General features: G+C 43.6%; 1 long non-coding RNA gene across 1 annotated transcript; it reads right to left on the reverse strand.

The window, feature by feature from the left end:
- Positions 1-28,793: 28,793 nt before the first annotated feature.
- On the reverse strand, positions 28,794-120,208 carry LOC127528931 (uncharacterized). Its single transcript, XR_007935554.1, has 3 exons — positions 119,739-120,208; positions 40,058-40,236; positions 28,794-29,170 (listed from the first exon to the last, which is right to left on the reverse strand). It is a non-coding gene; the product is annotated as an uncharacterized LOC127528931 (long non-coding RNA).
- Positions 120,209-144,179: the final 23,971 nt, after the last annotated feature.

Raw genomic sequence — 144,179 nt, forward strand, 5'->3', positions numbered from 1 at the left:
GCTTGTGAGGATCTGCCCGAGAAAAATGGCATACATTCCTCAAATCCTGGTGTGTGTGAAGCTTGTCATCTCAAGACCAAGAAGACTCCAGGCTGGAATCGACTAAGTACTGAGTAAAGGGTCCGAGTGCTTGTGTCAATTTGGTATTTCAGTCTTTTATTTCATTTTTACAATACTATAAGGATAAATGTGTGTCTCTGTATCTTTATGTCTGTCCAGTTGCTATGCCTCTGTCGTTGTAACAGATGGTGCATCACAAACATTTTGAGTAATAAAGTACATTGCATTTGTCATTCCAATAGATGGTGCATCACAAACTTTAACATTGCTTTTACAAATCCCATACCAATGCCATATAACAGAGACATGTGCATTGCATGATGCGCTATAAGCGACAACTCTGAGCTCTATATTGATTACTTAGGTTTCAACCGATCTTATACAGGTAGCACAGCTAGTGAAAGGATAAGCATCTGTATGTCTGCATACTTGTGCTTACATCCAGTTGCAATATCTCTGTCATTTCAACAGGTGGAGCATCACAAACATTAAGATTGCTTTTATGAATAACATATCAAATGGCATATAACAGAGGCATATGCATTGCATTCATCATACCAACAGATGGTGCATCACAGATATTTCTGGTAATGAAATACATTTCATTTGTCATTCCAACAGATGGCACATCACAAACATTAACTCTGCATTTATGAATCCCATACCAAATGGCATATAACAGACACCTGTGCATTGCAATTGTCATTCCAAAAGATAGCACATGATAGACAATTGTAGCAATAAAATGCATTGCATTTGTCATTCCAGCAGATGACACATCACAGACAATTGTAGTGATAAAATGCATTGCATTTGTCATTCCAAATGATGGCACATCACAAACATTAACTCTGCTTTTATGAATCCCATACCAAATGGTATATAACAGAGACCTGTGCATTGCAATTGTCATTCCAAAAGATAGCACATGATAGACACCTTAAGTGCGATATGTTGCTTTACCTATAAAATTTAATTTCCAACCCACTATATCCTAACACAGGGTCACGGGGGTCTACTGGAGCTAATCCCAGCCAACACAGGGCAGGAACAAACCCCAGGCAGGGTACCAGCCCACTGCAGGGCACACACACAGCCACACACACTCTCGGGACAATTTTAAGATCGCCAGTGCACCTAACCTGCATGTCTTTGGACTGTGGAAGGAAACCCATACAGACCCGGGGAGAACATGCAAACTCCAAGCAGGGAGGACCCAGGAAGTGAACCTAGGTCTCCTTACTGCAAGGCAGCAGCGCTACCCACTGCGCCACCATGCGGCCCACCTATAAAATTGATTCTAATAAACATCCATCCATCCATCCATTATCCAACCCGCTATATCCTAACTACAGGGTCACGGGGGTCTGCTGGAGCCAATCCCAGCCAGCACAGGGCGCAAGGCAGGAAACAAACCCCGGGCAGGGCACCAGTCCACCGCAGGGCACACCCACACACACCAAGCACTCACTAGGGACAATTTAGGATCGCCAATGCATCTAACCTGCATGTCTTTGGACTGTGGGAAGAAACCGATGCAGACCCGGGGAGAATATGCAAACTCCATGCAGGGAGGACCCATGAAGTGAACCCAGGTCTTCTCACTGCAAGGCAGCAGCGCTACCCACTGCGTCACTGTGCTGCCCACCTATAAAATTGATTCTAATAAACATCCATCCATTCATTATCCAACCCGCTATATCCAAACTACAGGGTCACGGACGTCTGCTGGAGCCAATCCCATCGAGCACATGGCGCAAGGCAGGAAACAAACCCTGGGCAGGGCACCAGCCCACCGCAGGGCACACCCACACACCAAGCACACACTCATGACAATTTAGGATTGCCAATGCACCTAACCTGCATGTCTTTGGACTGTGGGAGGAAACCCATGCAAACTCCACGCAGGGAAGACCCAGGAAGTGAACCTAGGTCTCCTTACTGCAAGGCAGCAGCGCTACCCACTGCGCCACCGTGCTGCCCACCTATAAAACTGATTCTAATAAACATCCATCCATCTATTATCCAACCCGCTATATCCAAACTACAGGGTCACGGATGTGTGCTGGAGCCAATCCCAGCCAGCACAGGGCGCAAGGCAGGAAACAAACCCCGGGCACGGCACCAGCCCACCGCAGGGCACACCCACACACACCTACACACCAGGGACAATTTAGGATCGCCAAAGCACCTAACCTGCATGTCTTTGGACTGTGCGAGAAAACCCACGCAGACACGGGGAGAACATGCAAAGGGGGGACCCAGGAAGCGAACCCAGGTCTCCTAACTGCGAGGTAGCAACGCTACCCACTGCGCCACCTTACCGCCCTCTAATAAACGCATATCCCTCTATATATAAAATCCAGCGTCTGTCTCTCTGTTCACTTAACGAGAGAACTACTTAACAGATTAAGATCAGGTTTTATAATTTGCTTTAAACATTCCTGTTGATTTTGCGACTTCTCTCATCGTGCCCCCCTGTGTTTATGGATTGATTGATGGGTGTCCCAGATGTCCACACGACCATCATCATCATCATCAAATTCTTCCGTGTGAAGCCTGAAAATCATAAGGACTGATTTAGGCTATCTATGTTAAGTAGAATGCCCTGGGGTGCTGGGTGGTCTTTTGGCCTTGGGACCCCTGCAGATTTTTTTGTTTTCTGCAGCCTAACTGGAGTTTTTGGGTTTTTTTTCTGTCCTCCCACCCATCTGACCTTACCTTTCTCTTTTTGTTACATCTCTCTCTATATATATATATAAAATCCAAAACGTCTGTCTGTCTGTCTGTCCGCTTTTCACAAGAGAACTACTTAATGGATTTAGATCGGGTTTTTTTCTAGAATTGGCTTGAACATTCTGGTTGACTTCTCACATCACGCGAAGAATCACAGTTCACTTGCAGGAGCGATTAATTTGTCAAGAGAGCGTCTGCGGCCCGAGGGGATTGGGGACGGGGCCCTCCTCACTCAGGCACCAGCCTCCGTTCAAGTCGCTCTACCAGTGTAATGATTCTCATTTATTTGATTCGCAAATGAATCACAACCCAACAGTCAGTCTAACGATTCTCTTTCATTTGACTGGTGAACGAGTAACTAACTGCACGTCAGTCTGATGGTTCTCGTTCATTTCATTTGTGAACGAGTCAATATCTGAACATTATTCTAACGATTCTCTTTCATTTGATTGACGAACGACTCGGTACGATTCCGCCAGTTCTCATTTATGTGATTCGTCACTCCATAAGAATCAGCCCAATGACTTTCAACCCGAGTTCAACCCGACCCGAGTCACTAACCCGAGAACCAATCAATTCTCGTTCATTTGATTCGTGAACGAGTCACTAACCGAAAATTTTTGTAATGCTTCTCTTTCATTTGATTAACAAAGGAAACATTACCCGAGAACCAGTGTAGTGATTCTCCTTCATTTGATTCGCAAACAAATCACTTGCCGACAATCAGTCTAACGGTTCATTTTGTGAATGAGTCACTAACCATTCTAATTATTTTCTTTCGTTTGGTTCACGAACGAAACATTACCCGAGAACCAGTCTAACAACTCTCGCTTATTTGATTCACAAACGAATCACAGCCTAACAATCAGTCTTAACGATTCTCTTTCATTTGACTGGTGAACGAGTAACTAACTGCACGTCAGTCTAAGGGTTTTCGTTCATTTCATTTGTGAACGAGTCAATATCTGAACATTATTCTAACGATTCTCTTTCATTTGATTGACGAACGACTCAGTACGAGTCCGCCAGTTCTCATTTATGTGATTCGTCACTCCATAAGAATCAGCCCAATGACTTTCAACCCGAGTTCAACCCGACCTGAGTCACTAACCCGAAAACCAATCAATTCTCGTTCATTTGATTCGTGAACGAGTCACTAACCGAAAATTTTTCTAATCCTTCTCTTTCATTTGATTCACGAAGGAAACATTACCCGAGAACCAGTGTAGTGATTCTCGTTCATTTGATTCGCAAACAAATCACTTGCCGACAATCAGTCTAACAGTTCTCTTTCATTTTGTGAATGAGTCACTAACCGAAAACTGTTCTAATTATTTTCTTTCGTTTGGTTCACGAACGAAACATTACCTGAGAACCAGTCTAACAACTCTCGCTTATTTGATTCACAAACGAATCACAGCCTAACAATCAGTCTAACGATTCTCTTTCATTTGACTGGTGAACAAGTAACTAACTGCTATTCAGTCTGATGGTTCTCGTTCATTTCATTTGTGAACGAGTCAATATCTGAACATTATTCTAACGATTCTCTTTCATTTGATTGACGAACAACTCAGTACGAGTTCGCCAGTTCTCATTTATGTGATTCATAAAGCAGACACTCCATAAGAATCAGCCCAATGACTTTTGTTCATTTGATTTGCAAAATGCACAATTCTCATTCACTTGAGATTCTGTAAAGAAAGGTCTCATTTAAATTATGCATCTTAAACGTGTTCTGCGGTGGGCTGGAGCCCTGCTCATGATTTGTTCCTGCCTTGCGCCCTGTGCCGGCTGGGATTGGCTCCAGCAGACCCCCGTGACCCTGTGTTAGGATATAGCGGTTTGGATAATGGATGGATGGATCTTAAAGGTGTTATAATGCTTTGTGAATGGAATAAGGGTAAAGGCATATAAATTATCAAGTTAAATATCCATCCATCCATTTTCCAACCCGCTGAACCTGAACACATGGTCACGGGGGTCTTCTGGAGCTAATCCCAGCCAACACAGGGCACAAGGCAGGAACCAATCCCGGGCAGGGTGCCAACCCACCGCAGGACACACACAAACACACCCACACACCAAGCACACACTAGGGCCAATTTAGAATCGCCAATCCACCTAACGTGCATGTCTTTGGACTGTGGGAAGAAACCAGAGCGCCCGGAGGAAACTCCATGCAGACACGGGGAGAACATGCAAACTCCACGCAGGGAGGACTTGGGAAGTGAACCCAGATCTCCTTACTGCGAGGCAGCAGCACTACCACTGTGCCACCGTGCAGCCCAAGTTAAATATATACAATACAATACAATTTATTTTTGTATAGCCCAAAATCACACACAAAGTAGCGCAATGGGCTTTAACAGGCCCTGCCTCTTGACAGCCCCCCAGCCTCGACTCTCTAAGAAGGCAAGAAAAAACTTCCAAAAAATCCCTTGTACGGAAAAAATAAAGAAACCTCGGAAAAGGGAGTTCAAAAAGAGACCCCTATCCAGATAGATTGGGTGTGCAGTGGGTGTCAAAGAGGTGGGGGTCAATACAATACAATACACAGAGCAGAACAAATCTTTAATACAGTGTAACAATACAAATTTTACAAGTATGGAGCAGAATTTAACAGCAGATGATATCCCATAATATGATTTGGATTTGTTTAGAGTCCTGGAGACCTCGGCCATCAAGCTGCCTCCCCCTACTGGCCATTCCACAGCTGACACATTGCTTGGCCAGCCAATCCGATGAAAGGACCCCTCTACCTGATGATTCCTGCAATCCTCCATCAGTGATGACTTTACCTTTGGCATGCAAAACACCTTGGCAGGTGGGCCGTGGCACCAAGTGCCACATTTGAGTACCGAGAAGAGAAACAGAATAGGTGAGGGTTAGTAACAAATTCTAACTATCATATGACTTATGTTTTAGTGCTAATGACTAACAACAGAGATGCGGTCTGTACAGTTAATCAGCAGCTCTAGTCAGGGTGTGCTAAACTGAAGTTGTGAGTCTTCAGCCGGGATTTAAAAGCTGAGACCAAAGGGGCATCTCTTATAGTAGCAGGCAGACCACTCCACAGTTTAGGGGCCCCGTAACTAAAAGCTCGACCCCCCACTGTTATTTTATTAATCCTTGGAATCATAAGCAGACCGGCATCTTGAGATCTTAATGTGCACTCAGGTTTGTAAGTCATGATAAGTTCAGACAAGTAAGCTGGACCTTGGCCATTTAATGCTTTATATGTTAAAAGGAGGATTTTGAAATCTGACCTAAACTTAACCGGGAGCCAGTGTAAGGGTTTAAGAACTGGAGTTATGTGTTCGTATTTTCTTGCTCTTGTAATAATTCTTGCAGCATATACAGTATATATAATATTATATTAAATATAATGTAATATTTATAAATAATTATATACATATACATATATATATGATTATAATTATAAATAATTAATTATGTAGACATTAAAAACAAAAATGTTATTTGATATACATACAAACCTACACTATATATCAAAATAATGAACAGAATATGAAATTCCTTCTGATGTAATCAGAGGGAACCCCCCCCCCCCCAAATTTTCCCATTTACAACAGACTGGAAATGAATCAATTGAATCAAATAATTCACAATAATTGATTTGCTTAAATGGGTAGTTTAAAAGAATCATATCTATAAAGTGAATCAAAATGCCCATCACTAAATCTAAATTTTCATCATGGACTTCAGTGTTAATGATTGCAGTTCACCATCTATTGCAATTTACTTAGTAATGCATGTAGTAATAAAATGCATTGTATTTTTCATTCCAACTGATGGAGCATCACAAACATATGTAGTTAAAAATGCATTACCATAGTTATTTATGATGCACCATCTATTGGAATGACTAATGCATATGCATATTTCTTTTTGTGTTTTATGTCATTTGGTACAGGATTCGTAAAAGCAGTATTAATGTTTGTGATGCACCATTTGGAATGACAAGTGAAATGCGTTTTATTACTACAAATGTCTGTGATGCGCCATCTGTTGGAATGACAAATACAATGCATATGTCTCTTTTATATGGCATTTGGTATGGAAATTGCAAAAGCAGAAGTAATGTTTATGATGTGCCATCTATTGGAATGATGAATGCAATGTATTTTATTACTATAATTGTCTATCATGTACTATCTGTTGGAATGACAATTGCAATGCACCAAGGAGCTGGTGGTGGATTTTAGGAGGCCCAGACCCCTCATGGACCCCGTGATCATCAGAGGTGACTGTGTGCAGAAAGTGCAGACCTAAAAATACCTGGGAGTGCAGCTGGATGATAAATTAGACTGGATTGCCAATACTGATGCTCTGTACAAGAGACGACAGAGCCGACTATACTTCCTTAGAAGGCTGGTGTCCTTCAACATCTGCAATAAGATGCTGCAGATGTTCTATCAGACGGTTGTGGCGAGCGCCCTCTTCTACGCAGTGGTGTGCTGGGGAAGCAGCATTAAGAAAAAAGACGCCGCACGCCTGGACAAACTGGTGAGGAAGGCAGGCTCTATTGTAGGCATGGAGCTGGACAGTTTAACATCTGTGGCAGAGCGACGGGCGCTCAGCAGGCTCCTATCAATTATGGAAAATCCACTGCATCCACTAAACAGTGTCATCTCCAAACAGAAGAGCAGCTTCAGCGACAGACTGCTGTCACCGTCCTGCTCCACTGACAGACTGAAAAAATCGTTCCTCCCCCAAACTATACGATTCTTCAATTCCACCCGGGAGGTAAACGTTAACATTATATAAAGTTATTGTCTGTTTTTTTTTGTTTTTTTTTACCTGCATTATTATCAATCTTTAATTTAATATTATTTTTTTGTATCAGTAAGGTGCTGCTGGAGTATGTGAATTTCCCCTTGGGATTAATAAAGTATCTGTCTATCTATCTATCTATCTATCTATCTATCTATCTATCTATCTATCTATCTATCTATCTATCTATCTATCTATCTATCTATCTGTTGTATGCCATTTGGTATAGGGATTCATAAATGCAGAGTTAATGTTTGTGATGTGCCACCTGTTGGAATGACAAATTAAATGTATTTTATTAGTGAAAATATCTGTGATGCACCATCTGTTGGAATGATGAATGCAATGCATATGCCTCTGTTATATGCCATTTGGTATGGGTTTTGTAAAAGCAGAGTTAATGTTTTTGCAGTGCCATCTGTTGGAATACCAAATGCAATGCATTCTATTACTACAAATGTCTGTGGTGCACCATCTGTTGAAATGACAATTGCAATGTAATTATCTCTGTTATAAGTTGTTTGGTATGGGATTTGTAAAAGCAGAGTTAATGTTTATGATGCACCATCTGTTTGAATGACAAAGATATAACAACTGGTCAGTCAGTCAGTCATTGTCCAACCCACTATATCCTAACACAGGGTCACTGGGGTCTGCTGGAGCCAATCCCAGCCAACACAGGGCGGAAGGCAGGAACAAACTCCGGGCAGGGCGACAGCCCACCGCAGTATAGCAACTGGTTGGATACACAGATACACAAACACAGACATTTGTTTTTTTTTTGCTCAGTGGATAATTTAGCGGGCAGGGCTATGCACGCCACCTTAGTGCACTTTGTGAAAAGAAGGCAAACAAGTGAATCTGGCACACTGTCCGTCATTTCTGACACACTGCTTGGCATGCTGTCATGTTTTGGGTCTGGGAGTGAAACCACAGTGATTATCAGTCAGTGGGTTCAGAATTTCAGGCAGAGCACATCCACCATCACCATCTGACCTGTGATAGCAAATGGATAATTAGCACAGATTTAGTGGCGTTAAAGTAGGATTCAGGCTGCATAAATTAACTGGCTCATTTGCATACATTATCCCTTTCCTTCGCATATGGTAGCTCTTTCCTGCCTGTTCTCTATACATGTTTGATTATTTTCACTGAGGTGTGTTTAAGTGACAGCTGTTAAAGCGGAATACAATTAACAGCAAACAATTAAGGAAGGAAAGGGAAGCCATTAGCTTGGGTGTTCTTCACTAAACAATGCTGATGGAACATAAAGGCTGGTATAGAGGCAAAAATACATCTGGCCAGATATTAGAAGTTACAAGATGCTAGAAGGGAATCAAGACAAGGCTAACACCTTAAACCAGTTCACCTTCTTCCAATGGCCAGTCTCCCCACACCATTTCTATATCATACCACTAGTATGGCCAGTAATGAGTCCAAACCTGACCATCAGTATAGGCTGTCTATAACCGATGACCAAGTGAGGACACAACTAGGCAGAATACAATCAGGAAAAGCCGTAGGACCAGATGGATTCATTCCTCGAGTATTTGAGGCCTGTGCTGACCACCTTTAGGGTGTCCTCTGTCACATAATCAGTCTGTCACTATGGCTGCAGAAAGTGCTACTACTGTGGAAATCATCCTCCATTGTAAGGGGGACACCTCTCCGCCTCATGATTACAGACCAGACATCTTGAAGACCCTTGAGAGACTGGTCCCAAACTACATGAGTCCTCTTAGGGTAGATGACCAGGACCCACTGCTCTTCGCTTATTGGAGTAAAGACTGGAGTGGAAGATGAAATTATCTACCTGCTCCACAAGGCTGGGCAAAGCTGGTAGCCCCGTGAGGATTAACTGTTTTGAATTCTCCAGTGTCTTCAATACCATCCAGCCATCTCTATTACGGGATAAGCCCAGAGATATGTGGTGTGCTGCTTAATGGACCCTCTGTCAGGCACATCGCAGTTTGTGACACTCAAGGACTGTGTGAGCAACACTGCAACACCACAAGGAACAGGACTGTCACCAGGTCTCATCATTCTGTGCACCTCTGACTAGAAACAGAGCAGCAGGTCAGGTCACTTGCAGTAAATTCTCAGGTGATTTTGCACTTATGGGGTCAACCGATAAGGGGGATGAGCCAAAGGAGAGGAATCAGGAGGGGGGACTTTGAGAACCGTCTGAATCTCAACATCCGCAAAAACCAAAGAACGGCTTATTGACTTTCACAGCACCAAAGAGTGTCTGTGTCTGGTCACCATTTGTGACGAAGAGGTGGTGCACTTGGGGGTCCACATCAGTGACAGTCTGGACTCATCTAGAAATACAGAGGAGCTAGAGAGGGAAAGGCACAGCAGACTCTTTTGCACATTTAACGTCCTCTCCATGTTCTGTAACTTTGTGAGAGCCAGTGGTGTGCTGGGCTAGTAACATCACGTCAAGAGAGGAGCATCGAATCAGCAAACTAATTGAAACGACGGGTTCAGCTATGTGACACACTCTGGATCTGCTGTAGATAGTAGTGGTGAAGGAGAGGATGAAAATGAAGACCAAACTGAGTGCCACTATGAACAACACTGCACATCCTCTCTGTGACACACCAGCACTGAGGACTTCTAGCCAACAAATCAGTCAGCAGAAAGGTGTGAAGAAACACAATGGGGGTTCCTTCATACCAACAGCAATATGCCTGTATAGCGCCTCACTGGGACTGGGAATGCAAGGTCAAAAACTTTCATTCTTTCTTGTTAGTGATTCTGGTCTGTATTTGAGAAAGGGTTTGATGCTTGTCATAATAATATTTATTTATTGAGCTTCAGTGAAAAGCAAAACTTCCCCCTGAGAAAAAAGGAGTGCTATCTATCTATCTATCTATCTATCTATCTATCTATCTATCTATCTATCTATCTATCTATCTATCTATCTATCTATCTATCTATTATATAGTGCCTTTCACATCTATCTATCTATCTATCTATCTATCTATCTATCTATCTATCTATCTATCTATCTATCTATCTATCTATCTATCTATCTATCTATCTATCTATCAATATATCTATATATCTGTGATGGTATCCAGAAGGTTGCCAGTTCAAATCCCCATCACTGCCAAAAGAGATCCTACTCTATGGACCCTTGAGCATGACCCTTAACCTGTAATTGCTCCAGGGGTGCTGTACAATGGCTGACCCTGTGCTCTGACTCCCAATGGGTATATGAAAACTAACAAATTCCTAATACAAGAAATTGTATCCTCATAGCAGTGGTAGTGCTGCTGCTTTGAAGTAAGGAGATTGTGGGTTCACTTCCCGGGTCCAACTTGTGTGGAGAATGCTTTGAGTTGTGAGAAAAGCGCTATATAAATGTAAAGAATTATTTATTGTTATTATTATTATCTAGTGCCTTTCATATATATCTATCTATCTATTATATAGTGCCTTTCGTATCTATCTATCTATCTATTGTGGGACATGGCCAGCCTTTAATCCCGGCCAAAACCCCAAGGCCGCCAGGTGGAGCCCTGCCTGCAACATAGAGGTGCCCCGAGTTCCAGCAGGGCATCATGGACAGTGGAGTTTTTCATCACAGCCCTGCTGGATACCATGGGGACCTCCAGAGGATGCTGCAGGAAGGCCCAGAGACTTTGGTTTCACCTATAACCCGGAAGTACAGTGCATCCAGAAAGTATTCACAGCGCATCACTTTTTCCACATTTTGTGATGTTACAGCCTTATTCCAAAATTGATTAAATTCATTTTTTTCCTCAGAATTCTACACACAACACCCCATAATGACAACGTGAAAAAAGTTTACTTGAGGTTTTTGCAAATTTATTAAAAATAAAAAAACTGCCCATGTACATAAGTATTCACAGCCTTTGCTCAATACTTTGTCGATGCACCTTTAGCAGCAATTCCAGCCTCAAGTCTTGTTGAATATGATGCCACAAGCTTGGCACACCTATCCTTGGCCAGTTTTGCCCATTCCTCTTTGCAGCACCTCTCAAGCTCCATCAGGTTGGATGGGAAGTGTCGGTGCACAGCCATTTTAAGATCTCTCCAGAGATGTTCAATCGGATTCAAGTCTGGGCTCTGGCTGGGCCACTCAAGGACATTCACAGAGTTGTCCTGAAGCCACTCCTCTGATATCTTGGCTGTGTGCTTAGGGTTGTTGTCCTGCTGAAAGATGAAGCGTCGCCCCAGTCTGAGGTCAAGAGCGCTCTGGAGCAGGTTTTCATCCAGGATGTCTCTGTACATTGCTGCAGTCATCTTTCCCTTTACCCTGACTAGTCTCCCAGTTCCTGCCGCTGAGAAACATCCCCACAGCATGATGCTGTCACCACCATGCTTCACTGTAGGGATGGTGCCAGGTTTCCTCCAAACGTGATGCCTGGCATTCACACCAAAGAGTTCAATCTTTGTCTCAGCAGACCAGAGAATTTTCTTTCTCATGGTCTGAGAGTCCTTCAGGTGCCTTTTGGCAAACTCCAGGTGGGCTGCCATGTGCCTTTTACTAAGGAGTGGCTTCCGTCTGGCCACTCTACCATACAGGCCTGATTGGTGGATTGCTGTAGAGATGGTTGTCCTTCTGGAAGGTTCTCCTCTCTCCACAGAGGACCTCTGGAGCTCTGACAGAGTTACCATCGGGTTCTTTGTCACCTCCCTGACTAAGGCCCTTCTCCCTCGATTGCTCAGTTTAGATGGCCGGCCAGCTCTAGGAAGAGTCCTGGTGGTTTCGAACTTCTTTCACTTACGGATGATGGAGGCCACTGTGCTCATTGGGACCTTCAAAGCAGCAGAACTTTTTCTGTAACCTTCCCCAGATTTGTGCCTCGAGACAATCCTGTCTCAGAGGTCTACAGACAATTCCTTTGACTTCATGCTTGGTTTGTGCTCTGACATGAACTGTCAACTGTGGGACCTTATATAGACAGGTGTGTGCCTTTCCAAATCATGTCCAGTCAACTGAATTTACCACAGGTGGACTCCAATGAAGCTGCAGAAACATCTCAAGGATGATCAGGGGAAACAGGATGCACCTGAGCTCAATTTCGAGCTTCACGGCAAAGGCTGTGAATACTTATGTACATGTGCTTTCTCAGTTTTTTTATTTTTAATAAATTTACAAAAATCTCTTTTTTCACGTTGTCATTATGGGGTGTTGTGTGTAGAATTCTGAGGAAAAAAATGAATTTAATCCATTTTATAATAAGGCTGTAACATAACAAAATGTGGAAAAAGTGATGCGTTGTGAATACTTTCCGGATATACTGTACGTCTTAGTCACGGCGATAGAGGGAATGACATACTTCCGGGATGAAGAAGAGGACTTTTGATCTGACCCGGAAGTGATAGGAAGTCACGTGGACTGAGGGATTGGAAACACTTCTGGGTCAAGGACTATAAGAGGACTGTGTGAGATCCCAGACATTGAGCTGAGCTGGGTGGAAGGGTGGCAACGCGTCTGGGAGTGAGGAGGATTGATTATTGATTGTGTTATTGTTTATATGAGTATTTTGGAGATTATCTATCTTTTATATAGTGCCTCTGAAATCTATCTATCTATCTATCTATCTATCTATCTATCTATCTATCTATCTATCTATCTATCTATCTATCTATCTATTACAACAACCAGACATGGTCAAATGTGTTGGTCCCCTTCCAGCTGACTGAAGAAGTGCTGTCTGCCTCCTGAAAAGTGATGGAATGAGAAGCCCTTGTCCCCTGTGTACCTGCATGCTTTGAAAATGTCATCAAGTAAAGCAAAGCAAGTGTGACAAGAGATCAAGTGTTGCTTTCTTTGACAAAGATCTTTTAAAATGGCCTGGACACATTTGTTGGGACCTCTAGAAAAGATTCCACATTATTGGATTCGAGTGATTTTTCAAACTCTCTGTTTTCTTGAATTTGCATCACACACGTCTCCAATTATTTTAACGGCCATTCAGCTGTTCCAAATGGAGAAAGGTTGTCACTTTGCTCTTTGGTGTCCGTTGCGTGTCCTTTGCTGAACATGGACAAGAGAAAGCAAAGCAGAGAGTTGTCTGAGGAGATCAGAAAGAAAATGATAGACAAGGAAAAATTGAAACGGAAAATGACAAATATTACCCCATTCTATAAAAAGGGCAACCTTAAGTGTGATGTCCAGCAGGGGTTAATGCTAGGGCCACTACTATTGTTAATATCTATAAATGATAAGTAACAAGCTGGTTAAGTTTTCAGATGATACCAAAATAGGTTGCTTAGCAGATAATCTCAAATCCTTTGACTCATCACAGAAGGACTTGGACAGCAGACAGGCTTGGGCAGATTTATGGACAAAAAAATTTAATGTCAGTAAATGTGAAGAATTACAAATAGGAAGTGAATATGTGAAGTTTGATTACACAATGGGAGGTCGGAAAATCGAGAGTCCACCTCATGAGGAGGATTTAGGAGTCGTAGTGGACTCTAAGCTATCAGCTGCCAGACAGTGTTCAGAAGCCATTAAGATGGCTAACAGAATGTTAGGTTATATAGCGCCTTGACGTGTGGAGTACAAGTCACAGGAGGTTCTGCTCAAGCTTTATAAAACACTGGTGAGGCCTCATCTGGAGTACTGGGTGTAGTTTTGGTTTCCAGGCTTCATAAAGGACATAGCAGCACAAGAAAAGGTCCAGAGAAGAGCAACTCGGCTGATTCAGGGCTACAGGGGATGAGTTATGAGGAAAGATTAAAAGAGCTGAGCCTTTAGAGAGATGAAGAGGAGACCTGACTGAAGTGTTTAAAATGGTGAAGGGAATTAGTCCAGTGGATCGAGACGGTGACTTTAAAACGAGTTCATCAAGAACACGGGGACACAGTGGAAACTTGTTAAGGGGAAATTTCACACAAACATTAAAACGTTTCTCTGTTTCTGTTTACTTTCCCTCACTCAGCAGTCGCCTTTTCTCTCCATTTTGTTCTTTCCTTTCTTTGTTGCTGTTTTCTACTTTTGTTGCACTGCTCCCTTTCTGGTGGAGGAGGCCTGGAAGGAAACATCATTAACAACTTAAAGAGAGGGCATTAAAAATCTGAGGGCCCTTTGGCAGAGCGGAAATGATTTGAGGCCACTTGGCTAGGTGCCACTTACCTTTGGTTTATCTTTTTTCATGCCGCTGTTGCTGTTTATTGCTTTTGACTTTATTAATAAACAGGGAGGGCCATGTTGACATCTGTCACACACGTGCAATAGGCAGGCAGCTAAAGGGCCTGAATAACAGTAGTACCACACCAGACCAGAGGGTGGCGAGCTGCACTGACTTTCTCTCTCAATCCTCTGCAGACCATCCACGGGAAATCCTGCACGTTTCCGGCTCCCACTGATGACGACACTTCCAGTTCCGACCTCATCGATGATGGCACTTCCGGTTACAGTCCCACCAATGATGTTACTTCCATTTCTGGGCCTACTGATGATGTCACTTCCAGTTCTCGGCTCACTGATGATGTCACTTCCTGTCGTCATCTTTGCAACCTTAAGATCAGTTCTGCTTTGGACTCACAAGCCCATTTACCCATTTGCAGCCAGGGCACAGTATATGGGTGGCTGCCGCAAACCTTTTTTTTGATGTCTTTCGAGTCTTATTGTGACACACCCTAAAATATCCCAGTCCAGTTCCAAGGCACTTGATAGGCAGACATCAGTTATTTCCATTTTCCTTCAGCTGGACGGTGGGCTTGCTAGACAATACCCTCACAGTCACAGATGAGTAAGGGTGTGGATTAAACCTACTGTCTTCTGGTCTTATCGGGTGGAGTGGTGGCTCTGAAGTTAGGGGTCTGCGCCTACAATTCGGAAGGTTGCCGGGTTCAAATTCCGTAAACGCCAGAAGTAACTCTACTCTGTTGGGACCTTGGCTCACACCACCGGTTCCCACCCAAGCTGGTTCCACTGCAGAACGTAATCCCATTTTTTTTCCTACAGGATTGATGCTTCAGTATTCATGTTTTCTGTATCTGAAGGATTTCTCAGGAATGTAACCCCCCTTGTGGATAATGAGATTCGAGTGTATAATTACACTGGTCTACAAAAAATATTTTTTATTTGATTCTGGGAACGTCAGAGCAGCTCCTTATTAAGTTTTTTACACTGATTTCATATATGAAATCGGAATTAAGCTAGCACATCAAGTTCTTGAAATACATCTCATTGACATCCATCCATCCATCCATTTTCCAACCCGCTGAATCCGAACACAGGGTCACGGGGGTCTGCTGGAGCCAATCCCAGCCAACACAGGGCACAAGGCAGGAACCAATCCCGGGCAGGGTGCCAACCCACCGCAGGACACACACAAACACATCCACACACCAAGCACACACTAGGGCCAATTTAGAAGCGCCAATCCACCTAACCTGCATGTCTTTGGACTGTGGGAGGAAACCGGAGCGCCCGGAGGAAACCCACACAGACACGGGGAGAACATGCAAACTCCACGCAGGGATGACCCAGTAAGCAAACCCAGGTCCCCAGGTCTCCCAACTGCGAGGCAGCAGCGCTACCCACTGCGCCACCGTGCCGCCTCATTGACATTTTGACACTTTTGAATATTGATAGATAGATAGATAGATAGATACTTTATTAATCCCAAGGAGAAATTCCCATACTCCAGCAGCAGCATATTGAAAAAAAAACAATATTAAATTAAAGAGTGATAACAATGCAGATATAACAGACAATAACTTTGTATAATGTTAATGTTTACACCCCGGGTGGAATTGAAGAGTCACATAGTGTGGCGGAGGAACGATCTCCTCAGTCTGTCAGTGGAGCAGGACGGTGACAGCAGTCTGTCGCTGAAGCTGCTCCTCTGTCTGGAGATGATCCTGTTCAGTGGATTCTCCAGGATTGACAGGAGTCTGCTCAGCGCCCATCGCTCTGCCACAGATGTCAAACTGTCCAACTCCGTGCCTACAATAGAGCCTGCCTTCCTCACCAGTTTGTCCAGGCGTGAGGCGTCCCTCTTCTTTATGCTGCCTCCCCAGCACACCACCGCGTAGAAGTGGGCGCTCACCACAACCGTCTGATAGAATATCTGCAGCATCTTATTGCAGATGTTGAAGGAGGCCAGCCTTCTAAGAAAGTATAGTCGGCTCTGTCCTCTCTTATACAAAGCATCAGTATTGGCAGTCTAAATATATATAACATATTTAGTATAATATACAGTATCAACACAATATCTGGAGTTTGGACTCTGTCCCACCAAAATTGTTTTGATGTGTTTATTCTAAAAACAAACCAGAAGACGATACCAGAGACACGTTAAAGTATATTTATGTCAATTTACCTCAATATAAAAGTGAGGTCAGCATGCCCAAAAATGTTGGAGGCCCTCGCTTTTGTGCTTGTACTGCACATCCGGCTCTCTTTGCAAGAACCAACAGTAGTCACCCATCATGCTCAGAGTGAATTTTTCCCCGATATCGTTTTTCCATCACCTTTATATCTTGATGAAATCCTTCCCCATGCTCATCGCTGACATCATTTAGATTTGGTGGAAAAATTTTGAGATGAAAATGTAAAAAATGATATCTTCAGTGACACTCTGGCTCCCGTAAGCTGATATACTTTCAGCATATTCTCCACAAGCTCTGCTCTGTGACTGTCAAGAAAATTCTGGACAACCCACACGAATAAGGGTGCAGATTCAGTGGGCTTCAGTTTCCCTTTGAACTCGTCGTCAAGCATCAGTTCACGGATTTCATGGCCAACAAAAACCCCTTCCTTCATTTTGGCTTCACTTTTCTCGAGACCAAACTTATTTCTTAAATGCTGAAACGCATCGCCTTTACTGTCCAGTCACCCTAGTTGTCCAAGACCTGGACCATCATAACTAAAAAATGGGACGTGCTGCTGGACGAAAACGGTTTTCAGATTTGGAGTCAGCAAGTGAAATTTGTTAAAGTAAAGATGAAAGAATCCCAGTAGCAAAATGCTTGTTGACCAGTGGAATTTAATACAGTGGAACCTTGGATTGCGAGTAACTTGGTCTGCAAGTGTTTTGTAAGATGAGCAAGAAATTTTAATAAACTTTGACTTAATGAACGAGCGAGTTCTTGCAATATGAATAGTATGTATATGCTTCGTCTACCGAGCGTCACGTGATCACAACTTCTCTCTCTCACTCACTTGTATAGTCATCATCCATGCTAGCATACGCTGTTAGTGTAACATGTCATTGTTATTATTGTATACATCCCTCCTCAGGGGGACGAGGAGTCAGCGAGTGACATCATCCATTCTGCTGTTGCTAAGTTACAAACGCAGCACCCTGAGGCGCTTGTGCTAATCTCTGGAGACTTCAACCATGTGACGCTGGACAAAACATTACCTGCCTTCTCCCAGTATGTGGATTGTAACACCCGGGGAAATAAGACTATTGATTTACTGTATGCAAACATTAAAGACGCATACACCGCCACCTCGCTGCATGCGCTTGGGAAAGCAGATCATAACCTGGTTCTGCTTCAGCCTCACTGCAAACCAAGAGTGAGGGTCCTACCTACAACCACACGCTCATTCAGGAAGTGGTCCCCTGAGGCAGAGCAGGCTCTGAGAGACTGGAACTACAGACTGGGATATCCTGCAGGGATCACATAATGAGAACATTGATGAGGTTGTTGACTGTACTACTGACTACATCAACTTCTCTATAGACATTGTAGTTCCAGTAAGAACAGTACGCTGCTATGCTAACAACAAGTCATGGATTACAAGTGACATCAAGGGCCTTTTGAACCAGAAGAAAAGGGCTTTTAAAGGCGGTGACCAGCATGAGCTCAAGCGCGTGCAGAAGGAACTCCGAGTCCAGCTCAGGGCGGCGAAGGAGCAGTACAGGAGAAAGCTGGAGCAGAAGTTGTAGAATAACAGCATGAAGGAAGTGTGGAATGGGATGAAGATCATCACTGGCTGCAGCTCGAAATGGGGTACCAGCATCGAGAGAGACGTGAAGAGAGCAAACCAGATGAACAACTTCTTTAACAGGTTTGACCACCCTAACCCACTCTCACCTCAGAGTACTGCACCCTCCACCCATCCTTCTGCTGACACCAGCATAGGAGAGAGTTTCCCTCCACCCATAATTACAGCAGCGCAGGTGAGCAGAGAGCTGGGGAAACTTTGTGCCAGCAAAGCAGCCGGTCCAGATGGAGTATCGCCACGACTGCTGAAGGTCTGTGCGCTGGAGCTGGGGAGTCCTCTACAGCGCATCTTCAACCTGAGCCTGGAACAGGGGAGAGTCTCCGAGGCTTTGGAAAACATCTTGTATCACCCCCGTCCCAAAGATATCACATCCTGGTGAGCTGAATGACTTCAGGCCTGTTGCTCTGATGTCACATGTGATGAAGACCATGGAGCGGCTGCTGCTTCACCACCTGAGGCCACAGGTCTGCCATGCTCTCGACCCTCTGCAGTTCGCATACCAGGAGAAGGTGGGAGCGGAGGATGCCATCATCTACATACTACACCGATCCCTCTCCCACTTGGACAGAGGCAGTGGTGCTATAAGAATTATGTTTCTAGACTTCTCTAGTACCTTCAACACCATCCAACCTCTGCTCCTTAGGGACAAGCTGACAGAGATGGGAGTAGATTCATACCTGGTGGCATGGATCGTGGACTATCTTACAGACAGACCTCAGTATGTGCGTCTCGGGAACTGTAGGTCTGACATTGTGGTCAGCAGCACAGGAGCACCGCAAGGGACTGTACTTTCTCCGGTCCTGTTCAGCCGATATACATCAGACTTCCAATACAAGTCATGTCACGTGCAAAAGTTCGCTGACGACACTGCTATCGTGGGCTGCATTAGGAGTGAGCAGGAGGAGGATTATAGGAATTTAATCAAGGACTTTGTTAAATGATGCGACTCAAACCACCTACAACTGAACACCAGCAAAACCAAGGACCTGGTGGTGGATTTTAGGAGGACCAGGCCCCTCATGCACCCCGTGATCATCAGAGGTGACTGTGTGCAGAGGGTTCAGACCTATAATTACCTGGGAGTGCAGCTGGATGATAAATTGGACTGGACTGCCAATACTGATGCTCTATGCAAGAGAGGACAGAGCCGACTATACTTCCTTAGAACGCTGGCATCCTTCAACATCGGCAATAAAATGCTGCAGATGTTCTATCAGACAGTTGTGGCGAGCGCCCTCTTCTACACAGTGGTGTGTTGGGGAGGCAGCATAAAGAAGAAGGACGCCTCATGCCTGGACAAACTGGTGAGGAAGGCAGGCTCTATTGTAGGCACAGAGCTGGACAGTTTGACATCTGTGGCAGAGCGACGGGCGCTGAGCAGACTCCTGTCAATCATGGAGAGTCCACTGCATCCACTGAACAGGATCATCTCCAGACAGAGGAGCAGCTTCAGCGACAGACTGCTGTCACCGTCCTACTCCACTGACAGACTGAGGAGATCGTTCCTCCCCCAAACTATGCGACTCTTCAATTCCACCCGGGGGGTAAACGTTAACATTATACAAAGATATTGTCTGTTTTTACCTGCATTTTTATTACTCTTTAATTTAATATAATGTGAATTTCCCATTGGGATTAATAAAGTATCTATCTATCTATCTATCTATCTATCTATCTATCTATCTATCTATCTATCTATCTATCTATCTAGTGTGTGAGTGAAAATGGCCCCCAAGAAGAAAAAGGTTGAAGAGGAAGGTGGTAAGAAGAAGGAAGAAGTTAAGAAGAAAGTCATTGAGAAGCACGAACATTGCAAGTGGCCAACATTGCAGGATTTTATAAGTCTACATCGATGATTTGCACAATATTAAAGAAGACAGAAGAAATAAGGGGAAATAATAATAAGAAATGGAAAAGTTACTTCTCGTGTGATTACATGAGTTGTAGTCCTACACAATAACCTTCCTCCTCCTCCTCCTCTCTCTTGTCTTCCTCACACTAGCCACGATTCATTTCAAAAGTAAAGTGCAGGTTAATTTGTTTTATGTATTTTTACTTTGTAGCGGTCCGGTGCCGCTAAGATTCACACCATCAAGATGACGGTGATTTATTTATTTTTATAGAGGATCCCAGGGATGCTCTTAGCCTTGGCCCGACCCGCACACACTCACAAACAGAAACAAAATAAAGCACACTGGGAACTAACAACAATTATAGAATATAATGAAATTAAATAATATAAATGAAAACAATAATACCACCCTAGTACCCCTACGGTGATATTACATTAAACACAAAAACACAATTCCACACAGCAAAGTCCAAGGAATACCACACCGGATGTAATGAGAGATGACGAGAGTAAGTCCAGAGATCTGTATGTTGAAAGGGAATGAAAATACAGTCCCACCGGTAGACACTGTAAGGGTGAAGACGGGTGGACGGTTCAGGAGCGCTCCTATATTTGCAGGTAAGCCATGAATCCAGAATCAGACGATCCAGACCCCAACAACGAATACAATCCAGGACACAGCGACTAAATATGGCTTAATTAACAGAAGGAAGTCCGACAGGTAAACGAAACACAAAATACAACAACAAAAAAACACTCTCCCCTTTCGGACACCTGCCCTCCTTTTAAACCCTTCTGACCACCTTTGACCCCAACAGCCCCTGCAGGGACTGCTGGGAGATGCAGTTTTAACTAATCATAGCACTGCTACAACTTTATATTTTGTATTAATCATCTTTATATTAATATTTGTGAGTTGTGAAATGAATGATCTGAGTTTCCATTACTTCGTATGGGGAAATTCGCTTTGATATCCAAGTGCTTTGGATTACAAGTATGTTTTCCGGTGTTCTAACGATTTGTCCTACTTTGTCGAAGTATCCTACCGTAGTTTATTTCGACACATATATCTATCGATCGTTATAATAAATAACACTAACTAAACATCCTACCGAAAGAGACACAGCCTGATGCAAAGATTTCACAAGACGGTCATTACTTGTGCATTGATACAATGGCCTGTACAAGATTAAAAGTCACACATGCAAAATATACAACTTATAAAATGTTGACAGTAAATACCTATGCAGTAAACTGTAATAAATGCATTAATGTAGTAAGGCTAAGAAAAGCATACATATTACTGAAATACAGTTGGTAAGCTTCGAGAAAAGTTGTGTAATTTTGGTCTGTGCATGCGTAGTATCAGTGAGTTGATCATTTCGATGGGTAGGGTGTTTCGTTAGAACACCGGAACAAATTATGCTCGCAATCCAAGGTTCCGCTGTATTTCAGTAAGGTCAGAGAACTGAGTCCCTGAATGCACTTGAGTGTTCTAGAATGCGTAAATTTTCTAACCTTTTTTTAAAATGGGATAACCTACTCCGGGCGGCACGGTGGCGCAGTGGGTAGCGCTGCTGCCTTGCAGTTGGGACACCTGGGGACCTGGGTTCGATTCCCGGGTCCTCCCTGCATGGAGTTTGCATGTTCTCCCCGTGTCTGCGTGGGTTTCCTCCGGGCGCTCCGGTTTCCTCCCACAGTCCAAAGACATGCAGGTTAGGTGGATTGGCGATTCTAAATTGGCCCTAGTGTGTGCTTGGTGTGTGGGTGTGTTTGTGTGTGACCTGCGGTGGGTTGGCACCCTGCCCGGGATTGGTTCCCTGCCTTGTGCCCTGTGTTGGCTGGGATTGGCTCCAGCAGACCCCCGTGACCCTGTGTTCGGATTCAGCGGGTTGGAAAATGGATGGATGGATGGATGGATAACCTACTCCTCTCTGCTTGTCTTAATATCGAACAGGATTGTTAACAAAAACAATCCCAGAATTTTCAGCACTTTTTGAAAGTGATCTGTTACACCCTCACATTTTCTCCACAATGGAGGTTTTTTGTCACAACGGTCCCCTTAACCACAGAAATGAATCTAATATCAGTTGGTGCTTTTAGAAATGGCTCCACTGGGTTTAGGAACTCCTCAATGTGCTCCCTGTATTTTTGACAGTATCCCAAGTTTTGAAGTCAACAGCTCCTTGTACTTACTGGAAAAAAATTTGGCAAACTTCTCACCTCTGCATCCTGAATCGTTGAATGTTTGGCCAGAAATTTGTTTGTTGGGATCGCCTGATTTTCAGTCTCCTGGGTATGACGTTCATCTGCAACAGGGGGTGGCTGGCAGGATTGGCACTCCAGCCACTGTAAAAAAACCCTCACAGATGCCTGTTTAATGTGATAAATTCACCCACAAAGTCTACCACCCCGGAGATATTACTAAGTTCAAGTTCAAAGTTTATTGTCATAAAGTAAGGAAACACGTTTCCCTGTACAATGAAATTATTTCTTTGCTGTCCACACCAAATGACAAAACCAATGTATAAAGATAAACATAAATAATAAGTAGCAAATAGGTAATAAGTAACAGAGGCAACATAAAGTATAAAAACAGAATAGAAATATAAAGTGTAACGTGCAGGTTGGTGTGTGATGGACAAGTCAAAAACAGTTGTGTGAGGTCGATAGAGTGAGGTGGCCCATGGTTATAAACTCCAGTCAGTTATTTAGGAGTCTAATGGCCTTGGGAAAGAAAGAGTTTTTTAGCTTGGAAGTCCTGCATTTCATACGTCTGTACCTCCTGCCTGAGGATAGAAGAGTGAACAGTTCGTGTTGGGGGGGTCCCTGAGGATCGAGGCAGTTCTCCCACGTACTCTGCAGTTGTAGATGCTCTCCAGACAGGGCAGTGAGTTTCCTGGTGATCTTCTCAGCAGTCTTTCCCACTCTCTGCAGGTGTTTGTGGTCCATAGCAGTAGTGTTGCTGTACCACACGGTGATGCAGCTGGTCAGGATGCTCTCAACAATGCAGCTGTAAAAGTTGCCAAGGATCTCAGTCGACATACCAAACTTCCTCAGCCTCCTCAGAAAGTGCAGCCATTGTTGAGCCCTCTTGACCAGCTGTGTGGTGTTAAGTGTCCAAGTGAGGTCCTCACTGATGTAGACGCCCAGGTATTTAATGCTGCTCACCCTTTCCACTTCAAGCCCTCGGATGAGGTTTCCTCTCCTTCCTCATATCCACTACCATCTCCTTCGTCTTGTCTGTGTTGAGGGTGAGGTTGTTGTCCTCACACCATAACGCCAGACTGTCCACCTCCCTCCTGTAGGCCTCCTCATCCCCGCCAGTGATGCGTCCAATCACTGCGGTGTTATCTTCAAACTTTAGGATGATTTTATCTTTGTGGGAGGTGACACAGTCGTGGGTAAACAGGGTGTAGAGGATGGGGCTGAGGATGCATCCCTGTGGGGTGCCTGTGTTTGTGATAATGGTGGCTGAAATCCTATTACCAATCCTGACAGACTGGGGCCTGCCAGTCAGAAAGTCTAGGAGCCAGTCACAGAGGGTGGGGTGCAGGCCAAGTGCAGATGCAGAAAAAGCATCTGATGCAGTTGAATGGAACTACCTTTTCACTACATTGGAGAAATTTGGGTTGGGCCTGAACATTTGTGCATGGATTAAACTATTGTATACCAGTCCAGAAGCTTCACTTTGTATTAACAACATTAATTTCAGACTACGGGCGGCACGGTGGCGCAGTGGGTAGCGCTGCTGCCTCGCAGTTGGGAGACCTGGGGACCTGGGTTCACTTCTCGGGTCCTCCCTGCATGTTCTCCCCGTGTCTGCGTGGGTTTCCTCCAGGCGCTCCGGTTTCCTCCCACAGTCCAAAGACATGCTGGTTAGGTGTATTGGCGATTCTAAATTGGCCCTAGTGTGTGCTTGGTGTTTGCGTGTGTCCTGCGGTGGGTTGGCACCCTGCCCGGGATTGGTTCCTGTGTTGGCTGGGATTGGCTCCGGCAGACCCCCGTGACCCTGTGTTCGGGTTCAGCGGGTTGGAAAATGGATGGATGGATGGATTTCAGACTACTTCAAACTGGAACGTGGTATTAGACGAGGATGCCCCCTGTCACCACTGCTGTTTGCAATTGCCATAGAGCCACTGGCAGTTCACTGTCGAAATGCTTATGAGATAAAGGGGATTATCAGAGAAGGACTACACTACATGCAGATAATATGGTACTGTATATATCAGACCCACAAAACACTGTGCCTGCCGTCCTAACAGCACTAACAAAATTTCAAAAGATTTTTACATGCATACAAAACTTAGACCCTCCATTCTCCCTACCTTCATATCCATGAGCAAGCCACTTAACCTGTACAGTACTTGAAAAGCACAATATAAAAGTAACAAGCTTATGGTTAGCAATTCCAAAATGGCCACCTTCTGAGTGGTTTCTGCTGCCTTGTACCCAGTGCTGCCAGGACAGGCTCCGGCCTTCTGCGGCCCTTAACTGGATTAAAGAGGCTTGCAAATGTGATGTAACTAAGACTGAAGTCTTTCTTCACAAAAAGATCAAACAACAGAGTTGTGGAGTTAAAATGGAACAACTTTTGTCAACTTTTAGAAATTATTTAGATGCCGCTCAGCTTTTAGCCAACCAAATGGGCTGCAAACAAACTGAATGACTTCCTCTCATTTGTGAGACGTCTTATGTGTAATTCCTCTAGCACAATCTGTGGTCTAGTGACCCACGTCCTGCTTACAGAGGAATTGAAGCATTACACTCATCCAAATCTATTCCTCAGAGAGTCGCAGTCAGTGGGGGCTGAAGGAACTCTCCTTACGGATGACACTGCAGTTGTGACCTGCTGGGATGGCTACTTTGAGCAGTTGTTCAAAGCTGATCATCTGGCTAGGACGTTGGATATCTCTGGGTTCACGGTTCTTGAGGCTGATCCTCCAGTTAGCTGTGAACCACCCAATCTCACTGAGATCGCACAGGTGGTGAACCAGCTGAGGGGAGGCTGACGGTGCTGTGATCTTCGTGGAGTCAATGGAGGCTCTGATAGGAGCGCTTGAGAGACTGAGTGAGGAGTCTGAGTGTCTGGGCTTGTGAGGGTCCTGATAAAAACCAACATCCAGGCCTTCATACTACCTTAGAAGGTTGGCGTCCTTCAACATCTGCAATAAGATGCTGCAGATGTTCTATCAGACAGTTGTGGCGAGCGCCCTCTTCTACGCAGTGGTGTGCTGGGGAGGCAGCATTAAGAGGAAAGACGCCTCACGTCTGGACAAACTGGAGAGGAAGGCAAGCTCTATTGTTGGCATGGAGCTGGACAGTTTAACATCTGTGGCGGAGCGAAGGGCGCTCAGCAGGCTCCTATCAATTATGGAGAATCCACTGCATCCACTGAACAGGATCATCTCCAGACAGAAGAGCAGCTTCAGCGACAGACTGCTGTCACTGTCCTGCTCCACTGACAGATTGAGGAGATCGTTCCTCCCCCAAACTATGCGACTCTTTAATTCCATCCGGGGGGTAAACGTTAACATTTAACATTATACAAAGTTATTGTCTGTTTTTCACCAGTATTATTATCATTCTTTAATTTAATATTATTTATTGTATCAGTATGCTGCTGCTGAAGAATGTGAATTTCCCATTGGGATTAATAAAGTATCTATCTATCTATCTATCTATCTATCTATCTATCTATCTATCTATCTATCTATCTATCTATCTATCTATCTATCTTTAATGACCTCTTGGGCAAAGCCATCAGCAGTGTGTCTGTCTGTGGAGAGAGTGTCGACCTCATCGAGAGCTTTACTTAACTCAGCAGTGATATTCATGTGACTCTGGTGACTCTTCCTATGAAGTCAGTAGATGGATTGGGAGAGCATGGGGGGTCATGAGGTCGCTGGAAAGAGGTGTGTGGTGCTCCCGATATCTCTGCAAAAGAACGAAGGTCCAAGTCTTTAGAGTCCTGGTGCTTCATGTCTTGCTATATGATTGTGAGACATGGACGCTATCCAGTAACCTGAGATGAAGACTGCACTCCTTCAGTACTGTGTCACTCCGGAAAATCTTTGGGTATTGTTGGTTTGACTTTGTGTTGCTCATGGAGTCCCGAATAAAGCACATTACCAGCATTGTGAGGGAGCGTCAGTTTCGGCACTACGGTCATGTGGCGCATTTCCCCGAGGGAGATCCAGCTCGTAAGATCCGAGTAACTGGACCAGGTCAAGGGGTCACCCATGTAACACCTGGCTGTGGCAGACAGAGGGTCATTTCCGAAAGATGGGACTGGACCATGCATGCTCCCCAACTTGACTTGACTTGACTTATGTGTAACACCGATATGACCCTCGAGTGAGTCACTTCACCCACCTCGGCGCACAACAGAAATATGGAAACTGTTACACTGAACCTTTCAAGTACATTTTGGCATTTCTAGTCTCAGAATCAATTTGACTAAAAGTCCGCACTTTCCAGTGGATTCTCAAGCACACAATATTAGATTGGACACCTTTCCTTTTATCATTGCAGATCAGCTTAAGTACCTGGGGGTAAACATCACAAGTAAACATAAAGCTTTTTATCAACAAAATTTTGCCGTCTATATGGAAAAAATTAAGCAAGATTTGAATAGATGGTTGACCCTTCATCACACTTTAGCAGGAAGAATTAACATTGTTAAGATGAATATCCTTCCTAAGCTTCTCTATCTATTTCAAAACATTCCAATATACATCAGTAAATCATTTTTTAAGACGTTAGATTCAACCATAACCTCATTTATTTGGAATTCGAAACATCCACCTATTCAAAGAGCGACCCTACAAAGACTTAAGGCAGAAGGTGGCATGGCACTACCTAACGTTCAGTTTTATTACTGGGCAGCAAATATACAAGCGATAAAAACCTGGACATGGACACAAATAGATGAGGCCTGGTCTGCAATAGAAATAAAATCCTGCAATACTTCTTTATATTGTTTGCTTTGTACCCCAATAAGTACAAGTCATCGCCAATATACTAACAACCCAATTGTGCTCCACTCACTCAGAATATGGAACCAATGCAGGAAGCATTTTAAGATAGAGTAGCTTTTATCTGTGCCACCTCTGCATGATAACCACCCTTTACCACCATATCAAACGTATGCAGTTTTTAATGTCTGGAAAAAAATTGGGATTAAATCACTTAGAGATCTGTACACAGACGACATCTTCACATCATATAAACAATTACACTCCAAATTTAACTTTCCAGCTACACATTTCTTTCACTACCTTCAAATTTGAAACTTTGTTAAACAGAACCTGCCCAATTTCCCTCACCTCCCACCTACTTCTATACCGGAAAAAATATTTACAGCATTTTTGTAATATAGAAAAATATTTTAAAGTCCCTCCTTTTCAAAAATTCCAGAGTACAGCGGGAAAAGGATCTTTCAGTCAACATCTCAGAAAAGGAGTGAAAGGTAGTCATACACAGAATTCAGTCGAGCTTTATATGCGCAAAGTATACAATCATTCAACTCAAAATTATCTATTGAGCACATCTGTCTCGTTTAAAATTGTCCGAAATGTTTCCAGGGCGAGATCCAACCTGAAATCATTGCAATCGAGCTCCAGCCTCACTGGGCCTCGTGCACCAAATTAACATTATTCTGGACCAAAATCTTTAAATACCTTTCAGACAGCCTTGGGGTCACAATCCCTCCTAATTCACTAACAGCTGTGTTTGGTGGGCTCACAGAGGGTCTTAAAGTGGAGAAGGACTGTGATCGCCTTTACTTCACTATTGGCACATACACTTGTCTCACTCAACTGGAAGAATCCTACTCACCTCAGTTAAGTCAGCAACTCTAAAAGCTCACATCTCTTTTCCCCAGTCAGTCTATTAAGGGACTCAGTCTTTTGTGATTACTCGCTCATTATTTGAGTATTTGCCTGACAATATACGAGGTGGATCCCCAAACCTTTCTCTTTCTCTTGTCCTTGTGTTACAACATGAAATGTCCAGTACTTTCCCCGCATGTCTTGGCTCAATCAGGGAAATTCAGTACAACTTCTTCTTTTTCTTTCGGCTGCTCCCGTTAGGGGTTGCCACAGCGGATTGTCTTCTTCCATATCTTCCTGTCCTCTGCCTCTTGTTCTGTTACAATCATCACCTGCATGTCCTCTCTCACCACATCCATAAACCTTCTCTTAGGTCTTCCTCTTTTCCTTTTCCCTGGCAGCTCCATCTTTAACACCCTTCTCCCAATATACCCAGCATCTCTCCTCTGCACATGTCCAAACCAACACAATCTCACCTCTCTGACTTTGTCATCAAACCGTCCAACTTGAGCCGACCCTATAATGTCCTTATTTCTAATCCTGTCCATCCTCGTCACACTCAATGCAAATCATAACATCATTAACCCTGCCACCTCCAGCTTTGTCTCCCATACCACCGTCTCCAACCCATATAACATAGCTGGTCTCAATACCATCCTGCAGACCTTCCCTTTCACTCTTGCTAATACCCATCTGTCACAAATCACTCCTGACATTCTTCTCCACCCATTCCACCCTGCTTGCACTCTCTTCTTCACTTCTCTTCCACAATCCCCATTACTCTGTACTGTTGATCCCAAGTATTTAAACTTCTCCACCTTCACCAACTCTACTCCCTGCATCCTCACCATTCCACTGACCTCCCTCTCATTCACACACATGTATTCTGTCTTGGTGGTCCTACTGACCTTCATTCCTCTCCTCTCTAGAGCAGATCTCCACCTCCCCAGGGTCTCCTCAACCTGCTCCCTACTCTTGCTACACATCACAATGTCATCAGCAAACATCTTAGTCCATGGGGACTCCTGTCTAATCGCGTCTGTCAGCCTGTCCATCACCATTGCAAATAAGAAAGGGCTCAGAGCTGATCCCTGATGTAATCCCACCTCCGACACTCCTGCCGCAGACCTCACCACTGTCACACTTCCCTCGTACATATCCTGTACAACTCTTACGTACTTCTCTGCCACTCCAGAGGGTAACTGATGTTATATATTATCTAAAATTGGAGGATCTGTACAAAACTTTCTAATCAATAACATTTTAGAATAAGCATTTAAATTGAAGAAGCAGATTCTCTTCCCTTTTTTTATTCTATCTATTTATTTATTTTTCCTACTACAACAACATTATTTCGCCTTATACAATTTCTTGTATTAGGAATTTGGTAGTTTTCGCATAACCCTTGGGGTCAGAGCGCAGGGTCAGCCATTGTACAGCACCACTGGAGCAATTACAGGTTAAGGGCCTTGCTCAAGGGCCCAGCAGAGCAGTGGCCTTTTTGGCAGTGACGGGGATTCGAACCAGCAACCTTCGGGATACCAGCGCAGATCCTTAGCCTCAGAGCCACCACTCCATATTTATTTCTAGATCACATTTTCATGCAAATGATGTCGCTCAAAGTGTTTTACATGATGAAGAAAGAGAAAAAAGACCAAATAAAAAATAAAATTAGGCAATACTGATTAAGATAGAAATAAAAAGTAAGGTTCAATGGCCAGGGAGGACAGAAAAACCAAAAAAAAAAAAACTCCAGACAGCTAGAGGAAAAAAAAATAAAAATCTGTAGGGGTTCTGAGGCCACGAGACCACCAAACTACCTCTAGGCATTCTACCTAACATCAATGACCTCGATCAGTCCTCATGGTTTACAGGCTTCATGTGGAAGAAGTTGATGATGATGACGGTCATGCGGACCTCTGGCCTTCCATCCATCAATGTCGTGACATCACGGTCCCCTGATCAGGTGGTGGGGGTGCAGATCAGCACCACAGAAAACCGGAAAGAGAACAGAAGAGAAAGTAGGGGTTAGTACAGATTGTGGCACCTCCATGAATGATAATAATAATTCAATGCATTTACAGAATATCAGGGTTACACTAGATAGATAGATAGATAGATAGATAGATAGATAGATAGATAGATAGATAGATAGATAGATAGATAGATAGATAGATAGATAGATAGATAGATAGATAGATAGATAGATAGATAGATAGATAGATATTCATTTTAGTATAGTAGGCAGGATAACAGATAGATAGATAGATAGATAGATAGATAGATAGATAGATAGATAGATAGATAGATAGATAGATAGATAGATAGATAGATAGATAGATAGATAGATAGATAGATAGATAGATAGATAGATAGATAGATAGATAGATAGATAGATACTTTATTAATCCCAGGGGGAAATTCACACTAAAATGAAGCTCTGAGAAAGCCATGTTAACATAATGAGTTTTTGTCAGTTTTTTACAGTGCTCCACCGTATCAGCCTGGAGAATTTCTATTGGTCAGCTATTCCAGATTTTAGGTGCATAACAGCAGAAGGCCGCCCGCCTCAGCACTTCTTTTAAGTTTAGCTCTTGGAAGTCAAAGCAGACCCTCATTTGAAGATCTAAGGTTACGATTTGGAGTGTAAGGTGAGAGGCATTCTGAGATATGGGACGGAGCAGATTATTTCATTATTTTAATTACTATTAAAGTTTTACTCTGTTGGTCTATCTCTTTTTCTCATGCGTTTGGGTTGATTTGTTTCAAAGCTACTTTTGCAAAACGTAATTTACTTGTATGGAATGCTATTTGATGTTAATAAATTCAATAACCCTGACAGTGTTCATTGTGGTGCTGAGGCTGCATGGAGGGTCATGCACTCGGATCTCAGTCAGCGCATGTTCCCAACCTCTCCCCCCAATCCCCCTCTCACTCTCTTCTGATTTGTAGTTCACACCTGTATCCAGCAGGGGGCCCCCAATTCCTTTTTTCTATTACTCCACCTGGATGGGATATCCCACCCACCCCTACCTTCTCTTGTGACATTTTCTCTAATAACATCACAATCCATTGAATGGGGTGAGGTGGAGGGTCGCAGTCAAATTACCACCCCCCGAGGACAATAAACAAATGGAATCAGTGGGATTTCAGTAGACAAGTCCCCCACAAGTGACAGAAGCGGAGATCCAGCACGGATAGACTCAGCGTGCCACTCTGCTTAATGAAGATGAGTCTGTGTTACCATCGAGTGGCGGCGGCGTGAGACATCTGTGCTCCTGCAGGAGCCGATCTTTATAAATGTGCCATTCAGATAACGCCCGTCAATTTCATTAAGCAGCAGCTTTTGTGTGATAAAGGAGTGCATCCTGCTAGGCGGGGAATAGGAGACTTGTTGCCAGCTGTCTCTATGTATTTATTTATGTATGTATGTATGTATGTATGTATGTATGTATGTATGTATGTATGTATGTATGTATGTATGTATGTATGTATGTATGTTATTTTCATTTTTCTCTCTAATGCCATTCACTCTCGTTGGCCTCATGATGGCTAACCAGTTATAGCATAACAGCTAACAATTACTGTGGCTTCATTTCAGCAGTCGACTTCTATTAAAATTGCAAATGTCAAATGGATTCCTGACCACCACTAGCCCACCAACACCCCCACTGCCAGCCTTGGCCTGCTTTTAGAACTGCAATCCCAAACATAAATAAACTAGAAATTAAAAGCAACATCCTGAAGAGCAACGGCGGCTTTCCTTATTATCAGAACGGCCGCGGGAACAAAATAACTCAGTGGAGGCCATTTGCCCCATCGGTGGAGTCTGGCGCCTTTCAACCAAAATTGAAAAATCTCATTCTCTCTGTTCTCCGATGGTGCAGCCAGACTCCAGTGTGTCACACTGGGCAGATAAATTCAAACAATTTCAGAGGAACGCAGTAAAATCCATTCGCCCAGCCTAATGGTGGACGTCATGTCGGCCATTCTTTTTGAGAGTAAATCAAGTTTGTACTATAAAAAGATATGAAAAAAAAAGCATCCTGCTATTACAAAAAAATAATTCCAGGGAGCCTCTCTGCTATGGACTCTCATGATGATGATGATGATGATGACGGCAAACTGAAATGCTTCCTCGGGCTGTTTCTATTTCTGACTAATTTGTAAGGCCTGTTGGAACTGAAATAGGAATCAGTAAGTTATAACATTTCGGCACATCATATCAGTCAGCCATTACTTCCGTGATGCAAAAAAGGGGAAATGTAGGAGTGGGAAACAAAAATGCAAACGTGTAAACTTTAAAGAAATCAAAAGCAGGAGAACACAAAAATAACAACACGCCAAAGCCTAAAATGTTTAACCCAAATGCGAAACAACACACAAAGTTCTGTCTATCATGTCAGGTCAGGTTGGGGAGCAGGCACTGGTACAGCGTGTTGCCACACCCACCACACGATGAGGCACCTTCGGATTCCAGTTGGCAACCACCCCAGGCAGACACGTCATCCAATCCCACCCTCCAGAAATGACCAGAGGTCCTCATGTATAAACGGTGCGTATGCACAAAAATGTTGTGTATTCCCATTTACACGCTCAAATCACGATGTATGAAACCTAAAGTTGGTGTAAAGCCACGCACATTTTCACGCCAGCTCAAACGGTTTTACAAACTGGCGGCTTTTGTTCCTGTGTGGTTTCCCTTTCTTTTTAGATCCACGTCCCTGACGCGGCTTTATCAAATACACTGAGATTAACCGCATATTGTTTATTAGTTTAAGGCATCTGATTGTAATTAACCTGTAACAATATAATGGTCCGCGGAATGGACAAACTATTCCAAATACCATAGTAAACGAGTACTAATTCAACGGAAACAACACGGCTTTGGGAATCAGGTGAATGAGAATTGTGCAACTCGTTATTAAGTAATGATTAAGTTCAAGAATCAGGTGAATAGAAATCGTGAGACTCATTCATGGGTAATGATTCGGTTTGAGTATTAGGTGCACAGCAATTGTGTGAATCGTAAGTTGGTAATAACTCCATTTTTAGAATCCAGTGAATGAAAACTGTGTGAGTTGTTCAGAGATGCGACTCATTAGCATATAAGGATCGAGTTGAAGAATCAGGAGAACAGGAATCATGTGACTCGTTCGTTTGGCAGTGATTCAGCTTTGAGAATCAGGTGAATGAAAATCATGTGACTTGTTAGTAAGTAATGATTAAGTTCCGCAATCAAATGAAAAGAAATCATGAGACTCGTTCCTGGCTAATGATTCAGTTTGAGAATAAGGTGCACAAGGATTGTATGACTCATAAGATGGCAATAATTACGTTTTAAGAATCAGTTGAAGAAGAATTTTGTGACTTGGAGGTGCGACTCATTAGCATATATCGATCATGTTTGAGAATCAGGAGAACAAGAATCATGTGACTCGTTCGTGGGTAATGATTCATAAAACTCATTAATGGGTAAAGGGTTACGTTAAAGAATCAAGTGAACAAGAACCATGCCACTCATAATGAGTCAGTCCGTCAACCAGGTGACTGAGTATCATGCGACTAATTCACTGGTAATAACCAGGTTTTGGGAATCAGGTAAATGGGACTTGTGCGACTTGTTATTAAGTAATGTTTAAGTGAATAGAAATCGTGAGACTCATTCATGGATAATGATCCAGTTTGAGAATAAGGTGCACAAGACACGTAAGTTGGTAATAACTCAGTTCTTAGAATCGGGCAACCAAGAATCACGCAACTCATTCACGGGTAATGATACAATTTTGAGAATTAAAGTAGACCCAAATTTTAAAGCATATTAGTGGTTAATGATTCAATTTGAGAATCAGGTAAATGAGACTCCGCAACTGGGGATTCATTAAATTGGGGAATCAAGTGAACGCTCACATCTCATCTAACACTGTTCAGTTACGGAAGCTTTGGGCTCAGCTCACACCGAAGAGAATCGCCCGTCAGACTTCCGCTTTGAAAGACTGCTAATCACGAGATACTCAATATTAAAGACCTGACGTGTTTCAAAGAATAAATACGAACGCATAGGTCCTTGAAATTCTGGGAAACATAGGCAAGCATTTTTGCTTCATTTTTTTTCTTTTGTTGACGAGATAAAACTAAACTTGATTGCAAAAAGCAGGAAACCTGCCACATCACCTTGACCAGTTCACAATTGCATTAAACATTTTGTCCATTTTAAATTAGTTGCATTTAACATACAAAAAATGAGGAGACCTTTGGAGTGCAGCGTGCCCATTTAATTTAAGATCAGTACCTAAATATAAATATATGAAAAAAAATATGCATTTTATTTATATCCTTTTATTGTAAATAAGTATAACTGGTGGGGCAGCATGGTGGTGCAGTGGGTAGCGCTGCTGCCTCGCAGTTGGGAGACCTGGAGACCTGGGTTCGCTTCCTGGGTCCTCCATGCATGGAGTTTGCATGTTCTCCCCTTGTCTGCATGGGTTTCCTCCCACAGTCCAAAGACATGCAGGTTAGGTGCATTGGCGATTCTAAATTGGCCCTAGTGTGTGCTTGGTGTGTGGGTGTGTTTGTGTGTGTCCTGCAATGGGCTGGCGTCCTGCCCGGGGTTTGTTTCCTGCCTTGTGCCCTGTGTTGGCTGGGATTGGCTCCAGCAGACCCCCGTGACCCTGTGTTCGGATTCAGCGGGTTGGAAAATGGATGGATGGAAATATAACTGGTATTGTGTGCTCATCTGTGAGTGCACATTCAATTCCAGATATGTCCACAAACGTATTGTATTATTTTAAAGAATTTGCTTGCAGAAGTTTCATAACTCATTTGTGAAATATTAAAAGTAATATAATATATAATATAATAAAAAGCAATATTTGTGAATACTTTTTAAATAAATAATAGTTTTAATAAATAGTCAATCAGTCAGTCATTGTCCAATCCGCTATATCCTAACTACAGGGTTATGGGGGTCTGCTGGAGCCAATCCCAGCCAACACAGGGTGCAAGGCAGGAAACAAACCCCGGGCAGGACGCCAGCCCATCGCAGGGCACACACACACACCCACACCAAGCACACACTGAGGACAATTTAGGATCGCCAATGCACCTAACCTTCATGTCTTTGGACTGTGGGAGGAAACCCACGCAGACACGGGGAGAACATGCAAACTCCACGCAGGGAGGACCCAGGAAGTGAACCTCAGGTCTCCTTACTGTGAGGCAGCAGTGGTACCACTGCGCCACCATTTTAATAAACATTTTAATATTAATAATAAATAATTTTAATTATTAAAAGTACTTATTAGAATATTATTAAATAATAAAATGATTTATTATTAAAAAATAATAAATATTAATAAATTAATACTAAATATTTATAAGAAATATTTTTTAATAAAAAGCAGGATTTGTGAATACTTTTTATTAGCATTTACATTACCATTTTTGTATTACTATATAAATAATAATAATAATATAGATTTTCTTTAACTCAGTCCCCACCGTGCTGTTCTGTTCTTTAAATAATGTTAATGCAGTAGAGTCATGTGGCCATCAGGGGAGGTTCTAATAAGATTTGATACAGACCATCAAATGAATAGATTGGCTGGAGTCCTTATTATTATAAGAAGAAGAAGAAGAAGAAGAGTGAGAGGTTATATCTAACAATAGAGAAAAGTGGGAGAGGACTCATAAACATCGAGTCGCTTTTTAGATTGTTCTTTTAACAATATTTATGCAGTAGACTGCCTGAGGTAGGGGGATTCTAATAATAATAAATATTCATAATAATGTATATACAGTATACAGTCTGAGGTGGGCTGGAGCCCTGCCCGGGGATTTGTTCCTGCCTTGTGCCCTGTGTTGGCTGGGATTGGCTCCAGCAGACCCCCGTGACCCTGTGTTCAGGTTGGATGATGACTGACTGACAGTATACAGTTACAGTATTCTTATTTTAAATCTGTGCCTGCCCGGCTACTCTGCTCTTTCAATAATGTTAATGCAGTGGACTTCGTGTAGCAGACAGGGGACTCTAATAAGATATGATAGAAAGCTTTAAATGGATAGGTAGATGGAGACCTGATGATAATGGTGATGATGATGATGATAATATATATATATATTGTGAGGGATTACCGGCCGTATATCCTGGCTAACACCCCCAAGCCGCCAGGTAGAGACATCCCTGCAATATGGAAGGGCCCTGAATTCCAGCAGGGCATCATGGAACTTGGAGTCTTTCATCACAGCCGTGCTGGATACCATGGGGGCCACCGGAGGACGTTGCAGGGAGGCCCAGGGATTTATACTTTCCATATAGCCCGGCTGAAGACAAGATGAGTTTTGATCTGACCCGGAAGTGCTAGGAATCACATGAACTGGGGGGATCAGAAGCATTTCCGGGTCAAAGACTTTAAAAGGACTCTAGGAAATCCCAGCAAGGAGCTAAGTTGGGAGGAAGGGTGACTGAGCTGCTGGGAGTGGAGGATTATTGTATTTGTAATTATTATTGATTGGTTATTGAGTATTGTGGAGTGGAGGGTGCTTTGTGCACTTAGTTATAATAATAAATTCAATATTTGGATTTTATCTGGTGTCTGACGAGTGGTCTGAGGGTTCAAGGGGTCACAGCGCCCTCTATCTGTCACAATATATATATGAGTATATATATATATATATATATATATTTTTTTTTTTTAAGCAATACCTACCCTTCTAGATTGATCTTTCAATAATATTAAAATATGAGGTTGGGACATCTAATAAGATATGTAACAAAACTTTAAATTGATAACAATAATAATAATGTATATACAATATACAGTTACAGTATTTTTATTTTAAACCCGTACCCACCCGGCTAGTCTGCTCTTTTAATAATGTTAATGCAGTAGAGTGCATGTAGCAGGCAGGGGGCTCTAATAAGATATGATTCACAGCTTTAAATGGATAGGCAGATAGAAACCTGATAATAATAATAATAATAATGATAATAAAAATAATAATAAAGTGTTGTTATCACTACCCACCCTTCTAGATTATTCTTTTAATAATATTACTTATTATTATTGTATTAATATTAATTAATTATTCTTTTAATAATATTAATGCAGTCGATTGCCTGAGGTAGGGGAGTCTAATAAGATATTATACAAATCTTTAAATTGATAACAATAATAAAAATGTACATACAGTATATGTATTACAGGATACAGTATTTTGATTTTAATCTGTGCCCGCCCGGCTAGTCTGCTCTTTTAATAATGTTAATGCAGTAGACTGCGTGTAGCAGGCAGGGGGCTCTAATAAGATATGATACAAAGCTTTAAATGTTAAAAAAAGGTTTATGAGACATTTAGCGAGACCCTGAGGCATTTACAGCGGGCTACTCCAAACTTGCCAATGTGTGATTTTTTCGAGCGCGTGGCCATCTGTTTAATTAAATGAAAGAGGTTAAATCATAAGAGCAGCTCAAATGCCACGTCCGCCTTGAAGCAGGCGTCTCGGAGGGAATTTGAATGAGTTTTTTAGGTGTGCCCCCAAGCCGCTCCTTCTCGAGCCGTGTGAGATGTGCAGAGGTGGACACTTTGGACACTGACGCCCCTCGTCAGTCCTGGTACCCCATTTTGGCTCCAGGTAGTGCCGTGCCACCTTCTGCCTTCGGTCTTTCTAGGGTCGTCCTTTACATACAGTACGTGGATGTTTTGATTCCAAATAAATGAGGTTATGGTTGAGTCTAATTTCTTAAAAAATTATTTATTGATTTATATTGGAATGTTTTGAAATAGAAGGAGAAGCTTAGGAAGGATATTCATCTTAACAATGTTAATTCTTCCAGCTAAAGTGAGATGAAGGGTTGACCATCTATGCAAGTCTTGCTTAATTTTTTCCATATAGACGGCAAACTTTTGTTGATTAAGAGCTTTATGTTTACTTGTGATGTTTACCCTTCGGTATTTAAACTGATCTGCAATGATAAAAGGGAAGATGTCCAATCTAATATTGTGTGCTTGAGAATTCACTAGAAAGAGCGGACTTTTAGTCAAATTAATTTTGAGACCAGAAATCTTTTGAAATTCTGCTAGTGCTGTTAAGACTGCAGGCACAGTGTTTTGTGGGTCTGATATATACAGTACCATATCATCTGCATAAAGAGAAATTTTCTGTTCAAGTCCTTCTCCGATAATCCCCTTCATCTCATAAGCATTTCCACAGGTCTATTTTTTCATTAGGACTTTATATCCAGTGTGATAATGATGAGGCACAGCCATCATAAAGATTTGGGACAGCCACCCCTCTATTATTCCACAGCTGCAAAAATGGACTGTGTATTGAACAGAGATGTTCACTGGTTTGAGTCTAAGACAGAACTGACTATGAGGAGGTAAGATGGCGGCTTTAAAGGCCGGTAAAGGAAGTGATGTCATTAATGCTGGAAACGGAAGTGACGTCAAAGGGGACCGGAAGTGACTTCATCGCAAGCACCAGGACCGGAAGAGACGTCTTCAGAGGCGCTGGCCGGGATTTGGTGGGATTTCCTGAGAATGGTCTTAAGGGAACTGAGAGAGACAGTCAGTGCATCTCGCCACCTCCTGGTCTGGTCTGGAATTGCAATTACTCAAGCCCTATAGCTGCCTCCTACTCGCACGTGTGTGACACCAGAATGTTTCCTGCTATTACTGATTTTATCTTTTAAAATGTACTGATTTACGTTGCCACACACGTCCTCATTTGAGGCAGTCAAAGGGCTTACCTGAGGGTAAGATGTCAGGTCGAGGGTTGATAAGATGCACTAACCTCTCTTCTTCCTCTTCTACAGATCCACTTAAACCGCCAACTAACTTCCACCTTCCTGTCCAGACCACGCCCTCCTTGTGACCTCACTTCCACCCTTCCCCACACAGACCCGCCCTCAGCAGCTCTAAAAGCTCACATCTCTTTTCCCCAGTCAGTCTATTAAGGGACTCAGTCTTTTGTGATTACTCGCTCATTATTTGAGTATTTGCCTGACAATATACGGGGTGGATCCCCAAACCTTTCGATTTCTCTTGTCCTTCTGTTACAACATGAAATGTCAGTACTTTCTCCGCATGTCTTGTCTGAATCAGGGAACTTAAGTACAACTTCTTCTTCTTTTGGCTGCTCCTGTTAGGGGTCGCCACAGTGGATCATCTTCTTCCATATCTTCCGTCCTCATCACCTTGCTCTGTTACACCCATCACCTGCATGTCCTCTCTCACCACATCCATAAACCTCCACTTAGGTCTTCCTCTTCTCCTCTTGTCTGGCAGCTCTATCCTTAGCACCCTTCTCCAAATATACCCAGCATCTCTCCTCTGCACATGTCCAAACCAACGCAATCTCGCCTCTCTGACTTTGTCTCCAAACCGTCCAACCTGAGCTGACCCTCTAATGTCCTCATTTCTAATCCTGTCCATCTTCGTCACACCCAATGCAAATCTTAACATCTTTAACTCTGCCACCTCCAGCTCTGTCTCCTGTGCCACCGTCTCCAGCTCATATAACACAGCTTGTCTCACTACCGTCCTGTTGACCTTCCCTGTCACTCTTGCTGATACCCGTCTGTCACAAATCACTCCTGTCACTCTTCTCCACCCACTCCACCCTGCCTGCACTCTCTTCTTCACTTCTCTTCCACAATCCCTGTTACTCTGTACTGTTGATCCCAAGTATTTAAATTCATCCACCTTCACCAACTCCACTCCCTTCATCCTCACCATTCCACTGACCTCCCTCTCATTCACACACATGTATTCTGTCTTGGTGGTCCTACTGGCCTTCATTCCTCACCTCTCTAGTGCAGATCTCCACCTCTCCAGGGTCTCCTCAACCTGCTCCCTACTCTCACTACAGATCACAATGTCATCAGCAAACATCACAGTCCACGGGGACTCCTGTCTAATATCATCTGTCAACCTGTCCATCACCATTGCAAATAAGAAAGGGCTCAGAGCCGATCCCTGATGTAATCCCACCTCCGTCACTCCTACCTCAGACCCCACCATGGTCACAGATCCCTTGTACATATCCTGTACAACTCTTACGTACTTCTCTGCTACTCCCGACTTCCTCATACAATACCACAGCTCCTCTCTCCTCACCCTGTCATATGCTTTCTCCAGGTCCACAAAGACGCAATGCAACTTCTTCTGGACGTCTCTCTACTTCTCCATCAGCATCCTCAGAGCAAACATTGGAAATTAAGTACAACCCTGTCTCCAAAATAGTTGGGATACTGTGTGAAATGTAAATAAGAACGGACGTCGATGACTTGCAAAGCATGTAAACCTCATACATCCTCGAGTATCGAAGAAAGGCAACATATCGAATAATGAAACTGAGAAATCGGATTGTTTTTTGATATCTGCTGTGAAAGAATAAATAGGGAGATGAGAAAGGTTTGGGGGTACTGAAGTGATCTCCATATATTATGATGGAAAAATAAATTGAAGAACAAAATGAGCCTTCTTCAGATGGTTTGTCCTCGTACTGTCAAAAGCTGGCTCCTTAAGTAGGACACTCTTAGGAAGAGGCGGGATGAGGATACCAGGCTACCGGAAGTGACATCACTAGAGGCCAGTCCATCAATCATCCTTTCTTCAATGAGAGATGAATACATCTCCATCCCCTGGTTCAGAAGGTATTTGCATCAAATGAGCCCTGAGGTCATCTCCTAATCGCACGCAACGTGACACAAAGCTCAATTTGAATTGGTCGTTTCCAAAAGAGTTGTCATTGGGTCCTGTCTACCGCCGCTGTGCCGCATCACCTCATCTTTTCTCAACACTCTGTAAGTGTTTGGGAACTGAGGAGACCAACAGCTGAAGTTCTGAAAGTGTAATGTCGACTCGTTCCTGCCTGATTTCAGCTGCTCCTCTGTTCGGGGTCTCCTTTGTCGTAGGTTTTGTTTTATAAGACGCCAATTGTTTTCAAGGGGTGGACAGCAGGTGGGCCAGTTCTGTACCCAGAGTCTTTGACTAAGGAGCCATGCTTGTTGGAGAACATGGAGAATGTGGTTTGTCGTTGTCTGACTGAAATAAGCAAGGCCTCCATTGGAGAAGACGTCATCTGGATGGCAGCACGTGTTCCACCAAAACCTGTAACATAATCTCACTGCTCCAAGGCTGATCTTTGATAGCTCATGAGCCTTAAGAGAGATTCTCGTTTATGTTTCATTTAGGAATCAACTTTGTCACAGATGTTTCCCCTAAAATTCTTTAGGAGACAAAGCTTTAGACAAAAAGAAGACATGAGATGTGACTGAAGCAAAAGGAGCGAAAACAGAGAATTTGGTTTGAAAAATGTGGTGCATTTTGGGAGATCTCTTTCCAGTCTTGCTTGAATCTCTTCCAAGACTTCATATTTTTTACTTATGCCTAAGGACTGATGCCTTTATCCAAAGTGTTTACAACATCTAGACGTGATCAGTGACATTTCTTCCAGTTTTCTAAATGGAGCAAAGGCAGGTGAAATGACTTTCTCATGGACAAATGGTGTCAGCAGTGAGATTTAAATGCACAACCACAGAATTTAAAGTCCATAGTCCTTATCACTGTGCCACACTACCTACAATGACCACGACCTGACTAGAACACAGCAACATTAAAATATTAGAACAATCTGGACAAGAGCAGGCCATTCGGCCCAACAAAGCTCGCCAGTCCTATCCACTTCATTCATCTAAAATAACATCAGGTCGAGTTTTGAAAGTCCATAAAGTCTTCTTACTGTCCACCACGCTACTCTTGGTCACTTATTCCAAGTGTCTGTGGCTCTCTGCGTAAAGAAGAACTTCCTAATGTTTTTGTGAAACAGAGATGTGAAAGGCACTATATAATAGATAGATAGATAGATAGATAGATAGATAGATAGATAGATAGATAGATAGATAGATAGATAGATAGATAGATAGATAGATAGATAGATAGATAGATAGATAGATAGATAGATAGATAGATAGATAGATAGATAGATAGATAGATAGATAGATAGATAGATAGATAGATAGATAGATAGATAGATGTACTATATAACAGATACAGGCATTATAAGATTAATTGATAGCCAGGAAAAAAGCACTATATGATAATTAAAGGTACTATTATTATTATTTTTATTACTACCTTTATTGAAGGGGATTTACAGCATTTGAGAGATTCGATTGGCGGGTGACGTGTCCTATTCAGGGTCACACAGTATCAGTAGTGGGATTTGAACCCCCAGGCTCGGGATTTGAAGTCCAAAGCCTCAGCCACAACACCACACTATAAAACATGTCATCTTATTGCTCAATGACTGTCTACGTGGAGTTTGCGTGTTCTCCCCTGCTCAGTTTGGTGTCCTTATGATGTTGCATACAGGTTTACTGTTTTTTAAAGGTGTACACATGACTGGATTGGCGCCCTGTCCAGGGATTGTTCCTGCTTTGTGCATATTGCTTGCTGGGACAGGCTTCCAGCCTCCGAACATCCTTGCCTATTTGTAGCCTGATGATTGTCTGTATGGAGGTATGAATATTTGTGGGATAATGCATGGAGGTGAATTATTTTGTAATGGTGTGCATATGACCCCGAGGTAAACTGCTGTCCTGTCCAGGGGGTAGTCCATGCCTTACATTTGGCAATTCTTGTGGCCCTGTATAGGTCTAAGTAGGATACGAAAATGGACAGTGGGATGAGTAACTCATAGAACCTGAGCTGAAGCAAAATGCATCGTTGCCATCTAGTGGAAGAGCCTAGAATTGCAGAGGTATTATTTAGAGACAGCTGAGAGAAATAATAAATACAGACTGTCCTGAAGATCTGCACAGTCTGCAGACAGAACATAGGACAGCTGAAAGGAAATGGCAGACGTCAAGAGCCCAGACTGACCTGGATAAGTTTTGTTCTCCTCTGCCCTTCCTCTCTTCTGCTACCACCAACACTAAGTGAGGATGTCCTTCAAAGCGGGATGAGCACTTCTGACACTCCACCACACTATCCACCATCTCCACCCTCAAACTTCCTGATTGTTGATGGCTTTTTTCCAAGAAAAGATGGCTGTCATTAGCAGTCAATTCTCATCAACCCTACCAGCAGTCAGCTCCCTCCTGAACACATCATAACCTACTCCTCCATCTCTCCTATCTCCACCACTGATGTCTCCAACCTCATATCTAGCCGGCCCACTAGCTGCTCACTTGACCCCTGTCCCCTCACACTGTATCCCCCTCACTTGTTTCGAGGGATAGACACGTTGACCAGTCTGTTGTTTACACAGGCCCTTGTAACTCCTCTACTCAAGGAGAGGCCCATTCTCAAGTAGATCATTACAGCCCATGTCTCTCCTCTCCTTGACCGCGCTGTCTCTAACTGAGTCTCTTCCTTCCTCTTACAGAACTGACTGACCGATCTGAACCAGCCAGGCTTCCACCAAGATGGCTCTACTCATTGGTGCAGAACTGCTACAGCTGGCTAGAACTACCAACATGGCATCTGTCCTCATCCTGCTAGGTGTCCTCTGTCTTTGACATGGTCAACCACCAGATCCTTCTTACCACCACTTCTGACAATGGTGTCACTTGTATTGTCCTCAGATGGTTTGAGTCCTACTTCTCAGGCAGATCCTGCTGTGTGCCCTGGCATGGAGAGATGTCAAGGGTGCACCAGGCAGGCACGGGGTTACCCTAAGGATTGCTGCTGGTCCACTCCTCCTCTTCTTTCTCTACATCTCCTCTCTGGACCCCACCATTCCATCCCATGGTTTTGTCCTACCAGTTCAATGCTAATGATACGTAGCTGGACTGGTGCTCACCATGAAAGGGCACTATATACATATAAAGAGACTGTCTGTCTGGTCCTCATGATTGATTCACAGAGTGATCCTGCACATGTCATTGGGTACATCACAGAAAGGCGCTACATAGAGAGACAAATAGGCTGTCCGTTCCATCCCTAGCCCAGTCACTGCATCATTCTGACCTTGTCATGTGTTACAAATAAAAGAAATATATGGTGCAGTAAGGACAGGAAAAGTTTTGGGCTGCTAACTGGGTGGTCCCTTTTATTGCCCAAGGACAAAGCAAAAACAAGAAGAAAACCAACAGAGTGGGGAAAACAAGGGGAATTTGTTAGCAAGGTGGGCCAGTCCACTGCTCTTCTTTCTCTACATCCCCTCTCTGGACCCCACCATTCCATCCCATGGTTTTGTCCTACCAGTTCTATGTTAATGATACGTAGCTGGACCAGTCATTTTCCCCCCAAGAGGAGCACACGGTGTCAGTTAGAATCCCTGCACGTCTCACTGATATGGAGGACCTTCACCAGCTGAACCTGCCATCTTGTTGTCCCAGATCTGTTCAGCACCCCATCTGTGCAGTACACACGCTGTGACTTTTGTGTGAGATACTTAAGTTGAGCCTTATCCAAACGTTCACAATATTTGTTGCTAAAACACTCTTCTTGTAAAGAGCCTTGGGATTGTCAAAGAAAGGCACTTGTCACAAAAGGAGACCACAGACATCAAAAGGTTTGGTGCAGCAACCCATATATTGTGCCTTGGCTGCAAAAAGGGTTGAAATTGATTGTGATGTTCACAGGTTTGAGTCCACAACAGAACTGAATGTAATAAGAAAAATGGCAGCTTTAAAGCCCGAGATCGGAAGTGACGTCATCGGGGACCGGAACCCAAAGTGACATCATCATTGGCGACAGAACCGGAAGTGATGCCTTCTAGACCAGAAGTGACATCATCCATGATGCCGGAAAACGGAAGTGACATCATCCATGGTGTCGGGACCAGGAAGTGACGTCTTCTGGACCAGAAGTGACGTCACCCATAGCAGCGGAAATGGAAGTGATGTTATCACTACCATCGGAACCAGAAGTAACATCTTCTGGAACAGAAGTGACATCATCCATGGCGACGAGAACCAGAAGTGACATCATCACTGGAGTCGTAACCAGAAAGTGACGTCTTCTGGACCGGTAGTGGCGTCACCCATAGCACCAGAAACGGAAGTGTGGCCATCCATGGCACCGGGAAATGGAAGTGTCATCATCACTGGCATTGGAACCAGAAGTAACATCTTCTGGAACAGAAGTGACATCATCCATGGCGACGGGAACCGGAAGTGACGTCATCACTGGAGTCGTAACCAGAAAGTGATATCTTCTGGACCGGTAGTGACGTCACCCATAGCACCAGAAACGGAAGTGTGGCCATCCATGGCACCAGGAAATGGAAGTGTCGTCATCACTGGCATCGGAACCAGAAGTAACATCTTCTGGACCAGAAGTGACATCATCCATGGCAATGGGAACTGGAAGTGACATCATCACTGGAGTCGTAACCAGAAAGTGACATCTTCTGTACCGGTAGTGACGTCACCCATAGCACCAGAAACAGAAGTGTGGCCATCCATGGCATCGGGAAATGGAAGGGTCGTCATCACTGGCATCGGAACCAGAAGTAATATCTTCTGGACCAGCAGTGACATCATCCGTGGCGACGGGAACTGGAAGTGACGTCATCACTGGATTTGGAACCAGAAAGTGACATCTTCTGGACCGGTAGTGACGTCATCCATAGCACCAGAACCGGAAGTGTGGCCATCCATGGCACTGGTAACCAGAAGTGACGTCATCACTGGTGTCGGGACCTAGCGAGATTTTCCATGGATGGTCTTCTAAATTGGCCCTAGTGTATGCTTGGTGTGTGGGTGTGTTTGTGTGTGTCCTGCGGTGGGTTGGCACCCTGCCCAGGATTGGTTCCTGCCTTGTGCCCAGTGTTGGCTGGGATTGGCTCCAGCAGACCCCCGTGACCCTGTGTTCGGATTCAGCGGGTTGGAAAATGGATGGATGGATGGATGGTCTGCAGAACATTGAGAAAGAGAGTTAGTGCAGCTCACCTCCCCCTGGTCTGGAATGGTAGTACTATTCTTTAGGCCTTTCAGTTGTCTCCAAATCGCATGTGTGTGACACGCTATAGAAAGACAAAGAGGTTGTCTGCTCAATCCCCTCCACTGACTCGCTGTGTGAACCTGAGCACATCCTGCAAGGCCTACAAAGAAGCAATCGCTCTGTAGCTCTTCATTTATAATGGTGTTGACGACAGAAAGGCGCTATATATGTTAAGAATCTGTTAGTTCAATCCCCAGATTTGACACACTCTGTGACTTTGGGGTGAGCCATTTCATGTGACTCTTATCTCGATGTTCACAAAATGTGATTGAGAACTCTCTCCATTTAAATTGGTGGTAACTGCAGAAAGGCGCTATATGTAACTAAAGAGACCACTAGTTCAGTCCCCTCCTTGGACACCCTGTGTGACTCCGAGTGAATGATGTAGCGTCGCTCTGCTCCGGTCATTCACCATTCATGCAGGTGACCGTTCTTCAAGTGTGTACTCATATAGCGCCTTGCACTGACGTTCACTGTGCTTCCTTCACTGATATGCCACTGTGACCTGCAATCATAATTTTTTTTATTTATTTCATTTTCCCACACAGTAAAAAGTGATTGCCTTGTGAACACAATAAACAGCAGATTTATACAAATGTTATAGTAAAGCACAGCAGGAAGCAGCGTGAGCGTTTGAGTAGGGTGACATGATGAGGCTGACGGTGGGTGGAAGTTTCCAGAAAACAGCCTGAGGTTGTGAAAAAAGTGAGCCTGGAGGTGGGAGGACTTGAAGGTCAGATGGAGAGAAGGAGAAAGCAAACACTTTTAGTAAACAGCCAAGATGTCTGCTCAGCAGACCACGTTCATATTAAGGAGCCGACGATTGGTTTCATTCTGGGTACTGGAGTGCACTGTGGAAAGGCGCTATATAGAGACAAAGACGCCACCACTGAGTCACTAGGTCAACCTAAGCATGTCCTTTATTCCAAGTTTAAGACATATATAGAAATTCTGAGCCCAGCTAGTACAGCTCTGTTTAAATTATTCAAATTAAATGCAAATCAATTTTTGATGATGTCACTCCCTCCGCTCCCCCCCCAGATGACATCACTTCCCGCTCCAAATGATGACGTCACTCACGGTTCCATCCCGATGACATCATAATGACATCATTTCCGGCCCCCCCGATGACATCACTTCCGACTGCTAATGATGACGTCGCCTCTGTTTCCTCTGCCTTGTGACATCATTTCCACTTCCTCCACGGGCCTTTTTCATTTCTGTACAAAATGTTCCATAATCCTTCTGTCAGTTGTCGATTGTATTCTTCTTTCAACTCAGTTCTTCAAGCGATCGCTCCAGACATCATACACAGTGGCTTCCCCAAACCTTTATCTTTGCTTTGTCTGTGCTTGTACTGGGTGCTGGGGTGCACTGTGGAAAGGCGCTATATAGAGACAAAGACGCTGTTCGTTCAGTCGCCACCATTGGGTCACTAGGTCAACCTAAGCATGTCCTTTATTCCAAATTTAAGACATGTATGGAAATTCTGAGCCCAGCTATGTGCTTGACCCACCTTGGAAAGGCGCTATACACATAGCCAAAGACACTGGACATTCAGTGTCCCCCACTGACACACTGTGTGACCTTAAACGAGTCCCTTAGTACAGCTCTGTTTAAATTATTCACATTAAATGCAAATCACCTGGTGTGCACTATGGAAAGGCGCTATATAGAGAGAATAAAGCTCTCCGTCTAATCCTTACCATTGGCTCATTGTGTGATTCTGATTATGTCTCATATTCCAAATGTAAGGAAAGTCTGGAAAGAATTGTCTGGCACCTCAGAATGGTCTGAACTACACAAAGGCACTATATATTGTATATATAATAAGAAGGTGGAGATCCCTTACCCACCATTGACCCACCATGAGACTCTGAATCAGTTCTTAAACAGAGCCCTGGAATGGTGCTCGCTGTGAAAAGGCACTATATATATATAAAGAGACCGTGTGTCCGGTAGCTCATGATTCGATCACAGGGTGAGACCATGTTATATGTTTTAAAGGCGCTATATAGAGAGACAAATAGGCTGTCCGTTCAATCCCCAGCCCAGTCACTGCATCATCATGGGTACCACTGCTCCATCCATCCATCCATCCATTTTCGAACCCGCTGAATCTGAACACAGGGTCAAGGGGGTCTGCTGGAGCCAATCCCAGCCAACACAGGGCACAAGGCAGGAACCAATCCCGGGCAGAGTGCCAACCCACCGCAGGACACACACAAACACACCCACACACCAAGCACACATTAGGGCCAATTTAGAATCACCAATCCACCTAATCTGCATGTCTTTGGACTGTGGGAGGAAACCGGAGCGCCCGGAGGAAACCCACGCAGACACGGGGAGAACATGCACACTCCACACAGGGAGGACCCGGGAAGCGAACCCAGGTCCACAGATCTCCCAACTGCGAGGCAGCAGCGCTACCTACTGCACCACCGTGCCGCCCACCACTGCTCCAGCTGTTTACAATACATGGAGGTGACTGCTCTAAAACACTGTGGTACTCTGTGGAGAGGCGCTATATAATGACAAAGAACCTCTTCATTTTGACCCACCGGAAGTAAGAAAGTAAAATGTAAGAAGTGGAATGAATTGTTCCTGGTGGAGCTATTTAGCTGTAAAGCCCTTTGAAATGGCGCTAGCTACATAAAGGCGCTATATAGAGCCAAAAAGGCTGGCGGTGGAGTACCCAGCACTGTGTGACCCTGAAGAAGTCAGTTCACCTGCTTGTACTGTAAATGTGTAAAATAAACCGTTATCTGTACTTATAAAGTGTGTTTGCTACTTAAAGGCGCTATATATTTTTTTTGTTGTGCCCATCTTGAAAGTGATAAAGTGTTTAGCTCTTCTGCCTCACAGTGTTCAGTGTCCCTACGCCCATCCATGGCCTATGAGACATCTACAAGTCCCCACCTGTGCCCCTGTGGGCTTTCCTCCAGGTCCCACAGAAATTTGTGGTAGGTGGACTCTAAGTTGACCCCCAGTGTTAATGTGCTTCCATCCAAAGTTGGTTCCTGCTCTGTGCCTGATGCTGCTGAGATAGGCTCCAGTGTCTGTGGGCCTGAAATGAATCAAGTGGGCATGGCAGTGACAAGGTTTGCACCTCCCACTAATATCTGGATATTGTCCACTCCATGGCCACACTTTGCCCACAGGGTCCTTCTTCCAGAGTTCCATGTGGAGTGGAATTTTTTTTGTTCCTCCTACCAAATCAGCCCAAACACTGAGCCACCTTTCACATCTCCCCGTATATCCTTGTTAAGCTTAATTTTACCTGACAAGGCGCTATATACACCCACCGCAAAATGCCAGCAGGTTATCCCTACAATAGACTCCTCCGGTCCCTCTTCTTGTTTGGTCACCTTTGTTTAAGTAAGCCTGGCAATAAATGCAAAGTGGCAAAGCAGAAAAGAGAATTGGGGGGGATTACAGAATGGCACGGTGGCACAATGGGTAGAGTTGCAACCTCACTGGTTGCCGAAGCCCAGGTTTGTTTCCCGGCTGGCAAAGCTCCTATGTGGAGTTTGCCTGTTCTTCTCTTACTTGTGTAGGAAGGTTTACTGGTGTGAGTGGGCATGGGTGTGCCCTATAATGGGCTGGCATTCCTTCTATAATGAGCTCCTGACTTTTGCCAAGTGTGGACTGAAAAGAAAACTATAAATCCAATCTAGTAAAATCTGGGCACGCATCCCATTGTAATTTCTATTGCTCATGGTAGGTTGGCATATGTGCCATACTTGCCAGCCTCTAGACAGCCAGGCTGATTTTCCAAGGATGTTGCCTTATGGGTGCCCTGCTTTTAATTTCAAATAGTAAATGTAATCCAGTTTAACCCTCAGATGCCCTTTTTCTAGCCCTTACTAGTGGCATTTGATTTTTTTATTCCCACAGTGGATTAGGCCCAGTTCATTCAAAGGAGTTCAACATCATTGAGGGACAGCTGGCATCTCCTTGGCAGCTAATTGAAGACTAATAATTCATGGCATATTCCTACCATAATACAGAGCTAGAAATAAAGAAATTCTCTACATGTGAACCATGCAAAGGTGTGTGCCAGGGGAAAGCGTACCAGCAAATCACATACTAACATGCCTGAGTGTCCATAGAGGGCAAAGAGCACTCAGAAGATGATCCTCAGAATGGGACTGGCACTTGTAACTTCTGTTTGTTCAATCTGACATTCAGTGAGCATGGCATTGTTCACAGTTACAGCGTCTGAGGCTGTGCAGTGCCAGTCAGTTAATCACAGACTTTTATGACGGTGTGTGCCAACATGCATTTATGGAGAATCTCAACACAAAGGAGATGCAAAGATGGCACTCAGCTAAGAACTGGCACTTCACTCTCACTTCTCTGTTTTTAAATTTCAGCTAGGCTGGCATCACGCGCAGGTGGCATTCACACTGTGGAGAGCTGCTCAGCTGGAGGGCTTGTGTGCAGACACATTCAGGTAGGAGTGCGATGGAAGAGAAAAGTGGCACAAGGATGAAGAACAAGCAGGTGCCATATGGTGCCAGTCAACTAATTGCAATTGTGATTCTGCTTGTGTGTGTCTGTGTATGTGTGTTCATGTGCGTATGTTTGTGCATGTTTGTTTTACACGTGTGTGTGTGCGTGTGTGTGTAAGTGTGTGTGTGTGTGTGTGTGCTCATATTTGTGTGTTGTGCATGTGTGTTTTTTTTGTGCAGATGTGCCTCAAAGATTTTAAAAATGGAAAACATAAAAAACGGCATGCCATTCGACCATGGCACTTTAATCATTCTATTTCTTTTTTTGAGTTTCAAAAAGCTGGCACCACTTGAAGCTGGCATTCGTGAAGCACCACACAAGTCAATCAATCACAAGTGGGTATGTGCTTGTTTGTGTGTTGACAAAGGGGACCCAGAGGTGGCACTGAAATTGGCCATGGCACTCCACTGCTTATATTATTGTTGTTGTACAGCAAAGCTGGCATCGATTACTGCACCAGTCTTTCATACTAAGCTGTGCCAAACAGTCACTTCCATGCTCTTTTTCTATTTGTGTACACAGAGGATTTAAAACGGAAGATGCAGAAGATGGTACTCAGCTTGGCACTGGTATTTTTTTGTTTTTGGCAGTGCCAATCAATTGCAGGCATTTCTGTGTGTGTGTGTGTGTGTGTGTGCATGCGTGTGGATGTGTGTGTGTGTGTGTGTGTGTACATGTTTACGGAAGTGCTTAACAAAGAAGACTTCCAAGGTGGCACTGGGCATATCCCTGGCAATCCACTTCTCTTATTATTGTTATTGTTCAGAAAGGCTGGCATCACTTACAAATCCCGTCCTACATAGACTGCTGTGCCAAGTCAACATGCTTTTATGTGTATGTGTGTGCACAGTTCAAAAGAAAGATGCGAGGAAGGCACTCAGTTTGGCACAGGTATATTAATTGTTCTTTTCTGTATTTTGAATTTCAATAAGACAGGCATCACTTGAAGATGGCACTTGTGGAGTGCGGCAGCGATCAATCAGTCACAAGTGTGCCCGAGTGTGTCTGTGCATGCGTGTTCTAATCGTGTGTGTGTTCTCATGACTTTAGAGGGAAACTTGACGAAAAGGACCTAAGACTGAAATTCAGCTTGGCCCTGGCGCCCCATTACTCTTCCCATGTGTGCTGTTCAGAAAGGCTGGCAACAATTGCAGTTGTTAATCATGCAATACTCTGCCAGTCAATCCCTGACCCACATATATGAACACATATCTATACTTGTGTTTCCAAAGAAGCTCAGTGAAGGATACCCACAACTGGCACTTGGCATTAGATTCTCCTTTTATTTTGGCATCCCCTTTAGCTGCTTTTTAGACAATGCTTTGCCAGTCATTCGGTCATACCCATTTTAGAGCATGTTTGGGCACATACACAAGCATACATGGGGAAACACGGATGGCACTCAGTTTGTGCCTGGCACTTCTATGATCTAATTGTTCCTCTCGCTCAACGATGTTGACGGCACTTTCAGTTACCTTTCATGCTGTGGTGTGCCATTTGGACCATTACATGAATTTATTTATGAAAGAGTGTGTTTTCAAATGAGAGGTTTGTCCACAGAGACCCAAAGCTGGCACTCACCATCGGTGCTCTTATGCTTTTCTTATTTAGTGATGTTGGCATTTATGATTGTGTGTGTGTGTGTTCACAAGTGATAACAAAGGAGATACAAAGCTGGCATTTGGCTTGGCCCTGGCATGCCAATATTCTTAGCAATTCGGTCAGTCAGGAAGATTGCCATCACTTGCAGTTGTTATTCATTCTGTGCATTGCCAGTCAATGATCCACACTCATGTAATATAGCATGTGTGCCCATATTCCAAAAAGGGCTCCGTAAAGAAGACATGAAATTGGCACTTGGCTTTCCCCAACAGCTTCTGCCCACGGTATAGTTACTACCAGTCCTATTAGTGGCATTGTCAGATGAGATCACAGACAATCGGTGATGAAGAGGGGCACAGAGATAACTCAATGAAGCACTTTGCTCAGATGTCCGCTAATGTGATGCAGTCTTAGCTGTGGGGTGTAAGCACAGCAATTGCACAGCTGGCAAGTCGTTTAAAGAAAGAAAGAAAGAAAGAAAGAAAGAAAGAAAGAAAGAAAGAAAGAAAGAAAGAAAGAAAGAAAGAAAGAAAGAAAGAAAGAAAGAAAGAAAGAAAGAAAGAAAGAAAGAAAGAAAGAAAGAAGGGTTCAGCGCCCCTGGTGTCTTGTTTTGCTGTTCCATTCATAATTAATGATTATGGACAGGGCTGACAGAGGAGAGTAGGATGGCTTTTACCTGAGGTCCAATCAAAACACAGGACTTGTAAGAGCCCGCCCCTCAACTTTGAGGGATAAAAATGAGAGTTTTATTTGGGGCTGTATTTCAAGTTGCATGAGGTGTCACTTAAAACAATAAATGAAGAAACAAATAAAGACATAAGCAGCAAAAATATATTTTGTGACACATTTAATCTCCATATATATCAAATCCAATGTCTATCTGTCTGTCTGTCTGTGTGTCTGTCCGCTTTACATGAGAGAACTACTTAACGGATTTACATCTGATTTTTGTCTAGAATTTGCTTGAACATTCCGGTTGATTTTGCAACTTCTCTCATTGCACTAACTATCATAGTTCACTTGAGGTACAGATTTATTTACGCGAATCTGAAAGAGACGCAACGGAATGATGGGAGGTGTTCAGGTCCCACCTCATTCATGCGTCAGCCTCAGGGCAAGTACCTTACCTCTGCTTTGTTAGCGAATGAGAGAACTAGTTAGCAGATTTAGATTAGGTTTTTTTTTCTATGATTTGCTTGAACATTCCAGTTGATTTTGTGACTTCTCTCTTGTAAAAGCAGCTGTTAATGTTTGTGATGTGCCATCTGTTGGAATGACAAATGCAACATGTATGTCTATTTTTTTTTCCATTTTGTATGGGATTTGTAATAGCAGTGTTAATGTCTGTGATGCACCATCTGTTGGAATGACAAATGCAATACATATTTCTCTGTTATGTGTCATTTGTTAAGCAGTCTTAATGTTTGTAATGTGCCATCTGTTGGAATGACAAATGTAATGTGTATGTTTCTTGCCATTTGGTATGGTATTCATAATAGCACTGTTAATGTTTGTGATGTGACATCTGTTGGAATGAGAAATGCAATGTGTATATCTCTGTTTTTTGCCATTTGGTATGGGATTCACAGTAGCATTGTTAATGTCTGTGATGCACCATCTGTTGGAATGATAAATGCAATGCAAATGTCTCTGTTATGTGTCATTTGGTAATCAGTCTTAATGTTTGTTATGTGCCATCTGTTGGAATGACAAATGCAATGTGTATGTTTCTGTTTTTTGCCATTTGGTATGGGATTCATAATAGCACTGTTAATGTATGTGATGTGACATCTGTTGGAATAACAAATGCAATGCTTATATCTCTTTTTTTGCCATTTTGTAAGGGATTTGTAATAGCAGTGTTAATATCTGTGATGCACCATCTGTTGGAATGACAAATGCAATACATATTTCTCTGTTATGTGTCATTTGGTAATCAGTCTTAATGTGTGTTATGTGCCATCTGTTGGAATGACAAATGCAATCTGTATGTTTCTGTTTTTTGCCATTTGGTATGGGATTCATAATAGCACTGTTAATGTGTGTGATGTGACACCTGTTGGAATGACAAATGCAACATGTATTTCTATTTTTTTGCCATTTTGTATGGGATTTGTAATAGCAGTGTTAATGTATGTGATGCACCATCTGTTAGAATGACAAATGCAATACAAATTTCTCTGTTATGTGTCATTTAGTAAGCAGTCTTAATGTTTGTAATGTGCCATCTGTTGGAATGACTAATGCAATGTGTATGTTTCTGTTTTTTGCCATTTGGTATGGGATTCATAATAGCACTGTTAATGTCTGTGATGTGCCATCTTTTGGAATGATAAATGAAATGCATATGTCTCTGATTTATTCCACTTTGCAAGGGATTCATAATAACAGTGTTAATGTTTGTGATGCACCATCTGTTGGAATGACAGATGCAATGCATATTTCTCTGTTATTTGTTATTTGCTATGGGATTCATTTAAGCAGGGTTAATGATAGTGATGTGCCATCTGTTGGAATGATAAATGCAATTTATACGTCTCTGTTTAATGCCATATGGGATTCATTTAAGCAGTGTTAATGTTTGTGATGTTCCGTGGAATGACAGAGACATAGGAAACAAAGATACACATGACACTTATCCTTTAACTAAGGTGGATTTCATTTTGTTATTCTTTATTTATTGTAACATTTTACTCTATTTTTAATTTCCGCATTTGCTTATTTATTTCATTTTGTCATAGGATATAATGCAGCCAGTGATGATGGACTCCATATAACAACCAATGCGAGATTTAATCAGACGTCCCTGGATTGGGGTGCTGGTGAGCCTTGTTGACAGAGAGATCCCAAATATGTTGTACCCACTGTCATACGTTAGCAACGTGTCATCTGATTCACTTTTTGTGTTTAAATCCTAAAGTGCTTCATGGCGATTCTCAAAAAGAAAGGCATACAAGCAGACATCGGATCACTTCATCTTTTTGCTTTAACCGCGGCATAACGCTTACTGACGTGCGCCGTGCGGTGGCGGAGGGGTTAGCGCTGGTGCTTCACGGATCCAGCAGCCTGATCCCGTTGTCTGTATGCAGTGTGAATGTTAATTCTGTGCTGTCGGGACTTTTAATTCTAAAATGTACTCCGGTTTTCCTTTCAAGATCTCAAAGGCTTGTAGGGTTAGGCTAACTGAGGACTCCAAACTGACACAACGTGCGTGCCTAGTAATGGATCGGCGCCCCGTCCTGGACTAGTTCCCATTTATCAATTGGCTTAAGCAGGGATCAGAATAAATGAATGAATATTCGAGAATTTCTCCGATCCTGTAAGTGTTTTCCGCTTATCGGCTTTGAGACTCGTTACGAGCGAACAAGCAATGAGTATCCAAAGTAGTGCTCAGCATGGATCTTAGGCATCGCTGGCCACAGCATGGAGGATATGCAAGAACGCAAAAGTCTTCCGATTAAATTATGCGTGTGATATCATTTGACACGCCGCCTCGCTTCGCTGAAATCTCCGCGCCGCTGAGAAGTTTGCGCATCTTAATGTGCCGCGCGAATCCAATAAAGCGAGCAGCAGCTCATCGGATTCAAGGGCTGCTTAAACGGCCGGTACAAGGAGAAAAAGCTGGGCAGTGGAGTCCGTTAGAGGGATGGAGAAACGAGACAATGACGGACGAGTCTTAAGAAGCAACCGCAGTGCATAGCGTAACAATCGGAACACCAGTTCATCTTCACTACGCATGCGTGCGTGCGATGCTCTCTGTCTGTGAGTCCCGTTAACTTCAAATTAAATTTCTAGTACTCATCAAAAAAAAAGAGTTATGTCGATTGGTGATTTTAAATCTCTGGCTGCTGTGTGCTCATGATGGTGGTCCCTGATAGACTGGTACTCGGTGCTAAAACAGTGGCTTCAGACCTCTTCTGCACTCTTTACTGTATTTAGATTTAACACTAAATTGACACATTTGCTATTTTTCCCATCAATATCCCATAATGATAAAGAAAAACATGTTTTCAGAAATACTTGTTTATTTTAAAAAAAATCACAAAAATGTCTCATTCCTAAGAGTATTTGGATTGTGGAAGGTAGGCCGGGCACAGACAGGCAGACGCCGATGGTTCAGTCACCAACACACGTTTATTCATAATTACTATATTACAAGTGCCACGTACAACCCAGTGCCCCTGCACCAATCACCCTTAGACCAGGCCTCTTTCCTCTGTGCCTCTCTTTCTCTTCTGACCGCCTCCACTCCTCTCCACCGAGCTCTGTCCTCTTCCACCCGACTCCAGCCATCAAATGGATGTAGGCGGCCCCTTTCATGTTCACCCGGACCTGCTCCAGGTGTCTCCCGATGAACTTCTGCCAGCACTTCCTGGTGTGGCAGAAATGCCGGCTGAGCACCTGGAAGCACTCCGGGTGTCCCTGGTATTCCCTGGAAGTGCTGATGTCCAGGGCTCCTCAGGCATTCGGGCACCTATAGGGTTGAGCTTCCAGGCTCTGTTCCCATGGTCCCCATACCAACCAGGGCAGCTGCCCCCTCGTAGTCTGGAGAAGGCATAATCCCTTTTCCGGTCCTTCCAGGCATCCCGGCTGGGTACTGCCCCCAGCCGCTCGCCACAGGATCTTAAATTCAGTCATGGTGAGCCCCTTTGGCAGCAATTCGATTCTTCTTGGTAAATCTCTACAAGCTTTGCACACCTGGACTTGGACATTCTTCTTGGCAGATCCTCCCAAGCTCCTTTAGATGAGATGGGAAGCATCTGTGAGCTGCCATCTTCAGGTCTTTCCACATACGTTCTATGGCTTTGGCTGGGCCACTCAGGGCCACTCAGGCTCTTGTCTCGAAGCCACTCCAACGTTGTCTTGGTTGTATGTGTCGGGTCGTTGTCAATACTGTAAGATGGACTGCCGCCCCAGTCTGAGGCGGTGTGCACTCTGGAGGAGGTTTTTATCGAGGACCTCTCTGGATTTGTCTGCATTCATCTTTCACTCCATTCTGACTAGTCTCCCTGTCCCTGCCACTGACACTTACCACCACAGCGTGATGTTGCATCCACCACACTTCACTGTAAGGATGGCATTATGAAGGTGATGAGCAGTACCTGGACATCATCAGACATAGTTCTTGGAATTCTGCCCAAAGAGTTCAGCTTTTTTCTCATCAGACCATTTTCCTTATGTTCTCAGAGTCCTTTCAATGCTGTCTCTATGTCAAGTGGGCTATCAGATGCACTTTTTTTTCAAGAGTGTCTTCCATTTAGCCCCCTCTACCATAAATGCCTGCTTGATGGAGTGCTGCTGAGATGGTCATCCTTCCAATATGTTCAAATAACTCAGCAGAGGCCTTCTGAATCTCCAATTGGGATCTTGATCACCTCCCTGACTAAGGCCTTTCTTGCCTGGCTATTCAGTTTGGCCTGCAGGAAGAGTCTTGGTGGTTCCAAACTTCTCCCATTTCACAATTCTTGTGCCCACGATGCTCCTGGGAACACTCAGTGATTAACAAATGGTTTGATCCTCTTGCCCAGATCTGTGTGTCACCACAATTTGATCTCTAGGGCAGTGGTTCTCAAACTGTGGGGCACAAAGTAACAAAAAAGGGGGCGCGAATGTTGCCATATGTGGTGTAATTTCGCTGTTTGAAGGAAAATTTTTAACTTGTATCGGTGTATCGGCAGCAAAAAATATAGGAATACATTTTATTAGGGTTTCAAAAAAACGTTAGGGGGGGCGTGATTAAAACTGTTATGAAAACTCGGGTCGCAAATACTTAAAGGTTGAGAAACGCTGCTGTAGGGAGAGTTCTTTGGACTTCAGGTCAGGTTAGGTTGGGGAGCATGCACTGGTACAGCACGTTGTTGCACCCACCACACAATGAAACAGCTCTGAATCCCCATTGGCAACCCCCAGGCAGACACGCAGTCCAGTCCCACCCTCTGGAAATGACCCTCTATCTGCCGTAGCCAGGTGTTACGTGGGCATCCCCTTGGCCTGGTCCAGCCACTTGAGTCCCCAACAATGAAGAGTCTATGAGCCGGATCACCCTCAGGGAACTTTGCCACATGACTGTAGTGCCGTAACTGACGCTGTGTCACAATGCAGGTCATGTGCCTCATTCGGGACTCCGTGAGCAACACAAAGTCAAACCAGTGGATTCTTTGAAGAGACACATCACTGAAGGAGTCCAGTCTTCATCTCAGGTCACTGGATCGCATCCATGTCTCACAAACAGGAAGCACCAGGACTCTAAAGACTCAGACCTTCATCCTTTTGCAGATATCAGGAGCGCCACAAACCCCTTTCCAGCGACCTCATGACCCCCCATGCCCTCCCACTCCATCTACTGACTTCATTGGAAGAGTCACCAGAGGCACAAAGGTGAGTAAACCTCTTAATGATGAGGTCGACACTCTCTCCGCAAACAGACACACTGCTGATGGCCATACCCAAGAGGTCATTAAAGGCCTAGATGTTGGTTTTTATCAGGACCCTCACAAACTCAGACACTCAGACCCCTCACTCAGTCTCTCGAGCGCCCCGATCAGAGCCTCCATTGACTCCATGAAGATCATAGCATTGTCAGCAAAGTCAAGATCAGGGAATCTCTCTTCACCAACAGATGCCCCACAGCGGCTTGACCCCACAACCCTGCGCAACACCCAGTCCATACAAACATTGAACAGAGTAGGAGCAGAACACACTGCTGATGAACCCCAGAATCAACTGGGAAATACACAGAGGTCCTGCCTCCATTCTGCACAGCGCTCACAGTACAAGTCTACTGGCCAGCCATGATATCCAGCAACCTTGAGGGGATCTCACAAAGTCTCAGGATGTCCCACGGGGCAACACCATCCAAAAAAAAACATCTTTTGAAGCAAATTATCTAAGAGAATTGCGGGCTGGCAGTCGCCTTCCTCAATAGTCGGTCTAAGGGAATCGAGGACTCCGTGGAGAATACTCCGCATCAAATGGGGATAACGACAGCCATTTAAAGGTATTGCTTCTCCAGGACACATCTCAACGGCTTTGCCACACATGCGGGGATAGAAACTTTGAGAAAAGTCCAAGCAGAAAGATACAGTTAGGTCCATAAATATTTGGACAGAGACAACTTTTTTCTAATTTCGGTTCTGTGCATTACCACAATGAATTTGAAATGAAACAACTCCGATGCAGTTGAAGTTCAGACTTTCAGCTTTAATTCAGTGGGGTGAACAAAACGATTGCATAAAAATGTGAGGCAACTAAAGCATTTTTTGAACACAATCCCTTCATTTCAGGGGCTCAAAAGTAATTGGACAAATTAAATAACTGGAAATCAAATGTTCATTTCTAATACTTGGTTGAAAACCCTTTGCTGACAATGACAGCCTGAAGACTTGAACTCCTGGACATCACCAGATGTTGGGTTTCCTCCTTTTTTATGCTCTGCCAGGCCTTTACTGCAGCGGCTTTCAGTTGCTGTTTGTTTGTGGGCCTTTCTGTCTGAAGTTTAGTCTTCAACAAGTGAAATGCCTGCTCAGTTGGGTTAAGATCAGGTGACTGACTTGGCCATTCAAGAATTTTCCACTTCTTTGCTTTAATAAACTACTGGGTTGCTTTGGCTGTATGTTTTGGGTCATTGTCCATCTGTATCATGAATCAATTTGACTGCTGTATTTAGCTGGATTTGAGCAGACAGTATGTCTCTGAACACCTCAGAATTCATTTGGCTGCTTCTGTCCTGTGTCACATCATCAATAAACACTAGTGTCCCAGTGCCACTGGCAGCCATGCATGCCCAAGCCATCACACTGCCTCCCTCCACCGTGTTTTACAGATGATGTGCTATGCTTTGGATAATGAGCTGTTCCACGCCTTCTCCATACTTTTTTCTTGCCATCATTCTGGTAGAGGTTGATCTTGGTTTCATCTGTGCAAAGAATGTTTTTCCAGAACTGTGCTGGCTTTTTTAGATGTTCTTTAGCAAAGTCCAATCTCGCCTTTCTATTCTTGAGGCTTATGAGTGACTTGCACCTTGTAGTGCACCCTCTGTATTTACTTTCATGCAGTCTTCTCTTTATGGTAGACTTGGATATCGATACGCCGACCCCCTGGAGAGTGTTGTTCACTTGGTTTGCTGTTGTGAAGGGGTTTCTCTTCACCATGGAAATGATTCTGCGATCATCCACCACTGTTGTCTTCCGTGGACGTCCAGGTCTTTTTGTGTTGCTGAGTTCACCAGTGCTTGCTTTCTTTCTCAGGATGGACCAAACTGTAGATTTTGCCACTCGTAATATTGTAGCAATTTCTCGGATGGGTTTTTTCTGTTTTCACAGCTTAAGGATGGCTTCTTTCACCTGCATGGAGAGCTCCTTTGACCGCATGTTGTCTGTTCACAGCCAAATCTTCCACATGCAAGCACCATACCTCAAATCAACTCCAGGCCTTTTATCTGCTTAATTGATAATGACATAACGATGGACTTGCCCACACCTGCCCATGAAATAGCCTTTAGTCAGTTGTCTAATTACTTTTGAGCCCCTGAAATGAAGGGAATGTGTTCAAAAAATGCTTTAGTTGCCTCCCATTTTTATTTAATCGTTTTGTTCACCCCACTGAATTAAAGCTGAAAGTCTGCACTTCAACTGCATCGGAGTTGTTTCATTTAAAATTCATTGTGGTAATGTCCAAAACCAAAATTAGAAAAAAGATGTCTCTGTCCAAATATTTATGGACCTAACTGTATTCTGCGAATTTATTGATTTTCTCTAACACTTTGTGTCTGATCTTTATTTACCACCTCTATGCCCCCCCTGTAGAGGTCGACACTCTCTCTGCAGACAGACACACTGCTGATGGCCGTGCCTAAGAGGTCATTTAAGGCCTGATCTTTGGTTTTTATCAGGACCCTCGCAAGTCCAGACACACTTTTGAGCCTTTTAGCTGCCTCCCATGCGCACATGTGTGACAATATGTATAGTAGATTTATTATAACAAAAGGGATAAGCTATGAAGCACTATTAAAACTGAAGGTACGTACCTCACACTGTCATTTTAAAATGCGGCCTGACGCGTCATGCTGGGAATGAACACTACGCACTGGCACAAGGGTGAGAGGTGTTCCAATGTGCTGAGCTTGCAGTGTACCGCACACCAGTCATAGTACAGTAATGGGTCGATGCTGGCATGTGCAATTTTTTGTTTTGGCTCTGACGGTTAACAGAGATTGACAGTGAATCGAGTGATGGATAATTGAGGTGTTACAGCATTATAGATTACATGACCAAAATAAGAAAGAGCAATGAGTGGGACAAAATGCCATTACAACCTGAATCATGTTAAGCTTCCACATTTGATTGGCTAGCTTGTCCTTGCGATAAATTACTCTGCACAATGTCTCTGGTGCTTTACGCACCTCCGTACTCTTTTCTGTTCCCAAGTTATAAACAGCTGTTCATCCTGAGTCATTTGCATTGTTTTTCATTCCCTCTTCCATCTTATATATAATTCGCCAGTCTACTTACTCACTCACTCACATCTGTCCGAAGCCGAATGCACAGTCGACCTTCTGCGCAGCTGCCTGAAAAACCTTACGAGACCGACATCATGGCAGGCTGCGGATTTACGGCCGCAAAAATTCAAAGAGAAAGGCGACTTCGATTAAAGCTCTAAAGGCCTGAAAGGCGATTTCGACTACAGCTCCAAGCCTAATTACGCATTCATTCAATACACCTATATCAGGTTTGTGGTGCGTATACTTATTACTATTCCACTTGTGCCCGTTTCATCTTACGTTGTCGAAACAGGCTCTTTGTCTAGTTAAGTTATGAACTGACTGAAATAGATGCCCTAAAGTTATACATTTCTAGTACACTACAGAAAGATTGTTTAAGAGAGGATGTTTTCAATGTAAATTGCTCTTGCAATTAAATTGCCTTAAGAGTCCCGTCAATTATGTTTAATCGGGTTATCCATCCATCCATTATCCAATCCGCTATATCCTAACTACAGGGTCATGGGGGTCTGCTGGAGCCAATCCCAGCCAACACAGGGCACAAGGCAGGAAACAAACCCCGGGCAGGGCGCCAGCCTACTGCAGGGCACGCACACCCACACACCAAGCACACACTAGGGACAAGTTAGGAACGCCAATGCACCTAACCTGCATGTCTTTGGACTGTGGGAGGAAACCCATGCAGACACGGGGAGAACATACACGTCCAGATGAGCTGAATGACTTCCGGCCTGTCGCTCTGATGTCACATGTGATGAAGACCATGTAGCGGCTGCTGCTTCACCACCTGAGGCCACAGGTCCGCCACGCCCTCGACCATCTGCAGTTCACATACCAGGAGAAGGTGGGAGCGGAGGATGCCATCATCTACATGCCACACCGATCCCTCTACCACTTGGACAGAGGCAGTGGTGCTGTAAGAATGATGTTTCTGGACTTCTCTAGCGCCTTCAACGCCATCCAACCTCTGCTCCTTGGGGACAAGCTGACAGAGATGGGAGTAATTCATACCTGGTGGCATGGATCGTGGACTGTCTTACAGACAGACCTCAGTATGTGCATCTCGGGAACTGCAGGTCTGACATTGTGGTCAGCAACACAGGAGTGCTGGCTGACTGTACTTTCTCCGGTCCTGTTCAGCCTATATACATCAGACTTCCAACCACGTGCAAAAGACTTCCTGCCACGTGCAAAAGTTCACTGACGACACTGCTATCGTGGGCTGCATCAGGAGTGGGCAGGAGGAGGAGTATAGGAACCTAATCAAGGACTTTGTTAAATGGTGCGACTCAAACCACCTACACTTGAACACCAGCAAAACCAAGCAGCTGGTGGTGGATTTTAGGAGGACCAGACCTCTCATGGACCCCATGATCATCAGAGGTGACTGTGTGCAGAGGGTGCAGACCTATAAATACCTGGGAGTGCAGCTGGATGATAAATTGGACTGGACTGCCAATACTGATGCTCTGTGCAAAAGAGGACAGAGCCGACTATACTTCCTTAGAAGGCTGGCGTCCTTCAACATCTGCAATAAGATGCTGCAGATGTTCTATCAGACGGTTGTGGCAAGCGCCCTCTTCAACACGGTGGTGTGCTGGGGAGGCAGCATAAAGAAGAGGGACGCCTAATGCCTGGAAAAACTGGTGAGGAAGGCAGGCTCTATTGTAGGCACAGAGCTGGACAGTCTCAGAGCGACGGGCGCTGAGCAGACTCCTGTCAATCATGGAGAATCCACTGCATCCACTGAACAGGATCATCTCCAGACAGAGGAGCAGCTTCAGCGACAGACTGCTGTCACCGTCCTGCTCCACTGACAGACTGAGGAGATCGTTCCTCCACCACACTATGCGACTCTTCAGTTCCACCCAGGGGGGTAAACGTTAACATTGTACAAAGTTATTGTTGTTTTCACCTGCATTGTTATCACTCTTTAATTTAATATTGTTTTTATCAGTATTCTGCTGCTGGAGTATGTGAATTTCCCCTTCGGATTAATAAAGTATCTATCTATCTATCTATCTATCTATCTATCTATCTATCTATCTATCTATCTATCTATCTATCTATCTATCTATCTATCTATCTATCTATCTATCTATCTATCTATCTATCTATCTATCTATCTATCTATCTACCACTGCGCCACCGTGCCGCCTTCAATCGGGTTAATTTGAGCAAAATTAAAACTTAATATAGGCATTCTGTAGTTTTAAAAATTGAAGATTTTACATTCCAGCACAGTCAAAACCCCCGGGAGAACTTATCCATGGGTATATACGGTATAATGAAGTTTATTGTCATCTCAACCATATACAAGTAAACAGAAAATTAAAAGTAGAATTAAAATTTAAATTTAAAATTAAAACACAAACAAGACAAGACAAAGAAATAGCAGCAATATTGACATGTAGTTAGCAATATGAACATTGATGCAATGTATTTGCAATCTAGATACATAAATATAGTCAATAGATATGTAATATAATAAATAAATAATAGATAATACAGAAAGTGTATGATAATAGTTGTTTAAGACATGGCAGGTCAGAATGTTTCACAGCAGAAGGATATCAAGAATTTCCAAATCCTTGAAGGTCAGTATGAGATCTTCAGTTCTTTTCTATCTGCACACTCGTCTTCACAGGACAGTGGCTCACATGTATAAAAGTTCTGTTTTTAGCGGTGGTTGAGGCCGTGTGGAAGGTCCCAGGGGGCAGCCTGGTGTTAAGTAGTCTAACAGCTTTGGGGTAAAAACTCTCCTGCAGCCTGGCAGATCTGGCTCTGATGCTGCAGTATCTTCTCTTGGATGGCAGAAGTGTGAAAAGTGAGGGGTGTAAGGGGTCCTGCACAATGCTACAGGCCTTGCGGACACTGCGTTTGTAAATTATTTCCTGTAGTGAAGGAAGAGGCACCCCAATAATGTTCTCTGCTGTCTTCACTGTCCTTTGCAGGCGCTTGCAGTCGGATATGTTGCAGTTGCCATACCAGACCGTGATGCGGCTGGTCAGAATACTCTCAATGGTGCCTCTGTAGAACATGGTGAGGATGGAATGGGGAGGACTTGCTCGATTCAGCCGCCTCAGGAAGTGTAGTCTCTGCTGGGCTTTCTTGATTAGTGATGAGGTGTTATGCGTCCACGTAAGTTCCTTAGTTATGTGCACACCAAGGAACTTGGTACTCCTAACAGTCTCCACATCTAAACCGTTGATGCTGAGTGAGATGTGATTTTCTGTAGTCCACGATTATCTCTTTTGTCTTGTTGACATTGAGAGATAGATTTTTGTCTTCACACCATGCGGACAGTCGTTCCACCTCGTCTCTGTATGCTGTTTCATCATCCCTGCTTATCAGTCCCAGCACCGTCGTATCATCCGCAAACGTGATGATGTGGTTGGTGTTGTGTGTGGCTGTGCAGTCGTGAGTCAGCAGGGTGAAGAGCAGTGGACTAAGTACTCAGCCCTGTGGTGCTTCAGTGCTCAGTGTGATGATGCTGGAAGTATTGTAGCCCATCCAAACTGACTGGGGCCTCTCTGTCAAGAAGTCCAGGATCCAATTGCAGAGGGTGGTGTTCAGGCCCAACCTGCTCAGTTTTACAACCAGCTTTTGAGGGGTGATTGTGTTGAAGGCGGAGCTAAAGTCTATGAATAACATCCTGACAGATGTGTCTTTTTTATCCAGATGTGTCAGGGAGAGGTGAAGGGCAGAGCATATGGCATCCTCAGTTGACCTGTTTGAGCGGAATGCAAACTGAAGAGGTTCAAGGGAGTCTTTATATGTGACATGAATAACCTTTTGAAGCACTTCATGATGATTGGCGTGAGTGCACCTGGTCGGTAGTCATTCAGGCATGTCACTGATGACTTCTTCGGCACTGGTATGACGGTGGTCCACTTGAAGCATGCTGGGACTGACGACTGGCTCAGAGATGTGTTTGAGATGTCCGTGAAGACACCAGCCAGTTGACTGGCACATTCTTTGAGCACACGACCAGGTACGTTGTCAGGTCCTGCAGCCTTGCTTGGATTGACTCTGGATAGAGTCCTCTTCACGTCAGTTATGGAGAGACAGAGTACCTGGTCAGTGGAGGGAGGTGTTGCTTTTCTTGTAGGCTCTTGTTCTGCGCCTCAAACCGTGCAAAGAAATTGTTCAGCTCATCCGGAAGGGAGGCATCACCATCACTGCTGTGTGGGTTGGGCTTATAGTTTGTAATTGTCTGAACACCCTGCCACATACGACGTGTGTCTCTGGTGCTGCTGAAGTGTTTGTTAATCCTCTGTGTGTATGCCCGCTTAGCTCTCCTTATAGCACGAGACAGGTTGGCTCTGGTCACCCTGAGGGTGGCCTTGTCTCTAGACCTGAAGGCTGCATTTCTGATCTTGAGCAGCTTGTGCACTTCTCTCGTCATCCAGGGCTTTCGGTTGGCTCTTGAGGTAACATCCTTGGTGACAGTGACATCTATCTATGCATTTGGAGATGTAGCCAGTCACAGAGTCTGTGTACTCCTCCAGACTGATGGAGTCACCATCCATAGCAGCCTCCCGGAAAATGTCTCAGTCTGTCAATTCGAAGCAGTCTTGGAGAACTGAAACAGAGGTCAAAGTGTTACACTACCCCCTGGTGCACCAGTGTTTTTAAGTGTGGAGCCATGATGAACTTCCTTAGAAACGTCTGCCTTCCTTACCTCAAAAATCTCCATCAGCGCAGGCTTCTGGCTAATGACATTCACAACTTTCTCACAACAAGCAGTGAGAAAACCCCGCCACAGCAAAATGTTAATTATAATTAAGGAAATGTATTCAAACAATCTCTTTGGGATGGCAACTGCAAATAAAATTTAAAACACGACTGGCAGCGTTCAATGAGCAATCATTCCGATTCCAAGTTTTTCAAAGCTTTCCGGAACACCAAACAAAACGTAAATGAGCTGCCGGGAAGTCAGTGTCTGATTGGCACCCACGTACTCGGCACCACCTGGCTTTGAGATTTCCACTGGGATTCCTGAATCAATAACTGCGACAAGAAAGTAAACAGTGGAGACAGCGCCTGAGCCCACCTAATCCTGACTTAATTAGGCAACGAGTCCGAAAATTGAAGGAAATCCTCCAAAAATAAATAAAAAATTAACGCGTTATCGGCCACGAGTACTGTAAGTGGCCTGCTTCATTTAAACCCCCTCGGGGGCCACAACTCGAGTGCGATGTGAAGGCCGTGACCAACCCGGCCTGTTGTTTCTGGTCAGAGGCTACAAGAAAGATTTATTCAGATGGGAAATCCCCGGGCCTGAGAAGAGGACCCCCCGATCCCCCACCCTCAAGATGGTCACGTCTTCAGTTACTCCTTAATTCAGGTGATGCACTTCAGCAAGCTGGGAACTCCTGAAGTGTTGTAATGCGACCAGACTGATAAGTGATTGTTTTTTTATTTTATTTTTCTCTTTAAGTATTTCAGCTTTCTTCCTGTAATGGCTTAACCGAGGCTCCGTCGTTGGCTTTGGTTTTCTTTTCTTAAGTTGGTTTATTTTGGTGGGTTTTCCACGTCAATTCCTTTGCTCATTTCTGTCATTAGCTCTTCTCATGTGTGCGAATATGTGAATTTCCCATTGGGATTAATAAAGTATCTATCTATCTATCTATCTATCTATCTATCTATCTATCTATCTATCTATCTATCTATCTATCTATCTATCTATCTATCTATCTATCTATCTATCTATCTATCATATTATGTGTTATTTTTTTTGTTCCTTCTTTTAGTTGTCCTCCTTATTCTCTTTATGTTGATCCTAAGGGGGCAGGGCCACCAACAGACCAGGCGTTCTCCTTAACGTGGAGGAGCTTGTTAAGGTTGATAATTAATAATAATATTACATTTTATTTATATAGCACCTTTCCCATGCTCAAGGCACTTACAGAATATAATAAAGAACGACAGTGTATACAGTATATAGCATTGTACAAACCAGATAAATAAATAAAGAAGATTAAGACAGTGAATTCTGAAAAAAAGGAAACAGACAACATAATTGATGGTCTCACACACACACACACACACAGGTTACATTAGCATCTTGACAGAGAAGTAAACTGAGAGAAGGGTAATAAAGTCAAGTAGAGCTAAAAGCCGTCCTGAACAGATGAGTTTTGAGTTGTTTTTTAAAAGAATTCACGGAGTCAGCTGACCTGATTAATTTCAGTAGGTCATTCCAGAGTCTGGGCGCTATACAGCTGAAGGCCCTGTCACCCATGGAGTGTAGGTTAGTGTGGGGCACAACAAGATTACCAGAATCAGAGGACCTTAGTGGGCGGGCAGGCACATAGTGATGGAGAAGGTCACTGATGTAGTTTGGTGCGAGGTTATTTAAGGCTTTGTAGGTTATTAGTAGGATTTTATATTCGATTCTGTAAGACACAGGGAGCCAGTGAAGACGGAGCAGGATGGGTGTGATGTGCTCGCTGCTGCTGGTTCGAGTAAGGACTCTTGCAGCTGAGTTTTGAATAAGCTGGAGCTGTGATATAAGATTAGAAGGGGCACCTGCCAGTAGGGAATTACAATAATCGATGCGGGATGTGATAAAAGCATGGACAAGTTTCTCAGCATTAGAGAAGGAGAGGAAGGAGCGAACACGGGATATGTTACGGAGGTGAAAGTAAGAAAGTTTCTTAATGTGATTTATGTGGGTGGAATAAGAGAGGGAGGAATCAAAAATGACACCAAGATTTTTTACAGCAGAGGCAGGTCTGATGAGATCACTGCCAAGATGGACTGGGAAGGAGCTCATTTTATTAAGTTGCATTTTAGTCCCAATTTGCAGGAGTTCAGTTTTATTGCAATTTAATTTTAAAGAGTTCTGCTCCATCCAGGTTTTAATTTCACTAAGGCAGGTTGTGAGCTGAGAAAGCCCTGATGAAGTTCCACTTTTAACATTGAAGTAGAGCTGGGTATCATCTGCATAAAAATGATATCCCAATCCATAACTACGGATAATATGGCCAAGGGGAAGCATATAAATACAGAAAAGCAGAGGACCGAGGACAGAGCCTTGAGGGACTCCTTGTGTGACTGGCGCTGAGTTGGATCTGCTGTTGCCAAGACTAACAAACTCTTGCCTATCAGTCAGATAGGACTTGAACCACTGGAGGGCAGTGCCAGAGATACCCAGCATGTTCTCCATTCTGGACAGTAGGATGTCATGTCTGACCTGAGTGTCAAATGCTGCACTGAGGTCTAACAGAATTAATATGCTGGTTTGTCCAGAGTCTGCTGCCATAAGCAAATCATTGGTTACCCGTAGCAGAGAGGTTGCACATTTGTGCTGCGCCCTGAAACCAGACTGAAAGGGTTCTATCAAATTATTAGAGGTTAGGTAATTGGTGAGTTGGGAAGCTACAACACGCTCAAGAACTTTTGACAGGAAAGGTAAGTGGGAAATAGGCCGGAAATTGTTAAGATTGTCAGCATCAAGGCCAGACTTTTTTAACATTGGGGTTACAGAAGCAATTTTAAAAGTGAGCGGCACGGAGCCAGTGTCAAGGGATGAGTTTATTATCGTTGTAACAGTCGAGATTATGGCATGAAGGCAGGATTTAAGTAGTGTGGTGGGGATGGGGTCCAGTACACAAGTAGTCGGCCTCATCTTACAAAGCAGGTTATTAACAAACGCAGAGGTGACTGGTGAGAACTTAGAGAAGGAGCTGGATGGAGTGGGAAAACAGGGAGAGATATAAACAGATGATGCATTTATGTTAGTTGAATTATTTAGATCATTCATTTTGTTACGGAAAAAGTGGAGGAATTCCTCACAGACTTCAGTAGAAGAGGTAGTTGGGCCAGATGCGGGTTCGAGTAGTTTATTAACTACAGAGAACAGAACCCTTGGGTTATCGTGGCCACTTTCTATTATTCTGCCATAATGGGTGTTCTTGGCAGAAGTTAGTGCTTCTCTGTAAGCTCTTTGGTGGTCAGAGAAAGCCTGGATGTGCACGGTGAGGCCAGTCTTACGTGACATTCTCTCAAGGCGTCGGCCAGCTGCTTTCATAGATCGCAATTCTGAATTATACCAAGGAGCTGAACGTTTAAAGGAAACCTCCTTATGTTTTAAAGGAGCTGTTTTATCTAATGCTGAGTGAAGGGCTGAGTTATAGCGGTCAACAAGACTATCTAGTGTGGACGGAATAGGTGCAGACAGTAAAAGATCAGAAATGGACCCAGAAAGGATAGAGGGACAGATATTTTTAAGGTTTCTGTAAGAAATTTGTCGTTTACAGGTAGGAGGTGGGATAGGTAATGAGACAGTGAAAAATACTGCTTTATGGTCAGAGAGTCCCAAATCAGTGCTGTAAATGTTGGCAACAGATAGTCCAGAAGTGCAGATCAGGTCCAATATAGAGTGGGAGGGAAAATCAACATGTTGTGTCTATGGAATATTACTGATCAACTGGAGCAGGCCCAGTCTTAGGTATTATGGGGCCCTAGGAGAAAGGGGGGTCCAGGGGCCCCCTGAGGGGGGCGGAGCCCCCCGGAAGCTCTGCGAAATGCGTGAAAATTAGACCAAGTTTGACGTCTTCTTGTAACGTTACGAGGTCATCACCCTGCGTCCCTTTTTCGCCCGGAGTAGTTAGCTGCTACAATTTAGCCAGTTTGAACTGTTTCCACTGGGCACCACGTGGCGGTATGTAGCCGAGCCCAGCTTAGTTTTTTTGTATTTTTTCTTTTTTTAGTTTTTTTGTCCTTTTTTATTTTTTGAGATATTTGAAACTTTTGGAATGCATTGAGAGGGGAGGGGCGGGCCGGGGGCCTGGCCGCCGTCAATCCGGGGCCCTAGGCGGTCACCTACTTCGCCTATGCCTAAGGCTGGGCCTGACTGGAGCTTCGCAAGGGCTCAGTGATCACCCCAATACATTTACCTGTTTATATGAATGGCTTGACAGGATCTCATAGCAATGGATTGCAGGTGACACAGCTTTGGCACAATGTGGCACATTTTGAGGAGGCGGTGCCAGGAGCAGAGAAAGACAAAAGAGCTGCTCTTTGATTTTAGGAAGAATGATGAACCAGTTCATCCTCTGGTCCGCAATGGAAAACAAGTTGAGAGAGTTAGCAGCCTTTGAGAACCATATTGGATAATAGCTTGAACTTCAACATGCAATACATCTACAAAAAATGCCAACTGAGCAGTGTAAGTGCCCAGGAGAACGGATGTGCATCATGGCCAGGATGGAGGAGGATTTTGTACCTGGCTGGGAAGACATAATGGAAGGATGGCCTGGTTACAGACATTACCTGGCCAGAATGCCCTATAAATCCCATCCTGGCTGGCATACCAGAAGGGCTAATGGACTGAGGAGAGCTGGAGGCCAGCAGCAGTTCATCCTCCAAATCAACAGGTGACAGTTTTCCTCTCGCCAATAGTCCGAGTATGGACACCCGCAGGGCCGCATGGGAATTGGAGTCAGGAAGTACAACCCTGTTGGGGTCCTTGGGTAACGATAGAGGGCACTGCCAGGGGAGGTCATCCCTGGTTTCCAGATTACCCGGCAGTACTTCCAATAAGCCCCAATGTGCCACTGGAAGTACTCTTGGTCCAGCTTCAAAGGAGCCCACTGCCACACCAAAATGAGTCAGAGAAGAAAGAAAGAAAGAAAGAAAGAAAGAAAGAAAGAAAGAAAGAAAGAAAGAAAGAAAGAAAGAAAGAAAGAAAGAAAGAAAGAAAGAAAGAAAGAAAGAAAGAAAGAAAATTTAAAGTTGGCATTTGGTTGTGTTTATTGCCTGAATAGTGTGGCAGGCAGCTGGCATCCATGCCCAGCCGGGACCCCCCTGCACACTATATTCAGGGGGAGCAGCCCTGGACAGTGCAATACCTCCCCCTGGACGCTAGATGGCTGCCCCCCTGGGTTGGAGCAGTGCCTCGGTTTCCCACAGGGCTCCATGGGAATTGGAGTTGGGTGTAGCCCTGTTGGGTCCCACAGGAACCGCCAGTGGAGTCAGGTGCCATAGAGTCAGGTGGAGGAGGACAAGGTTGTTTGATAGGAGTGGTGGTGCCAAGGAGGAAGAGAAAGTGCTTTTGTTACTTGTGTGCTTGGGACTGTGTTGTGATTGTGGGTACGGGGAAGGCATAGCCCACAGATGAAGAAAAATATAAGCTTGTTTATTTAACATGTGCCTCCCGTGTCCAGTCTGTGTCGGGTAGGGCGCTATATAGCATCCATCTTACAATAGATCTGTGTGGATTAAAAATACTTACTGTATATTTCAACCTGGAGTTCTGTTGGGTGTTGTATATTTAGGATTTCTACTCTCTTCTTTCTCTTTCCACCTTCACCTCTCCCGGCAAGCTTTGTCCTCTTCCTACCAACTTTTTTCCATCCCTGATGGGATGCTAGCTATAAAGAAAAGCACACTTGGACTGGCATCCCAAACAGGGACTGAACAAGAATTCTTACCCGGCTGGGAGGCCAGTGCAATGGAAGGACTGATGGAGAAGAGTACGACTGAACATTTTCTCACCCAATACACCAAATGGTAGTATCCCTAGGCTGGGATTCTCAAACAGACACCTGCAGGGCATGCTGGGATCTGTAGTCCCATGGGCGGAGTGGTTGGCTATCTGGCTAAAGGATCTGGGCTGGAAAACTTGAAGGTTGCTGGTTCAAATCCTGGCAGTGACAAAAGGAATGCTACTCCGTTGGGCCCTTAAGCAAGGCTCTTAAACTGCAGTTGCTCTAGGGGTGCTGATCAAAGAGCTGACCCTGTGCTCTGAACCCAAAACTCTCTGGAGAGTAAGTTAGGGCATGCGAAAAATGACAAATTCCATCCATTTTCCAACCCGCTGAATCCGAACACAGGGTCACAGGGGTCTGCTGGAGTCAATCCCAGCCAACACAGGGCACAAGGCAGGAACCAATCCTGGGCAGGGTGCCAACCCACCGCAGGACACACACAAACACACCCACCACACACTAGGGACAATTTAGAATCGCCAATCCACCTAACCTGCATGTCTTTGGACTGTGGGAGGAAACCCACGCAGACACGGGGAGAACATGCAGACTCCACGCAGGGAGGACCCGGGAAGTGAACCCGGGTCTCCTAACTGCGAGGCAGCAGCGCTACCACTGCGCCACCGTGCCGCCCTGACAAATTCCTAATACAAGATATTGTATATGGCTAATAAAGAATTAAGAATCACTAAAAAAAAAAAATGGGACAGCCCTGCTGGGGACTGCCAGAAGGAGCAGCTGGAATTCATAATCCCTACTCCCTGTTGACCCAGGTGTGCTTCCAATGTCTATGCCCTGGCACCGGAAATACTCCTGTGTCTTAGATAAAAGAAGCCACCCAATCTCTGCCAGGCAAGTCAGCGTAGGGTGGAAGAGGATAAAGCTCGTCCAGGGGAGTGGAAGGTGAAGGAAAACAATTGATGGCAGAATTGCAAAAGCCTTTTTAAGGTATATGAATGCAAATAAACCCTTTTATTATATTGGGACCTGTGTCTATGCAATTGTGTCTGGGGTTCGTTGGCACCTCCTGCCAGTGCCAACCTCCTGTCAAATGCAGGGAACGGCCTGCCTTTCTGTTCAACCATTCAGCATGGTGGCCTCAGCCTGGTAAGGAATCATTCACCATCCCTGTTGGGACGCCAGCACCTGCCTGTCATCCATCACGCAGGACATGCAGACACTGCACATCTCTTGTATTGGCGCATGTAGAATAGAATAGAATGCCTTTTATTGTCACTATACACTTGTACAATGAGATTAAAAGCAGCTCCTTCAGTGCAGACACATATGTAGAACACAACAAATAAGTAAACAAATAAATAAATGGTGCAAAAAGTTGCAAAAAAAAAAAAAGTTCTGCGATGCTATATACAAATGGAAAGAATAATAACTAAATCGAGTTATTGCACATTATTTAAATACTGGAAATAATAAATAACTATTGCACTATTGGGTTATTGCACATAATTTAAATATTGCACAATAATGATGATCATGTGCAGTGAGTAGTAGATATTGGACCTGAGAGTCATGATATTGTACAGTATACAGATATTACACAGTTTATTATCAGTATCATTTAGATATTGGATATTACACAGTTGATGGATAGAAGGAAGTCCAGGGGTTGGGGGGTTTGACTGTGCAGTCAGTGCCCGTGTGAGTTTAGGATGGTTATGGCTTTTGGGAAAAAACTGTTGTTGAGTCTGTCTGTCCTTGTTGTGATGCACCTGTAGCGCCTCCCTGAGGGCAGCAGGTCAAACAGATCAGAGCCATGGTGGACGCTGTCCTTAATGATGTTTTTTGCTCTGCTGAGGCAGCGGGAGGAGTAAATGTCCATCAAGGAGGGGAGAGGGCAGCCGATGATCTTCTGTGCTGCCTTTACTACTCTCTGAAGTGTCTCCCTGTCTGCCATGGTGCAGCTGCCGTACCATACTGTGATACAGTACGTCAGCAGGCTCTCGATGGACGAGCGGTAGAAGGTCAGTAGCAGGTTGGAGTCCAGGTTGTGCTTTCTGAGGACCCTCAGGAAGTGTAACCGCTGCTGAGCCTTCTTGATGACTGCTGTGATGTTGTCTGTCCAGGAGATGTCAGCAGAGATAAGGACACCAAGAAACCGGAAGGTATGGACCCTCTCCACACACTCGCCGTTGATGTAGAGGGGGGCTAGGTCATTGCTGTGCCTCCTGAAGTTGACAATGATCTCCTTGGTTTTTCTGGTGTTCAGAGCCAGATTGTTCTTCGAACACCAAGCTGCCAACTTCAGGACCTCCTCTCTGTAAGCTGCCTCGTCTCCCTTTGAGATGAGTCCGACCACTGTGGTGTCGTCAGCAAACTTGACGATGAGGTTGTTGTTGTGGGCCGGACTGCAGTCGTGGGTGTAGAGACAGTACAGAAGGGGGCTCAGCACACAGCCTTGAGGGGTACCGGTGTTTAGTGTGCGAATGGAGGAGTGGTGGGGTCCGAGTCTCACAGTCTGGAGCCGGTTGGTAAGAAAGTCTTATATCCAGACACATGTGAGAGGGGGGAGGCCAAGAGTGACCAGTTTGGTGATGAGAATGTCAGGAATGATTGTATTAAAAGCTGAGCTGTAATCCACAAACAGCATTCGGACGTAGCTCTGCTGCTGCTCCAGATGGCTCTGCACAGACTGGAGAGCTACGGCGATGGCGTCTTCTGTGGATCGGTTCGTGCGATATGCGAATTGGTAGGGATCGAAGTCTTGGGGAGAATAGTCCTTGATGTGCTGGAGAACCAGTCTCTCGAAGCACTTCATGATTACCGGAGTGAGGGCCACAGGGCGATAATCATTTAGGCTGGTGATGGGAGACTTCTTCGGCACTGGAATGATTGTGGCTGATTTAAGGCAGGATGGAATGACTGCCTGGGCTAGGGAGAGGTTGAAGATTTTGGTAAAGATAAAGGTGAGCTGGTGGGCACACGCTCTGAGCACCCTACCGGGCACTCCATCTGGGCCAGCAGCCTTCTTGGGGTTCACTGCCTGGAGCTCCCATCTGACATCGTGCTCCTTTACAGTGAGTGGAGTGGTGCAGGAACCCGATGAGGATGGGAGCAGGGCTGGAGTAGGTGAGTGCTGCTGTTGCGATGATTCAAAGCGAGCAAAGAAGCAGTTTAGCTCCTCTGCTAGCGGCGCACTCAGATCTCCTGTTGTTGCATCACAGCCTCTGTAGTTTGTGATGATTTGTATTCCCTGCCACACCTCCCATGTATTGTGGGTGGACAGGTGGGACTCTATGCTCCTTTTATGGTCCGTCTTGGCTTTTTTAATTCCTCTTTTCAGAGCGGCTCAGGCAGCCCTGTACAGAGCTCTGTCACCTGACCTGAAGGCAGCGTCGCGGTCTCTGAGGAGTGTACGGACCTGGCTGGTCATCCAGGGTTTCTGGTTTGGGAAAACCCGAATGTTTTTGTCCACAGTCACATTCCCGATGCAGAACCTGATATAATCCAGTACTGTTCCTGTGAATGTTTCCAGCTCTTGGTGTTCAAATATGTCCCAGTCCGTCTGTTCGAAGCAGTCCTGTAATTTGGAGAGTGCATTTTCAGGCCAGGTTGTAACAGTCTTTATGGTGGGCCTGGCACTGCATCTGAGGGGGGTGTAGGCTGGAGAGAGCAGGAGAGAAAGATGGTCAGACTGTCCGAGTTCAGGGAGGGGTATGGCTCTGTACGCGTGCTTGATGTTGGAGTAAACATGGTCCAGAGTGTTCTCCCCTCTAGTAGAACACTTAACATGTTGATAAAATTTTGGGAGTACAGTCTTCAAGATGACCTTGTTAAAGTCTCCTGCAATTATATGAGCACCATCAGGGTGGGCTCGCTACTGTTCGTTAATGGTATTCTGCAGGAGAGAGAGCGCCGTGTTTACATTGGCATCGGGTGGAATGTACACAGCCATGACGATCACTACTGTTAGCTCTCTCGGTAGAAAAAAAGGCCGGCATCTTACAGAGACATTTGGGGTTTGGTGGCAGCATTGGCACTCCAGCCTCTGTTAATAAAAACCTCACATTCTTCCATTCCATTCAAATAAGTGTGGTGCTGAGGTGTCACCCACTGCACGACTCTGCTCGGGACCTAATTTGGGATCCTGAGGTGGTTCACTGTGTGCTGGATGTGGCAACGCGTATAGAAAAATGTATTTTTAAAACTGGTAATCTCTACTGTGAAAGAATGAGTCTCAACACACGAAAAAGATTTGGGGAAGCCACCCTTAGATTGTCCCTGTCTGCAAAAGGGTACTGAAATAAGCAATGAAGCGCTCTGTTTGAGTTCCAAAACTGAACTGTTTGAGTACTGAAAAGATGGCGGCTTTAAAAGCCAGAACCAGAAGTGATGTTGTTCTAGGTGCCAGAACCAGAAGTGGCGTCACTCTGGGCACCGCGACCGGAAGTGATGTCATCTAGGGTCAGAACCTGAAGTGTTGTCCACATGGGCGCCAGGACCGGAAGTGATGTCAGTCTGGGGGCCGGAACTGAAAGTGACGTCATTGATGTTGAATCAGGTAGGTTTTCCCATGTTTGGCCTACAGAGACAACAGACGTTGGTCTAGTGCACCTTGCCACCCCCTGGCCTGGCAGGTAATTACCTCCACCTGGTCCATTCAGCTTCCCCCTAATCACACGCGTGTGACTCTACGTATTAGGAAAGTATTATAAGCACATGAGAAAAATAGACACTATATTTCACCAAGTATTTAGAGCCAATCCCAGCCAGCATAGGGCGCAAGGCAGGAACAAACCCCGGGCAGGGCGCCAGGCCACCGCAGGATGTAAGAGTTAAATATTTTTTATTATTCTGTATGAGCTAGAAACCCCCCAGTATTTCATAAGCCTAAGGTCAGACGTGCAAGAGAGCTGGAAAGGATGGGCCACCACTGTTAGATAGGGAATGTGAACTATACAGTCATATGAAAAAGTTTGGGAACCCCTCTTAATTCTTTGGATTTTTGTTTCTCATTGGCTGAGCTTTCAAAGTAGCAACTTCCTTTTAATATCTGACATGCCTTATGGAAACAGTAGGATTTCAGCAGTGACATTAAGTTTATTGGATTAACAGAAAATATGCAATATGCATCATAACAAAATTAGAGAGGTGCATAAATGTGGGCACCCCAACAGAGATATGACATCAATACTTAGCTGAGCCTCCTTTTGTAAATCTAACAGCCTCTAGACGCTGTCCTCCTATAGCCTCTGATGAGTGTCTGGATTCTGGATGGAGGTATTTCTGACCATTCTTCATACAAAATCTCTCCAGTTCAGTTCAATTTGATGGACAGCCTGCTTCAAATCATCCCATAGATTTTCGATTATATTCAAGTCAGGGGACTGTGACGGCCATTCCAGAACATTGTACTTCTCCCTCTGCATGAATGCCTTTGTAGATTTCCAACTGTGTTTTGGGTCATTGTCTTCTTGGAACATCCAACTCCTGCGTAACTTCAACTTTGTGACTGATGCTTGAACATTATCCTGAAGAATTTGTTGATATTGGGTTGAATTCATCTGACCCTCAACTTTAACAAGGGCCCAGTCCCTGAATTAGCCACACAGCCCCACAGCATGATGGAACCGCCACTAAATGTGACAGTAGGTAGCAGGTGCTTTTCTTGGAATGTGGTGTTCTTCTTCCGCCATGCAAAGCGCTTTTTGTTCTGACCAAATAACTCAATTTGTGTCTCATCAGTCCAAAGCACTTGTTCCCAAATGAATCTGGCTTGTCTAAATGAGCATTGGCATACAACAAGCGACTCTGTTTTTGGCGTGAGTGCAGAAAGGGCTTCTTTCTCATCACCCTGCCATACAGATGTTCTTTGTGCAAATTGCACTGAATTGTAGAATGATGTACAGATACACCATCTGCAGCAAGATGTTCTTGCAGGTCTTTGGAGGTGATCTGTGGGTTGTCTGTCACCATTCTCACAATCCTGCTCATATGCCGCTCCTGTATTTTTCTTGGCCTGCCAGACCTGCTGGGTTTAACAGCAACTGTGCCTGTGGCCTTCCATTTTCTGATTCCATTCCTTACAGTTACAGAAACTGACAGTTTAAACCTCTGAGATGGCTTTTTGTAGCCTTCCCCTAAACCAGGAGACTCAACAATCTTTATTTTCAGATCTTTGGAGAGTTGCTTTGAGGATCCCATGCTGTCACTCTTCAGAGGAGAGTCAAAGGGAAGGAAGCACAACTTGTAATTGACCACCTTAAATCCCTTTATATCTCATGATGGGACACACCTGTCTATGAAGTTCAAGGCGTAACAAGCTCATCAACCAAGTAATCAGCATTGAGCAGTGACAGGCATTCAAATCAGCAAAGTGACAAGGGGACCCACATTTGTGCACAGCCAGTTTTTCACATTTCATTTCATTTCATAAACTAAATTCTGCTTCACTAAAAATCTTTGTTCAGAAAACACCTCAGTACTCAGATGTTCCTAGGAAATGAAAGACGTACTGCTGTTATCTTTAGTGTTGAAAGGAGAGTCAATTATTATACAGGCTGAGAGGGCTTCCCAAACTTTTCCATATGATTGTAAATATTGAGGGTGACTGCTGAGGGAGTAGAGAGTAAGGCTAGGCCTTGTCAGACAGACATGATGGACAGAGTGGGGTTTGACACCCCCACAAGCTAAGAAATATTGATAGAATTATTCAGGGGCAGGATTAGAGCAATGAAATGATAGGAGTCAGATGAGGATGAATAATGGCTCGTATGATAAGAATTGTAATAAATGTAAGAGATGCCCATGGCTGGATGCTCATTGCATCAGAAGTGAGTCTGTATGTGTGCCATACGATAAAGTTTGATTCTGCTGCCTGTCCTGAGACTCCGAGTGCCTTCATGGGGGCTAAGGGTGCCCATGCCAGTGTGCTTCTACACATGCACTGTGTCACTGTAGGTTCCTAACCTCTCCTCTCTCTGTAATGGCCACCGTTATGTCACGCAGGTGATGAGACCCTGCACTTATTTTAGATTGCAGTGAAATAAAGCATTACAGACGTGTTGGACACCCCGTTTTGTGACCTCCGACTTCAACTGAAAACTCACAATGCAGAGGGCTACCCGTGACAGAGGTGACAATGGCACAATAATACGAGGTAAAAGCTACATGTGGAAATGGCTGACAGTGCTACAGACACCACATCAGGCATCTCGAAAAGAAAACAAATGCAGAAGCGCTTTATGCTCGAGGCAGTAGAAGTTTAGCACGTCAATGCTGGAGTCGGAGTACGATACTTTGGTGACCTGGAGACAGAGGCGAGACTGAAAACGGTTTGGGCACCTGCAGAGGAGAGATGAGGGGTACGTCAGGAAAAGAACATGGAGGAAAAGAGGAAGGCCAAAGAGGAGGTTTATGGATGTGCCGAGGGAGGACGTGAAGGCAGTCGGTGCGGCAGAAAATGTCGTAAAAGACCGGGTTATAGATGGAGACGGATGATCTGCAGTGGCGACCCCTAAATGGGAGCAGCCGGAAGAAGAAGAATGCCTATTAAAATCATTTTAAAAAAGCAAGACATGCTTACATAGGCCTTTGTTATTGTCACTTTTATTTATGGAGTTAGCTCAGAAATAGATTAGTGCGTGCTTTAGCACAATGGCGCGATCGATCAGATGCGAGTTATAATTGTTTAACTTGCAGGTGGCGAGATGAATATGCACTCCCGATAAACATTCATTCAGATGTCTATTCAAGCATCCATCCATTTTCTAGTCGGCGTATACAGTTCAGGGTCACGAGGGGGCGGGAGTGGGGGGGACTTCACACTCCTCTGCAATTAGACATACAGGACTGTGTGGGATGTTGGGGGAAACTGCACCGCCTGCAGTGTTGACGACAGTTGATGACAGCGATGCACAGAAGGAATTAAAAAGGCAAATAAAATGTGAGTTTACAGTATATTATCTCTGTTTGGCGGCATGGTGGCGCAGTGGGGAGCGCTGCTGCCTCGCAGTAAAGAGACCTGAGTTCACTTCCCGGGTCCTCCCTGCGTGGAGTTTGCATGTTCTCCCCGTGTCTGCGTGGGTTTCCTCCCACAGTCCAAAGACATGCAGGTTAGGTGGATTGGCGATTCTTAGTTGTCCCTAGTGTGTGTGTAATGTGTGTGTGTGTGTGTGTGTCCTGCCTGTGTGGGCTGTCACCCTGCCCGGGATTTGTTCCTGCCTTGTGCCCTGTGTTGGTTGGGATTGGCTCCAGCAGACCCCTGTGACCCTCTGTTAGGATGACTGACTGACTGTGTTGTATTATAGTATGTTATTATAAAAACTGTTTAATATAAGTCAAGAGTGTGGTATTAGCGCTTGGTTGGCACCAACTCGACACAGACTGACAGCGGAGGCACAGGTGAAACGCGACAAAAAATATTTATTTCTTCTTCATCTGTGGGATACGCCTTCCTTGTACGCACAGACACAACTCAGTCCCAACACAGTCCCAAAAGCACCCCAAAAGAAAGTCACCACAACACACTCTTCTTCCTCCACTACTCCCAGGCAGCTTCGTCCTCCTCCTCCCGACTCTGGCTCCTTGATTAGTGGCTGCAGGCTTCTTTTAGATAGATAGATAGATAGATAGATAGATAGATAGATAGATAGATAGATAGATAGATAGATAGATAGATAGATAGATAGATAGATAGATAGATAGATAGATAGATAGATAGATAGATAGATAGATAGATAGATAGATAGATACTTTATTAATCCCAAGGGGAAATTCACATACTCCAGCAGCAGCATACTGATACAAAAAAAAACAATATTAAATTAAAGATTGATAACAATGCAGGTAAAAACAGACAATAACTTTGTATAATGTAAACGTTTACCCCCCAGAGTGGAATTGAAGAGTCGCATAGTTTGAGGGAGGAACGATCTTCTCAGTATAGCCCACCCAGAAGTGCTCCAGGTGGTAATTGGCCTAATTAGGCAGCACTTCCGGGTGTGGCTGCGTTACAGCCCACACGGGCTCAGGAAGCCTTGCAGCTCTCCCAGGCGGTGTCCACAGAGCCCAACAGGGATGAGCTGCAGTGTAACATAATTGTGGCCTGATGCAACCCAGGGGGGCTGCCACCAAGTGTTCCGGGGGACGTAATGTGCATTCCATAGCTGCTCCCCCAGATCTAGTGCCAAAGGGGCATCCTGGCTGGGCATGGGTCCCGGCCATTCACCACAAGAGACATTATGCTCAGACTATAATGCTTCAGAAAGCATTTGATGAGGTGCCACATGAGAGGGTGGGCATCAAACTAAAAGAAGAGGGAGTTCAGGGTGATGTTTTTAGATGGGTGCAGAATTGGCTCAGACACAGGAAGCAGAGGGTGATGATGTGAGAAACCTCATTAGAACTGGCCGATGTTAAGAGTGGTGACCAGTATGGGTCAGTGCTGGGGCCGCTGCTATTTTTAATATTTATAAATGATTTAGATAGGAATATAAGTAACAAGCTGGTTAAGTTTGCAGATGATACCAAGATAAGTGGATTAGCAGATAATTTGGAATCCGTTATATCATTACAGAAGGACTTGAATAGCATACAGGCTTGGGCAGATTTGTGGTGGATGAAATTTAATGTCAGTAAATGTAAAGAATTACACATAGGAAGTAAAAATGTTAGGTTTGAATACACAATAGGCGGTCGGAAAATCGAGAGTCCACCTTATGAGAAGGATTTAGGAGTTGTAGTGGACTCTAAGCTATCGACTTCCCAACAGTGTTCAGAAACCATTAAGAAGGCTAACAGAATGTCAGGTTATATAGCGCCTTGATGTGTGGAGTACAAGTCACAGGAGGTTCTGTTCAAACTTTATAACACACTGGTGAGGCCTCATCTGGAGTCCTGTGTGCAGTTTTGGTCTCCAGGCTACAAAAAGGACAAAGCAGTACAAGAGAAGGTCCAGAGAAGAGCGACTAGGCTGAGTCCAGGGCTACAGGGGTTGAATTATGAGGAAAGATTAAAAGAGCTTAAAAAGATTAAAAGATTATATACTGTATATATATTCTGCGGTGGGCTGGCACCCTGCCTAGGGTTTGTTCCCTGCCTTGCGCCCTGTGTTGGCTGGGATTGGCTCCAGCAGACCCCGTGACCCTGTAGTTAGGATATAGCTGGTTGGATAATGGATGGATGGATGGACATATATATATATTGCACATTTTTGGCCTAATATTTTACATATTATATATATATATATATATATATATTGTAATCGAGTGTAAAAGATTATGATATATTAACTAAAAAATCCAAAATACAGCAAGTATTACTCTGCCTTTACCATTACATTATATTAACACAAATTTCTAATGTTCTATATAATGCACTTGTGAGACCACATCTGGAGTGTTTTGTGCAGTTCTGGTCACCACACTACAAGAAAGACACAGCAGCACTGGTGGCGGAGTGGTGGCTCTAAGGTTAAGGATCTGTGCCAGTAGGCAGAATGCTGCTGGTTCGCATCTCCATTCCTATTTTGCTGGGCTCTTGAGGCCCCTTCACCTGCATTTATTCCTAGGGCGCAGTACAATGGTTGACCCTGTGCTATGACGCCAATGGGTATATGAAAACTAACAAGCTCCTGATACAAGAAATTGTTTACAGTCAAATAAAGAAAAAAAGAACAAAAACAAGTGGGACGTAAGGACATGTCCTCCTTCTGTGACACATTCAGAGAATGAAACCTGTTTAGTCTCGATAAGAGGAGACTGTGTGGGGACCTCATCCAGGTCTCCAGAGTCCTCCAAGGAATTGATAAAGTAGATCCAGCAATGTTCTTTTGGCTTAATGGTGAATCATGCAGTCGAGGACATCAGTGGACATTAACGTGTTTACACAAAGTGTTGTGGGAGTCTGGAAAAAAACTACCAAGACATGTACACTACCGGTGAAACATTTTAGAACACCCCAGTCTTTCCCGTTTTTCTTCAAATTTAATCAGTTGAAATGTAATGAATGACATAAAATGCAGAGAAGATAAGCAGCAAACTGCCAGAGGTTTAAATTTAAAGTTTAGGTTGCAAAAACTGAAAAAAGGGCATTCCTTAGGGAACAACTAATAAGTTACAACCTACAGATGTTCTGCAGAAATTAAAATACATGAAGCCTTGCAAATTGAAGTAAACAATTTGCACAGGTGTCCCAATTTCTGTTGATTACTTTAAAACCCTCTGTGTGTCTCTGCATGACAGAATATAACAATGTTTGACTTTATATTTTTAGTATTGATTTCAATCTTTTTATTTTTTTCAATTACCGGGGAGAAAATGTCAGAGGATAAAATTAGAATGTACACATGGCAAGATGAATCATTTAGTCCGTGATGATATGAATCCTTATAAACCCTATGCTGAAATCCCACCAAGATTTGCCCTTACACTGGAGGGATCAACACATCTGTGACAAACTAGATAGTCCTGTATTGAATTTCAAAATATATGAATGTCAGTACAAGTTTAATTAAGTGATAGCTGGTGTGGCCTGAAGGGGGCGTTACAGCTCCCCAGCTCCCCAAACCCAACAGAGAGAGATGGTGGCACATGTTTTGCACAGCATACGAGTTTTTATTCTGTGGGAAACAGGGCTCAGCAGTACCTGAAGAACCCTCTGGCAGTACTTCTGGAACTCAACAGGGCTGAGCCACCAACTCCCAGCATGCCCTGTGGAAATCTGTGGTGCTGTAACAACCCAGGGGGGTTGCCATCTAGCAATCCGGGGGAGATAATGTCCTGACCACACTTTCTCCCCCAGTTTTTCCATTAAGAAGGCTTCCCGCCCGGGCAAGGATGCCGGCCATCTACCACACTAAGCAACTAGTTGATTGAAATACAAATAAACCAGGTGCTCAAAGAAATCAACCTTGTTACTTCAATCACTCTAGACATGAAGAGAAAGCATACAAAGTTAAAAGCAGCACGGTATTTATTACACGAATATTATTTCTGTTTTAGGGCCATCTGTTCTTGCTATTATCAATAGCAGCCTTTCCTCAGGCGTAGTTCCTAATTTATTTAAACATGCCATAGTGCAACCATTGATCAAAAAACCAAGCCTAGATCCCACTGTTCTATCCAATTTTAGACCGATTTCCAAGCTTCCATTTCTGTCCAAAATTTTGGAGAGAAGTGTATATATTCAATTGAAAGCCTTTTTAGATAAAAGTGATGTGCTCGAAGTGTTTCAATCTGGTTTTAAGCCGCTTCACAGTACTGAAACCGCATTACTGAAGGTTTTTAATGACATCCTTTTGGCAACAGACTCAGGGGATTATGTGATTTTAGTTCTGCTCGATTTAACAGCTGCTTTTGATACTATAGATCATAGTATTTTATTATCTCGTCTGGAGCATTGTGTGGGCATTCGTGGTACTGCCTTGGCGTGGTTTAAATCATACTTTTTCAGTGAGGCTAGATGAATTTAGATCCTCCTCTGCGTCACTATCATGTGGGGTTCCACAAGGCTCCATACTTGGTCTTCTGCTATTTTCTTTGTATCTCCTGCCTCTTGGCTCTATTCTTAGAAAGCATAAAATTGCTTTCCATTGTTATGCAGACGATACTCAGGTTTATGTACCCCTCAAACGCAAGGATGCTTACTCCATACAAACTTTGGTTATGTGCCTAGAAGAGGTGAAAGCTTGGATGGCAGTAAACTTCTTAAATTTTAATGAAAATAAGACAGAGGTTATAGTTTTTGGTCCTGGGGGCACCAGTGGGTCTATTTCTACTTCTGCTCCTGTGGATTTGGGTCCCCTTGCACAATATGGTACACCTGTCATTACAAATCTGGGTTTTAGGATAAAAGAGGATTTTAGACTGGACGGTCAGATCAGCGTGGTGGTGAAATCTTGTTTTTTTCAGCTGAGACGTTTGGCGAAGATAAAAAACATTCTTTCCAAAGATCAATTTACAACAGTAATCCACGCTTTCATTACAACCCGGCTGGACTATTGTAATTCGCTGTATGTTGGTGTTAGCCAGTCCACCCTGTCTCGGCTCCAGCTGATGCAAAATGCTGCTGCACACCTTTTAACTGGCACGCGAAAAAATGAGCACATTTACCCCTGTGTTATCCTCACTGCACTGGCTGCCTGTTCAGCTTAGAGTTCATTTTAAGATTCTTTTATTTGTTTTTAAGTCCTTAAATGGGCTTGATCCGCCATACCTCGCTGAGCTGCTGCATATGCACTCTCCTTCCCGCTCACTCAGATCAGCTGGTCAGCTGCTTCTGGATGTGCCTAGGACTCAGCGAAAACTCAGGGGGGATAGGGCTTTTACCGTTGTGGCTCCAAGGCTCTGGAATTCACTGCCGATCCTCATTAGACAGGCCTCCTCACTGCCCATTAAATAAATAATAAATAAATAATAAATAACTAAATAATGTCATCTCCAGACAGAAGAGCAGCTTCAGCGACAGACTGCTGTCACTGTCTTGCTCCACTGACAGATTGAGGAGATCGTTCCTCCCCCAAACTATGCGACTGTTTAATTCCACCCGGGGGGGTAAACGTTAATATTTAACATTATACAAAGTTATTGTCTGTTTTTTCACCTGCATTATTATCATTCTTTAATTTAATATTATTTATTGTATCAGTATGCTGCTGCTGAAGAATGTGAATTTCCCATTGGGATTAATAAAGTATCTATCTATCTATCTATCTATTATATAGTGCCTTTCATATCTATCTATCTATCTATCTATCTATCTATCTATCTATCTATCTATCTATCTATCCTGCCTACTATACTAAAATTTAAATCTATCTATCTATCTATCTATCTATCTATCTATCTATCTATCTATCTATCTATCTATCTATCTATCTATCTATACTAAAATTTAAATCTATCTATCTATCTATCTATCTATCTATCTATCTATCTATCTATCTATCTATCTATCTATCTATCTATCTATCTATCTATCTATCTATCTATCTATCTATCTATCTATCATTGTTAAGTCTGCTCTTAAGACTTACCTCTTTGGTTTGGCGTTTGATCCTGTGTGAGCAGTTGATTTTACTCTGTTTTAACTCTGTTTACTTGTGTTTACTATGTTTTAATTAGTTTCATTTATTGTATTTTATTTTACTTATTTATTATTTTGTTTTTGTTTAAAATTTATTTTAGCCTATGTTCAGCACTTTGGTCAGCGGCTATTGTATGTAAAGTGCTTTATAAATAAAGTTGACTTGACTTGACTTGACTTGACACGAATAATAATAATACCAGTGGAACAAAGTCAAGTCAAGTCAAGTTGGGGAGCATGCACTGGTACAGTGCGTTGCCGCACCCACTACACGACAAAACAACTTGGGACCCCGGTTGACAACCCCCCAGGCAGACACGCAGTCCAGTCCCACCCTCTGGAAATGACCCTGTATCTGCCGCAGCCAGGTGTTATGTGAGCGTCCCCTTGGCCTGGTCCAGCCACTCGGGTCCCCAACAATGAGGATCTTACGAGCTGGATCACCCTCGGGGAAACGTGCCACATGGCCGTAGTGCCGTAACTGACGCTCCCTCACTTTGCAGGTAATGCGCCTCATTCGGGACTCTGTGAGCAACACAAAGTCAAACCAACGGGACCCAAGGATTTTCCAGAGAGACACAGCACTGAAGGAGTCCAGTCTTCATCTCAGGTCACTGGATAGTGTCCATGTCTCGCAACCATATAGCAAGACAGGAAGCACCAGGACTCTAAAGACTTGGACCTTCGTCCTTTTGCAGATATCAGGAGCGCCACACACCCCTTTCCAGCAACTTCATGACCCCCCATGCTCTCCCAATCCATCTACTGACTTCATAGGAAGAGTCACCAGAGACGTGAATGTCACTAATGAGGTAAGTAAACCTCTCGACGAGGTCAACACTCTCTCTGCAGACAGACACACTGCTGATGGCCGTGCCCAAGAGGTCATTAAAGGTCTGGCTGTTGGTTTTTATCAGGACCCTCACAAGCCAAGACACTCAGTCCCCTCACTCAGTTTCTCGGGCGTCCTGATCAGAGCCTTCATTGACTCCAAGAAGATCACAGTATCGTCAGCAAAGTCAAGATCCGTGAATCTTTCATCACCAACAGATGCCCCAAAGCGCTGGACCCCACGACCTTGCCCAACACCCAGTCCATACAAGCATTGAACAGAGTAGGAGCAGAACACACCACTGACGAACCCCAGAATCAACTAGGAAAAACACAGAGGTCCTGCCTCCACTCTGCACAGCACTCCCAGTACCAGTGTACAGGCCGGCCATGATATCCAGCAACCTCGAGGGGATCCCGCGAACCCTCAGGATGTCCCACAGGGCAACTCGATGAACTGAGTCAAACGTTTTGCGAAAATCAACAAAGGCTGCAAACAAACTCTGCCGATACTTACATTTGCTCTCCATGAGAACCCTCAGTGCCAGGATGTGATCAATGGGCGTAAAACCAGACAGTTATGGTCACTGGTAGGTAAGCAAGTGATCACAGATCCTATTAAGGACGACCTTAGCAAGATTTAAATTTACTGTTACTATTAGCATTTGTTTTATAGTCTATTAATCGAAAAAGGCACAATATTGTTCACTTGAACAATGAAAGTGTTTTTAATGTAAACACTTTTTGCTGTGGTATTAAATAGGTATCAAGAATTATGAAATTTCATTGACATTGGTATGGAACATTCTGCTATCTTGACAACCCCAGGTGTGAGACGTCCATAAATAATTTAAGAAGCAGGCCATAGGCTTCACTGGTCAGCCCAGGAGTGGCTCACCCAGTCCAGCTTATTCAAAACTATGAGCTCTTGGCGTGTGGCCTAGAAGGCTCCAAGCAAAGAGAGCTGGCAACAGAACTAGAAATGTCCCAAAATAAAGCAAAAGCCCTACAAGGAAGAGGATAACTCTAAACCCACAGCTTGTGGGCTCAGTGCTGGCTTTTTTTTGCTGCCTTGTCACAACCAAGCCACTGGGTCTTGAAGGCAATCGCTATACATATTATTGCAGATTGAAGAGCTTGGGGGGGTGGGGTTCTTGTGAGTCGCTCACAGATATTTGAGCATATATTTCAGATTGGAAGAGCTGGGCAGTCATCCTGGATATCAGATCGCAGAGGGGCATTTTGCATGGCTTGTTAAGAATCACCGGTCAGAAGAAGAGCCACGATTGCAGCCCACCTTCTCCTATCTCAACACATCAGAGATAGAATTTGGGGTCATCTGAAGGTGTCATGTTCTGAAGCATGTCCCTGGTAAGAATCGGAACAGGATCCAAGACTGGTGCTGTGCTCTCTGGGAAGAAATCCTACGGAAATGCAGGTAATGGAACATTAGGGGATGGGTCGGCAGAGGATGGGTCACAGGATGAATGCTCACAATATATATATATCTAAGGGCGGCACGGTGGCGCAGTGGGTAGCGCTGCTGCCTCGCAGTTGGGAGACCTGGGGACCTGGGTTCGCTTCCCGGGTCCTCCCTGTGTGGAGTTTGCATGTTCTCCCCGTGTCCGCGTGGGTTTCCTCCGGGCACTCCAGTTTCCTCCCACAGTCCAAAGACATGCAGGTTAGGTGGATTGGCGATTCTAAATTGGCCCTACTGTGTGCTTGGTGTGTGGGTGTGTTTGTGTGTGTCCTGCGGTGGGTTGGCACCCTGCCTGGGATTGGTTCCTGCCTTGTGCCCTGTGTTGGCTGGGATTGGCTCCAGCAGACCCCCATGACCCTGTGTTCGGATTCAGCGAGTTGGAAAATGGATGGATGGATGGAAATTAACCTGCACTTTACCTTTGAAAAGAATCATGGCTGGTGTGAGTGAGTTTCTAAACTCTTGTGGGATTCCACCCAATGTGACGACACGCAGAAGAGCATCCCAAAGCAATCGCAGTCTCCCAGCGCTGTAGCAGTTCTCCGTAAAAGCGAATCTGAAAAGATCGCGGACATGCTATAAGCGCCTGCCATTGATGAGTGATACAAGGAACAAGGAACATTATAAATGCGCAGGGCACAGTACTACTTGGCCACGGCCCTGCCTGACTGCTGTGTCTGTGTATAGGAGAGTGGCAGATCCCGCTACAATAAATAACCGCACTGTTGCTGTTTCAAGCTGAATAAAGCTGGTGTTGCTAAAGTACTGAGACTCGGCTTCGTGTTTTGGGGTACAAGACGGAGACTCGCACATCACAGCACACACACACACACACACACACGCACGCGCACACACACACACGCACAATGCTGAAGTAAATAGTATACGCTCGTACAGATGTTGACTATATGAGTGAGACACGCCAACACAGATGGAGAATATGAGACGATTACCCACAATCCCGCAGAGAGAGAGAAAGAGAGAAGAACCATCAGCTCAGTTGTGATCACATGACGCTCAGCAGACAAAGCGTATACATACTATTCCTACTGCAAGACCTCGCTCGTTTATCAAGTCAAAATTTATTAAAAATTTTTGCTCATCTTGCAAAACACTCGTAAACCAAGTTACTCGTATACCGAGGTTCCACGGTAAACATATATAAAGAAGAAAAGACAGAGTAGAAGACAAAGAAGAACGTCATAAAGAGGTTCAAAAACATTGTCACAATACACATGCAGAGCAGGTTAGAGATTATGAAAGTACTAAAATTCAAAAGTCTCAAAAAACTGACAGTTAAGATCGCATTAGTGCAAACAAATGAAAATTTTTACTCGATGAAATAACGGAACAGTGAAAGAGATTGTATATATGGACATAGGTGATATGACAGAGCTACTACAAGTTTAATTTAGAAGAAACCACAATTCATTCAGGTTTATATTTATGATCACGGAGAAGTGATAGAAACATAGAATCGAAATAGTTAAATGATCGGACAAATTAGAAATTCTACAGCCAATAATTGATACAAACCCATACGTCCAAAAGTATCGCAGTTTACATGAAATTTATCTGAAAAAAACGGACAAAGAAGTTTTCATAGATTTCTATATGAATCCGAAAGATGCATATATAATAAACCAACATGTGACGAATTGTCAGCGATAATAGTTTCAAAAGACAGAGTTGATATTCGTGTTGATCCAAAAGCACAGCACGATTCATCGCAAGCGGCATATCCGGTTAATGACTAGAGTGTAGGGCCCACACGGGGATTGGTGAACGAAGCGAGCAGAGGGCAGAGCCCCCCTAGTTCCTTAATGAATAAATGAGCAATCATAACGTTTATGCTAAGATTTGCACTGGGTGTGACAAGGATGGACAGGATTAGAAATGAGGACACTAGAGTGTCAGCTCAAATTGGACGGTTGGGAGACAAAGTCAGAGAGGTGAGATTGCGTTGGTTTGGACATGTGCAGAGGAGAGATGCTGGGTATATTGGGAAAAGGATGTAAAAGATAGAGCTTCCAGGGAAGAGGAGAAGAGGAAGGCCTAAGAGAAGGTTTATGGATGTGGTGAGAGAGGACATGCAGGTGATGGGTGAGACAGAACAAGATGATGAGGACAGAAAGATATGGAAGGAGATGATCCGCTGTGGCGACCCCTAACGGGAGCCGCCAAAAGAAGAAGAAGAAGAAGATTGTGTCATTTGTTAAAACCCAGCCACGGGATGCACAAACCAGTGTGTTTCTTCGTGTTGGTCCCAAGCCCAGATAAATGGGGAGGGTTACGTCAGGAAGGGCATCCGGTGTAAAATTTTGCCAGATCAACATGCGAACAACAATACAGATTTCCATACTGGATCGGTCGAGCCCCGGGTTAACAACGACCGCCACCAGTACTGTTAGCCAACAGGGTGGTGGCGGAAATTGGGCTACTGTTGGCCAAAGAAGAAGGATAATATGAAGAAGAAGAGGAGGGGGAATGTGTGCCCAGAGACAGGAGGAGAAGAGGAAGGTAAAGAGAGTGGAAGTGAGGATAGGAACTTTGAATGTTACCAGTATGACTGGTAAGGGGAGAGAGTTAGCTGATGAGATGGAGAGAAGGAAGGTTGATATGTTGTGCATGCAAGAGACCAGATGGAAGGGGAGTAAGACCAGGTGGACCTGAGGTGGGGTCAAATTAGTCTACCATTGTGTGAATAAGGGGAGAAATGGGGTAGAGGTTTTTCTGAAGGAACAGTATGTCAAGAGTGTTTTGGAGTGGTTTGGAGACAAAGTCAGAGAGGAGAGATTGCATCAGTTTGGACATGTGCAGAGGAGAGATGCTGGGTAAACTGGGATAAGGGTGCTAAGGATAGAGCTGCCAGGTAAGAGGAGAAGAGGAAGGCCTAAGAGAAGGCTTATGGATGTGGTGCGAGAGAACATGCAGGCGATGGGTGTAACAGAACAAGATGACGAGGACAGAAAGATAAGGAAGAAGATGATCCGCTGTGGCAACGCCTAACAGGAGCAGCCGAAATTAGAAGAAGAAGATTGTGTCATTTGTTTAAGTGGGTTCATCTCGTTTTAGGACATACATAAAAATCTGATCACAATTCTGGTCATATTTATGCGGAAATGGAGGGAATTTGAAAAGCTGACAAGCTTCCTAGCGTCACTGCATACACAAATTTTTCAGCAAACCACATTCATTCATTTCCAGTTCCTCTTCCCAGAAACAAAATTGACCAAAAATTAAAGAAGACAGAAAATGTAATAACAAGGAGGCTGCCAGAGATTAATAAAGCGGCTAAAGAGTTTACCGCTGTTAAGCGCCATCATCTATTAACGTGAGGAGTCGCTGCCTCAGGATGCTGCTGATAACGGCCCGCAGTACATTGAAGAATTTCCCTGTTGTTCCTGGGCCGAGTGAATTTACATTTTTCTAATTTCAAGTATTACAATGAATCTACTTCCCAATTTAACACAGCAGTCAGGATGTGATTCTTTCAACTGAACAAAATGAAGTGGGGAGCTTATGGTTGGTTTCCTCCATTATTCAAATGTTTGGCACTGAAAGTTTTCAGGTCTTCAACCAAAATCTAGAAGGTAAAGATCACCTTACTGTACGTCATTCAGTTCACTTGCAGGCAGAGGTGAATCTATGGACCAGTGGCGGAATTAGGAATGAGCGACATGAGCAGCCACTCAAGGAGGCACCTTGCCAAGGGGTGACACGGAGCACCAACACCAAAAAATTCAGAATGGTGAGTACAGCCTGAGCCAGGTCAATCCATCCGGGGCACCCTTTATGAAAGCCCAAAAGAGGACGAAGCTCGGAGGAGAGGAGTGGAGGTAGCAGAGAGAGGACTCTGGAAAAGGCCCGGACTTGAGGGTGTGTGGTGCAGGGGCACTGGGTTGTGTGCTTGGGACTGTATATAGTGTAAATATGGAAAATAAACGTGTTGTGGTGTTTAAACCATCAGTGTCTGCCTGTCTGTGTCGAGGTATATATATATTTATGTGTGTTTAAGGGAGGGTTGTTGTTTGTTTTTATTATATACTAGCCATCCCCTGCAGCTCCACCCATGCAGTAGTGAAACAGGACAGTGAGGAGGGCCCTGGCCGGCTCCCCACTCCTGATGTCACGCTTCATGACCCGGATTAGTGCAAATATATCGGTCCTGCAAGCGAACTGTGATTCTTACTGCGACGAGAGAAGTCGTAAAATGAACCGGAATGTTCAAGCAAATTATAGAAACAAACCTGATCTAGGTTAGGTTTAGGTTAGGTTTCTTTATTTAGTCATGTTTACACAGGAAAACATGAAATTTGCCTTCTCAGTTGCATCTAATAACAAGTAACAGACAGAATGAAATAAAACATACAAATAGAAATAAGAAAGGTTAAGGTAAGGCAGTTAGATAAAACATATCTATACAAAAAAAAAAAAAAAAAAAAGGTAACAGGATATATATCAAAACCTTAAACATTATCTCCAATATTTCTTATTGAAAAGTCGTATGGCACTAGGAAGAAAGGAGTTTCTGGAGCGATTTATGTCGGTTTTCAAAGCAACTATCCTTCCTGATTTACTGAAGTTTAGTTCTACATGTAATGGATGTCTGTCATCAGTTGAGATGATTTCCAGTTTCTTTAGCATTGCCCTCTGACACACACTAGTCAAATCATCTACATCAGCCCCAATAACTTTAGCTGCATACTTCGTAATCTGCTGGAGTTTTTTTGAGTTTTGGTTTGTCAGACTATTAAACCAGGCAATGAAACTGAAAGTGATCATGGACTGGATCATACTACGATAGAAGGACAACATGAGGTCCTTGTCTACTTTAAATAGTTTGAGTTTATGGAGGAGAAATAAGCGCTGGTTGCACTTAGAAAATAATTTTTTTGTATTTGTATTCCAGTTAAGATTGTTATCTAGGTAAGTTCCTAAGTATTTATATTCATTCACTATTTCTACCTCCTCTCCCAGAACTACAATAGGTGAACATACAGATTTCTGTCTCTTAAAATCAAATATCATTTCTTTGGTCTTTGTTACATTCAGACTGAGAGAGTTTTTATTGCACCAGTTTACCATACAGTCCACTTGATTTAGATAGTGGCTTTCATCCTCCCCAGATATGCGTCCTATGATCATGGTGTCATCCGCATACTTAATAATGGAGCAGTGGTCATTGTTCTGTCTCAGGTCACTTGTGTACACAGTAAACAGTAATGGTGATGAGACACACACCCCTGTGGACTTCCTGTGTTTGAATGAAGAGCTTTTGAAAAAGTGTCCTGAACTTTAACTGTCTGTGAACGATTTAAAAGAAAGTTCTGAATCCATAGTGTGATAAATGGGTTTACATTCCTACTGTTTAATTTCCCAATCAGTATATGAGGCTGTATAGTATTGAACGCTGAAGAAAAATCCAAAAATAGTGCTCTGACATATGAACCAGGCTGATCAAGAAAGGTGTAGATTTGATGTAAGATAACAAGCAGAGCAAAAAATCTGTTAAGTAGTTCTCTCGTCCAATAACTAAGCAGAGGTACAATATGCCCCGAGGCTGACGCATGAATGAGGAGGGCGCCGCACTCCACAGCATGTCGCTTGGATTACAGAGAAAAAATCAGTCCTGCAAGCAAACTCTGATACTTAGCATGATGAGAGAAGTCGCAAAAATCAACCGAAATGTTCAAGCAAATTCTAGAAAAAAAACGGATCTAAATCCATTAAGTGGTCCTCTCGTGAAAAGCGGACAGACAGACAGACGGACACTGGATTTTATATACATGGAGATATACAGGGGTGGGCAAAAGTAGGTTTACAGTTTGCTTGTTATACAGTAGTTATGATTATTACAATAGTTTTATTAACTTTATTAACTCAAAAGTTTGTCACAATGGGACAATGCCCTTGGGTACAATCTTGTAAGGGCTCAAACTGCCAGCCTCACGTACTCACAACTGTAAACCTACTTTTAAATATTATGGTGAACGGCCAGGTCCCATGCCAGGCCAGGACAACCCCTCACTATATATTCAGGGGGAGCAGCCCTGGGCGGTGCAGTACCTCCCCATGGACGCTGGATGGCCGCCCCCCTGGGTTGGAGCGGTGCCTCAGCTTCTCGCAGAGCTCCATGGGAGATGGAGTTCTCCACAGCCCTGTTGGGATCTAGGGTGGCCGCCAGGGGGCGCTGCATGGGCTCCTGAGTCCAACTGGACGAATCTTCGGCCCCACCTGGGAGTGCAACCCGGAAACAGGCGATCAAGCACCTGGAGCACTTCCGGGTGGGCCATAAAAGGAGCCAGCAGCCACCACTCAATGGCCAGAGTCAGGAGGAGGAGGACAACGCTTGTGGAGGAGTGGTGGTAGAAGAGAGGAGTGTGGTGATTTACGTTTGTGTGCTGTTTGGGACTGTGTTGTGCCTGTGGGGATTACGGGGAAGACGTGCCCCACAGGTGAAGAGAAATAAAGTCTTGTGATTTTATACATGCCTCCTGTGTCCAATCTGTGTCACCTTGTTACAGTATATCCATCCATCCATTTTCCAACCCGCTGAATCCGAACACAGGGTCACGGGGGTCTGCTGGAGCCAATCCTAGCCAACACAGGGCACAAGGCAGGAACCAATCCCTGGTAGGGTGCCAACTCACCGCAGGACACACACAAACACACCCACACACCAAGCACATACTAGGGCCAATTTAGAATCGCCAATCCACCTAACCAGCATGTCTTTGGACTGTGGGAGGAAACCGGAGCGCCCGGAGGAAACCCACGCAGACACGGGGAGAACATGCAAACTCCACGCAGGGAGGACCCGGGAAGTGAACCCAGGTCCCCAGATCTCCCAACTGTGAGGCAGCAGCGCTACCCACTGCGCCACCGTGCCGCCTGTTACAGTATATATATATATATATATATATATATATATATATATATGATGAAGGACAGCTGGGTCCCATGCCCGGCAGGGATGCCCCTACTGCATCTGTTCCGGGGGAGCTACCATGGACGCTTGGTGGCAGCCTCCCTGGCAGACGATGATTCCCCAACCGGGCGCATGGCTCCATGGGAAATGGAGTCCTCCACAGCCTGGTTGGGGACTCGGATGGCCGCCAGGGGGAGCTGCATGGACTTTGCAGCCCGGCTGGTCAGTTCGTCAGCCCCACCCGGAAGTTCAATTAGGACCAGGTAATCAAGCACCTGGAACGCTTCCGGGTGGGGTATAAAAAAGGCCAGCCACCACCACTCGAGAGAGCCAGAGTCGGGAAGAGGAGGACTAAGCCTGAAGAGGAGTGGTGGTGCCTGAAGGAGTATTTGTGAGTGTTTTGGGACTGTGTTGGGCCTGTGGGTCACGGGGAAGGCGTGCCCCACGGCTGAAGAGAAATAAAAAAGTGTTTATTGAAGTACAGTACGTGCCTCTGTCTCAGTCTGTGCCAGGTCGGGCGCTATATAGCGCCTTTCACTATATATATATATATATATATATATATATATATATATATATATATATATTGTAACAGAAGGGGGTGCTATTGCTCCCTTGACCCCTCAGGTACCATGCCAAACACCAGGTAAAAGTATTATACTTACTATTTTTATTATAATACCGTGCACTAAGCACCCTCCACTCCACACTACTCATATAACTAACAATACTCCAATGAATCACTACCAATACACAATCCTCCTCTCCCAGACACTTAGCCATTCTTCCTCCCAGCTCAGCTCAGCATCTGGGCTTTCCCAAGGTCCTTTTATATCCCCTGACCCGGAAGTGGTTCCAACCCTGCAGTCCATGCTTCGTTATCACTTCCGGGTCAGATTAAAAGTCCTTTTCTTCATCCCGGAAGCACGTCGTTCCTTCTGTCCATGTGACCAGGACATGCTTCCGAGTTATAGGGCACGTAGCACTCCCCATGCCTCCCTACAGCGGCTCCTGGTGGTCCCCATGATATCCAGCAGGGCTGTTTGTAAAAACTACATGGTCCATGAGGCCCTGCTGGAATTCGGGGAGCCCCCATACTGCTGGGAAGACTCCATCTGGCGGCTTGGAGGTGTAGGCCGGAATATATGGCCAGCTATCCCTCACAATATATATATATATATATAGTGAGGGACGAGCAGCATCCTTATCCTGCCAGGACACATCCTTCAATTAAGGATGGGGGGAGATGGCTTTTGAAGGCCCGAAAAACATGAGGACTGATTGAGATCATTGATGTTAGGGAGGCTGGGTGGTCTCGTGGCCTTGATACCCCTGTAAGGCATCAGACCTTACTTTATTCTTGGTTCATTAGTATTGCCTAACCTTATTTTTATATGTTTCTTTTTTCTTTCTTCATCTTGTAAAGCACTTTGAGCTACACTATTTGTATGAAAATGTAATATACAAAAAAATGTTGTTGTAAGGAGACCAGGAATCATATCCTGCGTCCTCAGTGTGTGGCGTTTGCATGTTCTCCCCATGTCCATATGGATTTCCTCCCAGTGCTCCAGCTTTACTCCCACAGTTCAAAGACGTGAAGGTTAAATTGGATTAGTGATGCTAAATTAGCACTAGTGCTAATTGTGGTAGAGGAGTGGTGGCTCTGAAGTGAGGGATCTGCACTAGCAATCGGAGGGCTGCTGGTTCGAATCCCGTAAATGCCAATAGGGACTCTGCTCTATTGGGCCCTTGAGCAATTGCTGAGCGCTTTGAGTAGTGAGAAAAGCGCTATATAAATGCAAAGAGTTATTATTATTAGTGTGTATATGTGTGGGTGTGTGTTCACCCTGCAATCGCTTTGCCACTCTTTCCATCTGTGCTCTGGTGGAAAATGGTTGAATGGATGGATAATAACGTAGTGAAGTGCAGTGACAGCAAAACTGGAGGGATGGCAGACACTGAGGAGACTGTAAAATGACCTGGAGAAACTTCAGAGCTGGATAAACACTCGGAAAATGGAGTTTAATGAAGAAAAGTGTAACGTGCCATATGGGGTCAAAAGGAACATCAGTTATAAATACAAGATGGGAGACACTGAGCTGCAGGAGGCAACCTGTGAAAAGCACTTAGGGGTTTATGTTGACTTAACATTTGCATCATCTAAGAAATGTGCAGAAGCGATTAAAAAAAGCAAATAGAATGTTAGGTTATATCATAGGGACTGCTGACTATAAGTCAGACTAAACTGTATAACACACTAGTGAGACCACCACTGCTTGGTTTCTCGCTGTTAGCATTGGACGACTCAGGTAAACCATACCTTTTATTGATCTCATGGCATCCCTTCACTATGGACGTGTGCTTGTGCAGAGCTTCGTGGTGTTTGAGAAGCAGACGCAGAAGATTCTTATTTATTATTGCTGTTGCTATTATGATATGCAAAGTCCTGGAAACCTCCACTTGCCTTCTTGAACCTTCCAACGGATTTGTAAGGTGCAATAGGAAAGTGCCCGGGATTAATGGAATGCACAGCTCGGCACACCTTTGGACATTTTGCTGTCAATCACCCGTCCAGCCCCGTCCATCCTTAGTCTTAAATGCTCACTACTACAGGATTTCAAAACCCTTCTTTAGATCACAAGATCACGTTCACTAAGCAGTCGCGTCTCCAAACCGCTCATTTTAATGTATTTACACCACCGTAATTTGTCAGGTCAGATTTAGTGAGAAGTACATTCCTCTGCAAATTAAATAACAGCCACTGTGAGTAATATCATTTAGCTGTGATTTGATTTCTAAGTATTCGCACTGTCATACTGATGGATCGAGTGCACCCCCCCAACCACCACCACTACCAACACTGCTGTAGTCTGTGACCGCCGTCCCCACTGCCTCATCTATTTGGACGCCCGCAGCCCTTTGAAGACATTAACGCCTTCGACGCTCCACTTCAGAGGACAAGGCCCCGATTAAGCCTCGCTGTTCTTCTCTCCTGTCCTCAGGCTCCTTCAGAAACAAATTATTGTGAACCATGAAAGCTGATATTTGTAGCAAATTGAAATGGATATTCAAGTTGCCAGGAATGAAAATGAAGTGCGGGTGATATCCCCGAAGCTGGTAACTGCTTGAAAATATTACTGCAGTGAGCGCTGCTATTGATATTCTTAACAAAAGAAATCAAAACAAACGCATTGGCAGTCGGCAGGCTGTTAAGGAGGCCCAGGAGACGGAAGAGAAAGAGCGCCAAGTCATCATGGAAGAAGCTGAAATAAGCTACGCTACAGAGGCTGACCCGCACAAATACGTCCTTCAAACCTGTCCTTAATCGGGCACATATACGTCCTGCAAACCCCACCTGGACTTACCCTCATATCTATCTATCTATCTATCTATCTATCTATCTATCTATCTATCTATCTATCTATCTATCTATCTATCTATTATATAGTGCCTTTCATATCTATCTATCTATCTATCTATCTATCTATCTATCTATCTATCTATCTATCTATCTATCTATTATATAGTGCCTTTCATATCTATCTATCTATCTATCTATCTATCTATCTATCTATTATATAGTGCCTTTCATATCTATCTATCTATCTATCTATCTATCTATTATATAGTGCCTTTCATATCTATCTATCTATCTATCTATCTATCTATCTATCTATTATATAGTGCCTTTCATATCTATCTATCTATCTATCTATCTATCTATCTATCTATCTATCTATCTATTATATAGTGCCTTTCATATCTATCTATCTATCTATCTATCTATCATATAGTGCCTTTCATATCTATCTATCTATTATATAGTGCCTTTCATATCTATCTATCTATCTATCTATCTATCATATAGTGCCTTTCATATCTATCTATCTATCTATCTATCTATCTATCATATAGTGCCTTTCATATCTATCTATCTATCTATCTATCTATCTATCTATCTATCTATCTATCTATCTATCTATCTATCTATCTATCTATTATATAGTGCCTTTCATATCTATCTATCTATCTATCTATCTATCTATCTATCTATCTATCTATCTATCTATCTATTATATAGTGCCTTTCATATCTATCTATCTATCTATCTATCTATCTATCTATCTATTATATAGTGCCTTTCATATCTATCTATCTATCTATCTATCTATCTATCTATCTATCTATCTATCTATCTATTATATAGTGCCTTTCATATCTATCTATCTATCTATCTATCTATCTATCTATCTATCTATCTATCTATCTATCTATCTATCTATCTATTATATAGTGCCTTTCATATCTATCTATCTATCTATCTATCTATCTATCTATTATATAGTGCCTTTCATATCTATCTATCTATCTATTATATAGTGCCTTTCATATCTATCTATCTATCTATCTATTATATAGTGCCTTTCATATCTATCTATCTATCTATCTATCATATAGTGCCTTTCATATCTATCTATCTATTATATAGTGCCTTTCATATCTATCTATCTATCTATCTATCATATAGTGCCTTTCATATCTATCTATCTATCTATCTATCTATCTATTATATAGTGCCTTTCATATCTATCTATCTATCTATTATATAGTGCCTTTCATATCTATCTATCTATCTATCTATCTATCTATCTATCTATCTATTATATAGTGCCTTTCATATCTATCTATCTATCTATCTATCTATCTATCTATCTATCTATCTATCTATCTATCTATCTATCTATCTATCCTTGAGCTTTATTTCCAAATGCTGAATTCACGAACAAAGAATGTTTGGATTCTTCAGCTCTTTTCAGCTTTTTAATGGAGGATGACTGCCATCTAGTGACAGAAAAGCCTTTTGCTTTGGAGTTTGGAGGAAATCCCACTTGTGTCCCAGACTCACTTTAATAATAAAATAATAATAATACATTTTATTTATATAGTATTTTTTCCATCAATTACTTGTGTTGGAAAAAAAAAGAAAGAAAGAATGGAAAATCTGTATCCTTAAGTGATCGCCCTCATAGTGAAGGAGAGATTGGTTGGTTAGTGATTCATTATTTCTATGTAAATAGCGTCATTTGATAACTTGTGCTCCATATTGAGGAATACGAAAGCCCTCAGAAGGATCGAAATTTCTAATACAAGGGCTAATCCAAGGAAAAAGTAAAGTAAATCAACATCACAAGGAAAACAAATGACTTAAGCAACAAAAACATTTTACTGTAAGTGTTGACTTTAAAGATCTAGTGTTTGAAGGCAGCACTACTTCAGCTGGAAGACCTTTGGAGTTTTTGTGCTGTCACACTTGCTTACTCAGGGATCTTCCAGAGGGCTCAATCCCACCACCAAGCAGGAGGGGGCGCGGCCACTCTCTGTATCTCTGGGTTCCTGCACAGCATTGACCCATCACCAAGAGATGATGCATAGCCCCGCCCCTCCAGGTGCCACAAGCACCACCCCTTCCGGGACCAGACAAATATAAAAGGGGAGCCCAACTCTGGAAGTCATCTTTTGAGATGGAGAGCGCGAGTCCAGTGTCATTTAGCCACACAAGGCACACATTAAATTTTGCTTATTTGGAGAGTCTTGCATGTCCTGTGGCACAGTTTGAACATTTTATTTTTGATATTGAACAGGTGTGCTGGGTTGACACCCCAAAGATCTCTGAAGCCTCAGAATTCTTAGCGCATATTAGGAATGAAACAGCGAGAAGCTGGAGTTGTTTTGCATCCAACCGCTGAAAATGTTCTAAAATTTCTACCAATGACATTCAATTCCATGAGACATGGTCATTTTGGTGGGCACCACTGGTACAGATGCATATCATCAGCATAGCACCAACAAGAGTGTGACTCACTCCAACTACCTCATTAATTCCCCACGGTCGTGCAATCGCGCCCACGGAGAATGACGGATTTATACGGATTTAAACCCTGGCCCTTTTTTTTGAAGCCGTGGACCCGCTATACCACAATTAGACTTCAGAGACCCCTGATATTTTATATGGTGTACCACAAGGATCTATTCTGGGTTCGCTGCTCTTTGTGATCTCCGTGCATTTGTCAGATTATCTCAAAGCACAAATTGAGCTACCACAGCTCTGCAGATGATATGCAGCTTTACTTATCTTTAGTACAAGATGACCCAGACGCTCTGGGGTCTCTACTCCTGTGTCTTACTTGTATTTCCGAATGGATGTGCAGTAACTTTCTCAAACTAAACAAGGAGAAAACAGAAATCTTAGTGATTGGCAAAAATTGATATAATGAGGGTATTAGAAATCAACTTGATCCCTTAGGCTTAAAAATCAAGAATTTAGGGGTCACTATTGACTCAGATCTAAATTTTAAATCACACATTAATCGGATTACTAGGACTGCATTTTTCCACTTAAAGTTAGACCTCACATAACATTACAAGATGCTGAAAAATGAGTTCACGCTTTTGTTTTTAGTCGACTAGATTACTGTAACGCACTCCTCTCAGGACCACCCAAGAAAGACATCAATCGGTTAAAGTTAGTCCAGAATACAGCAGCCAGAATCTTAACCAGAAAAAGAAAATCTGAGCACATCACCCCAGTCTTAGCGTCGTTACATTGGCTACCAGTGTCATTTAGAATTAACTTTAAAATACTACTGTAAGTTACAGATTTAAGTTAAACTCTTATTACTGTTTGCTTAATTTGAATCTTATATATAAACACTGTAACAGAAACAAAGACCAGACATCGTGAAAAGGTTTGGGGCAGCCACCTCTTTAGTATCCCTGGCAGCAAAAGCCTTTTGAAAAGAACAGATTTGTTCACAAAGACTGAGTCCAAAACAGAACTGATTCATTGGTTGTAAGATGGGGGCTTTAAAGGCCCGCATAGGAAGTGATGTCATTGAAGGGGTCAGAACCGGAAGTGACATCTTCTGGACCAGAAGTGATGACATCTGAGGGCCCGGAAGTGATGTCGTCTGGACCGGAAGTGGCATCATTGGAGGGGCCCCGAACCCAAGGTCTTCAGAGGCGCCGGAACCTGGCAGGATTTCTCGGGAAAGGTCTGGAGGGAACTGAGAAAGATAGTCAGTTCACCCTGCCACTCCCTGGTCGGATGTGGTATTATCATTACTTAAGCCCTTTACCTGCCTCCTACTCGCACGTGTGCTACAACATCTACGCGTGGAAGTGTGTGTGTCTGTCTGTTCGGCCCAGAAGTGAGAGGTGGAGTCGGGGTAAGGGCTCCGCCTCCGAGGAAACAGAAAACTCGCTTAGCTGCTAATAACACAAGTGGGGCCAGCACATCGGCAAAATGAAACCTCCGAAGAAAGACAAAGTCGCTTAGCTGCTAACATCGGCAAAACGGTATCCCTTTTTCTTTTCCTCCTGCTGCTAATGTACAAGCAATGTGAACACGTCAGCAAAACGAATCCTCCTAGGAGAGAGACGAACAGAGAGGTTCCTTTCAATTACCTGACATCTCTACATTTCTGTTTTCTTTCTGACGATATCAATAGATAGTGATCTTCAGCTCTCCCTGGATCGCTTCGCAGCTGAGTGTGAAGCGGCTGGGATGGAAATCAGCACCTCCAAATCCGAGACCATGATCCTCAGCCGGAAAAGGGTGGAGTGCCCTCTTAGGGTTGGGAGCGAGATCCTGCCCCAAGTGGAGGAGTTCAAGAATCTCGGGGTCTTGTTCACGAGTGAGAGAAGAATGGAGCGTGAGATCGACAGGCGGATCGGTGCGGCGTCCACAGTGATGCGAGGTCTGCATCGGTCTGTCGTGGTGAAAAAGGAGCTGAGCCATAAGGCAAAGCTCTCAATTTACCGGTCAATCTACGTTCCTACCCTCACCTATGGTCATGAGTTGTGGGTAGTGACCGAAAGAACAAAATTGTGAATACAAGCGGCTGAAATGAGTTTCCTCCACAGGGTGTCTGGGCTCTCCCTTAAAGATAGGGTGAGAAGCTCAGTCATCAGGGAGGGACTCAGAGTAGAGCCGCTGCTCCTCCGCATCGAGAGGAGTCAGATGAGGTGGCTCGGGCATCTGATCAGGATGCCTCCTGGACGCCTCCCTGGTGAGGTGTTCCGGGCACGTCTAACTGGGAGGAGGCCCTGGGGAAGACTCAGGACATGCTGGAGGGACTATAACTCTCAGCTGGCCTGGGAACGCCTTGGGATTCTCCCAGAAGAGCTAGAAGAAGTGGCCGGGGTGAGGGAAGTCTGGGCATCTCTTCTCAAGCTGCTGCCCCTGCGACCCGACCTCGGATAAGCGGAAGAGGATGGATGGATGGATAGAAGATTTCAGTAACTTGTAGGACCCCTGGCTCTTTACAGCATGGTCTTACACAGCTAGTAGAATATCATTTTCTTTCATAGCTATAGATTTTGGTATAACCTTTCATCCCTGTAAGTTAATATGAGATAGAACGTTCTCAGCTCTATCTGTGATACAGTGTGTTCATTAAGTCAGTGTGTGTTTTGAATTAGTCTCATCGCTAGCATGGACTGAAAGACCCATTTGCAGTTTTTAAGTGGGATAAGCATACAGTTGTCTGACTGTTGAGAAATGATTCAACGGTATTGGAAAACTTAAAGAAACAAACAAGATATATAAGGGATATATAGGGAGGCACGCCCCACAGTTTGAGAACCACTGCCTTAAATAATTCCCATATTTTGGAATGACTGTCCCCTTACACTTCAAGTCGTAACCTCACATTTTCAAATGAAGGTCTGCGTAAAATTCCAAGAGCCAAACTGAAAAGTAGTGGTGAGGCGGCCTTCTGCTGTTATGCACCTGAAACTTGGAATACTTTACCAATAGAAATCCACAAATGCTAATACAGCAGAAAAATTTAAAAAACAGCGAAAAACCCATCATTGTAAAATGGCTTTTCGTAGCTACACTTTAGTTGTATCCCTATTACACTATTAGGGCATTGAATTGTCATTTTCCGGGGGGGTTCAGCAATTCCCTACTAATCTCTACTATTCTCTGCTGCCTTTTCCAGTTGTTCTGTGGTGGTGATCTGTGCCACCACCACCTGATCAGGGCATCCACCACGCTGCCCCCTGTGTTTATGGATTGAATAGCAGGTGTCTCAGATGTCCACATGACCATCAACAACAACAACAACAACATTTATTTCTATAGCACATTTTCATACAGAAAGTAGCTCAAAGTGCTTTACATAATGAAGAAAAGAAAAATAAAAGACAAAATAAGAAATTAACATAAGACATTAGTTAACATAGAAAAGGAGTAAGGTCCGATGGCCAGGGTGGACAGATAAAACAAAAAAAAAAACTCCAGACGGCTGGAGAAAAAAAATAAAATCTGCTAGGGGTTCCAGGCCACGAGACCACCCAGTCCCCTTTGGGCATTCTACCTAACATAAATGAAATAGTCCTCTTTGTAGTTAGGGTTCTCACAGAGTCACTTGATGCTGATGGTCATACAGACTTCTGGCTTTTAATCCATCCATCATTGTTGGAACATCATGGAGCTTTGAGTAGATGGTGGTGGCACAAGCCACCACCAAAAGGACACCGGAAAAGGAAACAGAAGAGAGAGTAGGGGTTAGGACAGATTTTAGAGCCACCACGAATGGTTATTATAATGAATTGGATATACAGAGTATCAGGATTAAATTATGGTTAAGTTATGAGAAGGCCATGTTACAGTAATGTGTTTTCAGTAGTTTTTTAAAGTGCTCCACTGTATTAGCCTGGCGAATTCCTACTGGCAGGCTATTCCAGATTTTAGGTGCGTAACAGCAGAAGGCCACCTCACCACTTCTTTTAAGTTTTGCTCTTGGAATTCTAAGGAGACACTCAGTTGAGGATCTGAAGTTACAATTTGGAATATAAGGTGTCAGACATTCCGATATATACAGTAAGATCATCATCATATATAAGATCGTCAACATCTAATTCTTCCATGTGAAGCCTGTAAACCATGAGGACTGATTTAGACCATCTATATTAGGTAGAATGCCCAGTGGGTGCTGGGTGGTCTTTTGGCATCAGGACCCCTGCACATTTTGTTTTTTTTTTTTTTTCTCCAGCCTAACTGGAGTTTGTTTTTTTTTCTGTCCACCCAGCTATCTGACCTTATCTTTCTCTTTGTAACATCTCTCTATATATAACATCCAAAATGTCTGTCTGTCTGTCCACTTTTCATGAGAGAACTACTTAACAGATTTTGATCGGGTTATTTTCTATAATTTGCTGGAACATTCCGGTTGATTTTGTGACTTCTCTCATATAGTTCACTTGCAGGAGCGATCTATTCGTACTAATCCGAGACAGAAGCTGTGGGGAGGAGGAAGCGTGACGTCATGAATGGGGAGCTGGGCAGGGCTCTTCCTCACTCACACGCCAGCCTCCGTTCGAATCGGTCTAGCTCTTGCCACGTTTTAGAAGGTACCTTGCCTCCATGTTGCTAACGTGCTAACCGGTTTGTTTATTGATTTTTAAACTGTGTCCTGTTTCACTATGCCACATGCAGAGCCACGGGGGACAGCGAGTCTCTATATATATAAAATCCAATGTCTGTCTGTCTGTCCGCTTTTCACAAGAGAACTACTTCATGGATTTAGATCAGATTTTTCTAGAATTTGCTTGAATATTCCAATTGATTTTTCGACCTCTCTCATCACGCTGAGAATCATAGTTTGCTTGTGGTACCGATTTATTTGCACGAATCAGAGAGAGATGCAGCAGGCCGGAGCCGCCAGCCTCCATTCAAGTCGCTCTACGTCTCGCCACGTGTTGCCTCTGCTTAGCTAGTGGTATCTGTTTGTTCAACAGACATTATCATCTGCAGATTGTTAAGGAGTAACGTTTAATGTTTTTCAGAGAAATTAGAGCTACGTGTGTTTTAGAGGGTACCAGAGATATCACGGCCACCTGCTCTTCTCCCCACGTGGGGGACGCTCTCCTCTCAGAGGTGAACACGATCAGATACACTGGCATTGATATTTAAATTTTGTCCTGTTTCACTACTATGGGGGTAGAGCTGCAGGGAAAGCTTTTACTGTATATTACTGCCTAGTCTTGTTTTTTTATGTTTTATATTAACTTCCTTTTATTTCATCTTGTAAAACACTTTGAGTTACATTGTTTATATGAAAACGTGCTATAGAAATAAGTGTTGTTGTTGGCGCTGATCAAACTGTCTGCCATGTCCACACTTGTCCCTCGCCTCCTGCCATCACCTCACTTCTACCTTCTTACTTATTAATTTTACCTCCACAGTCACAGCCACTTCCGACCACTTAAGTCCTTCTTTTACTTTCCCTGACAGTCAGTGATGTTGCAGGGGTCATCAGAAGTTTCAGGTCTTTCAACATCAGCCTGCCTCGTCCAGGTGACCCAGCCCTGGCTGATGAAGCCTCAACTTGTGTCCATGGCTCTCTCTTCCCGATCCATAGCCACCTAGAGGACCACTTCAGCAGCTTTCTTGTTGGCCCCATAGATGCCATGGATGATAAGCGTCTTGCAGAACATCTGCCCAGCAAACCCTCTACAGCCTACTTCATCTCACGTACCACCCATTCTCCCTTCACTGCTCATCCAGTTCTGCATATCTTGCCCTCTTCCTATCATTGGATCTGATCCTCCCATGGAAGAATAAACTTCATAAGTATGACCTGCCTGGAGGATTTAGTGATGTTGCCTGCAACTGTTGTGGAGAAACCTTCAGAAAAAATGAGCAGAGTCTTCAGAAAAGCAGTCAGAACTTAGACTTTATTGCACAGCATAGAAAACAATTGCAGAGCACATAAAGTCTGTCTCAGTTCATGAATTGAGCCCCAAGTGTACTGTGAGCCCAAATATATTACAGTTTATATCACAAAATGCCCCCCTCTCTCATTAGTTTCCATTATCTACTGTACAAGTGATGACCTCATTCAGCACATAACAATCTCATAACAATCACCTGAGGCATCATGTATAAACGGTGCGTACGCACAGAAATGTTGCGTAAGAAAGCTTCCACGTTCAAATCGCTATGTATAAAACCTACACTTGGCGTAAAGCCACGCACTTTTCCATGGTACCTCATACCCTGTCGTACGCAAGTTCTCTGTTCGGTTTTGCAGACTGGCGGCACCCAGCCAGTTCCTGTGTGGTTACCCTTTCTTAGATCCACATCCACGACGGCGGCTCAAGTGCTCCTTGTAGAACTGTTTGTACTTGCAAGTTACCGTGAGGTAATTGTACTTATGATACGGTTATAATATTGCACAACCTGAGCCACTTTATAAAGCACGTATTTACGTATGATGACGATATCATTTTTAAGATGAAATGCAGCAAAATATGTTGATTATATTATACAGATAAAACTTTAACTACATGGTGCCGCAGCGCTAGCGAGCTTGAGCTTCTTTCACGGTTTGTTCCTGCCTCGCGCTGTTTTCATGCTGTGGCTGGCGTGACACTGGAAGGATAGATGGATAGAATAATTAAACTTTACGAAGATATTTCGATGTTCCTTAAAAGTTCTGAAGAATCTGCATTCTAAGCTTACAGATGGCTTAACGTCTATTACAGAGCTGATTGTGTGGCGATTGAGTATTTGGAGAAAGAAAAGTAAGGACAGAAATTGGGGGTTAGTACGTTTGAAAGAGACAGTACTTCTGTAATAAAGCATTTCATTGAAGGTCGCACATGGCAATCACTGCGCCACCGTGTTCCTATGTTTAATAACATGCTTTAACTCATATCATCATGAAAATTATATCACGTATACTACTCAGTATTTTAATTATTCAGAGAGCTGTAATATTACGAACATAATGGATTCTGTGTCCTGTCGGAGGAAGAGCACGTAGTGATTCAGGCACATAGAGCACATAGAAGATCAAATACAAAGCAAAGCATTTAATGTGCTACTTTAGTTATGATGGGATTTGAGAAACTAGTAAATTAAACAATTTTAAGATGAAGTTTATGTGTTCTACTTTAATGACAAAATAAACTACGTGATTAAAGTGGAAATTTCGAGATTAAAGTTGACATTTCGTGCTTTTTTCCCACTGTGTGCCTTTTTTTTCACTGTCCCCTAATAAGCTTTCATATGACACTCAGACGGTGGGCTACGACTCGCCTTTTCACGCCGACTTTGATATGTAACAACTTTTTTATTTCGGGCACTGTGCGACTTTGTGAACATGAGCTTTCGAGTTTCTCCGACACGCTATGTCACTCGATCAACTTCTTTTTGTTGCTTATATAACTGTTTAAACCAACAAATAGTACGTTTTTCTTTGCCTCCATTTGGTATTCGCTGAAATTCTTCTATTTTTTCCTCGTACTTTTGCCATTGCCTTTTCACAGAACGCTGGGCTTAAGGTTATATTGATTTGCATATTCAAAGAGGCGTAATTCTGGGAGGAGTTGGGGCGGGACAGCAAGCGCGTGCACGTGCGTTTATGTCCACGCTGAGCGGGATTTATGTAGCGGAAGAACGCGGAAGTTGGCGAATGCACAGATGCCTGCATCTGGATTTTTCTGTGCTTACGTCATGTTATAGTGCGAATTCTACGCACGGCGTTATGCATGAGGCCCCTGGTGTTCCAGACCTCCTCATAACAATACCCTTGGCCTCCGTAGACATCCCCATAATAATTTTCTTCCTAATCCTTCTTCTTACAACAATCTGGACGAGATCAGGCCATTCAGCCCAACAAAGTTCACCAGTCCAATCCACTTATTTCTTCCAAAATAACATCAACTCGAGTTTTGAAAGTCCCTAAAGTCTCACTGTCTACCACACTACTTAGTCGCTTATTCCAAGTGTCGATCGTTCTTTGTGTAAAGAAAAACTTCCTAATGTTTGTGTGAAATTTCCCCTTAACAAGCTTCCAGCTGTGTCCCCGTGTTGTTGATGAACTCATTTTAAAGTCACCATCTCGATCCACTGCACTAATTCCCTTCCTAATTTTAAACACTTCAGTCAGGTCTCCTCTTAATCTTCTTTTGCTTAAACTGTGAAGGCTCAACTCTTTTAATCTTTCCTCATAACTCATCCCCTGTAGCCCTGAATCAGCCTAGTCGCTCTTCTCTGGACCTTTTCTTGTGCTGCTATGTCCTTTTTGTAGCCTGGAGACCAAAACTGCACCCAGGACTCCAGATGAGGCCTCACCAGCATGTTATAAAGCTTGAGCAGAACCTCCTGTGACTTGTACTCCACACATCAAGGCACTATATAACCTGACACTCTGTTAGCCTTCTTAATGGTTTCTCAACTCAGTCTGGCAGTTCATAGTGAAGTCCACCACGACTCTTAAATCCTTCTCATGAGGTGGACTCTCGATTTTCAGTCCTCCCATGGTGTATTCAAACCTCACATTTTCACTTCCTATGTGTAATACTTTACACTTACTGACTTTAAATGTCATCTGCCACGGTGTGTTATAAAGCTTGAACAGAACCTCCTGTGACTTGTACTGCACACATCAAGGTGCTGTATAACCTGATATTCTGTTAGCCTTCTTAATGGCCTCTGAACACTGTCTGGCAGTCGATAGCTTAGAGTCCTTAATGACTCCTAAATCCTTCTCATAACAACCAGTTTGGCTCAAAGGACAGATTTGCCTGATCCTGAGCTGTTAAAGATCGATGGCCTTTCATGTCTTAACAATTCAATTCTTAACAATTAAGTTGAGATCAGAAGGACCAATATATGAAAACTGGACTGCCTAATCAATAATTCAATAAATAATTGCTTGTTGCACTAGCGTCCTGTAAGGCTGAGGCTAACATAATAGACGATTGTGCCAGTGAGTGGCAGTGCACAGCTTCACTTATAAGGGCCAAGCTTCAGACAGCCTTGACGACACGGTGCTTCATACTTGAAAGAAACGAAAAAGACAAGCCTTTAACAATTGCTTCTTTCAGCTAACTAATATGTGCTAATGAATATTTTTGTTATTATCACTAAGATGTATAAAGAAGCACTGGCATATAAACTTAAATGCTTGCTAAATTAAATATAAATAGGAATGCTTATCTAAGAATGTGTATTATTGTATTTCCCTCTACTTACCCTTTACCTGTTTTCCTCAAGGGTAAGTGTACTCGTCAAGTTCGTTACCAAGTTGGTCTACTGATGAGCTTTAAGATTATCACACACATACTGTACATAGCTATACGCATACACACAGAAACTAAACAGCGCCCTATGAATGACACATACCCAGCTGGTTAACCTCTAGAACTTTAAACCACACAAGTGCCTTAGGAATAACACAGCCTGTCACTCTCTCAGCATTTCAGGAAACAGTTATTATTGGCATGAACAATATACAATGTTTTAAAGATATCTCAGACCTAAATATTACTTTTATACATTAAAACATACAAAGGTTCAGCATTCTTGACTATCGGCCATTTAACAGCCAAGAATGCCTTCCTTTACGTCCTGTTCCCTACTATTGGGTGGAGCTCTCATCTTCAGCCTTAATAAACCTTGCAGCACAGAGCGTATGGCAAACCTCCAGCCACACCTGATGCTCAAAGAAATTGACCTTATTACTTCAATCTCTCTAGACATGAAGACAAAGCATAGAAAGTTAAAAGCAGCATGGTATTAATTACACGAATAACAATAATACCAGTGGAACAAAGTCAAGTTAAGTCAAGTTGGGGAGCATGCACTGGTACAGTGTGTTGCCGCACCCACTACAGAATGAAACAACTCGGGATCCCGGTTTGCAACCCCCAGGCAGACATGTGGTCCAGTCACACCCTCCGGAAATGACCCTCTAACTGCCGCAGCCAGGTGTTACGTGGGCGTCCCCTTGGCCTGGTCCAGCAACTCAGGTCCCCAACAATGAGGATCTTACGAGCCGGATCACCCTTGGGGAAATGTGCCACATGGCCGTAGTGCCGTAACTGACGCTCCCTCACAATGCAGGTAATGTGCCTCATTCGGGACTCCATGAGCAACCACTCATTCGACACAAAGTCAAACCAATGGTACTGAAGAATTTTCTGGCGAGACACAGTACCAAAGAAGTCCAGTCTTCATCTCAGATCACTGGATAGCGTCCATGTCTCACAACCATATAATAAGACAGGAAGCACCAGGACTCTAAAGACTTGGACCTTCGTCCTTTTGCTGATATCGGGAGCGCCACACACCCCTTTCCAGCAACCTCATGATCACCCATGCTCTCCCAATCCATCTACTGACTTCATAGGAAGAGTCACCAGAGACATGAATGTCACTGCCAAGGTAAGTAAATCTCTCAATGAGGTCAACACTCTTTCCGCAAACGGACACACACCTGATGGCTGTGCCCAAGTGGTCATTAAAGGCCTGGATCTTGGGTATTATCCAGGACACTCGCAAGCCCAGATACTCAGACCCCTCGCTCAGTCTCTCGAGCACCCTGATCAGAGCCTCCATTGACTCCATGAAGATCACAGCATCGTCAGCAAAGTCAAGATCCGTGAACCTTTCTTCACCAACAGATGCCCCACAGCCGCTGGACCCCACGACCTTGCCCAACACCCAGTCCATACAAGCATTGAACAGAGTAGGAGCAGAATAGACCCCTGAAGAACCCCAGAATCAACTGGGAAAAATGCAGAGGTCCTGCCTCCACTCTGCACAGCACTCACAGTACCAATGTACAGGCCGGCCATGATATCCAGTAACCTCGAGGGGATCCCACGAATCCTCAGGATGTCCCACAGGGCAGCTTGATCAAAGAATAATAGAAAATAGTACTGATAGTAAAGTCTGGATATATATAGTCTTTAGAAAAAGCTTACAAAAAGTAAAGATGACAAGGATGAATGTTGCAGGCGGCTTGTGATCTTAGCACTCGTACTTGTTCATGATGCTTTTCTGACAACTAGATGGAAACGGCTTCACCTTGACGTCACTCTGTTCTCTTCTGACTTCTTCTTCCCTTCTTGTTCCTCCCTCCTTCCTTACTGTATCGCTCCTCAGACGAGGCATATTAATTCTAAAATTCTACCTTTGGGATGGGTTTTGCAAGATGTGATTGGTAGATTGGCTGGCTGTCAATATGATGAATGAATTCACTGCCCGTTTTCCCAAACAATAAAACTTTTTAATGTTCTCTGAGGTATCGGCAGGTCTTCCTTTCCCAGGCTGTACAATAATTAGATATCCATCCTTTCTCAGGTTATAAAGTAATTGATTGCCTGAGCCACCAGCATGTCTTCCTTTCTTTGTTGGAACAGCTGTTTTAAAAGTGAGGTAAAACTGGGAAGAAGACATGATTTGATTTGTCCTGAATATAGTTCATCTGTTGTCTTGTCTTGAATAAAATATAATGGAAATATAATCTAAAATGTACAGGTTTTGTACCCTACAACACCATGGCGCTCTTAAGTCATGGCACGCAGCCAGCTGCCCAGTGGGCTGACAGAGGCCAAGCTACTGCACGTGTTCAGGAGAAAGTCCCCTTACTTTCAACAATAAACTCTTAAGTCCCTATAGTGCTCAAACTAACTAATATCATAATATATGGGATTTTAATCTTATTGCCTAAGGTATTGATGAGCCCTAATACGTCTAAATGCCATTGAGTGTTTATGTTTTATACGCCAGCCTAAGAGCTTGCCCCCCAACTCACACAGGCAAAGGTCCTACACGCAGTTTGTTTCGTCTTCTGTCAGCACTTGCATCCTCAAAACAAAATCTGCCTGCTTGCTTCCTCAGAGAAACAGGATGACCGTGGCTCACAGAAACTCAAATCCAACCAAGTGAGAAGGACATGCGGTGTCTCGAACAAAATAAATGGTGTCCTTTTAAAGCTGCTCCAGGCCGAGGCTTTTCATAGCTAAGAGCATTAAAACTAATAATGAAGTCCATTGATCCTTCATAACCTCTTCTGGGGAATCTGACTTGTCCGTCTAGATCAGGGGCTCTCAAAGTCGGTCCTGGGGGCTCACTGTGGCTTCAGATATTTGTTCCAACCAGCTTCATAATCAGTGGTAACTGCTAACACAGATCTCAATTAATTACCTGGTGGTAATTTTTTTCTCTTCTCTTATTCTACATTAAGAAAGCACAGAGGCATGATTTTTTACATTTATAATAATAATAATAATACATGTAGCTGCTAAAATATATAAGGTGTCATCAGGCACGGGTAAGACGCGTGTCAAAAGAATTCTCAGAGTCCAAGAGTTCGTTTTAAAGGTATTTAGTGAGAGGTAAAAGTAAATAGTCCACACAAGAAATAAAAGAAAAAATAGTTACACACGTAGAATAAAAGGCAAAAAAAAAGGAAAAAATTAATCTTCTATAAACTTAGCTTTTCTTGAAAGACTTTAGTATTTTTATACTTAAAGGTTCTTATTTTCTTAAAGGCTCTTAAGCCGGTTGGCACATAGGGAAGTGCCTAGGCACGATAACGTGCGGTCACGGTTAAAAACCGTATGCCTCCACACCTTATACAAGGCAAGGCTGACACTAACATAACTGAACAGTGATGTTTACTCCAAGCTATTAGAAATGGCAAGAACATACCAAAACGATTCTATTCACGGGGGTTATAGGAACCTTCCATAGTTTATGCATTGTCATCTAATAAACATTCATGAATCTTATAGAACAAGGAAAATGGCTCTTACAATACATTTTTTTATACAAGGCGCCTTTCAGAGAACTCAAGGACACAGAACATACAATAAATAAATAAATAAATATAAGACACAATTATAAACAACTTAAAACATCAGAAAATCTAAAAATTAAAACCAAACAAAACCACTGTTAATCAGAAGGAAAAAGAAAAAGCCATTTTAAACAGATGCGTTTTAAGTTTGCATTTGAAAAATGAATATGATTTGATGTTTTGGAGCTCCGCAGGTAATGAGTTCCAGAGCTTGGGAGCAGAATGGCTGAAAGCTCTGCTCCCCGTGGTAGTTAGACGGGCGAGAGGGACGATCAGATGGGTGGAGGAAGAGGATCTAAGGTTACGGGATGGAATGGCAACATGAGAAAGGTCAGACAGATATGGAGGGGCGAGGTTATGGATGGTCTTAAATGTTAATAGCAGAATCTTAAAATCAGTTTGAAACTTGATCGGGAGCCAATGAAGCTGCTGCAAGACCGGAGTAATATGGTGAATAGATGGGGTTCGAGTGATGATACGTGCTGCAGAATTCTGGACTAACTGAAGCTTATGAAGAGATTTATTAGGGAGACCAAAGAGGAGTGAATTGCAGTAGTCCAGCCGAGAAGTGACAAGACTGTGAACAAGAATGGTAGAGGTATGAGGAGTTAGGGAGGGGTGAATGCGATTAATATTACGTGGGTGGAAGTAAGCAGACTGGGTGATGTTAATAATGTGAGATTGGAAAGATAGAGTACTGTCGAGGATGACACCCAGACTCTTGACCTGAGATGATGGGGAAACAACAGAGTTATCAATAATAAGAGAAAGATTATTGGTTTTGGATAATGATGATTTTGAACCAATGAGGAGAACCTCAGTTTTGTCACTGTTTAATTTAAGAAAAATTATAAGACATTTAGAAGTATTTCTGCTTTAGCTATTGATTTAAATGCTTAACTCTCTTTTATTTCTTTCATTCTATTTTCCCCATTCTCTGTGCAGTTTTCCCCCTTCATTGAATCTTCCATCCATCCATTTTCCAACCCGCTGAATCCGAACACAGGGGTCTGCTGGAGCCAATCCCAGCCAACACAGGGCAGGAACCAATCCCGGGCAGGGTGCCAACCCACCACAAGACACATACAAACACACCAAGCACACACTAGGGCCAATTTAGAAACGCCAATCCACCTAACCTGCATGTCTTTGGACCATGGGAGGAAACCAGAGCACCCGGAGGAAACCCACGCAGATACGGGGAGAACATGCAAACTTCACGCAGGGAGGACCCCGGAAGCGAACCCAGGTGCCCAGGTCTCCTAACTGCGAGGCAGCAGCGCTACCCACTGCGCCACCGTGCCGCCCTCATTGAATCTTAATGATGACAAATAAAAATGAGCAAAGCAGACGCCCAGGCAATTAACACTGAATCGTGAAAGGCTGCAACTACTTTAGCGTCAGACCCAGTAATTAGAAAACTGCGGATTAATTAAACAATTAGAACACCCGGAAAAACAGAATGAACATCAAGAAGAAAATATTGTTAAAAAGGAATAAAAAAATACATTATTTCCATATAACTGCTTAGTACAGAAGCCGAGCAAGGATGTGCAATATCGTAATTTTTTTAAAATGTCTCCTCAAGATAACAGACTAATTTTATCGAGATCTCGAGAAAATGAACTTTGTTATCTTGAGATAACGGAATAATTTTATCGAGATGTCGGGAACACAAAAATTTGTTTTCTTGAGATAACGGAATAATTTTATCACGATCTCGAGAAAACTAATCTTAACCTTTGCTCCTGGCATCAGACTCGATTAGACTGCGACACCTATATAGCTGAAGCCTTGCTAACCGTCTTCTTAAATGACGGACGCTAACATTATTATTTTCTAAACTAAGGTATAAACATATTTTAGTCTGTGTCAGCCCTTGATTGAACAGAAATGTGACGTGCTGATCAATAGTGTTCTGCTCTTCTGCCGTTTCAAAACTTTCAAAACTCGACTTGATATTTTTTTGGAGGAAATAAGTGGATAGGACTGGCGAGCTTTGTTGGACTCAATGGCCTGATCTCGTCTAGATTGTTGTACTGGTCTGCTGTTCTAATGTTATATTGTTCCCAAAAATACAGAATTCTGGGAAATAACAGTTCACTTAATTATCCTAGGATTCCAATTAAATACAGAAGCTGGCTGGAACAAAAACCTGCAGCCACAGGGGGTCCCCAGGACCGACGACGTTGAGAGCCCCTGGGCTAGATCAACTCTGAGTGCCCAGTCAAGAACTGTGGCCAGTAAACCTGTAAAGGTGGAGTTGGGAATCCTAGTTGCTGCTGTTGGCTTCTCGCCTGCTCTAGTGAAGGTGATGGTCCTCTCTGGTGTCTATTATGAGGAATATCTACTGTGGCCCTCAAAACTACTATGGCAACTCAAGATGTGCTCCAGGGTGCCTTTCTCTGGACACAGCAGGCATACTGGGATCCCCACCACCCACGTGCATAACTTGGTAGAATATCATAGATATCCTGGATCAAGAACTTCAAGCAATAGGGCTCAGCTCCAGCCATGACACTTTGCACTCCGTCATATGTTCCCATCTACTCCAGGCTTCCTGTCGTCACGTACCAAATGCCCTGCTGGCTCGTTCTTCCTCCATCACTCTCCACACCTCCTTTGGCACCAGGACCCTGCTTTCTTTCTCCTGAACCGTAATGCAGTAGAAAAATGTGATGCACCTCAAACCAGTCTTCCTATGTACTCTTGTGCCCACCAGGCATTGGTGCTTCCCCCGAGACTCAGCCAGCTCTACACCCTCTGCTGCCCTCCAATTCTGCCTTCTCTTGACCTTAATGCCAACCTGGGAATTCCAATAAGATCAGGCCATCCATTGCCAGTTACCCCCGACATGAGCTGGGACCCTTTCAGGACATTATACACTCACTGAGCAACTTCTTGCGACCACTATGCTTATACATGGATGGCATCCTTTTGCTCTCAGAGCAGCCTCAATCCTCCGTGGCATGGATTCCACAAGACGTTGGAAACGTTCCTTTGAGATTCTGGTCCATGTTGACATGATGGCTTCACGCAGTTACAACAGAATGGTCTACTCCACATCCATCTCCTCTTCCACCTCATCTCAAAGGTGGTCCATTGGATTCAGATCTGGTGACAGAGAAGGCCACCAAAGACAACTGAACTCATCATTACGTTCATGAGACCAGTTTGAGATGACCTTTAGAAGTAGCCATTAGAAGATTGTGGCCATGAAGAGATGCACATGATCAACGGCAATATTCAAATAGGCTTTCAAGTAATGACTGATTGATATTAACAGTGCCAAGAAGACATTATGGACAACCATCACACTACCACCACCAGAATGGACTGTTGACACAAGGCAGGTTGGTTGTAGGGATTCATGGTGTTGGTGCCTCAACTCAGATCGAGATTCATCAGACCAGGTTATGTGTCTCCAGTCTTCAATTGTCCAGCTTATGCCCACATTTCTCTGTTCTTGGCTGACCGGCGTGTTATTTGATGTGGTCTTCTGCTGTTGTGGTCCATCCACCTCCAGGCTGAACGTGTTCTTCATTGTAAGATGCTTTTCCGCTCACCACAGTTGTGCAGGGCGGTCACCTGAGTTACCAGTCTGGCCATTCTCATCAATAAAGTGTTTCTGTCCATAGAACTGCCACTCACTGGATGGTCTTATTTTGATGTTGACTGCCATGTGTGAAAAATCCCAGGAGATCAGAAGGATCAGAAGTCCACCAACTAGCCTGTTAAGAACCAACAATCAGGCTGCGGTCCGAATCACTGAACATCCCATTTTGGAGTTTGATGTGAACATGAACTGAAGTTCCTGACGTTTATCTGAAGGGTCTGATGTCTTGCTCTGCTGCCACCTGAATGGCTAATCAAATAACTGCATGGATAAGCAGGGGTTCCTAATAATTTGCCACATGAGTGTAAAGTCAAATCGATTTCCATTAGTGTGTCCCAAAAGCACAGGTAGAAAACTTTCAAAGAGTTTCCCACTAGTGGGGTAGAAAACATTGTCAAAAACCCTGACTGGAAACCCAAAGGGGCCGAGAACAAATCTTTATAAAATAAATGCGTATTTCCAACAAAACTGTCTGTGCAAGCACAAAGGAGATGCCTGAAGTGCTGATGCAGGCACAGCCAACAAAGGGCAAATGCAGAATCCAAAAGCTCTCTTCTTCTTCTTCTTTCAGCTGCTCCCCTCTTCCTTTGTTACACCCACCACCTCTTGTCCTCTCTCACCACATCCATAAACCTTCACTTAGGTCTTCTTCTTTTCCTCTTCCCTGGCAGCTCTATCCTTAGCACCCTTCTCCCAAAATACCCCTCATCTCTCCTCTGCACATGTCCAAACCAAAGCAATCTCGCCTCTCTGACTTTGTCTCCCAACCTGAGCTGACCCTCTAATGTCCTCATTTCTAATCCTGTCCATCATCATCACACCCAATGCAAATCTCAGCATCTTTAACTCTGCCCCCTCCAGCTCTGTCTCCTGCTTTCTGGTCAGTGCCACCGTCTCCAGCCCATATAGATAGATAGATAGATAGATAGATAGATAGATAGATAGATAGATAGATAGATAGATAGATAGATAGATAGATAGATAGATAGATAGATAGATAGATAGATAGATAGATAGATAGATAGATAGATAGATAGATAGATAGATAGATAGATAGATAGATACTTTATTAATCCCAAGGGGAAATTCACATACTCCAGCAGCAGCATACTGATACAAAAACAGTATTAAATTAAAGATTAATAAAAATGCAGGTAAAAACAGACAATAACTTTGTATAATGTTAATGTTTACCCCCCTGTGTGGAACTGAAGAGTCACATAGTGTGGGGGAGGAACGATCTCCTCAGTCCGTCAGCTCCGTCCTCTCTTGCACAGAGAATCAGTATTGGCAGTCCATTCCAATTTATCATCCAGCTGCACTCCCAGGTATGTATAGGTCTGTACCCTCTGCACACAGTCACCTCTGATGATCACAGGGTCCAGGAGGGGCTATAATATAGCTGGTCTCACTGCCGACCTGTAGACCTTCCCTTTCACTCTTGTCACAAATCACTCCTGACACTCTTCTCCACCCACTCCACCCTGCCTGCACTCTCCTCTTCACTTCTCTTCCACAATCCCCATTACTCTGTACTGTTGATCCCAAGTATTTAAACTCCTCCATCTTCGCCAACTCTACTCCTTACATCCTCACCATTCCACTGACCTCCCTCTCAGTCACACACATGTATTCTGTCTTGGTGGTCCTACTGACCTTCATTCCTCTCCTCTCTAGTGCAGATCTCCACCTCTCCAGGATCTCCTCAACCTGCTCCCTACTCTCACTACAGATCACAATGTCATCAGCAAACATCACAGTCCATGGGGACACCTGTCTAAGCTCGTCTGTCAACCTGTCCATCACCATTGCAAATATGAAAGGGCTCAGAGCTGATCCCTGATGTAATCCCACCTCCATCACTCCTACCGCAGACCTCACCACTGTCACACTTCCCTTGTACATATCCTGTACAACTCTTACATACTTCTCTGCCACTCCCGACTTCCTCATACAATACCACAGCTCCTCTGTCCTTACCCTGTCATATGCTTTCTTCAGGTCCACAAAGACACAATGCAACTCCTTCTGGCCTTCTCTCTACTTCTCCATCAACATCCTCAGAGCAAACATTTCATCTGTGATGCTCTTTCTTGGCATGAAACCACACTGCTGCTCACTAATCATCACCTCACTTCTTAACTGAGCTTCCACTACACTTTCCCATAACTTCATGCTGTGGCTCATCAATTTTATCTCCTTGTAGTTACTGCAGTCCTGCACATCCCCCTTATTCTTAAATATCAGCACCAGTACACTTCTTCTCCACTCCTCAGGCATCCTCTCGCTTTCCAAGATTCCATTAAACAATCTGGTTAAAAATTCCACAGCCAGCTCTCCTAAACACCTCTATGATTCCACAGGTATGTCATCTGGACCAACGGTCTTTCCATTTTTCATCCTCTTTATTGCTGTCCTTTCTTCCTCCTTGTTAATCGGTTGCACTCCTTGATTCACTATCTCCACATCATCCAAAACAGAATCCAAAATCAGAGGTTTAAAAATATCAAATAACGCAGTCCCAATGTGAGGTCCAGAGGCGAGATCAAAAACAGAGTAAGGGTGGAAAAATCCAGAAAATCAAAAGCAATAACAAAAGCACAGATACTCACAAAATCTCTCCACTCCCTAGCGCATTTAATGAACCACAATGAACTATGGGAAGCTATAGGATGGAGAGGCATTCCTGGCTGTGATTGGCAGGTGGCCCGACCCCTTAGGGTGCCACCCACAAAGGCACAAGGGACATAACAAAGGCCTATTCCCCTTTACTAACTCACATATAGAAAAAGAGATATAATAAATAAAATGAACATTAATATGAATACATACAATAATTTGAACACCAGCCAGGGGGACAATGCTATCTAAGCCATGACATAGTGAGTCACACGTGACTGGTCTTCATGCTGTTCTCCCACCCTCTTCCTGTTGTTGTACCCTCACATTTATTCATTCGTGTGAATACAACTAACATCAAGAGAAGAGAAGGTCCTGACGTGACACCCCTAGAACTGCAGGAAGGGGAGGATTATGTGCCGATGCCCACAGAGAAAAGTATCCCAGTTGGCAATCAAAGAGCGGGCACAAGGCAGGCTTAATTGCACTGGAAGTGACTTCATTTATCCAAGATCCAAAGAGCAAGAAACAGATGTGAAAAAAAGAAAAGAAAAAAAGAATTTATATATATATATATACATATGTATAACTTTTTGGGCCGGCAGTGAAAGCGTATGAAATGTGTCCAAGTGAGCAAATAATCACAATAATTACGTGGCTCTTGGCAGCTGCTGCTTGAAACCCTCGATTTAAGACAATGACATGCCTTCCTGCGTTCAATCAGTCCTGAATAGTCTCAATTCACCTAATGTTCCCAACTCACACAGATACAAATTATCACGGGCACCACTTCAGTTTGACAAATGGCAGTGGATGGCACAGTGGCATGGCAGTTAGTACTGATGCCTCAACTGCAGGAACCTGAGTTCAAATTCCAACCCACTCAACTCAGTTGATTTTTGTAAAGACCCCTCTCAGGCTCAGACCACCCTTGGACTTTTCCCCAAACGTATGCAGTCTAAGTTACCTGATGGCCAGATGTGAGTGAGTGTCATTGATCTCTGTGATACCCTGTTGAAGGGTCGCTGCTTACCATACACTTTATACATTCTGTGCTCCCAACACCCTTTAATATGAAAGGTGGATCTGCAAAATGAATAAATGAAAAAATTAAGGAATGAATAGACCGCCATGCAGTGAGGCTGGGGACTATGACATGCCATGAAATGGACTGTCTCAACCAAACTCTGCTCAGTTCCCCATCAGATAATGACATGGCGATACATGGATGGGATGGCCACCAGCAGCTGAGCTACTGAAGAACATGGGAGCATCAGACGGGCAAGGCAAAGATGAGGTGAGATGAAATCGAAATAAACAAAAGTCTTCTGCAAACAACTGCTGAAGGGAAAGGCTGAGGAAAGCAAGGCAATGAGCACGAGATGTCTGTGAAATAGACTGAAAAAAATAGATAGATAGATAGATAGATAGATAGATAGATAGATAGATAGATAGATAGATAGATAGATAGATAGATAGATAGATAGATAGATAGATAGATAGATAGATAGATAGATAGATAGATAGATAGATAGATAGATAGATAGATAGATAGATAGATAGATAGATAGATAGATAGATAGATAGATAGGAAAGGCGCTATATAATAGATACATTAATAGACAGACAGTGTAGACAGTAGAGGGTGCTGCTGCAAACTGCAGACACCACCACACAAACACAAGTCCTAGGGTTAAAATAAGTGACTTATCTCCACAAATTCTTCATAATGGTCTTCCAATGGACACACCATCTATCTTTTCATCTCCTCCACACCTCTAGGTGATCATTGTCCTCTTTCCTTCTGACTCTAACTCACCTGAAAGTGGCAGGGTCGTTCCTATTATCCTGGACCCAGAAGTACATCCGATGCCAAAGGCATAGCCCAATGGAAGCACTTCCAGGTCAGTCAGAGGTTTCAAAGACCATGGAGCACAGCCCAATATGGCACCATCTGATGGCACCCAGAGGTCCCATCAGGGCTACTCTACAGCACTACAACCCCCAGCATACCCTATAGTTGTCTAATGGGTGTATATATGGCAGTTACTCGCTGAACCAGAGGGCAGGCAACAGCTGTCCATGACACTGAAAATTGGGCTATAATCAAGTACGAATAAGGCAGAAGAGATGAAAGAATTGTAATTAACTTTCAATGAAAGATAAGACAGAAAAATCATGAAAAGACCATGTAAAAAGCCCCAGAGATAAATTAGAAAAAAATACTTCAAATGTTTTCAGTTTCTTTTTGTACACATTGGTAGTACAGGAAATGGTGTATTCATCTCTGAGCAATACCTCCTGGACTGTGTCTGAAATGATGGGGCATTTTAGACGGTGAATGAGTGTGACAAGGACTGACAGATGGGCTCACTAACTGGCAAACAGTTACACAGACAGACCTCACTCTGAAAGTCAGGACACCGAAATCATGTAAATGTGTTTAAACAGGCAGTTGAAAGTCTATCTATCTATCTATCTATCTATCTATCTATCTATCTATCTATCTATCTATCTATCTATCTATCTATCTATCTATCTATCTATCTATCTATCTAGCTATCTATATATTATATAGTGCCTTACATATCTATCTATCTATCTATCTATCTATCTATCTATCTATCTATCTATCTATCTATCTATCTATTATATAGTGCCTTACATATCTATCTATCTATCTATCTATCTATCTATCTATCTATCTATTATATAGTGCCTTACATATCTATCTATCTATCTATCTATCTATCTATCTATCTATCTATTATATAGTGCCTTACATATCTATCTATCTATCTATCTATCTATCTATTATATAGTGCCTTACATATCTATCTATCTATCTATCTATCTATCTATCTATCTATCTATCTATCTATCTATCTATCTATCTATCTATCTATCTATCTATCTATTATATAGTGCCTTACATATCTATCTATCTATCTATCTATCTATCTATCTATCTATCTATCTATCTATCTATCTATATTATATAGTGCCTTTCCTATCTATCTATCTATCTATCTATCTATCTATCTATCTATCTATCTATCTATCTATCTATCTATCTATCTTATATAGTGCCTTTCCTATCTATCTATCTATCTATCTATCTATCTATCTATCTATCTATCTATCTATCTATCTATCTATCTATCTATATTATATAGTGCCTTTCCTATCTATCTATCTATCTATCTATCTATCTATCTATCTATCTATCTATCTATCTATCTATCTATCTATCTATCTATCTATCTATCTATCTATCTATCTATCTATCTATCTATCTATCTATCTATAAGAAAGACTTGTAAGGTTATTTTTGCGTTTCTGTGTGCCTTAATGTTTAAGTGTTAGTAATCTGTAAAGCACTTCCTGCATTTTTCCTGTGAATTTGCCTCAGCACTCTGAGTCCGCATTCAGTGAAAGGCGCTATACTGAAAATCAAACAGCTTTGAATTGAATTATGAGGTCATCACTTTATCCTGCTTATTTTACAAGTTTATCACTCCTTTGCTTGGCTAAGTTTAAATTTTTACCGGTTTAGAATCAGCCGTCAAAAGCAGACTCGCCCTGTGCAGTGCTAATTATCACGTCTTCACACAATAAAGCGCAGGATCTCTAGATGAGCTGGTAACTGTCACGTTGTTGTTTAGCCAGATTTTTGAGATCACATAATTAGGTGATAATTAATATGCATATATGGTCCTGTTTTTATTAAAAAGAGAAATGATTATGTAAATAACTGATAATTATCACACAGTTACAGGACAAAATGTTATTTTCATCCGGTAAGAATCATGAACAGTAATGAGTTGATAAATATCACATCTTTGATGACACTTATGTCAGATATAGCCCGCTCACACTGTAAATAGGTGATAAAGATCACATTCACATGATGTTGTTGTGATCTGAGCAGTAAAGGATGAATGTAATTAGCTGTGACTTACTGTATACGGTCAAAAGATGACACGCGTGTCAAGCAACTGGCAGAGATCACAACCTCACCGCCAGTCACGTTGGCTACACGAGATAATTACGAGATGGCAGCGTAATTAACCCGTACTGTGCTAACGACATTTTATGATTAAGATTTTGAGGATCGTGACATTAGGGGAGATCTCTCAAGCAGGTACTTGATAGGGTTAAATCACAGCTGGGGGCTTTTGCTGGCTTCTAGTTGTTGTCTATTTTTTCTATTTATCTATTTTTTTATTATTGTAAAATCTGAATGATTATTTTTCATGCCTTATTATTATTTTGGTCGGCTTTGTTATTTTCTAATTGTGCACTGTCCCTTTAAATGGGCTGATGTTCTCTGTGTTCTCTGAGTGGAGCCCCAGGAAGCGGGACCACCTTGACATCACCACTCCCGAGACCACCTTCTAGCTCTCTAAGGTACCTTCAGGAAGTTCTCTGTGTTCTGTGAGTGGAGCCCCAGGAGGTGGGACCACCTTGACGTCACCACTCCCGAGACCACCTTCTAGCTCTCTAAGGTGCCTTCAGAAAGTTCTCTGGGTTTTGTGAGTGGAGCCCCAGGAGGCGGGACCACCTTGACGTCACCACTCCCGAGACCACCTTCTAGCTCTCTAAGGTGCCGTCAGGAAGTTCTCTGTGTTCTCTGAGTGGAGCCCCAGGAGGTGGGACCACCTTGACGTCACCACTCCCGAGACCACGTTCTAGCTCTCTAAGGTGCCGTCAGGAAGTTCTCTGTGTTCTCTGAGTGGAGCCCCAGGAGGCGGGACCACCTTGACGTCACCACTCCCGAGACCACCTTCTAGCTCTCTAAGGTGCCTTCAGGAAGTTCTCTGTGTTCTGTGAGTGGAGCCCCAGGAGGCGGAACCACCCTGACGTCACCACTCCCGAGACCACCTTCTAAAACATCCTGCCTTCAGGAAGTTTTCAGACCCCTTTTCACTTTTTCGCATTTTGTTAGGTTGTCGCTAAAATCATTTCAATTCAATTTTTTTTTCTTTCATCAAACAACGCTGAATACCCCAGAAAAAACAGGATTTTAGAAATTTTTGCAAATTGAAGTTATTCCATTGGCACAAGTATTCAGACCTTTGAGTCAGTGCTGAGTTGATTCCACCCTCGGGTCTAATTGGGTTAACGCCATAAGCTTCACATACCTGGATTTGGCGATTGTGTGCCATTCTTCTCTGCAGATTCTCTCCAGCCGTGTCAGGTCAGATGGAGACCATCAGTGGACGTTTATTATCGGGTCTCCCCTATGATGCTTGATTGGGTTCAAGTCCAGGCACTGCACTGGTACAGCATGTCGCCGCACCCACCACATGATGAAACAACTCGGGATCCTGGTTTGCAGTCCCCCAGGCAGACAAGCGGTCCAGTCCCACCCTCTGGAAATAACCCTCTATCTGCCGCAGCCATGTGTTACGTGGGTGTCCCCTTGGCCTGGTCCAGCTACTCGTGATCCCAACAAGAAGGATCTTACGAGCCGGATCACCATCGGGGAAACACGCCACATGGCAGTAGTGCCGTAACTGATGTTCCCTGGCAATGCAGGTCATGTGCCTCATTCGGGTCTCCATGAGCAACACAAAGTCAAACCAGCGGGACCCAAAGACTCTCTGAAGAGACACAGTCGAGTGGACATTGTGGAAAATTCCTTATGAGACAAACAGAATTAAGACACACAACACAAATCAAAGGCTTTTGTGTTTGTGTTTATTTAAACATGGATAACGAGACAAGTAGTGTGTCAGTATATCACGTGTTGTACCGTTTACGTCACATGTCACACTTCTGCAAAGGCACTCCACCGGCGACCAGCTGGCTTCTATGTAACCGGCAAACAAAATGGTGTGGCGCTCATTGAATAACTTAATAGCAGCATACACAAAGCTGTAATTAAGAGATTATTTTAAGAGATTATCACAACAGACGTATTTGAGAACGCCAGTGGACATTAAGGGGACTGACGACAGGACATACTTCTTTATGCAAAGAGTTGTGGGACTCTGGAACAAAATACTGAGACGTAGAGTTGAAGCAGAAACCTCGAGAACCTTTAAGAAAACTCTGGTGGAGATGTTGGGACAGCTTAGTCATCAGCGAAACAAATGAGCTTGATGAACTGAATGGTCTCCTGTCATTGGTCAGATTTCATAGGTTCTTACAGCCTCACTTTTTCTTTTCATAATTAGTCTAATGCGCTTATTTTGTCATTTTGAAGTAACGCAATGCAAGGCGCCTGTAAGAATCGGGAAGGACTGCTGCAGAAGGTCAAGCACAACATGCTCAGACGGTCATGCATGTTCAGGATCAACGCTCATTTCTGAGGGTTGTAAACAGTACTGAGGGCACCACTGAGCCCCAAAGCCCCAGACCGCAAAAATGCCCAACACAGTATAATGTGCGCTCAGGTTTGTAAGCCATAATAAGTTCAGACAAGTAAGCCGGGCTTCGGCCATTTATGGCTTTATATGTTTAAAGAAGGATTTTGAAATCTGCCCTAAACTTAACTGGGATTATTTTCTTGTTCTTGTAATAATTCTTGCAGCCGCATTTTCAATTAACTAGAGGCTGTATAAAGAACAATCTGAACATCCAGTGAACACCGCATTGCTGTAGTCAATCCTACTAGAGATACAGTGCATCCAGACAGTATTCCCAGCACATCACTTTTTCCACCTTTTGTTATGTTACAGCCTTATTCCAAAATGGATTCAATTCATTTTTTTCCTCAGAATTCTACACACAACACCCCATAATGACAACGTGAAAAAAGTTTACTTGAGGTTTTTGCAAATTTATTAAAAATAAAAAAAACTGAGAAATCCCATGTCCATAAGTACTCACAGCCTTTGCTCAATACTTTGTTGATGCACCTTTGGCAGCAATTCCAGCCTCAAGTCTTGTTGAATATGATGCCACAAGCTTGGCACACCTATCCTTGGCCAGTTTCGCCCGTTCCTCTTTGCAGCACCTCTCAAGCTCCATCAGGTTGGATGGGAAGCGTCGGTGCACAGCCATTTTAAGATCTCTCCAGAGATGTTCAATCGGATTCAAGTCTGGGCTCTGGCTGGGCCACTCAAGGACATTCACAGAGTTGTCCTGAAGCCACTCCTTTGATATCTTGGCTGTGTGCTTAGGGTCGTTGTCCTGCTGAAAGATGAACCGTCACCCCAGTCTGAGGTCAAGAGCGCTCTGGAGCAGGTTTTCATCCTGGATGTCTCTGTACATTGCTGCAGTCATCTTTCCCTTTATCCTGACTAGTCTCCCAGTTCCTGCTACTGAAAAACATCTCCACAGCATGATGCTGCCACCAACATGCTTCACTGTAGGGATGGTATTGGCCTGGTGATGAGCGGTGCCTGGTTTCATCCAAACGTGACACCTGGCATTCACACCAAAGAGTTCAATCTTTGTCTCATCAGACCAGAGAATTTTCTTTCTCATGGTCTAAGAGTCCTTCAGGTGCCTTTTGGCAAACTCCAGGCGGGCTGCCATGTGCCTTTTACTAAGGAGTGGCTTCTGTCTGGCCACTCTACCATAAAGGCCTGATTGATAGGATTGCTGCAGAGATGGTTATCCTTCTGGAAGGTTCTCCTCTCTCCACAGAGGACCTCTGGAGCTCTGACAGAGTGACCATCGGGTTCTTGGTCACCTCCCTGACTAAGGCCCTTCTCCCCTGATCGCTCAGTTTAGATGGCCGGCCAGCTCTAGGAAGAGTCCTGGTGGTTTCGAACTTCTTCCACTTACGGATGATGGAGGCCCCTGTGATCATTGGGACCTTCAAAGCAGCAGAAATTTTTCTGTAACCTTCCCCAGATTTGTGCCTTGAGACAATCCTGTCTCGGAGTTCTACAGACAATTCCTTTGACTTCATGCTTGGTTTGTGCTCTGACATGAACTGTCAACTGTGGGACCTTCTATAGACAGGTGTGTGCCTTTCCAAATCATGTCCAGTCAACTGAATTTACCACAGGTGGACTCCAATGAAGCTGCAGAAACATCTCAACGATGATCAGGGGAAACAGGATGCACCTGAGCTCAATTGTGAGCTTCATGGCTAAGGCTGTGAATACTTATGTACATGTGATTTCTCAATTTTTGTATTTTTAATAAATTTGCAAAAACCTCAAGTAAACTTTTTTCACGTTGTCATTATGGGGTGTTGTGTGTAGAATTCTGAGGATAAAAATGAATTGAATCCATTTTGGAATAAGGCTGTAACATAACGAAATGTGGAAAAAGTGATGCGCTGTGAATACTTTCCGGATGCACTGTAAATGCATGAATTAATTTCTCAGAATCCTGTTTATTTAGAAAGCGCCTTAATTTCCTAACATTTTTAAGATGGAAGAAACCAAATCATTTTATGTGATATCATCTACTGTTGAATTCTACTCTGTATTTGTAATATTTTTATTTTACTATTGTATTGTATTGAGGATGACTTGTGTTCTGTTCTGTGTATTGTGTTGTATTGACCCCCTTCTTCTTGCCACTCACTGCATGCCCAACCTACCTGCAAAGGGGTCTCTCTTTTTGAACTGCCTTCCCAAGTTGTCTTCCATTTTTTTCCCTACAAAGGTTTTTTTCCTTGCCTTCATAGAGAGTCAAGGCTAGGGGGGCTGTCAAGAGGCATAGCCTGTTAAAGCCCATTGCAGCTCTTCTTGTGTGATTTTGGGTGATACAAAAATAAATTGCATTGTATCGTATTGTAATGTTTGTGCAAAATTTCCCCTTAACAAGTTTCCAACTGTGTCCCCATGTTCTTGATGAACTCATTTTAAAATTACAGTCTCGATCCAGGGGACTAACTCCCTTCACCATTTTAAACACTTCACTCAGGTCTCCTCTTCATCTCTGTAAAGTCTCAGCTCTTTCAATCTTTCCTCATAACTCATCCCCCGTAGCCCTGAATCAGCCTAGTCGCTCTTCTCTGGACCTTCTCTAATGCTGTTATGTCCTTTTTGTAGCCTGGAGACCAAAACTTCAACCAGGACTCCAGATGAGGCCTCACCAGTGTGTTATAAAGATTGAGCAGAACCTCCTTGGACTTTTACTCCACACATCAAGGCGCTATATAACCTGATATTCTGTTAGCCTTCTTAATGGCTTCTCAACACTGTCTGTCAGTTGATCGTGTTGAGTCCACTACGACTCCTTAATCCTTTTCATAAAGGAGTCGATTTGTTTCAAATCGGGTTTTGTTTAACTTGACTTGCTTGTATTGAATGTTATTTGGTTTTAATAAAATTAATGTAATGTTTAAAAATGTGGACTTTTGATTTTCACACCTCTCATTGTGTTTATTTCCTATGTATAATTCTTTACATATACTGTGTGGGATATGGCCGGTCATTCATCCCGGCCAATACCCCCAGGCTACCAGATGGAGCCCTCCCTGCAGCATGGAAGTTCCCCGAATGCCAGCAGGGAATTATGGACATTGGAGTTTTACTTCACAGCCCTGCTGGATATTATGGGGGCCGCCAGAGGACGCTGCAGGGAGGCATAAGGAGTTTTATGTGCACTATAACCTGGAAGTACGTCCTAGTCACAGCGACAGAAGAAATGACGTACTTCCAGGATGAAGAAGAAGAGTTTTCACCTGACCCGGAAGTGCTGGATAATCACATGGACTGAGGGATCAGAAGCATTTCCTGGTCAAGGACTATAAAGGATTGTGGGAGATCCCAGACGGGTGAGCTGAGTCGGGAGGAAGGGTGGCAACGAGTCTGGGAGAGGAGGATTGTTTATTGTTTATTGATTATGGTATTGTATGTTATTAGAGTATTGTGGAGTGGAGGGTGCTTGGTGCACATTATTGTCTAAATAAATATTATTATTGGACTTTTATCTGGTGTCTGGCGTCTGATCTGAGGGTTCAAGGGAGCGATAGCGCCCCCTATCTGTCACAACTGACAATAAATGTCAATGTCCACAAATCTGCCCAAGCCAGTCTTCTGTCCAAGTCTCTCTGTGATGATTCAATGGATTCTTAATTACCTTGCAATCCACCTTTCTTGGTATCATCTGCAAACTTAACCAGCTTGTTATTTACATTTCTATCCTGGACACCAGGGTTCACATTCTGGGTACTCCCTGCATGGAGTTTGCATGCTCTCCCTGTGTTTATGTGGGTTTCCTGCAGGGGCTCCAGTTTTCTCCCACAGTCCAAAGTCATGCAGGTTAGATGGATTGGTGATACCACCTTGACTCTAGTTTGTGTGTGTGTGTTCACCCTATGATGGGTTGCTGCCCTGTCCATGGATTATTCCTACCTTGTTAGCACAGGCACCAAGTTCAAGAAGACCCTACTCAGGATAAAGCAAGCTTTAGAAATGGGTGGATGGAATGGATGTTTAAGTTCAGATAAACTAACCAGAGTGTATATGCTTGTAAGAAAGCTGTGAGATTGGGGCTTTTGGAGATGTTTTTTATTTAACTTGTATCTTGTAATTAACTTAAAATAACTTCAGGATGGCAAAATGTCAAGACCAGGGGTAAATTTTCTCTATTATCCTTTACTAAAACTAGCCATCAAACCACAGTATTAAAGGAAACACAGCCTTGGAGAGAGGCAGACATAGGGATGACATTGATTTTAATAAGAGAATGCGGAATGGGTATGAGAGAAAGAGACAGAGATGAAGTTCTGAAGCCACATCAAAACACCATGCTGTCCAAAGACGAAAAGCAAAGAGTCACCTAGAAAATGAAAATGCACCCCATCAGAAAGAACATGAAGGTGCACACCTTTAAAGAATGCCGTAGTTTAACAAATCTGCATTTATATACAGTTTCTGCATCACACATGGATATCGGAGGCTCAGTCGAGGTATGTAGTAACCCGGTGGAGACTAGAGGGGGGCACTGCCGCTAACCTTGACTTCTTCTTTCCCCACTGCACCAACTGCCTTTGACCCCGCCCCTTCCAGTCCAGCCGCCATTAGACCTCGGCCGCCATGGAAGGAAGTGTCATTTGCTGACCGAAGTGACCCGACAGACAGAGCTCTGCTAGAAGCGATTGAAATCAACTGCTTTAGTTTATTGAATTCATGCATATGGGATGGACGCCAGGTAGTGTCATTTCTTTTCTTTTGCATTTTCAGTGACCCTGGACAATAAAACAGAGGACTCAGTTGGTACCTGTTTTACCTTGGTAGAGTATTGTATTACTCTACTTGCCCCTTTTGTACTCTTTATGGTGTAGGATTTATCAGAATTATTCAAATCCCCTAGACTTGCTACTGTTTATAAGGTATGATACTTTATAAGTTCTCCCCACCTTCCCTTCAACATATACATAATATCCCTGCGAAGGATAGTGAAGACAGCAGAGAACATTATTGGGGTGCCTCTCCCTTCACTACACGACATAATTTACAAACGCAGTGTCCACAAGGCCTGCACCATTGAGCAGGACCCCTTACACCCCTCGCATGGACTTTTCACACTTCAGAAAGACCATGTGACGGACCGTTACTTCTGTTTGACTAATGTGTCTGGTTTCTCTGCCAAAAACAAGAAGTCAACTGAATATCCTAATCTGCCTTCAGCAATGAGACCCGTGCCACATGATGACAGTCTTCCAATTCCGAAACTACCAGAGGATTGGACCTTAGACGAACCAGATGAAGAAACTGCAATGCTGGGTACTGACAGTGACATTGACCCGGATTTTGAACCGTGCTCGTTAGGCAATCCACATCTGATAACACAGTCCGGATTGAACGATTTGGTCAGAGATTTGGGTCTGTCAAAAGCAAAAGCCGAGCTGCTGGGTTTGAGACTGCAGGAATGGTGTTTGCTGTAGGCCGACAAACCAAATTTTTTGCACTAGTTGACAGTCTCTGTTTCTGTTGTAACAATCGAAGGATTGTTTTCTGCCTTGGGTTGTGATCACAATCCGGAAGAGTGGCGTGACTTCATTGATTCGTCAATGTTAAGCCTGAAAGCTGTTCTGCTACACAATGGCAACGTTTATCCTTCAGTACCTGTTGGCTATGCAGCACACATGAATGAAACGTATGAGAATATGGAACTGCTGCTGAAGCACGTCCAGTATAGCAGGTACCACTGGAATATCTGTGGAGATCTTAAAATCGTTGCTCTGTTACTAGGACTGCAGTTCAGCTATACAAAGTACTGTTGTTTCATCTGTGAATGGGACAGCCATGCCAAAGAGTCACACTATTCTCGACAGAACTGGCCACTCCGTAAAAAGTTAGTTCCAGGAGAGAAAAATGTGGCACATGAATTGCTTGTCGACCCGGCAAAGATATTTTTGCCTCCTCTTCACATAAAACTGGGACTCATGAAGAATTTTGTGAAAGCACTGAACAAGGAAGGCAAAGGTTTTCGTTATTTAAGACAGATGTTCCCAAGAATAACTGATGCCAAGATCAAAGAGGGCATTTTTGTTGGCCCCCAGATCAGACATGTTATGAGTGACAAGCGGTTTGAAGATCTGTTAGTTGGGCCGGAAAAAATTGCCTGGAAAGCCTTCAAAGACTTTGTTGACAATTTTCAAAAAAGACAACTCCATTCAGCTGGTCGACAAACTTCTCAAAGCATACAAGACAGTGAAGTGCAACATGTCACTCGAGATTCATTTCCTCCGCTAACACTAGGATTTCTTCCCCACAAATCTCGGGGCTGTCAGTGACGAACACGGTGAAAGGTTTCACCAGGACATTGCTACGATGGAGAAACGATACCAGGGCAACCGGAATCCATCAATGCTTGCTGACTACTGTTGGACACTGCAACGTGATGCACCAGACATTGAATACAAAAGAAAATCAGGAGCAAAACACTTTGAATTCTGCTGAATTTAATAGCTTATGCAGAACATAAACGTGACTAAATATGTTATTGTCAGTAAACATATAAATCTCGATTTCTGAGTTTCTACGTGATGCAATAAAACCAAAACCAGTAGGTACCTGTCACAATCAGCAAAAATTTTCAGGAAGCAAGAATTTTCCAAAAAATTGTTGTGCAGTGTTATCCTATACTGATAATTTCTGTATTATCTATATCTATTATTTATTTATTATTTATTTATTTATTATACAGGGTGTCCCACTCGGGAGTACAACTTTAAAAATGCGAATTACTCTGCAAAGTGTGCATGTATCATCATGCAACAAGGTTCAAAATATTACTTATTTAATGAAGAATTGATTCTGTGTCATAAAGAGGCGGGCACTATAGCGGGCGCCGCTATGGGGCAACAGGACGGGGCAACATGCCATACCTCTCATGCCAGTATGGAAGATATCCGATTGTTTTTTGGAGACAGGGTGATCTCGAAAGGTTTGTGGCCACCTCGATCGCCCGATTTAACTCCCCCAGATTTTTTTCTATGGGGATATTTAAAGGGCAAGATTTATGCAAGGAAACCCAGGACCATCGAACAACTGAAAGCAAACATCGAGCGTGAAATTGTTTCCATCGATAGTGACATGTTGCAGAGGACATTCTCAAATATGGAGCGTCGCGTTTCCTTGTGCGTGGACGTTGGGGGAGCACATTTTCAGCACCTTTTGTAATGTGGACTTGTTTTCCACTAAATACAGGTATGTTCAGTTCTTACAGCTCGCCTTTACGTTCACGCGTTCGCGAGTAATTTGCATTTTTAAAGTTGTACTCCCGAGTGGGACACCCTATATTACATATCGTTTGACTATATTATGTATCTAGATTCCAAATACCATACATTGCATCAATGTTCATATTGCTTACTACACGTCAATATTGCTGCTACTTCTTTGTCTTGTCTTTGCACAATGTCTTGTCTTGTTTGTTAATTTTAATTTTATTTTTAATTTATTATTTGCAATTCATGTTGTTACACTGTGGACCCTGAGCTTTGCAATTTCGTCTATCTGTATACTTGTATATGGTTGAGATGACAATAAAGTTCACTTTGAGTTTTTTTTTTTTCAACATGTGTAACCACAGGCAATTACCGTATATACTCGCAGATAAGTTCTCCCGCAGGTATAATTTCTGGTATTTTATAATGTCAGTCATATAAGTCGAATGTGGAAAACTCACGCTATTGGTCCAACAGATTATAATATGCTAACGCCCACCTGAGAGAGTAACCACGGGGCACACGGCCTTTTGTTTTCTATGTGGGTGTGGCAATGCGCCGTATCAGCGTGTGCTCCTAACCTCTCTCTGTCTCTCTATTGTGCCTACGTGACCACACTGTAATACCCAAACTATTCCAAAGTGATGTTTGCACTGATTTGTGTTTTTTGTATCTCACCCTCTCATACACCTTTATCGTAAGAGCATCCCTTATCTATGATGGAGCGTTCGATCAGAAGAAAATATGAAGCTGGTTTTAAATTAAACATCGTTGAAGTAGCGAAAGAAATCGGTAAGTGTCGCATTTTTGAACGGGCGTATAAGTCGGGGTCTGATTTGATGATCGATTTTTCGGGTTTCAAGACCCGACTTATACATGAGTGTCTACAGTAAATAGAGTAAAAGACAAACAAGAGTTAAGTTACAACTTTAAATAATGAATTATTAATAATATTAATAAAACAATAACAATATGCAAAGTACAAGTGAATATTGGCAACTATACAACCAGATAAATGCTGATGTGTAGTTTCAGACGGCACACAGACTTGTAGTTACTTTAAAATGTAAGTCAGCTTTCTTCAGGGCAGGCCGTATGCCTGTTTCAATATGGCTGCCAAGTTGTGCTCCTCATTGTTTTCTCTTCATGACCATGGTATGTGAGAGAGAGAGGGGGGTAAGGTGACCAACTTTATAGATTCTCTATCCAAATCCTTACACCAATAGGGTATTGTGACACAGAATGGCCTCTGACTCATAACCAATCCCAGTCAGCCGTACTCCAGACCAATGAGTAGCACACAGTACCTTTCACACCTGCCCCCCAAAACCATTTATTTAGCTAATGCTTGCCAGCTTGGTAGTTTATCCTCCATGCTTTGGGGGAGGTAGTGGGGTTGGAAGTTGCTTTGTTTAGAGGTTTTACTCTCTCAGTCCAAACACAGTCACTCTCACCAAGCTGGTCTGATGTTCCATTCAACACTCCCACCCAAAACCATTTGATAAACTGAACTTTTCCTCCTTGGTGGCCTTCCTGTCCCACAGACAATCACTTGCCAAGCTTGTTTTAGGCTCTTCCGCCAACCCTGCCCTAAAATTTCTCACCCTTAGTTAGTCCTAAAGACTGGGCAGGGGGGGCACTGCTATTCTTGTCAATGAAAATTACACATACTAAATATTTATCAACTTATATACAAAATATCACACCATCACAATGTCCAATCAAGACATCAACATATAACCGAACCTTCTTCAAACTCACCTCCGCATCCATTGTGTTAATGGAAATGAATCAGGTTAATGTTCTGAAAGAGAGATGAAAAATGGCAGGCCAAAAACTCAAGGTAAGTTAAAGACGGACACCAAAAGCAAAACATTTGCAGGGGTCATTATGAGCAGAGTGGACAAATCGAAGTGTCTTCTTTGCATTTTGATGCCTGTCTCAATATGGCTGCCAAGTTGTGTTCCTCATTGTTTTCTCTTCATGGCCACATTGTGTGTGAGTGTGAGAGAGAAAGAGAGATTGCGAGAGAGAGAGGGGGGTTGGGGGGGCGGGGGTATGCCTGTTTCAATATGGCTGCCAACTTGTGCTCCTCACTATTTTCTCTTCATGGCCACAGTGCGTGAGAGAGAAAGAGGGGGGTAAGGCGACCAACTTTATAGATTCTTCTTCTAAACCCTAACACCAGTAGGGGGTCCTGACACAGAATGGCTTCTGATTCAAAATCAATCCCAGTCAGCCATGCTCCAGACCAATGGGGGGCACACAGTACCTTTCACACACGCCCCCCAAAACCAATTGTTCAGCTGATGCTTTCTATCTAGTTAGTTTGTCCTCCATGTTCCTGGGAGGGTGGGCGGATAGTGGGGCTGGTAGTTGCTTTGTTTAGGGCTTTAACTCTCTCAGTCCAAACACAGTCACCCTCACCAAGCTGGTCTGATGTTTCATCCCACACGTGGCCTTTTCACACTCCCACACAAAACCATTTGATAAGCTGAAGTTTTACTCCTTGGTGGCCTTCCTGTCCCGCAGAGAATCACTTGCCAAGCTTGTTTTAGGTTCTTCCGACAACCCTGCCCTAAAATTTCTCACCCTAACTTAGTCCTAAAGACTGGGCGGGGGGCACTGGGCACTGCCATTCTTGTCAATGAAATTCTGAAACACTAATATGACATTTTCTTTGTCTAACTTACAAATAAAGACATACAAAATATTTATCAACTTATATACAAAATTTCACACCACCACAGTGTCCCATCAAGGCATCAACATGTCACCCTCTTCACTTGAATGGTTCTCCAGGGATGCAAACTCACCTTGGAATCCATTGTATTAATGGAAATGAACCGGGTTAAAGTTCTGCCAGAGAGATCAAAAATGGCAGGCCACAAAGTCGAGGTAAGATGAAGATGGACTCCAAAAGCAAAACACTTAGAGGGGTCATTATGAGCAGAGTGGACAAATCGACGTGTCTTCTTTGCATTTTGCTGCCTGTCTCAATATGGCTGCCAAGTTTGTCTTCTCATTGTGTTCTCTTTATGGCCATGGTGTGTGTGTGAGAGAGAGAGAGAGAGGGAGGGAGGGGTAAAACGACCAAATTTATAGACTCTTTAACCAAATCCTTTCACCAGTTGGGCATTGTGGTACAGAATGGCCTCTGATTCAAAACCAAACCCAAACGGCCATAATTCAGTCGAATGGGGGCAACACAGTGCCTTTCACACCTGCCACCAAAACCATTTGTTAAGCTGAAGCTTTCTAGCTAGGCGGCCTTCCTGTCCTGCAGAGAATCTCTTGCCAAACCGGTCTGAGGAACGTCCCACCCCAACCTGCAATAAAATTCCATATCCTGAATCTGTCCTAAAGACTGAGGGGTGTTGGTTAGACATGAAAGCACGGCTGTTCTCCTCAATGAAATACAGTTAGGTCCATAAATATTTGGACAGTGACAACTTTTTTCTCATTTTGGTTCTGTACATTACCACAATGAATTTGAAATGAAACAACTCTGATGCAGTTGAAGTGCAGACTTTCAGCTTTAATTCAGTGGGGTGAACAAAACGATTGCATAAAAATGTGAGGCAACTAAAGCATTTTTTGAACACAATCCCTTCATTTCAGGGGCTCAAAAGTAATTGGACAATTTAAAGAACTGGAAATCAAATGTTCATTTCTAATACTTGGTTGAAAACCCTTTGCTGGCAATGACAGCCTGAAGTCTTGAACTCCTGGACGTCACCAGATGTTGGGTTTCCTCCTTTTTAATGCTCTGCCAGGCCTTTACTGCAGCGGCTTTCAGTTGCTGTTTGTTTGTGGGCCTTTCTGTCTGAAGTTTAGTCTTCAACAAGTGAAATGCCTGCTCAGTTGGGTTAAGATCAGGTGACTGACTTGGCCATTCAAGAATTTTCCACTTCTTTGCTTTAATAAACTCCTTGGTTGCTTTGGCTGTATGTTTTGGGTCATTGTCCATCTGTATCATGAATCAGTTTGACTGCTGTATTTAGCTGGATTTGAGCAGACAGTATGTCTCTGAACACCTCAGAATTCATTTGGCTGCTTCTGTCCTGTGTCACATCATCAATAAACACTAGTGTCCCAGTGCCACTGGCAGCCATGCACGCCCAAGCCATCACACTGCCTCCCTCCACCGTGTTTTACAGATGATGTGCTATGCTTTGGATAATGAGCTGTTCCACGCCTTCTCCATACTTTATTCTTGCCATCATTCTGGTTGAGGTTGATCTTGGTTTCATCTGTCCAAAGAATGTTTTTCCAGAACTCTGCTGGCTTTTTTAGATGTTCTTTAGCAAAGTCCAATCTAGCCTTTCTGTTCTTGAGGCTTATGAGTGGCTTGCACCTTGCAGTGCACCCTCTGTATTTACTTTCATGCAGTCTTCTCTTTATGGTAGACTTGGATATCGATACGCCGACCCCCTGGAGAGTGTTGTTCACTTGGTTGGCTGTTGTGAAGGGGTTTCTCTTCACCATGGAAATGATTCTGCGATCATCCACCACTGTTGTCTTCCATTGATGTCCAGGTCTTTTTGCGTTGCTGAGTTCACCAGTGCTTGCTTTCTTTCTCAGGATGTACCAAACTGTAAATTTTGCCACTCATAATATTGGAGCAATTTCTCTAATGGGTTTTTTCTGTTTTCGCAGCTTAAGGATGGCTTCTGTCACCAGCATGGAGAGCTCCTTTGAACGCATGTTGTCTGTTCACAGCAAAATCTTCCACATGCAAGCACCACACCTCAAATCAACTCCAGGCCTTTTATCTGCGTACTTGATAATGACATAACGACGGACTTGACCACACCTGCCCATGAAATAGCCTTTGAGTCAATTGTCCAATTACTTTTGAGCCCCTGAAATGAAGGGATTGTGTTCAAAAAATGCTTTAGTTGCCTCACATTTTTATACAATCGTTTTGTTCACCCCACTGAATTAAAGCTGAAAGTCTGCACTTCAACTGCATCGGAGTTGTTTCATTTAAAATTCATTGTGGTAATGTACAGAACCAAAACTAGAAAAAAGTTGTCTCTGTACAAATATTTATGGACCTAACTGTAACACCCTGAAACACTAATATTACTTTTGCTTTGTCTAACTTACAAATAAAGGCATACAAAATATTTACAGTACCAAAAGTGAGTACACCCCTCCCATTGTTGTAAATATTTTATGATATCTTTTCATGGGACAACACTGAAGATATGACCCTTTGATCCAATGTGAAGTAGTCCGTGTACAGCTTGTATAACAGTGTAAATTTGCTGTCCCCTCAAAATAACTCAACACACAGCCATTAATGTCTAAACCGCTGGCAACAAAGTGAGTTCACCCCTAAGTGAAAAATGTCCAAATTGTGCCCAAAGTGTCACTATTTTGTGTGGCTACCATTATTTTCCAGCACTGCCTTAACTCTCTTGGGCATGGAGTTCACACGAGCTTCACAGGTTTCCACTGGGATCCTCTTCCACTCCTCCATGATGACATCACGGAGCTGGTGGATGTTAGAGACCTTTGCGCTCCTCCACCTTCCCCACAGATGCTCAATAGGGTTTAGGTCTGGAGACATGCTTGGCCAGTCCAGCACCTTTACCCTCAGTTTCTTTAGCAAAGCAGTGGTCATCCTGGAGGTGCGTTTGCAGTCATTATCATGTTGGCCCAGTTTCCAAAGGGAGGGGATCATGCTGTGCTTCAGTATGTCACAGTACATGTTGGCATTCATGGTGCCCTCAATGAACTGTAGCTCCCCAGTGCCGGCAGCACTCCTGAAACCCCAAACCATGACACTCCCACCACCATGCTTGACTGTAGGCAAGGCACACTTGTCTTTGTACTCCTCACACACGCTTGACACCATCTGAACCAAATCAGTTGATCTTGGTCTCATGGTTCCAGTAATCAATGTCTTTAGTCTGCTTGTCTTCAGCAAACTATCTGCTGGCTTTCTTGTGCATCATCTTTAGAAGAAGCTTCCTTCTGGGATGACAGCCAAGCAGACCAATTTGATGTAGTGTGCGGCGGGCGTATGGTCTGAGCACCGAAACGCTGACCCCATACCCCTTCAACCTCTGCAGCAATGCTGGCAGCACTCATACGTCTGTTTTCAAAAGACTGTTCTGAGTGGAACCTGTCCTGTTAAACTGCTGTATGGTCTTGGCCAACGTGTTGCAGCTCAGTTTCAGGGTGTTGGCAAACTTCTTATAGCCGAGGCCATCTTTATGTAGAGCAACAATTCTTTTTTTCAGATCTTCACAGAGTTCTTTGCCATGAGGTGCCATGTTGAACTTCCAGTGGACATGATACCACACAATATTGCAGGAGACCTTGCTCAAGTCTACTATGAACTTACGGCTCGGGAGAAGATTCATCTTTCAACATAACAAGGACCCTCAGTATAAGGCCAAAGTGATACTGGAATGGCTCAGAAACAGAAAGATGAATGTTCTGGAATGGCCAAGTCAAAGCCCTGATCTTAACCCTACTGAGAATATGTGGCACTTTTTGAAAATTGCTGTCCAGAGGTGCCATCCCACCTACCTAGAGGGTCTTGAGAAGATCTGTCAAGAAGAATGGAGAAAAATCACAACGTGCAAAACTGGGACCTCCTGACATACCCAAAGAATGAAGGCTGTTACGGCAGCAAAAGGCTTCTCAACAAACTATGAATGTGTAGGCCTTGAGCACTTAGGCAAACATGAACTTTGGAGTTTTTCTTCTTCTTCAGTTCAATATCTACAGAAAATGGTGTATTTGGACTTTGGAAATGTATGGTGACAGCATAAGAGTTCACATTACAAATTGGATAAATATGGGGACAAATCTTCTGGCATGTAGAAAATTAGGTTGAAATCCAAGGGGATTGAATGCACTTGCACACTGCTGTACTTATGTTCAATATATGTATACATACTGCCTATGTCTATGTAAGCATATTGTTGATGCACAAACCAGATGTCATGTCATGTCAACCTGCTAAATCCAGACCAGGGCCATGGGGACAGTGCCGGAGTCTGTCCCAGTCAGCATAGGGTGCAAGGCAGGAGCAAATTGAGGACAGAATGCCAGTCCATCACAGGGCGAACACACACATTTAGCATTGGCACCTCACCTAACATGCATGAATTTGGACAGTGGAAGGAAACAGGAGCACAACCCATGTGGACATGGGTAGAACATGTAAACTCCATACAGTGCAATCCTAGGGCTCTGTGCCACCATGCCACCCACAAACCAAATGTCAAGTCATGTCCACCTGCTCATTTCAGACCCAGGCTGCTGCTGGGGGTACTCAGTCCTATCCCAGTCAGTATAGGGTGCAAGACAGGAACAAACTGAGGACAGGGTGCCAGTCCATCACAAGGCAAACACCCACATTTAGCATTGGCACCTAACCTAACATGCATGTCTTTGAACAGTGGAAGGAAACCAGAGCATAAGCCTTGTGGACACGTGGAGAACATGCAAACTCCATGCAGTGTTAGATAGGGTCTCCTTACTGCATGGCAGCAGTGCTATCACCGTGTCACCATGCCACCCACAAACCAAATGTCAAGTACAATGCAATACAATACAATACAATTTATTTTTGTATAGTAGCCCAAATTCCTCCCACAGTCCAAAGACATGTAGGTTAGGTGGATTGATGATTCTAAATTGTCCCGAGTGTGTGCTTGATGTGTGGATGTGTGTGTGCATGTGCCCTGCGGTGGGCTGGCACCCTGTCCGGGGTTTGTTTCCTGCCTTGCGCCCTGTGTTGGCTGGGGTTGGCTCCAGCAGACCCCCATGACCCTGTAGTTAGGATATAGCAGGTTGGATAATGGATGGATGGATAGTAGCCCAAAATCACACAAGGAGTGGGCTTTAACAGGTCCTGCCTTTAGACAGCCCCCCAGCCTTGACTCTCTAAGAAGATAAGGAAAAACTCCCGAACAAACCCTTGTAGGGAAAAAAATGGAAGAAACCTTGGGAAAGGCAGTTCAAAGAGAGACCCCTTTCCAGGTAGGTTGGGGATGCAGTGGGTGTCAAACAAAAGGGGGGTCAATGCAACACAATGCACAGAACAGAACAGAAGTCATCCTCCATACAATATAATAGTGCAATAGAAATATAAGAGCAGAATTCAACAGTAGAGGATATCCCATAATACGATTTGGATTTGTTCAAAGTCCTGGAGACCTCGGTCATCAAGCTGCCTCCCCCTATTGGCCATTCCACAGCTGGCAGTGCTGGGCCAGCCAATCCGATGAAAGGACCCCTCTACCCAACGATTCCTGCAATCCTCCATCAGAGATGACTTTACCTTAGGCAGGCAAAACAACTTGGCAGGCGGGCAGTGGCCCACACGTCGTTTTTCTCTGCAATTTTAGACGCTGCAACGCTCAAATGGCGAAGAGAAAACAGAAAAAGCACATAACGGCAAACATTTAACTCTCTGTTTCAAGGTAGCGAACAACGATTTGACGTGGGATTCCAATCAGGGCTCAGCCATGTGGGGGGGTGCATGTTATAGGGTCATGTCAGTGGGCATTTTTAAAATAAATAAAATAAAGTGCCACATTTCAGTACCCAGAAGAGAAACAGAATAGGTGAGTGTAAGTAACAAATTATATTAACAGAGATACAGTCTGTACAGTTAAACAGCAGCTCTAGTCAGGGTGTGCTAAACTGAAGTCGTGAGTCTTCAGCTGGAATTTGAAAGCTTTTAAGTACCAAGAAGAGAAACGGAACAGGTGAGAGTTAGTAAAAAATTACAACTATCATATTACGTCATGTCAACCTGCTCATTCCAGATCCGGGCTGCTGATGGGGGTACTCAGTCCTATCCTAGTCAGCACAGGGTGCAAGACAGGAACAAACTGTGGACAGGGTGCCAGTCCATCACAGGGTGAACACACACTGGCCAGTTTGGCATTGGCAGTTCACCTGTCATGCATGTCTTCGGACAGTGGAAGGAAACCCATGCAGAGTCGGGGGAGAACACGCAAACCCCATGTTGTGAAAACCTGGGTCTCATTACTGAATGGCAAAAGTGCTACCACTGTGCCTCAGTGCCACCCAGCAAATTAAATGTATTGCCCTGTATGGGATAATAAATGTAAAGCTGAGTTGGCAGATTTGTGCCCATTGAGTAAAGACAGGGCGGCAGTGGCAAGACATGTGAGAATTTTGAAAATCTGGATTAGGTGCCCAGACTTATTCAGGGCAGGGCCATGAGGGGCAGCTGGAGCCTAACACCTCTCTTTCCTGTTTGTTCCGACTGAATGCCACACTCTTGACAGCACCTTAAACTTTTTTATCCATGTTGTTTTGGATAAGCTAACAAAAATAAAATATAAATAAGCATTACTTAAAGTGGCAACATCCACAAAGTGATTAAAAAGTAAAGCATGGCTTGGCATCACCAGCTGGATAGAGGCAATAAAAAAAAAACAAAATGACAAGGATGTGGCAGAATGTGCAAAGCATTTGTAAAGTTAATGAACTCGCTCTGCTTGGGTCGCGTCTGTCTTGCATAATACGTCAAGTGCCTGACAGGCCGGCTAATTTCATGCACTGTAACCCTGGAAGGATGCGCCGTGTGCTGGAAACTGGAGGTCGTCGTGTTTTTCTCTGCTATTTTAGATGCTGCAATGCACAAATGGTGAAGAGAAAACAGAAAAAGCACATAACGGCAAACATTTAACTCTCTGTTTCAAGGTAGCGAACAACGATTTGACGTAGTATTCCAATCAGGGATCAGCCATGTGGGGGGGGGCATGTTATAGGGTCACGTCAGTGGGCAGTTTTTAAATAAATAAAGCCTTCGGTCCGGGCACTGGACATGTGTGGGTATTGATGGAGAACTGGCGGGTGGGTTTCCTTGTTAGCACTCCAGGGGTCTGTGATAGTGGCACCTGGGCCTAAACAGAGTGGATAAAGCAGCCATAGCAGTAAACAGGGAGACCTGACAGATGAAAAATGTGTGAAGATAGAGAAAGAATGGCGGTTCAATTGGAGAATTGGAGAGTCAAAGTCACATTTATTGGCCAAATATGCACTCATACAAGGAATCTGACTCTGGTTTTGGTGCCTGTTGTCACACACGTGTG

The sequence above is a fragment of the Erpetoichthys calabaricus genome, chromosome 8 (genome assembly GCF_900747795.2).
Source record: "Erpetoichthys calabaricus chromosome 8, fErpCal1.3, whole genome shotgun sequence".
NCBI classification, from domain to species: Eukaryota; Metazoa; Chordata; class Cladistia; order Polypteriformes; family Polypteridae; genus Erpetoichthys; species Erpetoichthys calabaricus.